Raw genomic sequence first — 109959 nt, 5'->3', positions numbered from 1 at the left:
AGACGGAGCCACTGTGACGTGGCAAGGATGAAGGTTCCTATCCCGGGCAGAGGTGGACTGAGCCAGCCCTCACGGAGGTGCAGGTATGGAGAGAGGATGGGCAGTCATTGCCGTTGCGGGGAGATCAAGGAGAAGTTTATGTTCCTCTTGTTTGACAGGAGATACGAGCACCTATTGGGTGGCTGTAGGAGACAGTCACTGAAGGCACGACAGGGAGGGGTCACGGCAGAGTCCTTGAGACCCTTGGAAGCAATGGGACTTAGAACCCCAGGGGAGAGGTGGGCCTGAAGGCAAAAGAGGATTTTCTCAGTGCCTCTGGCGAGAGAGGCTTCCCACTGAGCTGGGAGCCCGACACAGGGCTCCATCCCAGGACCCTGAGGTCGTGACCTGAGTCAGAGGCAGATGTGAACCGACTGAGCCCCCCAGGCGCCCCTGAAGAGAGGCATTTAATCAGAGGCATGAGCATGAATTTTCACGGGGACTGGGGTGTGAAACTTGGATGTGATCGAGTGGGCCACTGGGGAAGAGGATGGTGGCCAGGAAGTGGCCACTTTGGGATTTCACGACAGCATATGGACTCCGTGGCTGTGGAACGGAAGAGAGGGGATAAGGAGAGGTGACCTCCAGCAGAGAGGGGGGAATGCAGCTCTCACTTTGGTGGCCTCACTTGGGCTGCCCACGGCAGTGCTCTACGTTTTCAGCTAATGAAGGTTCACCAGAATCTTTTGCCTAAATGCCAGCAGATTGCCTCTTCCAGAGAGAAATTAGAAATCCTTGCAGCTACCCAATTCTCTCAAGTCAATTGATGAAAATCCTAAAAGTGTAGTGCTCCCAAGAAGACACCCAGATGGCCAGCAGGTCCATGAAGGTGCTGAAGATCGCTCCTTATCAGGGAAATGCAAGTTAAAACCACAAGGAGCTGCCTGTCACCTCACTCCAGGAGTGTGGCTGTTCATCAAGGTGACAAGAGGTAAGAGTCATGGAACGTGTGGGAAAGGGAAGCCTGTGCAACTATGGGCGAGAATGTCAATTAATGGTGCTACTGTGGGAAACCGTACAAAGGCTCCTAAGAAATTAAAAAATTACACTACCATAAGATCCAGCAATCCCGCTTCTGGGTATATATCCAAAGGAAATTAAAATAGGATATCAAAAGTAGAACACCTGTGCTCCCATGTCTATTATAGCATTTTTCACAATAGCCAGGACATGGAAACATTGTAACAGTTGGTCAGTGGGTGAGTGGATGAAGAAGAAGGTGTGCGTAGGGGTGTGTGTGTTTGTGTGTGTGTGTATGTGTGCGTGTGTTTATATATATATGAAGATGAGTATTAGTCAGTCATGAGAAAGGGGGTATCGATCCTGTCATTGTGACAACATGGGTGGATATTAAGGTCATCAGGCTTAGTGAGATAAGCCAGACAGAGAAAAACAAATCGCGTATGGTATTCCTTACATGCGGAGTCTAAAAAAAGCCAAACTGGTAGAAACAGTGTAGAACGTGGTTACCAGGGGCTGGGCAAATGGGGAGATGCTGTTAAAGTTGTAAACTTGCAACTATAAAATAAATGCGTCTTGGAAATCTAACAAACGGCACAGTGATTATAGTCAACAATACTGCCTCCCATACTTCAAAACTGCTAAGAGACTAGACCTAATTGTTCTCACCACAAAAACAAGTGGCTCCGTCGGTTAAGCATCTGCCTTCGGCTCAGGTCATGATCCCGGGATCCTGGGATCAGGTTCCGAGCGGGGAGCCTGCTTCTCCCTCTGCTGCTTCCCCTGTTTGTGCCCTCTGGCTCTCTCTCTCAAGTAAATAAAATCTTAAAAAGAGAGAGAGAAATGATCATTGCACAGCATGATGGAGAGATTAGCTGACACCATGGTGGTAATCATTCCCATTCATAAATTTGTCGAATCAATACTTCCAAACCTGCTCCATGTTCTATGTCAATTACATCTCAATGAACATTTTTTAAAGCTTGAATAATTTTTTAAGAAAGAAAGAAAAAAAAAAAAAGGTAGAGGACTCACCAAGGAGAGTAGTAAAGAAATTGCTAGGGAAGGTGCCGTGGCCCAATGGCCTTGGCGGGGGGGTGGGGTTGGAGCACAGAAGTCTGTGAGGCTGGTGCTGACGCAGGTTCAAGTGCTTACTCTCCGGCCAGACCTGGGCCCACCATCTGTGTGGAGATGCCTGACAGGTCCTTCCTCCTCAGACACTGTCACTCGGCATTTCTTCCAATAATAAATAAAATCACTGAATATGGAACAGGGAACTTACGTAAGGATGAAATGGAGAAACGTAGAGAAAGAACTTTTAAGCTGATGGTCATTCAGTCCAGAAGAATATTCTCCTTGTGCCAGAAGAATCACAACGTGGGTGTCAAACCTGGAGTATTTCCCCCGATTTAAATCACTGACTCAGCACAGTAGTAAAGCAGAAGTCCTGGCATAAAGCGTGAGGTGTTAGCATGACTCACAGGTACAGCTCAGGTGGGAAATAAATTAGTTCTGTGGCTTATAAAAAAAATGGGAGGTTTAAGGAAAATGCATGATTTTACTCTAAATTCGAATAAGCTAAAATTTTAAAGCAAGGATCCGTTGGCTGACAATAAAATGTGTAGCTTTTGTTTCTTGCAATCCCGCCAAGTGAACTCCGGAGGGCTCTGTTAGATTGCTTGGTTTCTGGAAGAACGGGGTCTGGGCTCTCACCAGTGGGTGGGGTTTTAGAATTCACGCCTACTGACTTTCTGCCATTTCTCATCCCTTCGAAGGGCTTGTTCTGGTTAAATACAAGATCATTTGTTCTGATTCCACGGAAACCCTCGCAAATGTTCTTACCCAAGCAGCAATTTAGAATTGAGAAAAGGAGTTTTCAATTTTCTAACAAGTAGAGCACATAGTCTGTTTGATACCTCACCTGCATATGTAAACACAGTGGTTCTAACAAACAAGCTCGAGACTTTTCACAGGATGATATCTACTCTGGAACTTATATTGTATTCTGATCTCTTTTATTCTACTCTGTTCAGTTTTTTTTTTTTTTTTAAATGCTGCTAAAAGCCACTGAATTGAATCGATATCCATTAATAGGTTATGAACCAGTTTGAAAAACACAGGTTTGGAAAATGTATTTTTGTTGACTTCAGTGATTTATAGTGGAATGATAGATAGCCAGGATTATAAACCAAAAACCATTTGCTCTTTCATATTCAGGGATATCTGATTTGAGGAACAAAGGTGACGAAGATATTTATTAAAAAAAAATAGTCACTATCACTTACTTCCTGCTCTGTAACCATTATCGCATCAGGCTCTTCACAAACACATCCTCCCATTTACCTAACAACCTGGTGATTTGAGGTACCATTAGTCTTTAAATATATATATATATATATATATATATATATATATATATATATATATTTTTTTTTTTTTTTTTTTTAAGAGAAAGAGCGAGTGCAGTGCGGGGAGGGACAGAAGCAGAGGGAGAGAATCGCAAGCCAACTCTGCACTGAGTGTTGAACCTCAACACGGGGTCGATCTCACGACCCTGAGATCATGACCTGAGCAGAAATCAAGTCAGACGCTTCACTGACTGAGCCACCCAGGAGCCCCTCGAGGTATTGTTGTCCTTGTCAAGGGAAGAGCCCCAAGCTCCCATAGGATGGCGGGAAGTAACAACGCCCTGTAAGAGGTGACCGCACTAGAGGGCTACTCAACCTGCCGGCCTCTAATGTTGCAGGAAGTAAGGAAAGCGGAAGGAAATGGGCCAGAGCCCCCGTCTCATGGCATGGGCTGGACAGCTGCTGAGCACATGCTGGGTTGGGTAGTCGCTGATGAACCCAGGCCATGGCCTCAGCACCTTTCACTGCAGGAGTCCTCCTCTGGGTGCACAACAGGGTTTAAGTTTTGACTTTTCTTAAATTCACGCAAACGCAGAAGGGTGTACATTCTAACACACTTGCCCAGTTCTGATGCAGATGCTGTTTTCCCTCTCCCACACAGCCTCTACCTGAACCCAGACCCGCTGCCTCACTCTCCAGGTACCTCTAAAGCTACTGATCCTGACTGGGGGCCAGTGATAATACAGGACATTATCCCTGCACACGGGGCCTTTTGCACACAGAGAAGTCTAGAAGTGGGAACAACTTGTAGAAGTAGAATTTCTGGACCAAAGGCTTTTGTGATTTTGATAGATACTGCTAGTTGTCTTCGTAAAGATTGTATCAGTTTGCTCAAAAAGCATTGGAAAAGAGAAACTGTTTCCTCACACCTTCAGAAACAGTGTTACTGAACTTTTTCCTCTCTGACAACTTCACAGAATCGACTCTCACTGTAGTTTTCATGTCTCTTATTCTAGAGTTCACATCTTTTTCACAGTCACTGATATTTCCGTTTCTCAAACTGCCACATTCTTTGCTCGTTTTTCTATTATTTTTCTTCTTGATAACTTCTTTTTTTTTTAAAGATTTTATTTATTTATTTGACAGAGATCACAAGCAAGCAGAGAAGCAGGTAGAGAGAGAGAGAGGGAAGCAGGCTCCCCGCTAAGCAGAGAGCCCGATGCGGGGCTCGATCCCAAGACCCTGAGATCATGACCTGAGCTGAAGGCAGAGGCTTTAACCCACTGAGCCACCCAGACGCCCCTTCTTGATAACTTCTAATAGCTTTTGGTACATATGTATGTGTATTGAAAGTAAGATCTCTTTCGAAAATTAAACTTTCTTTCAAAAGAAAGGTTATCTTCTTTTTGTAAAAAAAAAAAAAAAGTTTTATTTATTTATTTGACAGAGAGAGCACAAGCAGGGGGACTGTGGGCAGAGGGAGAGGGAGAAGCAGACTCCTCAATGAGCAGGGAACCCAATGTGAGGCTTGATCACAGGACCCTGGGATCATGACCTGAGCCAAAAGCAGACACTTAACGGACTGAGCCACCCAGGTGCCCCAAAGTTAGTTATCTATTTATGGGAACTTTTCCATGCAGAATATTTTAACTTTTTTGTTATCACACTTAGCGTTTCCTTATGACTTTGGAGTTTTGTGTCCTACTTAATTAAGGAAGGTCATCTCATCCTGAAATGATACATTCAAGAATCTGCAACATTTTATTTCCTCTTGGTGTATCTGGAAGTTACTAAGATGTGAAATGTGAGATAGGAATGCTTTTCCTTTTCTTCCCTGTTTGTTGGTTGTCTAGTTGTCCTCATGCCATCTACTGAAGAAATTACATTTTCTACAGACCTATCATATATTCAATTCTTCTACACATGTAGGTCTGTTTCTGGAATCTGTTTTATGTCACTGAGAGGAGCAGATACCAACTCCTTACCACTTTAATTCTTGTTGCTTGAAAGATGTTTTGCAAACTGGTAGAACTAATCTCACCTTATTACCCTTCTTTTTCAGTATTTTTTCTGGCTATTCTAGAATGTTAGTTTTCCATAAGGACTTCCAAATAAACGTGTTTCTTTCTTTTAAAAATCAGTTGTGATATCGCTGAGATCATCTTAAATTTACAGGATAATATAAGGAGAATTAATATCTGTACCAATGGATTGTTTTGCAGTTACTTAGGCCAGAAACTTAGAGACTTGTGTATGATGCACAACTGTCTCTCCTACATCCTTCATCGATCTATCAGCAAACCCTAGCAGCAGTTCCTTCAATATCTATCCAGAAACTGACCACTTCTCACCTGTCCCCCATTCATGGCCCCACTGTTTTCCACCCACATTTCTGTGATAGTTTCCAAACTGGACTCCCCCGCCTTTCCTCTTGCTTCAGTCTATTCTCAACCCAGAAGCTAGAACAAACCATTCAAACCTAAGTCAGATCACCCCACTCCTCTGTTCCAAACCCTCTGCACAATGGAATACTATTCAGCCACAAAAAAGGAGATCCTGCCATTTGGGTTAACATGGATTGACCCAGAGGGCATTATGCTAAGTGAGGGAAGTCGGAAAAAGAAAAGCAAGTAGTGTATGATCTCACTTGTACGCAGAATCTGAGAAAGCTGACCTCACAGAAACAGGAAGTAGATTGGTGTTTGCTGGGGCCTAAAAGTGGGGTTTGAGGGGATGCAGGGGCGTTGGCCAAAAGGTACAAACTCCCGGCTATAAGATGAGCAGGTTCTGAGGATCTGAGGTACAGCCTGGCTAACTATGGTTAACAATACCACATGTCGTACTTGAAAGTTGCTGAGTGAGTAGATCCTAAATGTTCTCACCAAACACACACACACATAATGATGTGTGTTGGTGGAGGTGTTAAGTGACCATATGAGGTAATCATTTTGCAATAGATAAGTGTCTCAGATCATCGTGTTGTGCCTTAAAACTTCCACCATGTTGTAGGCCAATTATATCTCAATAAAGCTGGGGCAGGTGGGGAGACAGGGACTTCTAGAGGCTTCCTACTTTGCTCAAAGCCGAAAAACAGACTGGGAGCACAGATCTGAAGGTGAATGAGTTGACCATGTGACGTTTGAGGGAGAGAGTCCCAGGCAGAGGCAAGAGCCAGAGGAGAGCCTCGAAGGCAAGGAACATGGCGGCCAGTCTTGGAGCTGCAGTTACAGACAGCAGGAGACCACAGATCCGGGTCCCGTGGGCCAGCGTGAGCTAAAAATTGTTGAAAGCAGTTACTTACACGGAGTGGGAATAGGGATAGCAGGGGTGTGGTAAGGGAAGATTACCTTTTACACTGAAAGCCTTGTGGAACTATCTGACTTTTCAAAGTATATGTACGACTTTGATAAAAATGAAAAATTAATCAAGAATTTTAAACCACTGACATCCAAAGGAAAAATATAGAAACTAAGGGAAAATCTTAACAGATGGCTTTTGTTCGCATGCAGTGGGAGTTATGCTTTTCTTTTAGCAGATGGATGGACATTCTTATAACCAAACTCCGTGATTTCTCAGTTATCGTGATTCTAAATAACACCCATCGATTTAAATTTCTATCTTTGAGCAGCGCCTGGAAGGTAAGGAATATTTAGTTCTGTGTATTCAGCATTCAGCCAGTGAAACAGCAAACTGATGAAATCTAGATTTTGTGATCTTCAGAGACACAGAGATGAGAAAGGAGAGGAAGGTTTCTACAGCATTTCGTTTCTTGCACTTTCATGTTTAAAAAAATCATTATTAAAAAAAATCATTATTAGGTAGAATTGGAAACAAGTGTGATTTTTTTTTTTTAAGATTTTATTTATTTTTTTTGAGAGAGAGTGATTGTGAGCGAGAGAGCAGAAGCAGAAGGAACAGCAGAGGGAGAGGGAGAAGCAGGCTCCCCGCCCAGCAGACAGCCCGATGCAGGACTTGATCCCAGGACCCTCAGATCATGACCTGAGCAGAAGGTAGATGCTTAATAACCACTGAGCCACCCGGGCGCCCCAAGAGTGATTTTTAAGAACAGAAGACATATCGTGAAACGAATGTAGGAATTGATGAAGTGTTCGCTTCCACTGAAACCTCAGTGAGATTCACACGCTGCAGGACCCCGAGTCCAAGTCTGAAGATGGGCCTTTACAAAGAAGGTGGGTCGTCAGGTGACTCAGAAGAGCACTGCCCTTGGGAGAAGGACAGAGTCTCTCCTTGCACAGAAGCAGGAGAAACGCAGTATGGGAGCCCCCAGGATGGAAATCTGCATGGTCAGACCGGTCTTCCTGCAATTTCAGGCATTAAATGCAAACCTTTCTCCTCACCATTCTGTGCTTGAGAAACTGTCATCACAGGACAATGTTCAAGGTTCATTTCCAGCCCCTCAACGGTGAAGCAAGAAACATTTTCATGTGCGTTTTTCCCCCTGTGTGAAGTTTCCTTTTCTAAATTATAATCTCCTTTGTTAAGGAAAGGGCAAAATGGGACATGGAGATGGCTTGTTGCCTGAAATACCAAAAATAGTGTCCCAACAAGCCAAAGCTTTGTGGGGGCCACGGAAGAGGAATGCTCCAGAAGGCCACAGGGAGACCCGTGAGAGGACGTCCAACTTCCCAGGTGCCCGCAGCCACGAATGGGGAGGAACAGTCAGGGGGGGCATTTCCTGTCTGTTTTCTTACCCCCATCAGCTGCTGACAACAATTTATTTTAGAAACTAGATTTATACGGGAAGCCCAGGAAGAAAATGATTCTTTCTCGAGGAATGGGAGAATAGGATATATTTTCTTATGTTTGGTTCTATCGGTCAGAAGTTAAAGCTGTTGTAGTTGTTACTGATTGAGGCGTTAGCCCTCGCAGTTCCTTGTTCTAAGGCTGTCATGTGGACGGTAAAGCCCGCACAGCGCACACGATGATCGCCACGCTGTACGCCTGAAAAGAATGTCACATTGTGTGTCACTGGATGCAAAGTTTTAAAAAATTATTTAAAATTTCCTAAAAAATTTTTAAAAGATTTTATTTATTTGAGAGAGAGAGAGAGAGAGAGTGGGAGAACACAGAGGGAGAGTTAGAGGGAGACAGTGGACTCCCCACTGAGCAGGGAGCCCCACGTGGGACTCCATCCTAAGACCCTGGGATCATGACCTGAGCCGAAGGCATATGCTCTGATCAGTACTTTTCTTTTTTTTTTTTTTAATCAGTGCTTTTCATACTTTTTTTTTGCCATGAGTATCTTTAAGAATAAATTTTATACAGTACTGCACAAACATACCCCAAACCAAAACAACAGGTCACATGCACGCAAAGACCCTTAAGACATGTGATATGCACTGGTATTTTCTGTTGAATTTTGTTCTCTTCCATTCCATCAGGAAAATTTCGGTTAAAGACCCTCAGTGAGGGGCGCCTGGGTGGCTCAGTCGTGAAGCATCTGGCTCCGGCTCAGGTCATGATCGCAGGGTCCTGGGAACGAGCCCCACACCAGGCTCCCTGCTCGGCGCCAAGCCTGCTTCTCCCTCTCCCACTCCCTCTAGCTTGTGTTCCCTCTCTCTCTCTAATAAATAAAATCTTAGGGAAAAAAAAAACTCATTAGTGAGTTTCTTCACTAATGGATCCCACACACACACAAAATCTTCAGATTATTGACCAATTCTTTATTATTTTGTCACATAATTGGAAACACTGAATTTAGAATCCCAGATTACCAGATAATCCCTACCAGATAATGCCTCTTGTTATATTTTTATTCTGCGGACTAACCAATGACAAAACAAATCTGTTATGACGTAGCATGATTTCTAAATTCATTCTTTTTAAACCGCTCTCAGATATCTCAGATTACCCTCTGGAACACCGGCCACATCTCTGTCCTAACTGGTCTCTTCTGAAACAGGGTCTGGGATGGCACACGAGCAGTTATCAAGCAGAACTTCTGGAAAGCTCAAATCACCCAGCCAACCTAAAATGGGGGGGGGGGGGCTGTGAAGAAATAATGCAGAAAGATTCCAAGGTTGGGACACCTGGGTGGCTCGGTCGGTTGAGCGCCTGCCTTCGGCTCAGGGCATGATCCCAGGGTCTTAGGTGGGGCTCCCTGCTCAGTGGGGAGTCTGCTTCTCCCTCTGCTTCCCCAAGCTTGTGCTCATGGTCTCTCTCAAATAAATCAATCCAAAAACATATTCAAAAAAAAAATTTTTTTTAAGGGCACCTGGGTGGCTCAGTGGGTTAAGCTGCTGCCTTTGGCTCAGGTCATGATCTCAGGGTCCTGGGATCGAGTCCCGCATTGACACTCTGCTCAGCAGGGAGCCTGCTTCCTCCTCTCTCTCTCTGTCTGACTCTATGCCTACTTGTGATCTGTCAAAAAAAAAAAAAAAGACTGGGTATCCTTTAGCTTCTTGTCAACTCATGAAACAATTCTTTCTCAATCCAACATTTTGAAGGAGGGTGCACCTTACACCGTAAGTCTGTGCAAATTTGTAAAATCAACAATTCTCTATCAACTTGAAATAAACACAGAGAAGCCACTGTGTATAATTCTGGTTTTATTGCTCATTATTTATGCCATTCCATACAGTTTTAGGTAGACAGACTTGGAGAAAATATACTGGGAGTGTTGAATAGACAGTGGTAAAACAGATGAGAATGTTCCAGTGCTTTAGAGAAGGTGGTCAGAGGCCCTGCTGCCACCATCACCCCCCAAATTTGTACATTTCATATAAAAAAGAGTAAAAATAGTTCATTGGCATTTAACTAGCATTATTCTTTGTCATCTTTGAACCACAGTAAGCCTGAACAACTTCAGAATCTTCAGAGCAAAACACAATTTGTTCCACGAGCAGATCTGTAGTTTCAGTTTCTTTAAAAACAAGCAAACAAATAACACAACAAAAACCACGTACACACCCCCAAAAACGAACTGGCGTATTCCGGTGGTCTTGAATTGTAATGCTTCTATTAGTTCAAGATATAAAGTGTGATTTAGCTTTTGAAAACCAGATGACACTTCTTTACCATAACTGTATTTACTGTGTAACTCCAACCATTTAACTGAGCCTAATATTAGCCCAGTAAAAGCCACGCATACTATTTAAACTGTTCTGATGCTAAGGACATGTCTTTAGAAGTTCATTATTCTTTGAAAAGTCAGACCCGAGCTGCACAGGTGTAGCTGGAGGAACCAACAGTTTACCCTTCTAGAACCAGCAGTTCTCAGGGTTCTCCAGCCAGGGAGTAAATGTAGTCACCGTAAGTCACACAACACATCAGTGACTTCCTGGTTACATGTCACTAACAGTTACCCTACTCGTGATTAAAAAAAAATAATCAAGCTTGTACTATGATTCAGCATTTGAAACACTTCTACGTTGATTACTATGAAAACATGTTCAGCCTGAGAAATCCACATGGCTACTTGAAAAGAAACAAGACCTGAAAGGTGGTTTTATGTTAAACCATTTAGAAGACCTGTTGCGAGAGAACCAAAAACACACAGTGGCAGAGAAACAGGAATTTATTAAAACCACTGTCTCCCCAAAATACAAAAATTAAATATTAAGGCATCTTTTACTCCCATCTTGGTATATGCAGCAAAGAGAAATGTTTTCAGTGGGAACCAGCACTTCTACTCAAACGCTTCTGAATGTATTTGGCAGATTTATTTTATATTCCCCTATTCCGCATACAGCCGAAAACTCTCATGGTCAAACATCATGACCCAAAAGAAGAGAAGAGTATGAACAGATACTCATTTACTAAAAATAAGAAAGAAGTGGTTCACCCTTGAAAAATAAAAAGGAACTACAAAGAATATTATGTAGTAAGTTCAAATATTAGTATTTAAATTTCTCTGGAGCAATTTACGCTTCAGTAATTAAGAGAAAGGAGAGATGAAGACTTTATTAAGATGAGAAGTCTATTAAAATGGATCACACCACAGAGCAACTGTTTACTCAGTATTCTGATCCACTGGGATGAGAGTTTCAAAAGGGCTTCCTACTCCTTTAAAAAACAGCCAATCCACTGGAATAAGATCATATAAATTCACATTAATTCACATTGATTATTTATTTTTTCCCATTTTGTCCATTTACAAAGATCAACCATCTTCATAAAGTATACTAAACGGTAACATTTCACCTTTTATTAAGGCAAGTTTGTGAAAATAATTTAATACAACCAGATCTTTTCATGAACTTTCAGCTTAAAACATTTTTTTTTTTACATAAGAAACATACAAAAAAATTGTTTTATAAAAAGCCACCTCAATACCAGAAAAGAGTAATAATGAAGGATTTTGAACCCAGTTTCCTTCTTAAAGGATGTTTTTCCCTTGTCTTCAATTCCAAGAACTATTCGTCTTCTTTAGAGCCAGTTTTGCTTAACTATAAAAAAGAGAAAAAAGACATCATCAACAAGATTAAGCTATCATGTTATTTGAATTCACTGTTTTCACTTACTATGACAAATATTTACAGTTGATAGAGCAACAGGCAACAAGTTTCCTGTAACTTAACACCATTCACTGCATTCAGTATATTTAACTACTTGTCAACTTTAGGCTCAGCTACTTTAAAAAGGATTCTTTAAAAATACAACCTGGGTGCCTGGGTGGCTCAGTGGGTTAAGCCACTGCCTTCGGCTCAGGTCATGATCTCGGGGTCCTGAGATTGAGTCCCGCATCGGGATCTCTGATCAACGGGGGGCCTGCTTCCCTTCCTCTCTCTCTGTCTGCCTCTCTGCCTACTTGTGATCTCTCTCTGTCAAATAAATAAATAAAATCTTTAAAAAAAATTAAAAAATAAAAAAAAATAAAAACACAACCTCAGGGCGCCTGGGTAGCTCAGTGGGTAAAGCCTCTGCCTTTAGCGCAGGTCATGATCTCAATCAGGGTCCTGGGATCGAGCCCCACATTGGGCTCTCTGCTCAGCAGGGAGCCGGCTTCACCCTCTCTCTCTGCCTACTTGTGAGCTCTGTCAAATAAATAAATAAAATCTTAACAACAACAACAAAAAAGCCAAAACAGAAAAACCCCACAACCTCAATAGAACAAGGAGGAGAAAAAAATCCCTCAAAGCTTTCCAAGAAATAAATTGGAACCAAGAATACACAAAAGGTGCCATTTACAAAATGAATGACATTCTTCTATTATTTTCACAAATAAAGTCTTCAAAATTTTTAAAAATTGTGGTTAAAAACCCCCACATAAATTAAATACAGTTTAAAAAATGAGATTAAAATCTTAAATTGCAAGTCTTTTCTGATAAAAATCTACAGAATTTAGCAAATGGGGCGAGGAGAGTTCCCAAAGAATACACAGACAATTCTGACCAGAATAAAGACCGAGCCACCAAGAAATCCCCACTGAACCCAAGCCCTGAGAACCCCAGAGAATGTGGGAAGCTGTGAAAAGTAGAAACTGCTAAGTTTCTAGAAGTTCTAACATTTTGGCCTCAGCTCCTCTTCCCACTTCAAGGATCTTAAAGAACTTTCTTTTAAGTGTATGTTATACCTGCAGTGCTTGAAAAACTGAAGAATTTTAATTCATGTAAAAATAAAAATAACAGTAAACCCATTTTGTAATCACCAAACAACATTTCTTAAACGAAAAGCTGTGTTTTCTAAAACAAATTAATAGGACTTAATGCGAAGAATAGTATTCTTTTACATTTTTGCAAACTTCTTTATTACTGAGCTCAACAGGAGACCGCTGGTTTTTCACAAATCTGCTTCTATAGTAAGGCAGGTATAATAGGAAACAGCAAACAAAAACACAGTACCAGTATTAAGAACAAACTGAGTTAATATAAAAATGCACATTCTTAGATTCTAAACCTACTCGTTATCTTAGAAAATTCTGGAAAACACAATATAAAAGCACACATTCTATTAATGCTCTAAAAGAAGAGTATTAGTGATGGCGTCATCACTTTTCATTGGGCCTCTGGTAAACACCACAATTCACCTGTGAGAATGAGGAAAAAAAGGCCAACAATATCTTAACATTGTGATGTAAATAGTTTTGACCTTGTTGACACCCAGAGGGCCCCAGGACCTCCGAGGGATCCCAAGATCACACTTGGAAACTACTGGTTTAGGGTAACAGACTCTGAGTCCAGACCACATCTACGTGATAACTTTCCTCTTACAAAATATCTTCGTCTATTTCTCGAGATTACTGGATTATTTAAATCTTTATTTCATTTAAATTTCTTGAAATTCTAATTTATATTAACAATTAAATTCTAATTTATATTAACAAATTATATATCAGTTTATATGAGAAACTAAATTTCTGGAGCTAGAGAAGGAGGAGCGCTAACACCTGTGGATTAATCAGAATATTTTTGAGCCCAATTTCTGCTGCAGGCGACTTCATGGAAAGGATGCACTCCCATTCTGAAGTTTGAAGCTTTCTTTTTTTTAAGATTTTATTTATTTATTTGATAGAGAAAGACACGTCAAGAGAGGGAACAGAAGCAGAGTGAGTGGGAAAGGGAGAAGCAGACCCCCCGCAGATCAGGGAGCCTGATGCGGGGCTCGATCCCAGGACTATGGGATCACGGCCTGAGCAGAAGGCAGATGCTTAAGGACTAGGCCATGCAGGCGTCCCTGAAGCCTGAAGCATTTTAAAGGAGTGAAACAACTTGGTTGGTGAGGTAGATACAAGCACACCTGGGACATGAAGTATCCATCAGGCATCCATGGAGGCGGGACCTGGGTAAATGAGCCGGCGGGAGAAGCCACACCCACACAGACATCTCCTGTGCGCGCAGCCCCTTGTCCAGGAGGCAGACCAGAAATACTGCTTCTTTATTCCGACCTTAGCTTACCCCACCCTATTCCCAGGTAATATTCTTGTACTAGACACAAAGATTATTTTAAGCAGTTTCTACAGCAAAGGTACCCTATGAACTTTCAAATAAACTTTCAAATAAACTCTGAGAATATACTGCTTATAATTACCCATATTTCTAGGTCCCCACTAAAATCCTAATCTTTAACTACCCTTGGATCACATCTTCTCACAGCAGTAGTGGCACTAGTTGGCATGCAAAACTCATGAAGTCCTACGAAGAAGATTAACTGAACATCACTTTAATATACTGGAACTTACAAATAAGAAAAATACCAAGAGAAGTCGGCAAAAAAAAAAAAACTTCAATGTGAAACAGAAACAATTCTAAATAGGAAAAACAGAAAATCCTTCTTGACGATGATGGGAGCTCCATCTAGAGTTTGCCCTTAAAAAAAAAAAAAAAAAAAAAACGGGGGCGCCTGGGTGGCTCAATGCGTTAAAGCCTCTGCCTTCGGCTCAGGTCATGATCCCAGGGTTCTGGGATCAAGCCCCACATTGGGCTCTCTGCTCGGCAGGGAGCCTGCTTCCCCCTCTCTCTCTGCCTGCTTCTCTGCCTACTTATGATCTCTGTCTGTCAAATAAATAAATAAAATCTTAAAAAAAAATACAAATTTCTACTAAGAAATCAAAGCACTTCTTTCAATGCTTTGTTTCTTGTTTCCACACTACCGCCAATCCACAGTTAGACGTGTTCATTCTTCACATGTACTTACATAGACAGTCAGACTTTATGGTACTTATAGCGTAGTTCTACAGATTTTTCCATTATTCAGAAAAAAAAATCTAGGGGCACCTACGTGGCTCAGTGGGTTAAGCGTCTGCCTTCGGCTCAAGTCCTGATCCCAGAGTCCTGGGATGGAGCCCTGCGTTGGGTTCTCTGCTCAGCAGGAAGACTGCTTCCCCCTCTCGCTCTCTCTGCCTGCCTCTCTGCCTACTTGTGATCTCTGTCAAATAAATAAATAAAATCTTCTAAAAAATAAATAAAAAGAAAAGAAAATCTAAAACTGAAGGTGTAGGAAAGAAAAGAACGGGAAAGATACTTCAAAAATACTTACATGCTGAAGCAAAAAAGGAAACAGCCATCCCAGTAAAATTCAAAGGTTGAGGGGGGAGAAAAAAAATGGAAGATATAAATTTCATTATTTGATGATAGACCGATAACAATGTTTCAAAGCCCAGAATGTAAGTATTATATACCTTCACCACATCAACCCAGTTCCATCCTCGAGGAAGTTCTCCTTTGTGATCTACAGGACAAAAAGAGTAACTTTATTTCTAAGACCAGACAGTAATTTTTAAAGCAATGAATACTCTTAACAGATAAGCTTTTATATATCACTCTACACAACAAATAGACTAAAATTTTAAATCACGTACTATTAAGCTGGAAAACTAGTTTATCATCATTGTGAACTGAAAGCACCATTCCCAGAATATCTGCAAAGTGATTTAGACGTACGCCCTTCTCACATTTATCCCATTTCCGCTCAAGACAAAACTGTGGTATTAAGATAAAAACATGGAGGTGAGTTGGAAATGCCAGGAAGAGGAGCTAATCAACTTACTAGTTTCATGCACTTGTACAATGCTACCCTTTTAATAAGGTCACGGCTGATTTAAGTGAGTTGTGTTACTTTACTGCTTCGTGAGGGTTTTTAAACTCCGAAGCTAGGCTCAAGACAAGAGTCCTTATAAACCAATGTCTGGCTTCCAGACGAAGAGGAGGCCTAGTCAACTTATTTATTAACTTTTGTAGTCTGATAAAAAATTCATTATTTAACCTAACATTGTTTAATCTGACAGGTGTTTAATCTGCTGGGAGTGCCTGAAAACAAGCTGAAACTTTACATAAAAAATTCACAGTTTACAAAGTGATTTTGTTCTTTTAATAGAATATTCAAACTTAAAGAATAGTTTAATAAATATTAAGTGTTTTAGTTTAAAAAGACGTGATTTCCTTTATGCTTGATATTGCTATATACATCTCATTTTATGAAATCATCAAAATTTGCATTCAAAACAAATAGATTAATTTTACATAAGGGAAACAGAAACTAACCTCCTGATTTCTTACAGGACAGAAGAAGTATTACTGGACCTCAATCTTAGATGCTAATGGCTCTCTTGTCCTTTATGCCAGTAAGAATCTTATCCAACTGTTTATTGGTTGTAAGGGGTGTGGGGCAGATCACCAATTTTATTAATGAAAACTTACCCACGGTAAGTTTTATTTAAAATGCAAGTTCCAAGTCACTAACTCCTGCACCACAACTATAGAAAGATAATGCCTTTCAGGTGAGCATCATCAAAAGAGATGGAGTTGGGGAAACAGTAATGAAAGGAATAATCATAGGTCATTGTGTATGAAAGCGACAGGTAATGAACTAATGGGCAGAAATGCTACAGCATTAACAAAGAAATTAACCAACATCCTAGAAAAGAGATTGCAATGACTAACAATTCAGTGCTTTGGTTATTCATGCTTTAATGTTAGGTATAATGGAGCCCCAGATTTGTTATTTCACAAACCATTATGACTTCAAAAATGTGTTCTGAGGGCCAACAAAGGTTGGTATCTTTTTGTTCTGCCACATAGGACATTAAACAAAACAAAAACAAAATACCTGCCATCATTTTATAAAAGGGCATTATTTTAAACTTCCTCACCAAAGGGTCAGTTCTTTTCAATCAAGGGCAACTTGTAACCTTATACCAAGAATACACACACACACACATACACAGATACAGACAACAGTATACATGGACACACTTATGTATAAGTATATAAATATATATATTTCCTCAATTGGAAAAAAAAATTGACAGATCGATACCAATTTGCAAAAACAAAGAGATCAAATATTATTGGTGATATGAGGTGGAATTTATAATTCTCTTCTAGAAGTCCACAAAATGACTCTGGTTTAGAACACAGAAATTCTATTCTTTTTTTTTTTTTTTAAAGATTTTATTTATTTATTTGACAGAGAGAAATCACAAGTAGTCGGAGAGGCAGGCAGAGAGAGAGAGAGAGAGAGAGAGGGAAGCAGGCTCCCTGCTGAGCAGAGAGCCCGATGCGGGACTCGATCCCAGGACCCTGAGATCATGACCTGAGCCGAAGGCAGCGGCTTAACCCACTGAGCCACCCAGGCGCCCCCAGAAATTCTATTCTTAAATCTTATGCAAATTATTTAAATAAATCAACAGACAAAAACAGTATATTATTTATTGTGCTAAGACCTAATGGTACAGCAGACTTCATTTCAAATGAAAGCTACAGTTCAAAGAATTTTTAGTAATGCACGTACCTGCCAGAGAGGTAAACAAACAGGAAAGTCCCAGACATGGGACTTTCGATACAAGGTAGGACACACTTCTGTATGCTATTCTGTTTCTCACCCTCAAGACCCATTTATAGTTATTCTGCCACTCACTTACCTTCTCCTCAAATGGTGAGCTCTTGCGGTGAAGTAGTGGTAAATATCTTCCATATACATCTGTGACATAAGACAGTGTCTGATCCAAGTGTTCCAAGAATGAAGAACAGAGAACTACTCCTCGAACTCGAAATATACTTATTAAGCACTCACATCACACTAAAAAGCAACCCATTTCTGTGTGTTATTAAAAAAATAAAATAAAATAAACACAAACCTGTTTTATCTGCCAGCTTACGTTTCTGGGCTTTTGAAAGCTGTTCTTTTTTCTCTTTTTTCTTACTTGATGGGGCTGTATTAGGAGTTTCAACGGAGATGATACTGCTTATGGGTATCTAGAAAAAAACAAATAATTCCTGTACTAATGCCTTAAAACTTACTGAATTAGATCTGTAAAGTAAAATAATGCTGCATTATAATATCCATTTATTAGATCAGGTGCCATTCGTACATTGCTTTCATTCTTCTAAACGTTTCCATAGAGAGACTTACATGATGTTAGTTCCATTGTTATAACCAAGCCTCTGAGAAATAAGACCCGATACCAGCATTATGTTGAAGCTCTGAAGTTCTAAGGTAATTTTGTAATTCAGTTAATTTGCTTTATTTGGAATTTTAAGTATGTCTTTAGAAAAATCACATATGCCTACCTAGAAAACCCGGATTCCCTGAAGAAATGAAGAAAATCTTCATGAATGAAGAAAAATATTTTGGGGGCGCCTGTGTGGCTCAGTTGGTTCAGTGTGTGACCGCTGATTTTGGCTCAGGTCACGATCTCAGGGTTGTGAGATCATGCCCTGTGTCGGGCTCCGTGCTTACAGCAGAGTCTGCTTGAGATGATCTCTCCCCTTCCCTCTGCCCCCCCCACCCAATAAATAAATACAATCTTTAAAAAAAAGAAAAAGAAAAATATTTTAATTTGGATTCACGTAATCAGAGTGTGATAGGCAAAATTTGAAATTCTTACTAGGTGCCAAGCATTGCTGTAAATATTGTACACCCTGGTCTGACCCTTACTCGACTCTTACGAGGCAGAAGCTACCATAATCCCCGCTGGACAGAAGAAGAAACTGAGCACAGTGAGGGTAAGACAGCGGCCCCTGCCCTGACCAAAACAAAGTCTCAGGGTCAGTGATGCAGCGAGGAGCGGTGAGGGTTTTCAGGGCTGCCTGGTGGGGCCCGCCGTCCCCCGGCTCTGCTACCACTTTCTCCCGCTCGAGAGCTGCCCACAGCTCAGGAATTCCTGTGGCGTCAGGAATGCGGCAGCCAGAGCTGCTCAGGTAGAAGACCCAGAGCCTTCGCTGTCAGGAAGCCGCCGGCCTGCTTTACAGAACTCAATGGACTCTGGCCTTGGAAAGTCTCTTGGCACAGGACTGGGTGCAAAGGGTTCGAAAAAGAGATGCTTGCGGCATAAAAGGTGATGATTTCCTAAAATCCTTCTAGAAATAAAAGAACTGTTTTCCTATTCATGAAGTCTCTTAAAGCTTGTACCACGTTCAGAGCGAACTGGGACAAGATTATTCCCAGCTAAAGAAGGCTCCTGAAGAAAGCAATTTCCAACATATTTGGGCGCCGCGTACGAAATCCTCCATCTGAGCTTTATGGAGACGTCAAATATGGTTAATACATTTAAACAAATATTTGGTTCAACAGCACCTCAGTTGTGGTGGGCATGGGAAGTATTCTAATCTCACAGGAAGGGTAAGATTTATAGGATATGATTTCATTTTTAAAGTTAAATAGGCACTGAGAAACCTTGAATTCACTATTACTTAACTCAGATGTAACTTGTTTTATTTATTTCTTTATTTTTAAAGATTTTATTTATTTATGTGAGAGAGTGAGAGAAAGCATGAGCGGAGCAGAGAGCCCGATGCAGGGCTCGACCCCAGGACTCTAGGATCATGACCTAAACCGAAAGTAGACACTTAACCCCGACTGAGCCACCCAGGTGCCCCTAACTCATTTTCAGTCTAACAAGAAATCTTTCAATTACAAAAAAAAAAATACTACCTAGTAAGGACGAATTAGTAGGAGAGTGAAGCCAAAACAAAGCACAAGCTCACCGTAGAATTCACAGGCTGATGATTCTCCATGAACTGGTCTTTATTGTCCTTGGCATATTCAAACAACGTGTAGGTCATGGCAGTCCCAAGATTGACCTCCACGGCTTCCTGTAACTTGGCTAATATGCTCTGCTTTACAGCTGACGATCTATAATGCACAAGAAATACATGGCTGAGAGAAAAGTAAGCGACAGTGTTACAAAAAACAATGAAAACGGAACACTACTCACATGGTGTTGTTAAAAAAAGCGTTCATAGATATAATTGGAGGTGTTTGGGGATATGTTTCTGTCCAGGAAATCTCTATTAAGAAGGCTTTGGGATCACCATTTTCACCTATCTGAAGAAAAGGGAAATCTTAGGCTTGTAGAAAGTGACACAAAGACAGAATATTTATTTAATTATGACTTTGAAAATGATGAATCACTGCCAATTCTCATAATCAGATCAGAAACATTGTATTCTGGAAAGTTCAGGGTACAGGCTGAGGCCTGCCAGGGGTTGAGAGCCATAGTCATAATCTGACTTGGTGTCCACAATCTTTCTCTCCAACCAGCCCTCTGGCTTTTTCCAGTATCAAGAATGTCTAATATAAATTTTTGTTTCCATCAAAGCTTTCTGAGGACAAAGAATACATATCAATTGTGGGGGAAAGGAAGAGAATGGACAAAAATAACAATCCACGAACTTGAAAGGCCCAATCTTCGCCCTACGTTTTCCAATTGCCAAATCAGACGAGGCCTTAAGAAGGAGGGATGGATACACTTTAGCACAATTCCAAGACCAAAAAAGGAAATGTAAAATTTAGAGGAAAAAAAAGGGAAAGGTAAAGAGATAAGGTTCAGGAGAGCCTTGGGCTAGGTGAGAACTTTCAAGATCTACTCTCTATGCAACCTTCAAATATGCAATACTATGTTACTAACTACAGTCACCATGCTATGCATTAAATCCCTCATTTTTTTATAGCTAGAAGTTTGTAACTTTTGACCCTCTTCACCTGAATAACTTAAAAATGTCTTTCCTATTTCTTTTGCTTTCCCCACAACTTTTCGAAGTTTTTAACATCCATTAATGAGCCTTGCCTGAAATGATCATCATATTGGTGGTTGCAAAATGGTGATTTTTCTAATAAAATTATGGAATGATTCATGAGTCAGCATCTCATCCTTGCAAAGGGCTATGCCAATCTCCTCTGTAATATTTTTACTTGCCCTTTATTCTCTGACCACTAATTTTTATTCCCTTCCCCTCAGCATCAGCCACAAGACACACCAAAATAAGGTGAGGCTTAGAAATTATGTCAAATAATCTTAGGGACCTGTTGATATATATTTACATAAGTTGATGACATCATTGGTTTATGCTTGTGTTTCAAATACAGAGATAATGAAAACGTGATAAAAGTTACTTGCTCTATGCAGTCTACTAAGTCCTTACGCAAGGTGTGTGTAGAAGTGGGGGGGCCCTGTGCCCCCTATAGTGCAAGGTACAGAAAATACAAAAACAGAGATAAGACCATTCCTGTCTTCAAGGGGAGCAGAGATTTAAGTAACTCATGAAACTGCTGCATGATTAAAAGTTTAAAAAAGACACAGAACAAAGTAGGAAGAAATGGGGAATGGCCAATTCTGCTTTGAAGTCAAGAGAGAGCTAGAAGAGGAGGCCCAAATATGTCACAGAGGAGCCTGAGGTAGGCATTAAAGAAGAAGTAGGTTGGATGAGGGGCGTGAGGTGAGCGGGGAGCAAAAGATGTGCCCATGGGCACAATATTAAAAAATGCAGGGAAATGGTCCACAGGCTACTGGGTCTAACGGACGGTAGTGGCAGGGAAAGTCTGGAGAGGCAGTTTGAACCAAACAGAAGGGCCCTGAGTGTCAAGCTGAGGAATTTAATCCCATTTTATAGGTAGGAGAAACCCATGCAGAAACGCTTCTCAACGAAGGAATGGGGTAACTAATGTGTTTCAGAGAGTCACCTAGTCATCTGCAGGACTACTGGTGGGGTGTGGAGGCAAGCTTCAGACCAAACTGAAAGGGGAGAATGGTCTAGGAGGTTACTGAACCAGTCTGCTAAACAGGAACTGAGGGGGCCTGACCAGGACCCAGTCAGACCTGTATCCTTGTCCTCTGGCTCTCAACACATACAAGGTTTCCAAATTTCATGTTTTATTCCCTTGAGATCCATCCTGTGGTCACAGCGGAGAATCCATCCTGTAGGACACACACACGTCCTACTACGTTCCATATACTGTGTCAACAAGGGACCACACTTGTTAATACAGATGTTTAGGGAAGTACGGGGCAGTTCTCAATCTCCCATATGCTAAGGGGAAAGTGGCAGTGCTTGGGGACCTCTGGGGAGGCAGCTGGATTCATATGGAAGGGCCTAGCACTTGACCCCAGTGTTAACCTTGGCCATTAAGTTTTTTTGTTGTTTTATCTATGGAGTGGTGTAAGGGCTGTTGAGCTTGAAGGAGCCAAGGAGACGGGAGAGTCTCTAAAGAAAGTAATGATAAAGAACTTATCTTCTCTAACAGTCTGTAATAATGACATATAAGAATCCCTTATCACATAATTTATTTGAATTGATGATGTGAATAACTGTAAGTCTTGGACCGAAAAGCTTTCTCACACCACTACTGCTTATAATCATCTGGAGAGCTGGTTTCTGTTATTTACTTACAAAACAAGATACTGGTAATGTTTCATGTTGAGAACAGTTATGGACAAACTCCCTTTTAAAGAATATGTAAAAAAATATTCACACATATTGTTAATACAGAATTAGGAAAGTATCAACTTTTCTTGACTATATCATAGGGTGGGGAAAATAATACTAGACTTGGAATAGAAACCAGGATTTTAATTCTAGTATTTATCAGCATCAGCTGGGAAAGCTTGGGAAGTTATGACTTAGAGACACGATCTTTAAGGTTAGAAGGCAAGACCATGTAACTTCTAAGGTTTCTTCCATTTCTAACCTTTGATCATTCTCTCACAATAAAAACAAGTTTCTCTTAGTTTTTAAAAAAGTTTCTGAATGGTTCCCCAAAGTTAAAAATAATTGATGTCACGGTGATGAGCTTTCATTCAAATGCTTCGGAAAATCCAAAGAGGTAATTGGTTTACACAGTTGAATTTAAAAAACCAAAATCATTAAAAAAATAAAAGCACTTTCAGCAACCCTCAATCTTTTCTAGCAAAGTAGCAAGGGCTCCTAGTCATGTCATGTCTTACCCTATATTGAAAGGAAACTGGACTTAACTCCCGGAAACTTTCGTCTCCTTCATAAATGGAACGCAGAGCTTCCAGTTCCATCTGGAAAAAAATAAATGTATCAAATGAGTTTTGTTTAGTGGTATAAATGGATTAAACATAGAGGGTGTTTAGTTTCTGATTCAAGCCCACTCAACTATGTAAAGTTTAGTTACTTTTATGGCCTTTGATGTTTATAATAAAGGTATATAATATATGTGCAAATAGTAACACAATGTGAATACTAATACTTCCTTCAAAGTTATGTGCCAGGAACTCCTGAGCATTTTAGAGCGCACTGTCTCACTCGTTCTTCCTTCAATCCTGTAAAGAATATCTTATCTTCTCCTTTCTACCCGGGAGAAAAATAAGTCAGTTTAAAGTAACTTTAGATCATGTGTCCTAGGCTAGGATAGAAAGAGCGTTACACTTGGAAATGGGAAATACAAAACACAGTATTACCCCACTATTTACATGTATTATTTATGTTTGAAATCCTTCCCACAGAATGATATGAAATTTGAAAAAAACACCTGCAGATCACAAAAAGAACTTAAAATGATGGTTAGAAAGAGGTTTGACGAGAATCTACCCAAGATGGGATAAAAAGGACTTCAAGCGAAAATGTAACTAATAATCCTTGCCTGGAAATATTTCTTAGAACACTGTGGACTGACAAATGGGAAAACTCAAAGACTGTTGGAATTACCGAGGAGCACCTGAAGAAGAGAAGCAAAGAAAGACAGTACTTTGATACATCCTTTAGTTTTCAAAAAGATGCACATTGTGAATGCTACAAATTAAAGGGAGACAAAATTTTAGAATAGATTATTAAGGAAATAATTCGTGGGGGCCAAGGAGAATAAAGAGTAGCAGTCCCTAAGCCTTGGCAAGCATGTGAAAAGCAAGATAAATGTAAACAAAAATGTTAGAGAGGATAACTTGATTGGTACATTGAGGAAAGGCACAGAACCCAGGTCTACCTGGGTTTCTCTTGCTACCTTCACGTGAAAAAAATACCGGATTTCAACTGGATTCAAGAACCAAGATGAGATTAGAAAGAGTCAACTTACTCAAAATATTGGGCTACTCCTCCTACCCTTAATCCTTTCTTGCATTTCAACTAGTGAGTAGGACAGGAACAAAAACTGAAGGCAGGCTTATGAAACTGATGAATGACAATTTGATGGAATAGTGAATCATGCTGGTGGCTGAATAAAAATTCAAAGTGTCCTAGAAAAACCATCTTAGAAGAGGAAATTTTATAGGGTAAGTGGAAGAACATGTCTTTAGATACCTAAACACAGTAGAGGAAGAAAGAAATTGTTTTGCACAGAGCACTTAATGGGCTGTAATTGACAGAAACTAGAAAACAGTGATGCCACAATTTTAAAAAGGGACATAAATAAATTTATAATCTGTCCACAAATACACAATTCCAAGACAAGGAACAAAAAGAACGGACATATGGAGAAAAAGCGAAAAGGAATCATTTAGTAGGAGCAGAGGGCATCGGAAAAAATGGGGCAGGAAACATTTCAAAGCTCTGAAAATCAATCGTGCGGAAGAATGGAATTCTGTTGTTAAAATGGACATCCCTTGGCCCCCCCGGGAACTTCAATCCAGTAAATCTGAGGTACAGTACAGGCACTTGTTTTTCTAACCACCACCCGGATGAGTCTAAGGCAGTGTTCCATGGGCCAAACTTTGAGAAACAGGACATGATACACTCCAGGCGCCTGGACTTAGAAACTCACTTGGCAACAACAGTTTAGAAGCGATTTCAGGTATCAACCAGCTTGTTGCCCTTTGGGTCCTTTCAAGGTAACTTCCATTCCAGAGATTCTATCACATCTATCTTGTAAAAGTGCTAACTTTGAACAAACATATTCTAAATGAAGAGTGAATTACTTGGGTAGGAGGCTCGCATTCTAGTTCGGATTCTACCCCACGCTCACCGGGCAGCCCCAGGGCATCCACTTTACCTTTGCAAAACTCTGGACGCATTACACCATTAGGTGGCTCCCCTAGAGATGACCTGTATCATTCCCCGATCACATGATTCAGTGTCATAGTGGCATTTCATGAGAAAATCGCGGAGCATAAACTATACGAGTCGGACGGTACGTGTTCGCTCAAAACAGCCTTCATTTCCACCGGACAACGACCAGATGGATAACTGATTCCACCAAACAAAAAGGCCAGAAATCGGTGACACTTTGTGTCATGATTTTCCTCCACTGGAAATTTAACTCAGCTCAGTCTGTCCCTACCAGCCAGGAGATTTTAAAAATTTTTAAGGTGATCAGATTGCAAGAGGCTGAACAGGAACCCTGGGGACTGAAGGCGAGGCAAGAGCACTGGGTCGCCTTCCAAGGACACTCATCCTTGTTATTAAGGTGGCGTGGGGCCACCCCCGGGCTTGCAAAACTGAAAACTCCCGGGAGGAGCGGAGGCAGAGGCGGCGCCTTCCCGTTGCCGCGTGCCTGGCCTCTCCTCGCAGGGCACCCGGAAACTTGGGGCACCCCAGCCAAGGCTCTGTCCGCTCGAGGGGCGAAGGCACGTGCGGGGCCGCTCGTGCCGGCGCCCGGTCCCAGCCCGGCCTCGGGGGCTCAGCCGCCTCCCTCGGAGCCGAGGCGCCGCGTCCGCCCGGGGAAAGGGGCATTCAGCCAGCGGGACTCACCTCCTGGTCCTCGTTGGCACTCATCGCGCCGGCCGCGGGACGCCCCCCGGGAGGGCGTCTGCGACCACGAGAAAGCGAGAGCAGTGGCCCCGCGCCCGGGGCGTCCCCCTTCCGAGCCTGGTCTGCGGGAGGCACACCCCTGGCGCCGCAGACGAGAGTCACGCGCGCCCCCGGCCTTCGGGCAGCGCGAAGCCGCCCGCGGGGGGTGTGTGGGCGGGGACCCCGAGGCCGCGGAGGGTGGGGCGCCGGGGCCGCCGGGGAGACGCTGCGGGGCGGTGCCGCCGAGGCTCCTCCTCCTCCTTCTTCCTGCTCCTCCTATTGGCTCCTTCTCTCCCCACCCCTATTTCCTACCCCCGTAGGAGACGGGCGTCTTCCTACGTTTTGTGGAGCGGCGTTAAGTTTCGGGACGGCGGTTGGTGCAGAGCGCTGTCACTCAGGTGCAGAAAGTGCTTCCTGTGCCGGCGCGGGCGGGTACCGGGAAGTCTCGCTGGCGGGCGCCGGCTCCGGGGCGGTGGCGGTGGGGACGGGCCCTGGCGTTCTGCAGGCCACCCTGCCTGCTTCCCTTCGTCTTCCCCCGGCTTGCGGCGACCGGCCACAGCTGCAGCGGGCCCGGGGGGGCGTGCGGCCTGGGTGAGTCCGGCCCCGGAGACCCGCGAGGGCAGGCGAGACGGCCGCGACAAAGCCGGTTGGGGGCGGTCCGGCGTTTTCCTTTGGCGTCTGCGGGGGCAGTCCTGGCGTTTCTCTTCCAGCCCCTAAAGAAAAGACGCGCCCGCATCTAGGCCCTTCGGGTTTAAAGGGGAGGAGACGGGGGCGAGAGCGTCTGCCTGGAGGGCTGCGGCGTTATTTCTCCCTTCCCTCATTGGATTCCCAGGGCGGAATGCTGAGACCCCGGGGACGGTGTCTTTCTAAGGTGGTGGCTTCCCGGTGTCAGCATCTCCCTGCCCCCCACCCCCACCCCCGCTCCAGCCCGGCCCCAAGTGGTCATTCCTCTCCGAGTCGTCTTGTAGTCCTTGCTGGCCTTGTGCACTACACCGTGAACCTCCGTTAATTAAAAAAATAGTGACCACATTGCTTTATTATTATTATTTTTTTTTCCTTACCTGCCCCTGGATTAGGTCGCCCGTCTTTGCTGTATGTCATCCTTTTCAAGAACCTTCCTTCCTCTTTTCCACGCCAGCTTCCAGATTCCTGGCTCCGGCGTGACACGGTCTCCCATCCAGTGGGTTCATTCACGACTTTCGCCCCTCCTTCCGTGTCAGACTTTGTTAGTTGCCTCATCGGCTTCTTCCAGGAGAGCTGGGAACGTCCACAGACTGTCCTTAAGAGCCACACAACCTCAGCACCTGTCCTTTGCCAGTGTTTTTTTCCCATTCCCATCCCTTTGCTGTGCAAGAAGCAGTACCGTCTCACGTGCCAAAAGTTTTTAAATAGTATGTGGCAAGAATTTCTGATAACAGTCTCCCCGTACAGTGATTTTTGGGGTCAGAATGACCGTAATTTAAGATGGGCTTACTGTCCATTATGATAGCCAGTAGCCCTGTGTGGCTATTGAGCATGTGAGATTGGCTAGCCTGAATTCACAGGTGCTGGGAGGGTACAGTTCACATCAGATAATGAAGACTTGGTACAGAAAAGTGAAGTATCTCATGAATAACTTACATTAATGTGGAAGTGTTAATATGTTAGGCATATTGGTTAAGTAGAATATTATGAAAATTAACGCCACCTTTTAAAAATATTTTAATATGACTAGAAAATTTAAAATTATTTAGGTGGCTCGCAGTAATACTTCTTTTGGATAGCACTGATTTAGAGCTTTGTAAGTCATTTCTAGGTCCCCTTATTTCCACTCCCATTTTCAAAGACCACAGCTAATTCTCTTGAGCCTCTGGTGGGAGAGGGAGAAGCAGGCTTTCCCCTGAGCAGGGACCTGGACACAGGACTAGATCGCAGGACCCCAGGATCTTGGCCTGAGCTGAAGGCAGATGCTTAACATCTGAGCCACCCAGGTGCCCCGAAAAGGGACTCTTGATACATGATTTTAGGAATGAGAAATGGTCTTTAAAATATAATAGCAATTTTCTTTGGAATAAACACATTTTTATATAATTGCTTTTCTACAGTTAGTGTGTGGTAGGATTTATTATGGACTGATTCTCAGCTGAAGAACACAGTGGAAACATGTCCCTCCTAGACGTTTTCATTCATTGTTAGTTTTTCTCTTCTAGATTTTCATTTAGATAATACATTTCACATTAATTATGGAGAAATGAGAAAACATAGCTATTTAGATAACTAGCACATTTTAAAAATAATTTTCTGGGAATTCAGAGATGAGATGTTAGCCATTATAGAGAAATTAGATAGTTGCATTTATTATTTTTCTTTATATCAAAAATGGGTCATGAGACCTATTTTAATTTTATCACCTCTCTGCGGACACTTGAAAAGACTTCGTCCGTTGCCTTTTTGTAATGTTTTATAAATGGTGGAGGCAGGTAGATTAGATATGGATATGGGCTTTTAAAACATTTTGAATGTATTTACATTTCTATTTCAGATTTTTTCCTGACACCTTGAACATGAGCCCCACACAGTGGGACTTCCCTGTGGAATTATGTTGCCGGCCAATGGCTTTTGTTACCCTTACGGGCCTGGATGTAGTTTATAATGCCGTCCATCGAGCTGTCTGGGATGCTTTCTGTGCCAATCGGAGGGCTGATCGGGTACCGATATCTTTCAAGGTGCTCCCAGGTGACCATGAGTATCCCAAATGTAGACCTAAGGTAATGGCATGTTTGCAGGGGGCCTTTCTTTCTCTCCCTCGCTTCCTCTGTGTGTGAGGTATATGCCTTTTTTGTTCCTAACGTCTTTGTTGAAAATCCCTGAGTTTATCAAAGCCATGGTTGTAGTGATGCATTAGGAAAACCCAGGGCTTTTTCATGTATGTAATGCACTATAGTTACGTTTAATGATAGCTATTTTTTTTACCCCAGAGGAATAATTACTCTATAATTACTAAGTTTTCTATCCTGGGTTTTCTTTCTTTTTTTTTTTTTTTTTGTATTTGCTTAAAACCCCTCCCAGTCTTTGTAAAGCCTTCTCTAAAAGGAAGGTCTCACATTCCCCATTTATCATTACCAGTATCGTTGGTAGAATTTGCAGTCTTTGCAGTTTGTTTCAGTTTCACACACTTTTGAGCACTTACTTTGTGTTGGGTTCTAGGAACTATGCAATAGGCTGGTGATAGAAATTTAAATAAGACCAGCTCTGTCTCTGGAGAGTTCTACATGAACTAAAACAGGCTATTTAGTGAGGAGTATGGAAAGGTATTACATTCAAAACCGAATTTTAGGTTGAACATCATACTAGAGACTCTAATTTACCTAGAAAGTCAGAGAATGATGTTAATCATCTAATTCCAGCTAATACATGGAAAGTGCTTACAAGGCCAGTTTACTTTTTCAAGAAAATCATGTATAATTGATTTGCTGTTTATCATAGTCTTTTTTTTTAAGATTTTATTTATTCATTTGACAGAGAGAGAGAGAGAATCACAAGTAGGCAGAGAGGCAAGCAGAGAGGAGGAAGCAGGCTCCCCGGTGAGCAGAGAGCCCGATGCGGGGCTCGATCCTAGGACCGTGGAACTATGACCTGAGCCGAAGGCAGATGCTTAGCCCACTGAGCCACCCAGGCGCCCAGGTTATTCTTTCAGCAGAAACTCTAACAGACCCACAATTGGGATTCTACCTCCAGTACTTGTTAGTGCCCATGTGATCTCTCTGTAGACCTCAATAAAAATGTTAACAATGTGTCATGTGTTCGTGGTATGAGGGGAACACACAGGAAGTGCGTGCCGCGCTCGGGGACAGGTGGCTTCTGCCGTTGTTATCCAGTAAGTGTCTTCAGCTTTTGCCAATGTCCACAGAGAACTTCCTATGAATGGTACATTCCTAAGGGGATCCTAAAGACCGGCTGGATGAACAAACACCTGAACCTGGTGCCGGCCCTGGTGGTTGTGTTCTACGAGCTGGACTGGGATGAGCCCCAGTGGAAAGAAAAGCAGTCCGAGTGCGCCACCAGAGTGGAGATCGTCAGGTGCGTCTCCCCTGCGGATCTGATGGGGCGAGGGAGGGTGTATCATTTCCCAGCATTTACTCAAGGCAGCTGAGACCCAGCACTCACTTGCCAACCTCCAGGGACACTTGGTCGGTCCCTGATAGGTAGCTTAATGTGAATGCTTCTGCAATGCGAAGGTGTGTGAAGAAATGTAGATGACACGTTAGTCTGAATTTCCAAATGCTTTTTTCTTGTGTTTTACTATCTGGGGGGGAAGTATAGTAATTTGCTTTTTAGTCTCACAAGACATTTGTTCTATCCCCATTCCGGTTTCAAAATAATTCTTTTGGGTGACCAGTCTGTAAGGTATCAGCATCAAGAAATAAGTTACGTTATAACTTTTACATGAAAGTATATAGTAAACTTGGCTTTGAAAGCAGATTTTTGTCAGGATTAGAAGCTTGGTATGAGAGTAGACTTTTTTTTTTTTTTTTTTTTTTTTTTTATTTGACAGAGATCACAAGTAGGCAGAGGCAGGCAGAGAGAGAGAGGGAGAATCAGGCTCCCCGCTGAGCAGAGAGCCCGATGCGGGGCTCGATCCCAGGACCCTGGGATCATGACCTGAGCCGAAGGCAGAGGCTTTAACCCACTGAGCCACCCAGGTGCCCCGCGAGTAGACTTTTAAAATGAAATGACTGTAGCATAGAAGTTTCTTTGTATATGGGGAAAGATTTCCTCTAATCTTGGAGGGTTTTAGTTGAAATTCATCTTTTTAAAATTGAATCATCAAACTTGTACTTTTTGTAAGTCTTTTTTTTCTTTTAAAGACTTTATTCATCTGTTAGCATGAGCGGAGGGGTAGAGGGAGAAGGAAAAGCGGACTCCCTAATGAGCAGGGAGCCTGATGTGGGGCTCGATCACGAGATCCCGATATCATGACCTGAGCTGAAGGTAGATGCATAACGGACTCAGCCAGCCAGGTGCCCCTGTGTAAAGTCTTGAATATATTTTTTAAAATCAAAACAGTTTAGTTATGTTTCATTAATTTTATTATTTTTCCATTGTAGGCAGAGTTTACAAGGGAGAAACACAAAAGTTGCAGTGGTTCTGATTCAGAAGAAAACTCCTTTGCCCCCAGGTATCAAAAGGTTAATTAATAATCAATGATATACTTCCCATTCTTATTATCAGGAGGTATAGTTTTTGATGTTAAAATCTATGCATTCAGTTATAGGAAAGATGGTGTGTTCACTTTAAAAAGTACTAATAATGCATAAATAAATGCCTAGTGTAAAAACTAAAATGCTAAAATTAAAATATTAAAAATTTTAATATTAAATATTAAAATATTCTGCTACCCCCCAGTTCCACTTAACTCATTGTGTAGGTGTACATCAGTTGACAAAAAAAAAAAAATTTTTTAAGATTTTATTTATTTATTTGACAGAGAGAGAGATCACAAGTAGGCAGAGAGGCAGGCAGAGAGAGAGAAGGCGGGGAGCAGGCTCCCTGCTAAGCAGAGAGCCCGATGCGGGGCTCGATCCCAGGACCCTGAGATCATGACCTGAGTCAAAGGCAGAGGCTTAACCCGCTGAGACACCCAGGCACCCCGACAAAACTGATTTTTTAAAAGGAATATTATTCACTTGTTTTTTTTAAAAAAAGAATGTTGTTTAGCTCTCTGAGGTCAGTTTGAAATTATATTCCTACCGTGACTTTTTTTTCTTAATGTGCAATCAGACAAAGAAAAATGGTGTAGGATTTCTGCTTTTTTATAAGAAAATGTCTTAGCTTCAGATGCTTGATTTTTCTGTATTCTAAGACTTTGAGAGGCCAAAATATTTTTTGTTTCTCTTTTGAAACTTCTGGCATCTGAGTTTTAGAAACCACTTTCATGGATTATTGCTTCCAGTTTTATTTAAAGGTTTTGAAACAGTTATGTGGCATATCTTTTGGTGTTACTTGGCCTAACTTGGCTTAGTAGGAAATTCCACAGGGTTTTCCTAACAGATATGTTCTGCGTGACTTCTGAGAACTGCCCCCTAAGAGCTCTCAGGAGGCCTTCTGGCTTGGCGAAAGGGGGTTTGGTTTTTCTTCCTAATTACCTTGTTTACATTTGGGGACCTATTTGTTTAAAAAAATACATGAATCATTTTCTTTCTCTCTTCATCTATATGGGATCTGTCAATAGGAGAAGATGTCACTGCGTCAGAAAGAGCCGCAGCTTTATGTAACGCGTGTGAACTCTCGGGAAAATCTCTGTTTGTCCTACCCCACACTGATCACTTGGTGGGTTACATTATAAGGTAAATAAAGATCTTAAACTTTTTTAGATCTTGGATTATCAGAGGCACTGAAAAAATGGGTTGCTTAGACTTTTTTTTTAGTATTCTATTTTGCCTTTCAAAACAAAGGTTACCCATTTATAAAACTTCATAGTTCAGCTGAGGTTAATATGTTCTTTCAAATAGTGTATGGGTCAAAGTTTGAACCTAATATGAATTATTTTTATGTTTTAACGTTTTAAAAACTGCAGTTTTAAAAATAGAAAATCTAGGGGTGCCTGGGTGGCTCAGTTGGTTAAGCATTTGCCTTCAGCTCAGGTCATGATCTCAGGGTCCTGGGATCGAATCCTGCATTGGGCTCCCTGCTCAGCGGGGAGCCTGCTTCTCCCTCTCCCTCTCCCCTGCTCATGCTCTCTCTTTCCCTCACTCTCTTCCTCAAATAAATAAATGGAATCTTTAGAAAAAAGATATAGAAATCTTACCTTAGGAAGTATATTGAATATTGAAAGTTTTGGCTTATCCATTTTTTTTCTTAGCATGTTTTCCTTAAGGATGTGTCTAAACTCTTTGAATACAGCTTTAAAATTCTGTTTTATTCTGAGGAGGAAAAACCTTGAAGTCCAGCTTTATCTAGCTATGAATTTAGCTTTCTTTCATATCCTGGGCAGATACTTGTAATACATACATACTTTCACAAAAGGAACTTTGAGTTGTCTATCTGTGGTCAAATTTTCTTTGTTCTTGTGTTATCTCAAACCTAGGGAGTGAAACAGGATTTGAATCCTATGAATGTTACTTTCCCCCTCACTTGCCAGTATTTTTTTCTTTTTAAGATTTTATTTATTTCCTTGACACAAAGAGAGTGAGAGAGAGAGCACAAGCAGGGGGAGTGGGAGAGGGAGAAGCAGGCTCCCGCTGAGCACAGAGCCCCACTCGGGAAATGATTCTAGGACCCGGGGATCATGACCGGAGCTGAAGGCAGACGCTTCAGCATCTGAGCCACCCAGATGCCCCTCATTTGCCAGTTTTCAGTTTTGGTGCTTTTTCCATTAGTTTTCTTATCCTCTAACCTTAAATATTAAAAGCACAAAAAATAGTCAAATTAAGTGAATACTGGAAATCTCTTTCACATTTCTTATAAAATGAAAGGGGGTGGAAGTCATCTTAGAGATTATGTGATTTCTACAAATTATAAAAAAGTTATTTTTATCAGTTGTTTCTTGGACCGTAAATAATTCTAAATGGCTTTTGGGGGGTCTAATCTTTACATTTATTATTTAGAAATTTCATGTATTTTGCTTTACGTTTTGTCTTTATCATGAAGTAAAATAGACATTGTCTCTGTTAGGATTTTACTTTCAGGTCTTATAAATATGATACTTGAGAACAGTTTGGTTTAAACTAACTTTAGTGTTTGAATGTTGATTTTTTTTTTTAACAGATTAGAAAATGCCTTTTATGAACATGCACAGACTTATTACTATACTGAGATCAGAAGAGTGAAATCTCATAAGGAATTTTTGAATAAAACAACACACCAGGTATATTATTTTTCCTAAAGAAGGAAAGAATAGAAGCATTCCAAGAGCAGATTATTATCATTGATTAGTTTTGAAGAGATTATTAAATATCTATAATGCTTTGATGTTTTTAATTGGCTTTTGTGCTTTTAAAGTTTTTTTTTTTAAGCTTTTAAAAACAAGTTTGTCTTCTCTCCTTTTTGGCCTTAAAGTTCTTAGAGATTTTTATAGCTTCCTTAACAATGCTTGTTGGAATAATTCTTGATCTGAGTATTTTCCTTTCTACTTTGCTGTCTCCTCTTCATGTTAGTGTACTTTTTACATTTTAAGAGAGTGTGTGTAATAATGATATCTTTTTTCTATTCTTTTCAGCTTTTATTTGTCAGACATCAATTTAAAATAGCTTTCTTCAGTGAATTGAAACAGGATACACAAAATGCTCTGAAGTAAGTTTTTAACAGTTGTCAAACTAAATTTTTCTTACTTTTATGTTAACAGTAACATATTATTGGCAACTTGTGAATCTCCACCAAACTTTAATTCATTTTAAGATGCTTATGTTGTTTAGATTCAGGTATGTAATATTTAATTTGTTCAGAGAGGAATGGAATATAATATTTTGAGATTTAAAAAAATATTTCATTTTATTATCAGAAGTAAATTTCATAGTATCATAAAGCTTTCTGGTCTAGTCTAATTTCATGATCGAAAGAAACATTAAAATTCTTCCTATCCTATTGACTTTTATTTGTATATTCAGTAAAGTTTTTGTGTTGACTCATCTCCACAATTAAATATATATTAGATATTATCTAATGCTGTGAATTTCTTAATATGCATGGTGCATTTATTAATTTATTAAAAGATTTTATTTATTTATTTGACAGACAGAGATCACAAGTAGGCAGAGAGGCAGGCAGAGAGAGAGGAGGAAGCAGGCTCCCCACTGAGCAGAGAGTCTGATGTGGGACTCGATCCCAGGACCCTGAGACCATGACCTGAGCCGAAGGCAGAGGCTTAACCCATTGAGCCACCCAGGCACCCCAATGGTGCATTTATTTAATTCAACTATGATTTTATTTATTTATTATTTTTTAAAGATTTTATTTTTTTATTTGACAGACAGAGATCACAAGCAGGCAGAGAGGCAGGAGACAGAGAGTAGGAGGAAGCAGGCTCCCTGCAGAGCAGAGAGTCTGACGTGGGGCTCAATCCCAGGACCTTGGGATCATGACCTGAGCTGAAGGCAGAGGCTTAACCCACTGAGCCACCCAGGCGCCCTGATTTTATTTTTAATTAAAATATTTTTTTAAGTTTATAACACCGCTCAGCCTCCTTTTTAATATGAAGGCTCTCCTTCGAAGCTTTGGAGAGTAGTCGTGTATGTGTTGGCAGTGGTCACACGTTTTAATTCCTTTGCTTTTACTTAAGAGCACAATTTAATTGAACATTTTTTTCTAGCTTTTGCTCTATTATTTGAAGATTGACAGTGGCGGTGCAACATAGAGATAAGAAACAGCTATCTATCCTAACACTGAAGAGAGGCTAAGCATACAGAGTAGAAAAGTAAGAGAAAAAAAGAAAAATAAATCTTTTGTCTGGAGGAATATTACAGAAACATCTTCCTTTCTTGTTACTGTGGAGGTGGAGAACTCCAAACTCTCTCTAAATCTCAGACACTTGGTGTGATTCGAAGTGGCGCTAACGTAGTTCGTTCCTTACCGTTGGTGTGAGTTAAAAACATTCCCTTGTTGTTCTGGTCAGAAGTAATTCTGGAAAGAAAGATTTGACCTGAGGAAGTTAGGAGCAAAGAGTGATGTTTGGAGGAGACTGAGGTGCCCCATTGCCTTCTCTTTTCCGGCTAGTGTCCTTCTGGCCGACTCTCCTTTCCCACCGCACTTCCCCTTCTCCAGCCTGTGCCTGAAATCAGCAGTGTGCTCGGAACTTTGGCGATTCTGGTGTTTAAAAGCTATTGATAGTCCCTTCTTTGCTAATAAAATTTCTCTTTGTTGGAGAAGCTCGTAATGGTGCTTTAAAAAAAAAATCTGATTATTTATTTATTTATTTATTGGACATAATTCTGGACAATTGTCCACTCTCATTTTCAACTTATTTTCTGTCCGTTATTGACAGATGTTAATAACAGAACAATGTACATGTGATGTTTCTGTTATTAGTGAAAAGTCATTGATTCCTCCCACATATTATTAATCAGTAGATCATTTTTCAGGATATCAGAGATGGATATGTATAAGTAATTCCTGAACTGTTGAGCAATAAGAAATGTTGAGTAAATATTGTCTCTTATTTCTAATAATTTGTTCTTGGGAATCCTTTCTTAAAATTAATAATTAACCGTGTTGCACCTGTTTATGTTAGGAATTACAGGACCGCCTATAACCTTGTACATGAATTGCGAGCCCATGAAACTAACATTCTGGAAATAAAGACTATGGCAGGATTTATAAATTACAAGGTAAATTGAAGGTTCTACTTCAAATAAAGGAAACTTGTCTTTAAATATAAGGTTATCTTTTTGAAATTGAAAACCAGAGTTAGTTAATTGCTCTGAAGAGTATTTGATTAATTATGTTTTTCTCTTTTATGCCCCTTACTTCATATAGCTCCCTAGTAATTAGCAGCCTAATTGCAGGCTTGGTTTTGAGTTTGTGGGGCTCAGAATTCTCTCTTAGAGCAATTTTACTTCTGTAAAATTCTTTAGGAGGGTCTTCTGATTTTAAGTGAGAGCAGGAGGAAGTGAGAAGAAAGCTACTTTTATTAGTGCATTTTATAAAATGCAACAAATCATAACTACGTAGGCCTTCCTTGGTTTAATGGCGACATGATACAAAAGGTACAGTTGATCACCTGAGAGGAAGCTTTTGCACCTGTCATGTAAGCATTTGAAGATTGTATGTGGTAGAAATAGATACCCCAGAAGGCAGGTGGGACTTTTCATTTTGCTTTTAATCTTTCCACACTCAGCTTTTAAAGATGGCTGGCCGTGAGATGGTGGCCTGAGAGGACTTAGATGCTGGAATTGACTGTATAGATGTAAATTGGTACAAGGTCTGTAGAGAATATTTTTGCAACGCCTTATACACACTTTCAATGGGTGTTCCCTTTGAGCTACCAATTCCATTTCAGGAAATTTACCTGACACATGGGCCAAGCCTTGCAAATCACATACTTAAGGATATTTATTGCGTCTTATAATAGAAGATTGGAAACAACGCAGCAATAAGTGACTGGTTCATATAAAGTATGACTGAGACAATGGAATATTTTGCAACTCATAAGAATGAGACAGCTCCACTTACTGATATGGAGTATTAGGTGAAAAAAGTAAGGTACAAAACAGCATATTTAGTGTGATGCTCTTTGTTTAAAAAGTGTAGTTGATACTTAAATACACATACACTTGTCCGTGCGTAGACTGTTATCATGGAATATTCTGGGAGCTGGTTGCCTCTGGAACAGGAAATTAGATACCTTGAGGGACAGGGATGAGAGACTTAACTTTTCATGTATTCCTTGTACCTAAAATATAAAACTAATAATAAGCATATGGAAAATAATTTAGGCGTCTTGTTTTGTGTTTTTCTTTTTACCTTACGTAGATACAGATCATTACTGTCTTGAGATAGCATTTCAGATAAAAAGTTTTCAAGAATTTCTGTAATCCTTGTTTGATACGGAGGCCACTGTGCTCTAATGGTGGTACAGAAAATCTTTACTTTCCGCCAATTCTAAAACTGAAAGTTAATCTGTCTGAGGGGTGGTAGGTGGTGTTTTATTTTTGCCCACCTGTATGTTCTTCATTGGGTAAAATTTTTTGTATTCTAGCTTACTTTAATAAGCTTTTCTAAGGTGTAGAGTAGATTCAGTACAAATAGGGAATAATTTTTTTCTTTTATCAAGGGGACATAAGCGCCAGTTTCAGCATAGCCATTCTAATAGAGAAAATTAATTCTGTTGCCAAAAACTTAGGAGAGGAAATGTCATAGTCTTTTTGAAGTTAGTCTCACATTTTACCTGTTTTTAATTGAATATGCCTCTTGACTGTATGTTCTTTATTTGGGCGTTGATTTTCCATCTTGCAGATCTGCAGGCTGTGTTTTCAGCACAACACCCCGTTGGATGCGATTGCTCAGTTCCGAAAACACATTGACTTGTGCAAGAAAAAAATCGGAAGTGCAGAGTTGTCTTTTGAGCATGCTGCGTGGATGTCTAAACAGTATGTTTTAAATTGTACTTTTAGAATTTTTTTTCTTTACGTACTTGGGCTTTGGAGGAATGGAATTAGCATGGACTTTGGTTGTCAGTTGAACTAAGCTTTTTTTGTCAGAAAGTAGGCTTTTAGAGATCTAGCTAGTGTAGGTATGTTTCCAGTAGTGGTAGATAATGATTCATGGAGTTCCTTAATGAAAATCACTTAATTCCTGGTACCATCTTTTTTATTCAGCGTATATTTAGGGAGTTTCCACGATATGCTTAGGTACTGAGAATACTAAGGAGCAAAACAAAGTCCCTGCTGGCACGGAGTTTGCTATTCGAGACTGATGTTTAAAAATTCTAAAATGAAATTGTTTCCAGAAGCGTGGATGTGTTTGAGTGGTGGTAACTGTGTTGACGTGCGCTGCGATGGTGTATTTGTAACGCTTTGTCAGTACAGAAGAGTTGGCTTCAATGTAGAAGTTATCTGTAACCTGAAATTAGTGTGTGTCAGTATTTACCAAGGAACCCCAACAGTTTATCAGAAGCATTATTTTAACATAGTCTGCTGAGGTTATGTAGTCAGGATGAATAATTATTAGAAGTAAGCTTCTTTATCTTCCCTTTATCATTTTCATCATTTTTTTATTTCTTGATTTTTTTTCTTTAAGATTCCAGGCCTTTGGAGACTTATTTGATGAAGCTATTAAGTTAGGGCTGACAGCTATTCAAACTCAGAATCCTGGCTTCTATTACCAGCAGGCAGCATACTACGCCCAGGAGAGGAAACAGCTCGCAAAAACCCTCTGTAACCATGAGGTAAGTGACCGACTCCCATGTCATCTGGCACTTAGGAAATGTATTAATCATCTCTTAAAAGTGGATAAGACTAATGGATGTTTATAATCTTTTTCCAAGCCTTTAAACAGAATCAGTTTTCTTCTGATAAGAAGGTAAAAATATCTTCTATATTTTCAGGAATTATGGTTATTTTCACTTTTAGCCTGAGTACTCCATTTCCACCTGTGGATTAACAGAAGTTTTTCTGTCAGGAACTGACTTAAGACTGGTAATAAGTTAGTGATGTAGACAGGGGCAGATTACTTTAAAATAAAAATTACGGTGTGGCCTGAGCCATGCTCTGACTCCCTTTGATCACTGCTCTAGGAGTTTGAAGGACTTTGGAAGAATATGCTTTGTTTTGACCCACCAGAGAGGTTCTCTTTGGACTTCTTTCTCTTCCTTGGGCTTTCTTCTGGAAAATTCTTAAGAATCTGTCTAAGGCATAATGTTTGTTTTTAGATTTTATTTATTTATTTAACAGAAAGAGACACAGGGAGAGAGGGAATACAAGCAGGAGGAGTGGGAGAGGGAGAAGCAGGCTTCGCATTAAGCAGGGAGCCTGATGGGGGGGCTCGATCTCAGGACCCTGGAATCATGACCAGAGCCGAAGGCAACCGCTTAACAACTGGGCCACTCAGGCGCCCCTTGAGGCATAATATTAATTGCAGTTTCTTTTCCCCTTTTTAAAAAAAACTTATTTATTTATTTATTTGAGAGAGAGAGTGAGAGAGGGGAGAAGGTCAGAGGGAGAAGCAGACTCCCCTCAGAGCTGGGAGCCCGATGTGGGACTTGATTCCAGGCCTCCGGGATCATGACCTGAGCTGAAGGCAGTTGCTTAACTAACTGAGCCACCCAGGTGCCCCTGATTGCAGTTTCTTAACTTGACATTTCATTCTGCCTGCCTTGTGGGTGGTTATAGTTAGATACCAGCGTCCCCATTAGCACCTTTAAAATAAGAACATGGTATTTATATGTATAAATATATTTACATTCACATGCTTTTGTCAGTTTATTTTCCTTGAAAATCTGCAGTTTTCTTCTCCAAAGATAGGTGGATATTATCTTAGTATATGTGCTGCCGAAGCAAGCACGATAGGTGGATATTATCAACAGTGCTACTTACAAAAACAGTTTGCGCCTTAGTACTTAAATTGTTGGATTTTTTTCCCCTTAAGTCATGATATAACTACACTGTTTGCTACCCTGTTATTTGCATATGATTTATATCTTCATGGCATATTTTATATTTAAAAATTAGGCATTAAGATTTGAGCATAGTATTTTTAAAAGGTGATTAAAACTATGTTTTATAAGGGTACAAGGAGATGGGATTAACAAATATCCTTAGTTGGAATGTAAAGTAATATTTCTGTCAAATAGTAATTTGAGAAGCCTCAAAATCATGCATCTCTTTTGACCCAGAAATCTATTTTCAGGTCGTCTAAGGGAGATAGGAGATCCTAAGAAAGAAGTACTGAGATTTACTTATCAAGTTCTTTGGGCAGACTTACTAATTATAATGTAAAAAATGAATAACAAGATGAACGACATAGGGAATTTATTAAAATATGGAACAACATGCAGCCATAACAAATAATGTTTTAGAGGGGCGCCTGGGTGGCTCAGTGGGTTGGGCCACTGCCTTTGGCTCGGGTCATGATCTCAGGGTCCTGGGATCGAGTCCCGCATCGGGCTCTCTGCTCAGCGGGGAGCCTGCTTCCTCCTCTCTCTCTGCCTGCTTGTCATCTCTCTCTGTCAAATAAATAAATAAATAAATAATGTTTTAGAATAGTTAATGATGTGAAATTTACAATGAATATATTTAAGTGAGAAAAGCAGGTTGAAGGATCATTCCAGTTGATAACAAATAAACGTTTGTATACAAAATCTGGAAGACTAAGGTAAACACTGTTAATAGTGGTAATAGGTTTATAGGTGATTTAAGTTTTTATCCTCTTCCTTTTGGATGTTTTCTGTATTTCTCAACAGTGTACTTGCATTATATTTTGGTTTCAGAGGGAAAAAGTTACAAGAAAGAAAAATAAGGCAGTGTAAATTTGTAAATTTACAAATTTTTAATGTTTAAATTTGTGAGGCACCAACCAATACCAGAACTTAATACACAAGGGATAAAAAAGGAAAATAGTGTCTTCTTTTAAAAACCACTTATGACATTTTTTTTTTAAGATTTTTCAAAATTTATTTGACAGAGATCTCAAGTAGGCAGAGAGGCAGGCAGAGAGAGGGGGAAGCAGGCTCGCTGCTGAGCAGAGAGCCCGATGTGGGGATCGATCCTAGGACTCTGGGATCATGACCTGAGCCAAAGGTAGAGGCTTTAACCCACTGAGCCACCCAGGCACCCACATTGTTTTTATTTGCACAAAAAAACACTTATACATATGGAATAAACATCAAACATAATTGGCAAAATTTTTACTGGTTTATCATAGCAAGGATGAAAATTAAGGAGTTAGTTACTATGAAATCATTTATCAGAATCAGGTTGATTTATTCATTTTAATTTTTATGAGACTGCCTAGGTATTAAATGGAATGTTTATTTTCATTTTTGTGAAGATTTAATGTGTGTTAAAATACTCACAACTTTGATATTGAGACATATGTTTGGTATTTTTATTTATGAAAATGTTTTTATTCTGTCAGAGATTGAAGATGAGTTGGTTTGTGAGAGGTTCATAAACTCTTATTTAGGGCTGTGTTTTACTTTACAGGCTTCAGTAATGTATCCCAATCCTGATCCGTTAGAAACACAAACAGGCGTTCTTGACTTTTATGGACAAAGATCATGGCGACAAGGAATACTAAGTAAATCATTTTTTTCTCTTCCCTTTTCTCTCAGCCTCAAAAGGCACAGATCACTATCGCAGTTTTTCCATTGGCTACATAGGCTGTAATAAATTATGTAGAGGTAAAAATGTGTGTTTTTTAAACATCTTTTTAAAGATTTTTCAGTTCTTTAGTTTTTAGGATGTTTTGTTTGTATCACTACATCTTAGAATAACTTCTAATCAAACATGAGTGTGATTAAAACATTTGGACATCTCTTGTCTTAAATGACCCAATAAGCCACTTAGGTCTATTTTAATTCCGGTTAACTTTGATGATTTATTACATTTGATCTTTTAAAACCGTATTAACTTGTATTACCTTAGAAATTTCTCTGCATCTTTTTTGGGTTTGATACACACTTAATTTGAGCAGTGTCTATGGCAATCAAACCTTAATTGTTAAGGAATTATCTACTTTAATCTCCAGAAAGTGTATTCTATATTGAGAATGACATTGATCTTATTCTTTAGGTGGTTGACTCCACTAGGGCAAGAGAATGCTGAGTTCAATAATGTTCTTTTCAGAACAGAGATCACAGAGTAGTTGCCAGGCTAATAAAGCAGTCTCTTGGAATCTTTGAAGATTCTAGAATGGTTAAGAATCTTAAATACATTATATATAAGTAAAGGATTCAAGGAGTGTACACATCCAATGTTCATGTGAAGGATTTATGTTAAATGAGCTCTCTAAAATGGGTTGCGTCGTATCTTACACAGGTTTTGATCTTTCTGATCCTGAAAAAGAGAAGGTGGGCATTCTTGCCATTCAGCTGAAGGAGAGAAGTGTTGTTCACTCTGTAAGTTTGTTGGGTTTTTTCCCCCCAATAGAAACTTTTTTTTTTTTTTTTGCTGTATTCAAACAATACATGACATTATTTTTATTGGAATGTTTCACATTTTCTCTCTTCTGGCAGGAAATAATAATAACTCTTCTGAGCAATGCTGTTGCACAATTTAAGAAGTATAAGTGTCCAAGAATGAAAAGTCATCTAAGTATGTATTCCTAAGATGCCACAGTTTCATGCAATGTGGAATAATTTAGAATTATGTACATAAAATCTTTTTCCCTTTACAGTGGTTCAAATGGGAGAGGAGTATTTTTATGCGAAGGATTATACCAAAGCTTTGAAGTGAGTCTTAGTCCCCATTTATTTTTATAAGTAATCTGATTACCTTACAGCAAAATGAGAATAGAAATGAGTTTTAAAGGATTTATAGTTTCCATATTTATTTCTGTATCTTTGAAACTCCATTTCTGTTATATTTTTTTAAGTGCTATCTGCTGGTACCATTATTCTCAATGTCTTGGGAAACCACGTTCATCTAAACGTGAAGTTACCAGTTAAACTATTTCAGTACGAGTTTCTGACATGTATATAGAATGAGTCAAGCATGTTATTTCCTCCAAGAAGTCTTCAAGGCCTTTCTTGTGAAGCTGTTTCAGCATGTCTGACGTCTTGCCTTCTGTCAGGTTGCTGGATTACGTGATGTGTGATTACCGGAGTGAAGGGTGGTGGACCTTGCTCACGTCCATACTGACTACAGCACTGAAGTGCTCCTACCTCATGGCCCAGTTAAAGGATTACATCACTTACTCCCTAGAACTCCTTGGAAGAGGTAACTTGGTGTTCTCTCAGTAAGATTCTGAATCTTTAAAGTTATGTAGCATCTTTAAGCTTCTTAAAATGGAAAGAACAACTCTCTCGAGTCTTTGACCATACTTTCACCCTGTGTAGATCAGTTTGCCAAAGGAAGGGACTCATAGTTTCATGGAACTTACTAGAGTCGAGGTCTCATGATAGTTGAGAAGAACAAAATTCTTCTTCCTTTTTTTTTTTAAAGTACGTCATGAAATGATTTTTCCCATCGAGTTCAAATGCGAGTATCTAGAGTGTTGGGGCTCCCATAGGAAGCTGTGTTATTGTACATTGTCTGGAATTGTGCTTAGCCATGTCAGAAGACTTATTTATCCTGTAGTATTTTAATACCTTCCGTGGGGGTGTTGGCTTTTACTTGCCTGTCTTACAGTTAGAGTTTGTTTCCTACTTCCATTTCACGTTAGCTTCAACTCTGAAAGATGACCAGAAATCTCGGATCGAAAAAAACCTCATAAATGTTCTGATGGTAAGTTGGAATGCTTTCTATAAAATAAGCTTTGGGCATACATAGACCTAGATCCGTACCTGTGTATTTTTATCGCTAGCTGACCAAAAATTGTACTCTGTTGGTGCAGAATGAGAGTCCCGATCCAGAACCCGACTGTGATGTCTTAGCTGTGAAAACAGCTCAGAAGCTGTGGTCGGACCGCATCTCCCTGGCCGGCAGCAATGTCTTCACAATAGGGGTACAGGACTTCGTGCCGTTCGGTGGGTCGCCAGCACCTGCGGTGCTATTTCAGAGAAATCCTCCTTATCGCTACAAAGTGAATAGCCGCGGAACTGGAAGTATAACCGGAAGAAAGTTCTAAATATGTTATCCTATAGATGAAATTGTGATTTTTTTTTCTTTCTCCCCATTGACATAAAGATTTTCAACATTTTAAGTACTTAGCTTATATATTAAAATTGACTTTGTTCGTTTGTGTAGGAGTGATTTGAAATGCATTTGAGAAGATAGTCCTTTAAAAAAGCTTATCCTATAATACCTTGGTGGATATTTTGAAATACGTTAAAAATAACAAAATGATTTTTTTCTCCCTTTAAACTCCTGTGTTAGTTATGTTTCAGCAGCAGGTATGTTTTTAGAATTAAAGGTGGTTTTGAAGGTATACTTTCTTTAAATGTGTTCTGTTTTTTAAAAAATGAACTACATTTATGTCTGTTGAAATGGCTCAAGAGCAGAATTCAGAAAGAATATCAAGGGTCGATGTTTCCTTCCTGAAAAGTAATTGTGGTTCTGAGAATCATGGGTGTGTGTCTCGAGGGTCCTGTGGTGTGTAACTCTATTTTATTTTATTTCTAGTACAATGCAAAGCCAAGTTTCATGCCCCGAGTTTTCATGTTGATGTTCCTGTGCGGTTTGATATCTATCTGAAAGCTGACTGTCCACATCCCATACGATTTTCCAAGCTCTGTGTCAGCTTTAACAATCAGGTAGCAATACCTCTTATTATATTTTTACCATCTGTGTATCTTATTATAGCTTGCATTAAATCAGATAAACCAACTTAGCGAAATTTTAGGTCTTAATGGCTGCCTAGTAACAAATAAACTTTGGTAAGGTGTATTTGAAAATAACTACATTTATAGTTCTTCGTATTAGCCTTTCAAGTGTTACACTTTTCCGTCTCTGAGTTTTGCTTTTATTTCATCCTTATGAAATGTAGGAAGTTAATTTTTTTAATACATAACTGGAATTTCAAGTGAGGTCTAACAAATATAATCTAATTGTCAAAATCATTTATTTTACATTTAACTCTGGTATTCGTTTTTTATTATAAAACTGTTAAATGTTTGATGTTAAAGATATTGAAGTGAAATGGATGTCTATAAAGTGAAAAGTGAGTGCGTGCCCTCCAGTCCCATTCCCTGGAAGTTGTCACTGTTAACTTCCTGAATAGTCGAGGCGTTTTCTGGGTGTGCACACAGAAGCAGCTTTTCCTTTCTGCAGAGCTGGGATTGTATGCATTTTCACATTTCTGTAGCGTATTAGAGTATTGTCAGGTACTTGAGTACATTTCACATATTTCATTTCCAAGCTCACTTCAGAGGTAATTATCTTCTGGTCACCCAGAAAGTATACTGAGCCGTGAACCAGCAAGCATTTAACCAGCAAGTATTCTCAGCATCGTGGGGAACCTCAAAGCATTTAGTATATGTCAGCCCCTTTGAAATGGAAGCATTCTGGGCACAGAGGCCAGGACTGACTCACAGATTGCCCTAGTAGGTAATAAGGACTCGGTTACGTGGTGTAGGCTAGAAATACAGTTACAACAGGCATGCCAAAGAAAAGGGAGGAGGTTTCAGAAATAAAGATGAAATGAAGATACTATAAAGTGGTGAGAAGGAGGAACATGGTTGGCAAAAGGCAACGCTGAATGGAAGCAGGAGCGCACGTTCTGGGTTTGTGGGTGGCAGGGACCCCAGCCTTGTAAGAGCAGAGGGGCCGTGAGCTGAGCCTGTGGGATGTGAGGCTATGTGGCTTGAAGGAGCTTGAAGAATTCAGCAGGGGGTAGCTAGTAAGAGAAATATTTGAAGATTTATTTGTTCATTCATTTATTAGGGTTATATTTATTGGAAAGAGCTTTACCTATCTTAATATATTGTTTTGTGTTTTTTTGACTCTTTGCAACTTTGAACTAGTCCTGGAATAGGTTCGGCTCAGTGAACCGGGGTCCCCTGCAGATCAGTGTGTTTTATTCAACTTGAACCATTGCCCAACGATTCCTTCTGATTAGTGTGAGAGTTTTTTGTTTTTTTTTTTTTAAGATTTTATTTATTTATTTGTCAGAGAGAGAGAGCACAGGCAGGCAGAGTGGCAGGCAGAGGCAGAGAGAGAAGCAGGTTCCCTGCTGGACAAGGAGCCTCATGTGGGACTTGATCCCTGGACTCTGGGATCATGATCTGAGCCGAAGGCAGCATCTTAACCAACCAAGCCACCCAGACAAGGCAGCGTCTTAACCAGCCAAGCCACCCAGACATTCCTAATATGAGAGTATTAAAGCAAGAGCATGATACTTAGAATTTAAGAAACTTTGTTTCAGTGATGAAATAGAAAGAAATGACCTTATGGAAACCAACCAGAGCCTCATTATACGAACCCAAGTCCTAAGGTGTGAAGACTTGCATGAGGCTGTTAGTGGTGGCATCGGAAAGAAAGGGCTACGAGAGGCATGTACAGCTAGAGGAGTCTCGATTGCTGAGTGTGTGTTGTCAGAGATAAAGAAGGGGGATAGGGTGGATAAAGGACAGCCCTCCCTCCCCCCACCAAGAACTATGTGTTTCTTTTAAGTGTACCTACAACATGATGATTGGAAACATCTATTGTAAATGGTGACCGCAGTAAGGTTCCTTAGTATCAGTCACCTCACATCGTTACCTTTTTCGGTGTGGGGAGAACATGTAGGTTGTACTCTCTTGGCAACTTGTGTGAATATAATACGGTTTGATTGAGTGTAGTCACTGTGCTGCACAGGAGATCCCCAGAACCTGTTCATCTCCTACTGGGAAGTTTGTGCCCTTGGCTCAGCCTCTCCCATTTCCCTCAGCCCTTTGCATCCACCATTTTACTGCTTCTCTGAGTCGCAGATTCCACATGGAAGTGAGATCAGTAGTATGATGGGGTTTTGTACGTAGTGTTACTTCTTTTTTGGAGGGTTGTCCCTCTTCTTAGAATTCTTTCTCATGTTTTATGCCCTTAAAAGCCTCACTTCCTCGGAGAAACCTGATCGATTTTCCTAGCCACAACCCTCCAATAGTACTAATCACAGCTGTGCTTTCACTTCTGTCTGTATGATTATTTGGTAAATTGTTTTCTTTATTAAAATGTAAGCTTTTCTTACTTTTTTTTTTTTTTTTTGGCTCGACTAGGATATTGTTTTTTGAACTATTCTAAATCTGGACTTATAGGATAAATAGATTCTTATTTTACTTTTCCTGTTCTATCCTACTATCCCATTTCCCCCCTTTTCTTAACAGCTTCTAGAATTAAAAACTAATTTAAAATGTTAATATAAAATGTAAAGCAATTAGTTTTTTAAGTTAGGTTATATTCTGAATATGTGTTACTTGAAATCCAAGATCCAAATCATAAGGAAAAAAGTAGTACTTGGGTTTCAGAAGCATGGAATAGAAATAAAAAGTAGAGGGAAAGTATTAAACTTAACTACTTAGAATTTTCTGTGATGGTAATTCATTCGCTAGGGTGGTAGGTGGCTCTTGGAAAGTTTTTTAAATTTCCTGAATGGATGGGAATGGTGGTTCTGTAGACCTACCACAGGAAGGCTGTCTCCCTTTATTCGTCTGTAAGGAGGGTGCCCTTCTGGGATACTAGATGTACTTCTGGTTTGGGAGACGTTGAATCTGAGTAGTAGAATTCTCTCCTCTGGGCAGTTGTGGATATGAACTTACGGCCAAGGAAATAGGACAGAGTTTGTTTCTAATGTGGGAAATACTAGCAAAGAAGTGCAGAGTATGTAGAAATGGGTGAACTTCGCATTGAAAGGAACTGAAAGGGAAAAGAACTGAAAGCCAGCCAAGGAATGAAGCCTGTGGAGCCTCTGTATTAAGGGAACTAGAAGACAAAAAGACCTATGAGGGAAAAACAGGAAGTGGTTAAGAAGGATGATATTATAGGATGATATTATAGGGTCACAGAAGCCAAGTAAAAAGAAAGCTGTCTAAGGGGATGATTGATAGGAGCATCCAATGAAACAAAGAATAGATCTTTGTTTTTCTCCAGGAAAGGAATGCGTAAATGTTTGCTGAAATCAGCTTGTGTCTGTGAACTGTCTTCACCTTGTGTCAGCACGTTGAGGACGGGCGCTTCCACTGGGCATAGACTACTTCTCACTAATCACCCTTCATGATGCTGTAGTTTTCAAGTGGTTCAGCTTACCTAGCTTCAAATCATTTGGTGTTTAGTGTCAGCAAAACATACTGACATTTGATGTTGATAAACTGTGACCCTTCCTAACCTCTCTTACAGGAATATAACCAGTTCTGTGTAATCGAAGAAGCAACCAAAGCAAGTGAAGTTTTAGAAAATTTGACTCAGGGAAAGATGTGTCTAGTTCCTGGTAAAACAAGGAAATTTTTATTTAAATTTGTTGCGAAAACTGAAGACGTGGGAAAGAAAATTGAGGTTAGTTATGAAATTTGTTTAACACATACTTGAAGTGACGAAAGTAGTATGTCAGAAAAAATTTCATAGTGTACAGATTTATTAAGTGAAAAATGAACCTATTCCCCTTGGACTTCTCAAGGGCAATCATTCATGGTTTGGTGGGTTTTCTTTTATTGAGACTATACTATATACACTATTCCCATTGTTGGCTTTTTTCACTTACCCTGTGTTTATTAGGTATTTCCTCTTAGTACACAAGACCAACCTCATTTTTAATGGCTACATAATCAATTAAAGACTTTTAAACATATATATATATATATATATATATATATATATAATTTATAAATACATATATAAAATACTGTAGCAATTATATTTTGTATTCTGTGACATAATTCAGGCTAGAGATCTATATCATTTTGATGTTTAACATTTCTGATTGTATTTTTCTCTTTATTTTAAAGGATTTGTTTAATGCACATAATTAAAATGCTTTTTAGAAATACATGATGAAAGTATTATTTTTATTGAGCATAAACTTCAGAACCAAACTATATGGGTTTAAATTCTGCCTCCCCCTCTTACTAGCGTGTGGCCCCGGGCAGCTACTTGATGTCTCTTTATCTCAGTTTACTCATCTGTGGAGTGGGAATAATAATGATACCCACCTCTTAGTGTTTCATGAGGACTAAATCAGTTAGTTAATGTAAATTGCTTGGAATAATGACTAGTACATAGTCAGCTCTCATTAAGTGCTTGTTTTCCGTGGCTTGAAAACCACAGTGATGGTTGGCTAATCTAAACTTAGGACCGTTTCTAAGATAGAAACATGAGACCATACTACCAGTGTTCCCAGAACACTTTCTGTGAACCTGTCGATTTTTTTTTTTAATTTATTTATTTGACAGAGAGAGATCACAAGTAGGCAGAGAGGCAGGCAGAGAGAGAGGGAGAAGCAGGCTTCCCACTGTGCAGAGAGCCCGACATGGGGCTCGATCTCAGGACCCTGAGATCATGACCCGAGCTGAAAGCAGAGGCTTAACCCACTGAGCCACCCAGGCGCCCCAGTGAACCGATTTTATTGTTAATCAAAATCCAGGGTTTTTTGCTAATTTCCTTAAAAAAAAAATTCTTTATGATTTTGACTAAATTCCTAATTACGTATTTTATTTTTTATAAGGTACCTAAGGAAGCCTACCAGATGGCAATCATAATTAATAACACTACTTTGAGTACATTTTGTTAACGGATTTAGTTGAAAGGAACGTTTATTCAGTTAAGGATAGTATAGCTGTTTGGGGGGGAAATATGTTTTATTAGGATTTACGAATTAGGTTCTGAGTATGCTCAGGGCCATCAAAACATTCATGTATTTCACTCAGCAAGCACTAACTGAGCATCTGTGAAGTCAGATGATTATCTCCGTGTGAAGGCGAACGTAGTCAGTGTCCCAGCTCCTACGTGACCAGGACAGCTGTCACAGCCAGTGTTCTGACCCCATCACCCTGTGGTCTCTAGAGGAACGGGACGGACAAGCAGTCACTGTGTCCTTGTCACGAGGGGATGGTGACAAGTACGAGGTGGCATTTCTGACAGCCCTCCCATCTTGCAGATTACTTCGGTAGATCTGGTTCTGGGCCACGAGACGGGAAGATGTGTGGTTTTAAGTTGGCAAGGAGGAGGAGGGGACGCCGCTTCCTCCCAAGAAGCCTTGCAGGCCTCGCGTTCTTTCAGAAGACGGCCTAAGCTCCCCGACAATGAGCTTCACTGGGACAGCATCGTCATTCAGGCCAGCACAATGTACGTCCACCTCACCAGGCAGATTGTGGAATGTCACAATCTTGTTTCTTCAGAATACTGTGTTTGAGTAACTTGTTTTCTTAAAAATCGGTTACTCAGCTCAGGTGTTTTTTTTTTTCCCCCGCAAAGGATCATCTCCAGAGTTCCCAACATTTCTGTGTGTCTGCGACATGACCCTCCCGCCCTGACTAATGAAATGTATTGTTTGGTTGTGACTGTTGAGTCCCACGAGAAGACCCAGATCAGAGACGTGAAGCTCACTGCTGGTTTAAAACCCGGTAAGCGGGCCTCCTTAAAAATTGGCCAGGTTTCCTTCAACAGAAAATAAATGTCCGTGGTGACAACTGCAGGAAGTTTATTTCAGATGTGGTTATGAAGTAGTTATGACATGATCTGTGCAGTATGAATTGGTAGGATAATGTTTGAATTCTCCGTGTTTTAAAACACCAATATTAACACTTTTAGGACAGGATGCCAACTTAACTCAGAAAACGCACGTGTCTCTTCATGGAACAGAACTATGTGATGAGTCCTACCCGGCTTTACTCACTGACATTCCTGTGGGAGACTTAAATCCGGGGGAACAGGTGAGCCTTGGTCAACTACGGTGGGAGAAGAGATCAACTAGATTGTAGTTTTAAATACGTAGGGAGTCTTAGATAGATCTAGAAGATTTTAACAGCGTATCCTGAGACTAAAAATGGGATTTAACTAATGCACATTTTACACACACTTTACATATTTAAATGTTTAAAGTGTTGTAAGCAGTTTTTATACAAGTGTTTTTAATTTTTTATTTTTTACAAGTGATTTTAGAACAAATGACCCTAAAATATGGAGGACTAGTTGCCCTGATAAAATAACTAAATAGCATTAAATGTGTAACTTAGTGAAATAACTTCTCAGGCTTTTGTTTCCAAAGTAAACACAACAATTGTTGAGAAGTTGAGAATGCGGATAAGAGAAGGTAGAATAGTAATGATCCCGCTCTCACACTGAGTCAGGAACAGTCTGTAAAAACTGTTCAAGAATTTAGTCAGCTGGTGCAGTAAATTCTTAAAAGGTGGGGGCACATTATCCTAGAATATGTGGCAGGAAGAAATCTCTGAATTAGTAAATGAAAGTACTTTTATTTTGTTACAGCTGGAAAAAATGATATACGTTCGCTGTGGAACAGTAGGTTCAAGAATGTTTCTCGTGTATGTTTCTTACCTGATCAATACAACTATTGAAGACAAAGAAATTGTCTGCAAGTGTCACAAGGTATAATTTCTCGTAACTACTTCAGGAAGTATCCCATGTGGAGCATTCCCTATTTTGTATTTTTTAGTTTACCTGTAAAAGGATAAGCAGCTTAGGTACTTATTTTCTATTACAAAATTTTAAAAAAAGTAATTACAAATTAAATTAAATGTCTCTTGGGATTTTTTCTTTGTCATTTATATTTATTATAAATGACATCCTATGGCTCAAACTTTAGAATATTGGCTTCCATGGCTTTTCGGAAGTCAAAAAAGTGGGGGATCTTTTGCAAATAAGTTTTGAGACTCTAAATCTATGTGTTTCCCTATAGAATCACACATTAGACAACATCTGTAAGTTGATTATACGCTGAAGATTTTGGAGGATGGGAGGTCTCCCATCATGAAATATTTTTTCTCTTAAAAAGACCATGGAAAAAAAAAAAAAAAAAGGAAAAAAAAAAAAAAGACCGTGGAAATTGTTTCTGCCAAGATAAGAAAGCTGCCATAGTCATAGTCAGCCACTTGGGGGCGACTGCTGTCACCTCCGTGTATTTTCCCTTGGTCTCTTTCCTATTTATTGCGATTTGGAGGAGCCATGTTTTTATTTAGATTTAACTGTATTGTCTGTAATTACTTGTATTTTCTTTTACTGATGGAAAGTCACGGTACTTACTGTCTTGTTAGTCTTACCTGTGTTGTTTTGGCCTGTTCTCAGGAACCGGGCCTTTGGCCAGCAGACGAGAAGGCCAGTCAGTTTGGGCCTTTGTAGGAAGGTTACAGCACAGAGTCTGGGCCGTTGGCTGTTTCGTGAGTCAGGGGACGCAACCCCATCCTGAGAGAGTTAGGAGTATTTCCGAAGGGGAAGGAGCAAAGGCACTGAATATATGAAAGGTGTCCCCTAGCCTGGTGCCATGGAGGGACTCCTGGATGGCAAAGTAGGAGGTGAGAGCGCCAGTCTCCGCCGGGCCTCCTGACCTGGCGCTCGGGCTGGCCGTGTGCCCCTCTGGCCTCCATGCCCTCATCTCCGAAACAAGAACAGTAAAGTTTTGTGCAGCTTTAGAGTCCTAAGCCTTGGATGTCATTTCTGCTTTGGCTAATGAAGCTTCTAGAAGACTTGGAATATATCTTTTTAAAATAATTGTCTGCCATGTAGTAACCTGGAGTCAAGCTGTAGTGGTGTACAGTGCTCTCTTCTCAAGACTCGATGTTACTGATGGACATTCGCTTGTTTTTAATCCCCTTGCCCTATTTCCCTCACCCCCCCACCCCCACAGTCCTCTACTCTGGTAACCTTCAGTATGTTCTCTATAGTTTTGAGTCTTTTGGTTTGTCTCTTTTTTTCTTCATTTGGTTTGTTTCTTAAAGGCCACACATGAGTGAAATCATATGGTATTTGTCTTTTTTTGACTGACTTTCACTTAACATCACACTTTGTAGTTCCATTCATGTTACTGCAAATGGTAAGATTTCATTCTTTTTTATGGCTGAATAGTATTCTGCCGCGTGGGTGTAGGGGGTGTGTGTGTGTATATCCCCCATTTTTCTTATCCATTCATCTACTGATGGACATTTGGTTTGCTTCCCCAATTTGGCTGTCGTAAATAATGCTGCAGTAAACATGGGATGCGTATATCCTTTTTAATTTATGTTTTCGTAATCTTTAGGTACAAAGGTTATACAATTTTAAATTTTTTGAGGAACCTCTGTACTATTTTCCACAAAAAAAAAAGGTATCTGCCCATTGTTTGATTGGATTATCTGATTTTTTTGGTGTTGGGTTGTGTAAGTACTCTATATATTTTGGATACTAACCCTTTATTGGGTAGGTCATTTGAAGACATTTTCCCCTGTTCAGTAGGTTGTCTTTTAGGTTTTCTAGAGAAGCTGTTTATTTTTCTATCAGCCGGTGTATTTCCAAGATAAGCTTCTAAGGGACACTAATTCTGAGGGACAGAAATAGATGTTACACAAAAGAGTGAATTGGTCAAATATGTTTGGTTAAAAGGTGTTAAACAGATACTTTGACTTCAGGGCTTAGCACAGCATTGAATTTGAGAATGCTCAAAAGGCTGTGGTGATTATCTTTCAGAATTATTTTACTAAGAAGCACTTCTGTCATGGAATATCTGTTTCATAGGGCCTAGTGTTATTTGTAAGACACTTTTGGAAATCTAGAGGTAAATTCCTGTCCCTTCACTGGCTTAAATCTCATTTTTACCTGCACGTGAATCTGCTTTGTAAGCCATGTGGAAATTTAAAGTAGTCCACATCGAAGCTACACACTGAGTTGATTCTTCATTTCCGCTTAGATACACGGTGGGGGAACACTGAGGCCCTGGGCTTTAGGCCATGGAACCCCTCATGCGTTTTCAACCACTAATATCCTACTTACTACACCTTCTTAAAGAGTCAGCTTGATGGTATTATGAGGAAATAGTTGAAGCAGTAATAATAATAAACGTGGTTTAGGCGTTCCACTAGTGCTGCATATGCGCTGTCTCTCTTCATTGTCAGCAGCCCTTCGGGGATTGTGAAACAGACTCAGAGACTGTGTCTCCTCTCCAGGGTCACCTCACTGTACCCAAAGTCCGCACGGTGAATAAATCTGTGTCCTCCGGGATTAAAACCTATATCTACCTGGCATTTTTACAGCCTCCATTTTTAGTCAACATGACTATTTTTAAAGGGTTCTCACCAATGGGATGGGTGGTTTGGTTCCAAAGCCATAGTAACCCCATCGTTCAGTGAATAGCTTCAGGGCAATGTAGCACATTGCTTAAGAGTACAGGCTTCAAGGCCAAATCTGGGTCTGGTTCTACCTTTGTCACTTACTAGTTACGTGTGACTACTTCATCTTAAAATGACAAGTATAGGGGCATCTGGGTGGCTCAGTCAGTTAAGCATCTACCTTTGGCTCAAGGTCATGATCTCAGGGTCCTAAGATTGAGCCCTTTGTAGAGCTCCCTGCTCTACAGGGAGTCTGCTTCTCCTTCTCCCTCTGCTGCTTCCGCTACCCCCACGCTTGTGTGTGTGTGTGTGCGCGCGGACGTGCCCTGCATGCATGTGCGCTCTCTCTTTTCCTCTCTCTCTTTCAAATAAATAAATAAGATCTTAAATCTTTTTTAAAATGGCAAGTATAAAGACATCTGCTTCCTTGAGTTATTATGAACATTTTGTGACGGTTTATAGTGATTATAACACTGTCATATTTTGTTACTGTTACTATCATTATTATTAGTCCTATTGTGCTGAGTCAAGGTAAAGAACTTCGACAAAAATAAGACTCAGATTCTAGGCTTGGCACTAGCTTTGTGGGCTGGGGCCAATCATTTAATCTTCCTTTAACCTCTGGTTCCTCTTCTATAAAATGGTGACAATGCCTGTCCTGCTCACTTTTATTAGATCCTAATAATGTGTTAGAAAGCACTTTGCAGTGTGAACTGTATAAAACTGTAAGATAATTAGAAGCAATAATTGTGCCTCAGATAAACCTCATTGGCTATGATACTGCCAGTGGTCTGGTCTCTCTACATAGGTTTTTACAAATATCATCTGAGGGAAAGATCCTAGCTCCTTAAGATATAAATTGGGATTATTTATTGATCAGTTACAGACTGTGTTTTGTACACCTTCTAATTTTAAAACTGTTTTTAACTTTAGAAAAGCCATTGAATGTGCCCTTTAAATTTTCTTGCAGGATGAAACCGTCACTATAGAAACTGTCTTTCCATTCGATGTCGCGGTTAAATTTGTCTCTACAAAGGTATGTCCCTGTGAAGCATTTTGGAAATCATTTCAGTTATAGAAATTAGCAGAAAAAGTAAAATGGATTACTGTAGTTCCAGACAGACCTTTTGTCTTCATTTGTGATAGTTTGAGCACCTGGAAAGGGTCTATGCGGACATCCCCTTTCTGTTGATGACCGACCTTTTAAGTGCCTCACCTTGGGCCCTCACCATCGTCTCCAGTGAGCTCCAGCTTGCTCCTTCCATGACCGCAGTGGATCAGCTAGAGTCCCAAGTGGACAAAGGTGAGAATGTGGATCATCACACTTAATTAGAAGACGGTTGTGTGTGTGTGTGTGTGTGTGTGTGTGTGTGTGTGTATTACCAGTGTAAGAGTTAGCTTTTTGCTAAGGGAGGATAATTGAGATGGATATAAAAGCAAATAAATTTAGAATTAAGGTGAAATTAGTACCATTTACAATTTTGCTTGAGTATACCTTCTTTTGAAAGATAAAGATTTTTGCTCTGATAAGGAAGTTAGTCTTTGAAAAATGTACTTGAAAATAAAATATCTGTTCATTATTTGGATTTTTTTATAGATTGTTTTTTCTTATTTATAATGGTTTACTGTTATGTATAACTTGAAATGGTAAAAGATATTTATGAAGGAAACTTGGGGAGAATATGAAAAAGTAGTGAGTTTTCTAAATCAATTACAACAGTAGAGAGAAGAGATTTAAACCCAATATATCACTTGTCTGGTGCCTCATACTTTGGATTTGTATGCTTCTTGAGCTGTTAGGAAAAAAACGAGTTTGAAGGTTAACCCAAGCAAAATTGTGCTCAGCTATATTGTAAGGGTAAATATTATATGCAAAAAATCTTGATATATTCTTAAAACCAAATGTAAGTGAGTCATTTATTTGCTCTCTTTGTTTATCTGTCTACTCCTGGACCTCAGTGTTACTAAGCCCTATGTTGATTTGCAAATACAGGTTAAAACTAGATGAGTAGTTTTAGAATTCCCGTGTATTTTTTGCATCTAGCCTGAAAATAAGTTTCAATATCTCTCAATAAATAATCGATGGGTATATATCAAGTTCACCGTATGGCAGCATGCTGGCTTCTGAAGACACTACAAGAGCAAGCAGTCTTCATAGTCACTCCTGTGCATTTTAGGGAAGTCGTCATAAATGAGGGTGGGTAAAATAGAAAGGAAAAGTCAAACATGTTCCTAAATCTCTCTGTTTAAAGACCTGTAAATAGGTCCTATATTCTGTGAAATAATAATAATAAAAACCCCATTTTTGTTTTCAGAATGCTTTCATAATTTTTGTTTTTCTGTCTTTGGAAACCTGGTTTTTTCCTGTGGATTTGAAAGTCATTGTCCCTGGTTCTACTTGTTTCTCTGTGCTCTTCTTCCTTTTCTGTTCCCTGTGCCTGCGTGGAATAGTGATGAGATCTAGAGTCCTGCTGAACTAGATCAGTTCAGTCCTACTGCTTGCCCTTGTGTTACACTGGACTATTGTGTTCGATCACGTCTCAGGTTAAAGCAGATGGCTCTACGTGGCGTGTGCCTGAGCTAATCTATATGGAAATCCCAGCCCAGTGCTTGTCTCCTAACAGCTCAACGCAAGCTCATTATCTGTCCGTTCTTTGCTGACTCCTTTTCTTATCTTACCCCTTCAGTGTTGGTCATTTCCAGGATCCCAGCTTTGGCTCCATTTACTTTTTCTACAAGTTTTCCCCTCCGCACAGCCTTAGGCTGCCTGCATGCCGCAGTCCCGCTAGAGGAACCAGTGTGCACTTGGTTCCAGCTCAGAACCACGGGGACAGGACAGATGCCCTATGTGCGTGCACGTCCAGCCCGGCACCACGTTCTGCCTTCTTCCCGTGTCTTGAATCCAGAGATGGTCACCATCTCTCCCCTGGCCTTCAGAAGTACCTGCTTCACTGGTTTCCTCTGTGCCATTCTCGCCCCTCGTCAGCCGTTCATACTGTTGCCAGAATTTGATTTCTCAGGGAACTGTTCTGAACTGGTTACTCTCACTTAAAAAACTTCATGACATTCTAGACCTTTCCCTGCGCAGCTTCCTTCCCGGCTTCTTCTGCAGCAGCCTCTCTACTTCCCCTCCCTCTTTCCCGGACTTCAGCCAAGCCAAACTTCTTACCGTCAGCAGCCATTGCCTCCATCTGGTTTTGCACATGTTAGTACCTTTGCCTCGAACCCTCTCCTTTTTCTTTCAATCTGTCAGACTCTGGTGTGCTCTTCGGGACTCACGTAAGCTTGGACTCTCTAGATCTCCTCAGGCAAGACTAGGTCGCCTTCCTTCTTTACGTGATGTTATCCTCTTTGTATTGCCAGCCTCATAGGAGTTGGTTAATAAATTTTTTTTTTAAGATTTTTATTTATTTATCTGAGATCACAAGTAGACAGAGAGGCAGGCAAAGAGAGAGAGGGAAGCAGTCTTCCCGCTGAGCAGAGAGCCCGATGCGGGACACAATTCCAGGACCTTGAGATCATGACCTGACCCGAAGGCAGCGGCTTAACCCACTGAGCCACCCAGGCACCCCGGTTAATAAATGTTTATTAAATTAATGAATAATGTCCACCTTGAATTTCCCATTACTAGTTTTCTATTGCTGCTGTAACAAATTACCACCAAGTTAGTGGCTTAAAACAACACAGATTTATGACCTGAAAGTTCTAGAGGCCAAAGGTCCTAAAATCAAGGTGTGGGTAGGGCTACATGCCTTCTGGGCTTTAGGAAAATCCTTTCCTTTGCCCTTTTCAGCTTTTAGAGGCCAGGGGCTGTCCTTGGCTCCTGGCTCCCTCCTCCGCCTTCAAAACCAGCAGCGTAGCATCTTACGATATGTTTTTTCTGGCCTCGGCTTCCACTGTCACATCTTTTTCTCAGACTCCCTCTTGCCTCCCTTTTTCCCTCATTACCCTTGTGATTACATTGGGCCCAACTGGATTATCCAGTATGATCTTCATATTTTCCAATCTTGATGTTAATCACATCCATAAAGTCCTTTCTGCCAGTGAGGTCACATTCTGGGGAATTAGGATGTGGATGTGCTTGGGGAAGGGGGCGGCATGGCATTACTCTTTCCACCACCTCTAGGAGCACCAGAACGCATGCATTGCAAAATTTGTGTGCGACACGTTAAAAATAACAGCCTTTCCTAGATCATAAAGTTGACCCTAATGTTAATTGTTAATAAAGATAGTATCATTTTGGTTAACTTCCAAGAGTTAGGGAGGACTTGGTGGGGCAAGGTGGGGCAGGCGGGAGAGAAATGAATGTCCCTGGTTCTAAAAAGCAGGTATCTTAAGAGGTTTGAATTAATGTGTGTTTTATTTACCAGGCTATAGTGTCATTTCCTAGACCTTAAAAATTATATTAATTAGTAGTAGTTAATTAGAATAGAGACTGGCCCAGCTTTTTTCCCTTCGACTTCCAGTTTTTACCCACAACGTATCACAACTTTCTTCGTTGGAGAACCATAAAAACGATTAGTCGAGACTGTTCTCATCGTTTGAAACTTTCAGTCTCAGATATGCTAACCTTGGCCCTCAATGGGCCCTGTTGCAGGCTTGCATTCAAGGAGTCCCACCCCCCCTCACCCCACCCCCCTAACCCAACCCCTACCACCACGCAGCCTGCGAAGGGCTGAGGGGCGGGGAGGCCTTGGTTCAGGTGAGTGTTTGTCTTGTCATCAAGAGTTTGGGCTAAACTTGGCGAGAGGACAGCATCCTTGCGTAAGAGGTAAATAACCGAATTAGGCAATAATGAGGCACCATGTAATGTGTTTCCGTTTGATGGTGTCAGTAATGTGCGTTGGTCAGAGAAAGCCAGAGTAGGTAATCACCAAATGGTATTATCCTGACTCCAGACTTTCCCTTTCCTTAGTTCCCATGGGAACTTGTCACACACCTGCAGCTGCTTTGCCTGTTTGTATGTAACGGAATATTGATATATTAGAAAAAAAACCCTGGACAGGGACTTTGTGACCTTGAAAAAGTCATTTAACATCTCTGAGCCTTAGTTTTTAAGTCTATAAACAATGTATAGCTGATAAAAGTATTCTTTTTTCGTTCTGTCATCAGAAGTAAAACTCGCCTTTCATAGAGGATCATTGCATAAGGATTATAAAGACTGTTTCTTGTAGTTGTTTTACAGACTGGAGAGAGTGCTAGTGAATGCTTTTGTCTTCGGTGCCCATCTGTTGGAAATGTTGAAGGTGGAGTAGCAACTGGGCATTATATTATCTCCTGGAAGAGGTAAATTATATCAGCCCTGTCTTTTTCCTTGTCTGTGCTAGTCTCATACTTTTATTATGTGCCATTGTCATTTAATATTCGAAAGCTTCAGTCAGCACAGACTAGAAGTCATGTGCTATCACTATTTGTCAAAAACACAAAGATTCAAATGTCCATTTGTTTTTGTCACAATTTGTGACCTACATACTGATGAAATTTTAGACAAATGAGTTTTTATAACAGGACCATTAAGAACATTAGGAGAAACTTCTCTTATTCGCAGTCAGTAGTATTGTTTACATAGAAAACCCAGGCAAATCCACAAATTATTCGGATTATAAGACATATATATCATAGTATATATGTGATATATATATCTCACATAACATGTATGATATATCCACCAAGGTTTCTAGATATAACATTCAATATACAAAATCCAGTTGGCTTTCTATATCAGTAATAAACCTCCAGCATTATACTTTTAAAATAGGTATCATTTAGAGGATGACAATAATTATAAGGTAAGAAAGAATATATCAAGTGGAAAACACGTGTTATCATTATTGGGAAAATTATAAAACTTTAAAACATTAAAGGAGTTCTTAAATGGCATATACAGAGTGGTCTTGGGTAGGATTTGGATAGGTCTAATATTGTTTGTTTTATAGAATCAGTGCAGTTTCCTTCAAAATCCCAATAGCTTATTTGAGTTTATTTTTGTAGAACCTGACACTCTTGATTATACAGTTTCTCTGGAAAAGCAAAAACTCAGAAATAAGATACTTCAGAAGGAAAACGAGGCAACGGTAGTTGCTCTTCTCAATTTGCAGACTTCCTGTAAATCTCTACAGTAGCCATTGCTGTGGTATTGCCTTGGATATGTAAATCAGCCAGTGGAATAGAAGAGCGAGTCTAGAAATAGATCCACACATATGGAAATTATATTTTAGGGAGCACTCCAGATCAGTGGGGAAAGGATGAACTGTTTTTACAATGGTGAACAATTGGGTGTCCGTTTGAGAAAAAAATTGGTCTCTACTATACACTGTATATAAAAATCAATTCCATGTATTGTTTGAAAAGCAAAACTTTATTGATTTTAGTAGAAAATAGGAGAATTGTTTTATGACTTTGAAATAGGGCAGAGTTCCTTTAAATAAGACATACCAGCATAAGCCACTAAAATGGATGAATTTGATTTGTTACAGTTAAGTTTCTTAGTTCATTTGTGAAAAGACAAAGTACAGATGGGGAAAAGCTGTTTGCAACACGTAAAACTGACGAAGTATTAGAATTCACATCAAGAACTTCTACAAATGCTAGAAAAACAAGTCTCCTAGTAGGAAGTTGAGCAAAATCTCAAGTATGCGGTGTAAGGGAAACAGAAGCAGCCAGTGGCTAGGAAACGTAAGGGAAGAAGCTTAACTTCACTAGGAATCTGAGACTCAGATGTGCTCTCACTAACTTGGAAGAATAAAAAGGTTTAACAATGCATGGTTTGTCAAAAGAGATGGGAGTATAAAATAGAACAATTACTTTGGAAGTCCATTCAGCAGTACCAGGAGAAACTGAAGATGTCTGTATAAGTCTGTCTGTCTATCTACAGTCTGTAGTCACAGAAAAAGCTTAAACCTGCACACAAAGAATTTATGTAAGAATGTTCATAGCATCTCTGATTATCATAGTCAAAAGCTGGACACTAGATAGGAAGATAGGTAAATTATGGCATAGTCTTACAGTATCAGTGAAAGAGAATTATCCAGAGGTATCCCTGGTAACTTAGTAAGTGAACAGAGCAACTGCAGATGTTCAGAATAGGAACAGATTGCGTGTGTGTAATATCAGAAAACAGGTAAAAACACTATGCTTCTTAGGGCTACATACGTAATTTGGAAAAGTGTCAAGAAACACAGAGCAGTTGATAGACACCAAATTCAGGGTAGTGACTTCTGGGGAGTGCAAGCAGGAAGGGGTAGGTGGGAAGATTCAGCTGTATTGTTCTGTTTTCTTAGCCTGGGAGGTAGAGACATCATATTTCAAAGATTTTATTTATTTACTTGACAGAGAGAGATCACAACTAGCCAGAGAGGCAGGCAGAGGGAGAGGAGGAAGCAGGCTCCCCGCTGAGCAGAGAGCCCGATACAGGGCTCAATCCCAGGACCCTGGGATCATGACCTGAGCCGAAGCAGAGGCTTTAACCCACTGAGCCACCCAGGCACCCCTTATATAAATTTTAAAACAGTGGATAAGATACATTAAAAATCAGAAAGTAAAAATAACAATTTATTTTTGAAAAACTAACAACTTTCTTTTCCCCACTTCTGAATTTACCATGTTGAAATTTAGTTCAGTTTATGTTTCTAGGAATTAAAATAGAATTTTGAAGGCACTGCTTAGTTACCCGTCATGTTCCTGTAGTCCCATAAAGATCTATTTCTCATTGATGAGGGGTTAGATGGTTTTTCCTGTTGCTTCTGCTGTATCTGCACAGAGCATCAGTTCTTCCGCCTCTAGACACAGTCTCTCCCTAAGGGCTCTCCTTGGTCAGCTAGCAGCCAGCCAGCCCTGTGGTTCCCATTCTAAGTGGAATAGGGGGAAAAAATACTTGTCCGTTTCCTGATGGTACTCACTTTTTCTCGGTAATGCTGGAATGCCATTTTGTGTATGGATCATAAAATATTTCTAGTTTCTCGGTTTCTCCTATGTACTTCTAGAGTTATCGTAACAGCGGGCTTGAGGTGGTTTATGCTCAGCTGTGAGCCAGCCGCAGGGTGAGAAGGTCTGTCACAGTGTGGGTCACCGTGCTGCCACCTACAGTGGGAACTACCGAACACCACCTGAAATGGTGTTCCTCCTGGTGTGCTTGCTTTACTCTCTGGCCCTGGCGTCAAACAGCAGCCATGGGTTACAGCATTTGTCAGTTGGAAACATCCAGAGCCCACGCAGGATTCTAAAAGCTTCTCTTAAAACTACTTCCATTAATGAAGTTCTAGAAAATGTAGAAATAATTTCTGTTTCCTTTGAAACAAGTTGGTGCATATACATGTCTCCGGTATTTGATTTAACTTTTCACGTGAGACGTGGATTTGAAAGCTGCCCCTTTCTGCCACAGGACATCAGCCATGGGAAATGTCCCTGTGATCAGTACTGTCATCACTCTGCCACACGTGATCGTAGAAAACATTCCTCTCCACGTGAACGCAGGTAACGGCGTCAAATGGTACTTGAGAAAAAGAATCCAGGAAGAGTATCTCTTTTAGCTTCTGGGGTTTAAAAAACAATTTTTTATTATGAAAAATGCCCAGCGTTTATGAAAGTAGATTGTGTTCAGTCCTGTTTCATCTGTACCTCTACATACGCCTCGGACTCCTGTCATTTTAAAGCAAATCCCAGCTATTATTTGATCTATAAATACTTGTCTGCCTCTTTAATATTAATGGCTATTTTTCTAAACATAATCACAATTCTGTTATTATCACTTTAAAAATTAGCAATAATTTCTTAATATTACCAAATTCCAGTGTCACAGATTTCCCTGGTTGACTTGGAAGCTTCTTTAGATGGTCTTAAAGCCTTGCATTGCAGCTGATGGATGTCTTGTACTTTTGAAGTCTGTGGGCGGGAAGACCCCCCTCTCCAGCCCCCTCACCTCCTCCACCACTGCCCGCCCCTCTTCCCTGCTGTTCATTTGTTAAAGAAGTGCAGCCTGTCTCCTGTAGAGCTCCCCACAGTCTGGACTTCGCTGATTGCATTGAATCATTTGTAAGAGTCCCTGAGAGCTGGTGGTGAGATCTATAGTCTCAGTCAGATTCAGGTTCAGGTTTTCAGCAAGAATACTTCATAGCTAATGGTGTTTGCTCCCATCAAGAGGCACGTGATGCCTATCATTCCTTCTTGAACCGTGATGGATATTTAGGGGATTGTTTTATAGACTTGAAAAATTATTCGCAAAATATAATTCACCACCTGATAGCCATGACCCTTTCTAGGTCATTCAGCTTTAGAAGGAGACTTGATTCTTTTGGGCCTGTTTTATCATAGTCCCATGGGCTGTTATCCAATCAAAGAATTTTCTTATTTAGGAAGAGTGCAGTGTTATCACTAATTTAAATAACCCCATGTCTACAGAATGAAACTCCTTTACAAAAAGCACTCCTAAACGGTGAACTTTTTTTTTTAACAAAAAGAAATGTATCCTCTTTCTCTGCAGATCTGCCATCATTTGGGCGTGTCAGAGAATCCTTACCTGTCAAATATCACCTACAGAATAAGACTAACTTAGTTCAAGATGTGGAGATTTCTGTGGAGCCCAGTGATGCCTTCATGTTCTCAGGTCTTAAACAGGTACAGCCCTATCTCACTGGGTTGCTTATGTAGATACGGAAGGGTGGCCAGGAAATGGACAGCTGTACATGTAGCTTTTACAAATGAACTGATCAGGCTGATTGTGGTCTCTGTTATTTAGATAGGAAATTTTTATTCCCTTTTAAAGATTAAGTACAACCCGTATAGAGGTGGATTAAGTGGGTAACCCTTTGCACATTGAGCTCATACATGTAAGTTGTTTTTATAAAACAAGAATTTACAAGTCCTTAGATAATAGCAGCATTCCTGAAAATTTTAGATTTCCCTTTTATTACTACTGTGTGTGTGTATGTGTGTGTTTGTGTCTTTTAACTGGAGGCCTAGCGGCCTTACTACCCATATTAAAAGCCTGATTCTCTTGCAGGGGTGGGGGAGTTCCTGGATGGCTCAGTGGATAGAGCGTACAACCCTAGATCTTGGGGTCATGAGTTCAAGCCCCCACATTGGGCATGGAGCCTACTTAGGGGGAAAAAAAAAGCCTGTTTCTCTTCTGAACTATCCGTGAAACTTTTTAGAGATTTTGATCTTAAACAGAATTTACTTACCTTTGGCACATTTAAACAAAATTTTATATTTACATACAAAAGTAAATCATTCAGGTGTTTTGATTCACTCATTCGAATCGGAGGTGGAAAAGCTCATCACATTTTTTTTTTATCACATTTTTTAATGGAACATATACTTTCAAGCAAAACCATATTTCAGGGAGAATACTGTCTTCTCTTAAAGTGGCTAACAGACCTCTCTCCATAGTCAGTAAATACTTTTTATCAACCAGACCATAATTAGAGGAACAAACGCGTACTGATACTCAGTAGGGTCTACCCTGACTAGTCCCGTGTGCTGTGCATATTCTGAGTGCTGTGTTTGTTGTTAAATGTAAGATAGCATTACACATGAAGTATGTCACAAGTCCATTAGCGAACTTAAGTTGATAACAGAAACACACACTAGCGTTTATATATTGGTGCACACATATATTATCTTTGACACATGTACAATACTGTGTGTACTCGTATGCAAATGAGTAAGCTTTTCTAGAGTGTTCTGATCTTCACATATTGGTTTGTAAAAATATATGATACCAACCACCTTTCTCCCCGGCATCATTTACCTCACCACAAAGTTCCCCTAAAAGAAAACACCAGAAACCACTGGTTTGTCTTATGTTGATGTAATGTATACAGAGATACTTTTCTTCCAGTTGTCTCATAACATGTCGTGACTGTAAAAAATTTTCCTGGTCTCAGACACACAAAACGTGGATCCATCTCACGAACCCCTCTTTAAGCTGGTACAAGTTGCCGTTTAGATCTTGGTGTCGAAACCGAGAAATCATGCACGATTTTTGTAATGCATCTGTTACCTGTGTAGTCCTCCTGTCCTCCTAATTCAGCCCCGTATTTCCGAATCTGTCTGGAAAATGGAATAGGCAAGAGAGGATATTTTCCCCAGGAAGATTTGCATGTCCAGTCACTCGTGACCAAGGAAGAGGTGACAGTGCGGAGATGCTGGAAGCGTGTGTATTTGTCTTTCTCTACAACTTGTTATGCTGTAGATTCGATTACGGATCCTCCCCGGCACCGAACAGGAAATGTTATATAATTTCTACCCTCTGATGGCCGGGTACCAGCAGCTGCCGTGTCTCCACGTCAACCTGCTGAGGTTTCCTCACTTCACCAATCAGCTGCTCAGGCGTTTCATACCTACCAGTATTTTTGTAAAGGTAAGACCGAGGCGTGGTCTGCTCTTGACGCCTCCGAACTTGCAGGCAGACCAGGTGTTTCTTTCTCGTAAGCTTCCCCAGATGGCATTTGGAGACTGAAAGCTGTGGTTGCCATGACGTCAGTTTGACAGTATCGCTGGTCGTTTCCGTACAGTTGCTGCTGTTTCACAGAATCGAATTCCAGAGGTTTTTTATTCCCTTGGGCGGATAACGATTTACCTTCACAGGATGTTGAGACGGGTTTTCCCTTTGGCTTAGTAAAGGATGGTTTTATCCTGTAGTTAGTTGGGAACTAGTTTTCCATCAAAGTGGATCGACTTCCTAAATGTGATCTTGAACGTTCCTCCTCTGTGCGATACCAACTGGGGCCTTCTCTGCAAAGGATCCCACGTTGGACACTGCGTGGCTTGAATGTTCTGCTCTTTCACACGGGGACCATTTCCAGGTTCCTGAGGTACAGGGATGTGTAGGATGGTGGGAGTCGGTGTGGGAGGGGGTGACCTGGGCGGTGCAGGGGGCTCGCCCAGCAGGGCGCTCACCTCCGCCAAGGCTGTTCTCACCACTGGAAAGTAGGGCTCCCCTCCCTGTAGCTGCGGGTTCCTCAGTGACTCAGGCACACGTGGGTGTAGAGACGTCCTGTGTGCTGACGACCTGTGTGCCACCTTCTCTTTTAACTTCATACTTGCTTTCGGAATGAAGTGTCCCTGGCTCACACTTGCCTGTTTTGTGTCTATCTCATTCCGGTTGGAAGGAACTGTCCCTTCTTTACATAATCTGGAATGGGGTACCTGATAAATTTAAGCACAGGGTAGTGCTTAAATCCTAAGGTTCCAGAAACATAAACATTTGTAAGTCTAAGCATAACTGGCCCTCCTTTTTCTAACTGCCGTGCTCTTTTTTTTCTAAATACAAGTACTACCTTCTAGTAACTTGACTGCTGCCAAAAAGGTTGGCTGGGATCCTCAGAGCCGGCGGCTCAATCAATGGGGAAATCTGAGAGGCAGTTGTTCTGCCTGTCATGCTAAGGAGAGTGACTGAGGCTTACTGTCTTCTCTCCTAGTGAACAGTCTTACCGACTTAAGTTGTCCATCCCTTCACACCCTCACTGAACTCTAGAGTTGCGCTATTCTAGTATGATGGGCCCTACCGAGATGTAAATTAAATTTAATTAAAATTTAATTAAATTTAAAAATTAATTAGTTGTCCTAGTCGCACTTGAAGTGTCCAGTAAATCAATGTGACAGGTGGCTCCCATGGTGGACAGCGTGGACCAGAGCTTTCCCATCATCACAGAAAGTTCTCTTGGATCGCACTGCCCTACTTCAAGGCTGGATTAATATTTTTCTTCCTTTGAAAAGTAGATTCCGGGACGCCTGGGTGGCTCAGTTGGTTAAGCAGCTGCCTTCAGCTCAGGTCATGATCCCAGCGTCCTGGGATCGAGTCCCACATCGGGCTCCTTGCTCAGCAGGGAGCCTGCTTCTCCCTCTGCCTCTGCCTGCCATTCTGTCTGCCTGTGCTCGCTCTCTCCCCCTCTCTCTCTCTGATAAATAAATAAAATCTTAAAAAAAAAAAAAAGAAAAGAAAAGTAGATTCCAAGTTTTCTAATTCATGATCGAATCTTCTGTCCCTGTTCATAAAGCTTTGTTTCATAAGGATATAACCAGATTGAGCGTTACTCCATTTTCTTTTTTTTTTTTTAAGATTTCATTTTATTTATTTGAGAGAGAGCACAAGCAGGGAGAGGGGCAGAGGGAGAGGGGAAAGCAGACTCTGCACTGAGCAGCGAGCCCATGTTGGGCTGGATCGAAGGACCCTGAGATCATGACCTGAGCAGAAAGCAGCTGCTTAACCGACTGAGCCACCTAGGTGCCCCCATTATTCCGTTTCTAAAACTGAACATCCTCTACCAAAGGTTATGTGAAATACAAAAGACCAGCCACCTCTTCTTTAATTCATTCCGTTCCTGCCTTGAATATCAGAGGCCTAACTTACACACACATGCGTACATACACACACACGCATATATGTGCACACACACATGCACGCATTAAACATGCAGCAACAAAGTGCTCCCCTCCCTGCCTCAGAGAGCCCCCTGCCCTGAACCATTCTGCGTCAGGCCTTGTCAGTGGCTTTCCGTGGTGATGTTGTGGCACGGCTGTTTCATGTCCCGAATACCGTCTCGTGCTCTTCCCACAGAAGTCTGCTCACGTACCTCCGCTGAGTAAGAGTGTTTGCAAGAGAGTCATTTTTTCATTTCCTTGATGACTCCCTGAGGTATCGCTAACCTGTCAGAAGGTTTACCCTCCGTATGGTCCCAGTACCTCTTATTCATTCTTAGCCTTTACTCTTCTGATGTGATGTTTTAAGTTTTTTTTCCGTTGACCTTAGGGAAAGAACTTTTGTTCTTATCTGCTGCTTCTGTCCTTGTAGTGTTCATCATTAGATACTCCAGTTCATTGTGAATGTGAATTGCTTTTCCTTAGAAACAGGAGGTTAGGAGACCTTGGATCCCCAAGGAACTTGTCTGTCAGCCCAGGTCTGTGGTCTTCTTCGAGCTTGGGATGCAGGAGGGCCCCAAGCAAGAGAGCAACTGAAACTGTCCCTGAAGCAGGAAGGCAGCGGGGTTCCCGCTCCCACGTTCCCAGAGCGAGATCAGTAGCTGTGAGGACACAGGGTGGACAGGATTAGTGACCGAGGCAGAAGGCGGTGGAGGTACTCGGCCGGCTGGCGATGTCAGTGTCTGGTGGCAGAGGCAAGGGGAGCAGCACCCCAGCCCCACAGCCGGCCCGCCCCAGGTTCAAGTGAAGCGAGAAGGTGGGAAGAAAGGAGAGAAACAAATGTGGTTTTGATACTCGTGCACATTTATTCCGTTTTTGTGAAACAGTTCCAAGAATTTTGAAATCTTCTCAATTACTAGAGCCTTGGTTGTTACTGCCTTGTAAACCCATCTCGTTTCCCCTCCTTAAAGCCACAGGGCCGGCTCGTGGATGATACCTCCATTGCTGCCGCATGAAGTTCAAGACTGGCCCTCGGCTGTTCTTACGGAGAAGGTGGACGGAGCTAGAGAAGTTTTACATTGTGAACTGTAGCTTTGATCATGGTAAAAGTTAATCTTTTCTATTTTTTAATGGATGTTATACCAACTCTTCAGAGGAACTCATGCTTAAAATATTAGGAAAATCTATCTTCTCTTATAGTTTCACTAATAAATATTTGAAATCTCTCAGTGTGACACAGAAGGATATCAGACCATTGTTATTGCTGGAAGTCGTTCTATGAGTAGTAGGTTCTTGAAGAAAGTGATTGGCATGTGCATTATCAGAGAAATATCAGCCCCCCAGATAGGACTGGCCGCGGAGAGCAAAGTGCACACCTAGTCTGTTCCCCCTGCCCTACCCAGGGATGTTTCGAAGCCCCCTGTGGCGCTTTCAGAGTTGGCTGAACCCAAGATCAGCCAATCCTTGTACACGGAATTGAATTCTCAGAATCCATACATCCCATCTCTTAAGTGGTTATGTGACTAATCCCGAAAACTTCCAGAAAGATTTTAATCAAAGCAATGTAAAGTGTCTTAAAAAAAACCCAAAACAAAAACAAACAAAAAACTCTGCGTCATGTCAAAATATGTGAAAGAGGTTCAGCTCGCAGCCAAAACATGGATCATTTATGAAGCAGGTTTGTGTTCATAAGTGTGTTAACAGGTTTTCGTCTCTAAGAATCCATGCTACAAGGAGGTGACTGTAAGCTTAATTCCTTAAACTAAAAGTTTTGGGAAAAGATGCAAGTTCGAAATGAGAGCTTTCAGTGATGTTGTGCTATTTCAAAAGGAACTATTTAAAACTGTTGGAAATTCATGTAAATAAAAATCATATGATAATTTTCTTCTGTTAAAATATCTTTATTTAAAGGTTACCGGATTTCCTGGAAAATTTTATTATTTAAATGTGTAGGAGTTGTAAAAGGAAATAGTGATGTAAATAAATGTGTTCTCTTTCAAGGGTGCTTGTATGTGTCTTTCATTTATCTTGAGCTTGTTTGATTTCAGCTTCACGAGGCAGCTTTTCCTAAGAATACTGTTGCATGAGGTCTAGGGAGAGCTTGGGATTCGAAATCGAGAGATCTGTGTTCTAGGACTGCCTCTGCTAACCTTCAGGGAGACTCGGACAGTGGGATGGGCTGTCTCAGGAGGACATGAGTTCCCTTCTTTCTCGACCTTTTGGGTAGAGGCTGCAGGAGCTTGTCTCCAAAGTCAGATTGTCCAGGGTCAGATCCCAGCTCTGCCACTTGCTCGCAATGTGCGGAACACTGTGTGTGTCCGTGTTCTTGCCTGTAAGATGTAGGTGATGGTAACACCCATCTCCTAGCCTTAGGCGGATGGTAACAGTACAGAGGAAGAGCTTGGCAACCCACAGGAGTACTCAACCAGTGACATCTGTATTATTATTAGTATTTTTTTTTAATGGGAAGGCTGAAAAGGGTGTGCCTACATCTACTTGAGGGTCTGTGTTATCAGAATGTGTCAGTGTTTACGTGGTTGAGTACATACATGAGCACATACATGTGGACTATGTGTGAAAATGTCTGAAACTGAAAAAATATTAGGAAGAACTCATATTCTGCATATGTGTATATTTTATATCCTCTTCTGTTTCATTACAAAACATCCTGGTGTAACTTCATGACCCACTAATGGGATATAATCTGCAGCTTGAAAATTTCACAAGTTCCTTTTAATGTGAAGATGGTCTGACACGGGGCTTATGTAATAAAGATCTCACAAGTTCCTACGGCCATCGTCAGACACGGAGTAGGTGTTAGAGCAAATGAATCACTGGCATACACCTTAAAATTGCGAGCATTGGCGTCCGGGTGGTCTGTGCAGCTCTCTGCTGCTGCAAATACACCAGATAATCAGCTCCATGCTTTCCCTCCATCATCCTCACAGTTGGCAAGAGGGGGACCCTTCCCCAGCCAGGACTTCTCCCATATCATGAATTTTGTGAATATATTCTGTTTTGATTTTTAATTGAAAATTTTATTTTGAAAATACATGAGATCATCCTCCTCCCTGGGTCCAGAAAGTCAAAACTGTCATGTGTTGTCAGAGCTGTTGATGAACTCAGGTTACCCGTTGGGAGGGGTCGTGGGGGGGACAGCTCCCGGCCTTTCCCTTGCTGCCTCTGGGCCGTCAGACGCCATCATCGTCCACGTGAAAGGCTCTTACCTTCCGTTCTTTACTGTGTGCTGTCTGGTTCTCAATATGGCTCTCTACCAGTCTTATATGCCACTGAGGGGTACATTTTTAAATACAGAATTATAAATTTTGGGAGGGATACACTGAAGTTTGACCTCCTGTATCATAAGGCAAGCACTTGACAATCAGAGATGAGCTCTTCAAATGTCAAATTGTGCAAGGAAGATGGTGATAATGTCTGGGGAGAAAAAGTTCTTAATTTGTCTAAGTCTGTATTTTATGGTCCTAAAAGTTAAATCTGCAATTTCAACTCCATTTTCTTTTTTTTCTTTTTAAAGATTTTATTTATTTATTTAACAGAGAGAGATCACAAGTAGATGGAGAGGCAGGCAGAGAGAGAGAGAGGGGGAAGCAGACTCCCTGCTGAGCAGAGAGCCCGATGCGGGACTCGATCCCAGGACCCCGAGATCATGACCTGAGCCGAAGGCAGCGGCTTAACCCACTGAGCCACCCAGGTGCCCCTCAGCTCCATTTTCTTCATTAAAGTCTTAGGTTCCTTATCCTTGAATTTTTAAAAAAGTGTTACGGAGCGTGACTCCTAGAGCGGATTTTTAAAAAAATGTTTTCCGTGTTACTTGAAGGAGGGATTCTTTACTTCGGTTTTAATTCAGTCCTTTCTTTCATGGTCCATATTGTATCTCCACCCAGAATATAAAACGTCTTCCATTCAATACTGTCCCTGATAATAGCTGTTAAGAATTCTGAGTTGATTCCCACATTGGGACTGTAATGAGTGAAGGGCTGCTTTTCAGTTGAAAAGTTAGGCTCCCCCTCCTAATGTGGAGGGCTCATGTCCCAGCAACATGTTCCAGAAAATACTTAGAGATGAGTTGTATTACTTAATGGTACAGTAAGTAAATAGCAAGGACTATAATTTTCAAGAAGCAATATTGTGCAGCACCAGTGATGATGCTGTTAAGTGAGTATGTGACACCAGATCGAGATCCGCACCATCTCCTGTCCCCTTTTCCTCACGCCATAAATCCTTTCATGAAGTGTTATGAACGGATACTAAGTTAAAAATCATTGATCCTGGGCGCCTCCATCCCAGAACCCTGAGATCATGACCTGAGCCGAAGGCAGCAGCTTAACCCACTGAGCCACCCAGGCGCCCAAGATGCCTTTTTTTTTTAAATGCATATGGATTTGTTTTGAAACATTTTTAACAAGGGATATTTATGCCATCCTTTAGAGAACTCCAAAAATATCTTCCTTTGATTTTAGCAAACAGTGCCATTCTTCAGGACACACTGGAGCCCTGTTAAACAGTGAGTATAAAATCCCATGTTTTCATGAAAAATAAATTCACAGTTTAGTTATATTCCAGGTTTCTTCAAAGATAGTATTTGTGAGAAACTTTCTCTTCTACTCAATCTCATGCCAGTGTTTGCTTTTTGAAGCGCATTTTACCAGACAGGGAAGTAGAAGCAAAGTCAAAGCATTTTTAAAAATTCTGTTTTCTCTCCAGTTATTGAAAGAACTGCTAGTAACCTCGACGTAGATTTTTCATTTATGTAATAACCACCCATATGCGAAAGGTATCCGCATGCGTGGCAAATGGGATCTTGCAAATATTATCTTTATTAGCTTGGACAAGATTTCTAAACTCTGTGTTTCCCGGATGACGACTGCCAGCATTCATTCAATGCTCTCATGTGCCAGTGATGTTCTTACCTCTTCAATACCCCCGATAGCCTGATGTGTAGGAAACATTTTAAAGATACGTAAACTGAGGCACAGAGAGCCAGTGGTCTGGTTTTTCTCTCACTGCAGAACACCAATAGTTAACAGTTTAAAACAACAATCATTATCTTTTCCTGGTTATAGTGGGTGAGGGATTCGGGAGCGGCTTGCCTGTCCCAGGCTTGGCCTGGGGTGACTCGGGCGATTGTGGTCTGACCATAACTGCAGTTAGAATAGGTGGGAATGGAACCAGGAGCTGAAGTCGGGAGTGGGCTAGCTAGAGTCTCAGGACCCTCCCAGGAGCCTGGGGGCTCTAGCATGAAGGCCCCAGGCAACAGGGTGGAAACCACACACTGCCTTTTTCGACCTCTCCTGTGCTACCACTTAACAGCACTTCCACTGTGTCCGCAAGCCCACCTGGATTCAAGAGGAGGGAACATAAACCCTGCCTCCGGGTGGGGAAATAGGAAGAATATCATGGGACAGGAGGAACTGCAGCAGGTTCTGGAACATACCGTGTCTCAACCGAAGTCTCAACCCAGCGACACTGGAAGTCAGGGCAGAGCTGGGCTTCAGGTCAAGGCACTCCGCACAGCCACTGTTCTAATACTGAAGGCGCTTGGACTTAATGAGTCTTTGGCTGAGCGTGGTTTTGATGACAGGCATTGTGCATTCTGTGAGTTCAGACCTATGTTGGGTTTTTGGGGGTTTGGGGTTTCCTTGTTTTTGTTTTTTTAAGATTTTATTTATTTGACAGCACAAGCAGGGGGAGCAGGAGAGGGAGAAGCAGGCTCCCCCCCTGAGCAGGGTTCTGTCTCAGGGTTGGATCCCAGGACCCTGGGATCATGACCTGAGCCTAGGGCTGGCGCTTAACAACTGAGCCACTCAGGCGTCCTAAGCCCTATGTTCTCATGTCTATGCCAGTAAAGCCACTGCCCTTATCACACATTGAATTCCAAGTGTTTTCTGAACCACCCACCATGGGCCAGTTTCCGTACTGGTTGCTAAAGCCATCAGGGACATCCCATCCCTGCAGACCAACAGGGGGAAATGCCACGGAAACAAACTCCACTACAAGATGATAAATGCAGAAGTGAGTGTAAGACTGGTGAGCGGATGGGGTCTGGGATTTGTTTTAAAATGTTCCTGGTTGGGGCTGGGAGGGAACCCAACTATGTCAGAGAGAGACGGATGAAATAAGATTTGAAAACTGTTGGTAATGGTGTGGGGGGCGGGGGGGCGCATTTCATCCTGTTTTTGACTATGTCTGAAAATGTCCACAATTAAAGAAATACTAAAAGTACAAAGGAGAAAGGAACCACAGTGGAGGTGAGCATACTGCGGAGGTGAGGAAGTGGCAGTGAGGCCTGGGCTCCTCTCAGAGCAACATCAGAGCTGTTTTCATTCAGTAATAAAACGATTGTGCTTCTCCTGTAGGGAAATGCATCCCCACCTTCCAGCACCGTGGGGGCCAAGTGCTTTTAGCGTAGCCCTGTCAACTGTTGAGGACGCTCGCCTTTGTTTTCCTACCTGGGAGGTTCAGTGATGAGAGAATTGGAGGGGAGAGGCAGGAAACTCACCCCCGCTCCAGGAGAGCAGGGCTTTTTCCGTTGAAATTCCCGGACTTCCGGGATGAAGCCTGTCATCTTTTCAGTGTTTAGATGCTCAACAGATCGCAGAACTGTATCGTTTGAAAAATGTTTGATCGTGGGTGATCGCCAACAACCACCGTCTCAGCAAAGGACTGAATCTCCAATGCCAAATTTAACGGGAAGAAAGAAGCAGCTCTGTCTTCAAGATGAACTATGGAATTATTTAAGTACAAGGTGGGAGGGGCTCTGTGACCGCTCAGGTCCATGGGAGGAGATCCTGACCCCCAGGGACTCGGAGCACATTTACAATATTTTCTTCACTCCTGATTGCCATCCCTTTATTTCATCTTTTTTATCATGAAAATTTCCAAACACCCATGAAAATAGAGATACAGAAAACAGATTATAACACACTTCCATGTTTGTACTGAGCTTTAGTCCCTATCAGTACTTGGCTATGTATATTCAATTTTCTCTGATAATTTCACCCAGAAATAAAAGGACTTAAAAAAAAAAACAAACCTGCAGTGCCTTATGACAGCTAAAAAATTACCAAAAATTCCCTATGATTGTCTAATACACAATACATATACAATTTCCCCTGATAAGAAGTTTTTTTTAATAGTTTAATCAGCATCCTAAGGAGGCCCTCCATTATATCACATCTCTTCACTAATCTCTAATGTTTTTCAAGAGCTTTGATTTTGTTGTGGTTTGTCCTCTCCGTTCCCCCATTCCTGTGTAAGAATCTTGTAAATGAGCCGCTGGACGACAGGAATGTCAGGTCGCTGTGACAGCTTTTCAGCTTTCTGGTAGCAGATTCCATCTTCTCTAAAGGAGACCCAGCACCCTCCAATCTGCCTTCCTCTGAACAGAGGGACATTCATGCCTGTGTTCACCTGTTTGAAGCTTCTGCTTTGAAGAATACATTTTTACAAGGAATCTTCAGCAGCACGGATGAAATCAATGAGATAACTTCAAACTGATGCTGATACGGGCCATACACTCCTGGGAGCACCTACAATCAGCGCTATAGATGTTCTAAATGATTTCACCTTGGGAAGTTAGCACATGAGCCTGAAGCGGAAGATGAAGTTGTTTAAGGAATGCATTTTATATTAATTGTTTAAAAACAGGTAATCATTACATGAGGGATCTCTCACCACACACACCCACACATGCACACACACACACACACACGAACAGAAACTGCGGAAAAGTTATTGAGAACACTTGTTAAATAAAGACAGTAAGGCAGCCCTTATTCAAGAGGGGCTCCTGCGACGGGTTTTGTAGGGGAGAGCGGTTGGACCCCAGGAGGCTGGACTCTAACAAGGACAAAGAGGGACATAGAGGGACATAGAGGGAAAATCGCCAAGAAGTAAGGGTGAGGGGGCATTCTAGCTAGACCAACTCCACAGAATTCTTGGGGGATCAGATACCAGGACCGAGGGTGCCCCTAAGCTAATTTAGTAGCGTTCTTGCTTTTTTTTTTTTTTTTAAGATTTTATTCATTTATTTGACAGACAGAAATCACAAGTAGGCAGAGAGGCAGGCAGAGAGAGAGAGGAGGAAGCAGGCTCCCCGCTGAGCAGAGAGCCCGATGAGGGGCTCGATCCCAGAACCCTGGGATCATGACCTGAGCCGAAGGCAGAGGCTTCAACCCACTGAGCCACCCAGGCGCCCCAGTAGTGTTCTTGCTTAAACAGGATTCTCCAAGGTCATTGAGAAGCCCAAGGGCAGGCCTAGCGGACTAGAGCGCTCAGAGGGCTCAGAAGAAAGTTTGGTCCAAGGGCAGTCTTGGTCGATGCACATTTGCTTACAACTTCTTACTACAAAATTGTAATTTCAGGTTAATAATCCCTCCTCCTCTCTCAAACAGTCAAGTGCTGACTGTCACAGCTGGAGCGCGCCGGCTGAGCAGAGCCCTTCTTCTCAAGCGTTGCCTCCGCCGCCTCATAGAACATTAAACCAGCGTTGCCCCTTCCCAGAGGGGTTTTGCCGGGTAAAGCTCATGCATGAATAATCCCGTGACCCGTGGGACGACCGACTCCGAGTTCCGCCGAGCAGAAAGAAACTTCCAAAGTGGTCAGACAGGCTGGGTGACTTCGGGACAATGAGCCTTTCTGCTCCAAAATCGGAACCCAGCTGCGACCAAGGCAGGTTTCCGCGCGCTGCAGGTGGGGGGCAGCCCGGGGCCGCGGGTGCAGTCGCCCCCTCCCGCCGCCCGCCGCCTGCCGCCTGCCGCGCACGCGCACCCCCCCCGGCACGCGCACGCGCCCCCCTCCGCACGCGCCCCCGCCGCGCACGCGCACGCGCTCACGGCGCAGGTGTGGCCGTCAGGGGCCTCCGCGGCCGCGAGGCGCGCATTCCCGCCGCCCGCGCCCGCCTTCATCCGAAAGACGGTGCCTCAACCCGCCGCCGGCGGCAGCAAGCTCCCCGCGCCGCTGCGCTCCCGAGCACAACGCAAAATGTCTTCGAAGGACTGTGCAAAGCCCACCTAGGAGGTGAAGCGGTATTGAGTCGACCTTTTCTTTTCAGGAGGCGACACGGTCCGCAAAGAGAAAGGAGCCCCCTGGCTTAGGCTGCTCCCCCCGCCCCCACCGGCGCGCCCACCCCTCACGCACCCCCTCCCCACCCACCGGCCTCAGAAGCCCCATGGAAGAAAAGTGGAGAAACTCCGCTTTCCAGAGCCCAGTGACTAGTACCTGCCGAGGAGGTCGGGGGCTGAGCACGGCGAGCGGGTTGCGGGGCCTCCTGGCCGACCCCGGTGGTGCTTCTGGGGTTCCCGCTCCCCGCAGGGGGAGCGCCTGCGAGGCCCGTGCCAAGCGCTGCCCCCAGGCCTCCTGCATCCTTCCTGTGCGTTGGGTTTCGCAGATCTGCAGATCTCCCGTGACCCTGGGCGCCCACCCCGGGGCGGCCGTCCTCCCTGGTGAAACCACCTGTACCCGGGATACAGAGGTCCGGCCCTAAGGAAATAGTTAACAGCGTCCGCAGATGGTCACTCGGTATCGTTGGGGAAGAAAGCAAGTTAGGAAGCAGCACGTGTGATAGGATCTCGTTGGAGAGGACAAAGCAAACACTGCGCACACATCCCTTGAGGTGTCACAATGACCAGAAGTATACACCCAGACTGTATTTTCGGATTACTGCATTATAGGTGACTTTAATTTTCTATATTTTGTTAATCTATTTTAAGTGTTTTCAGCAGTAACATTTTTTCCCCCTAACGAGAGTAAATGATAAATGTTATTTTTCAAAGGAAATTATCACAGCCACCAGTGATAAGAAGACAGTCAGTGGATGGATCCTGGACATGACCTTGCTCCTTAGTGACCCATGACAGTCACCCTGGAGGTAAGGTTTGTGAAGGCTGCGTCATGTTCTAGGGTGAGGATATGGTTAAGCGGTTTATATCCCCACCCAGAAATCTCACTTTCTCTCTGAGAAGTTACACTCACAGGATTAGTAGGTGAATCTTTGGTAAGATGATTTGGGAGAAGATAAAATGTTCTACGTGTCTTAGTGTAACCCTGAAATTCCCTATGGCTGAAAGAATTGTCAGGTGTCCGAGACAAGGAACATTCTACTCAACTCTAAGTCACGGGTATGTCTGTCTGCTTGTGGACGGTGACTGCAGACACCCACTTCATATGCGCGCTGCCCGGAGGCACAGGCCTGGCTGGAGGGGCTCTGAGGGGGCAGAACATGAAGGGAGGAAAACCAACAAGATAAGGACACAAAGATACGTTTTTGAGGGGGTCATTATTTTTCCTCTCGAAAGCCAGACCTGGAACATGCACACACACGTTCTAGTGGCCAGAGGAAGTAAGGAAATGGGTGCCTTCCTGGGTGCCTAGGAAATGCACACAGTAGACACAGCATCATCTCTACCACAGAAACCCTTCAGCTGCCTTTCTACATCCTCCATAGCCATCAGGGTCCTCCCATAGCCCTCCAGAATCCTTTAGCATTTCCTGTACATACTGTCCATCTTGTGACTCTTTAGAGGATGCATTCTGTCCCCTGACTAGATGGGAGCTCCTTACTGTTCACCTCTTTGCTCTCTAGTGCCTGGTGCAGGGCTCTAGGAGGGAGTTGGACACTGCCATAAATGGCCAGGAGGTGACCGAGATGCTCAGAGGTATGTCACCTGTGCTGTCCTTGCACATGACTAAGAAAAGTTATATGGATGGAATACCAAAATTAAAAACCGGCTCTTCGTTACTCAGTTACTGAACTGGGCAGAGGGGAGAGAGAATCCAAAACTGAGGTCAGCTGCCTTGTTCATTTAGTCAGGAGGGAGAAAGCTCTCCTAACCGGAGCACCCAGGAAGTCCACCTGGCTGCGTTCAGGAACTTACATCCTGGGAAGTGATGGGTCAACACCTAGTATTGGAATTGAATCAGGGTTTATTTACTCATCAGACAGAATTTTTTAAATATATATTTCCTGCTAAGAATGGAATTAAAAGGCAGCTGAGGCTGGCAGAAATTGCTGATTCCATGTCTGAAGACAAGAAATGCAAAGATGAGTTCAGAACATTTTCGTACCAGAAACCAGGGAATAACCAAATACTGCTAGCATCGTGCCAGAATGACCTTGGAGCCAATCCGAAGAGGCTCCCAATGGATCCATAAATTCACAGTGACACTTAAAAGAAATAAACTTCGTGGGCCATGTTGGAAGATGTTAAAGAACTGTCTTATTTTGAGAACTGACAAAGAAAAAAAAATTGAGTATTTTGCTGTCCTTAAATGAACATGGTTACTTAAGAGTAACCACATAGCTGATGAAATAATTTTCCTTTGTAGAAGTATCCCAGCTAATAATGACTCTTGGTAATGATTATCAATAGCTTCCGATATCACACAGAGAGACTCAAGCTGATACTGTATGCCTCCTGATGGAAATAACAATTCTATGAAATCAGGTTGCCCCAAACGTGAACCTGATTCTGATTGTGCTTCTAGATGGAACCACCAATTTTCAAAAAATACAGTGAAGTATTAAGTGCCACTACAAGGACCTAAGCAGCAAAATCCAGGCTATAAGTAATTTGGGGGGACAAAACTCCTCCAGCAGAAAAATTTTAAACAACAAAGCAAGTGTTAGGAGGAGAGGGAGCCTATACATTGAAAAATACTTGAGATATGTATTATTTAATTCCAGGGGATCTAGTTGGTTCTTTTTTAAAATCTCCTTGCAACCACTAGACTCTAACCTCCATAAGGACAGGGCGTTTTGTCCCTGCTTGATCCCTCTTCGCTAGAACTGGAATGATACATGTTCATGGACACATCCATGACTTTATCTCTCTCGCTGTAGCTCATGAGATAAGGAATAAATGGCTGATTTAATTAAGACTATTTGGGGGCAAATGAGAGCTAACAGGTTCTTATGTTCCTGACAATGTTTGATGATCTCAAAGTCTGCTAATTCTTCCCCTGAAAAATCTCTATTTAGGACAGGTACCAGTTGCCTTAGTTTGGGTTCCAAAGATGCAGACCCTTAGAACCCTGAGAAAAGTATTCAAGTGCAAGGAGTTTATTTTGGAAAGGATACCAAGAAACATCTATGGGTAGGTTGGGAACTGTGAAAAGAACAGAATGGCAGCCAATACAAGGTGTATTATAGAGCACATCTCTTTGTGGACACCTGGAGCTTAATGCCAGTGGGGAGTTCTGGGAGTCAGTGTAGGGTTATCCCACCCTAGGGGCAAGGGAGCTTTGGTCTTTGTACACCACCTCCATCAGTCACTGATTGAGGACCACTGGCGCTGGGGTGAGGGGTTTATTTGGTACGGAGGCATGGGGTGGGGGGGACCTTCATCAGGTAGTACCCTGATAATCTTACTGACTCTGATAATATATATCTAATAAGACAAATATTTAATACAGTGCTAGGCTCACTTAGATATTAGCCTAGAGTACTAGATAGATCAGATTCTGGTGTCAGCCCAGCTTGGGTTCAGCAATAATTTCTAACATTTACCTGCTTTGTGACCCTGAAAAAAAAATCACTCAGCGTCTCTGTGCTACAGTTCCCTCATATGTAAAAGGGTCTGAGGCACAAGATTGATTTAGAGAATGAATAAGATCGTACCTGACACACAGTGCTCGAAAAGAAATTCACATCTTTTCCCTTCTCCTGGATTTAAGCCAAGACAATAAATTATGAACTTTCAGTTGTCAGCGAATGAGGAGGAATCTGCTTGGAGAGGTCGAGGAAAAGGGAAGACACCTTTCTGGTATTCCTGAGTTACAATGTGGAGGAACCCCCGCCGCCCTGCTTCCTGGTTTGGAGCTTGTGTCCACGAGAGTGCAGTACCACTGACAGAACTGGAGAAGCTGGAGAGAGACATTGTTTCAGTGTGAGGATGACGCGTGAAGCCATTCAGTCAAATATTTGGACCCTTCATCCCTGAGAGGTCGGAGATTTGCATGCTATTCTAGACTTTGACAACCTACTAGGTTGTCAACTTAAGCATATCTTGGCAAATGTGTATCACGTCAATATAGATCACTTGACTTGAGTGAGAAGACACCATCTAGAGTTTTCAATGGGATTTGGGCCATTAGAAGCACAACTTGGTGAGAGAAGGATTGCTGTGAAGGCAAAGACCTTTGCACTGTCTGAGAAGAGGTTTCATTGTCATGTGTTGACAAAAACCACTGGTATCACAAATGCACGTGACCATATGTTCCAGTCAATCTCAAATTTATTTGGAGCTGGAAATGAAAAGGGCACATTTGGAATCATTTGGGTTCTGGTGTCTCCTCCTAAATGCTTCAAGACTTTGTTGGGAAGCTTCCAGGGGTCATACCTGATTGTGGCTTGTGGTTTAAGTTGTCTTTCAGATGGGGCAATTTTTTAAAAAAATATTTTATTTATTTATTTATTTGACAGAGAGAGATCACAAGTAGACAGAGAGGCAGGCAGAGAGAGAGAGAGAGAGGGAAGCAGGCTCCCTGCTGAGCAGAGAGCCCGATGTGGGACTCGATCCCAAGACCCTGAGATCATGACCTGAGCCGAAGGCAGCGGCTTAACCCACTGAGCCACCCAGGTGCCCCAGATGGGCCAATTTTTTAATGAATGACTAGAATGGTAGAGGAAAATGACAAATGGGCAGGAGTGGGGTGAGGGAGGAGTTCTCAAGTATACAAATAAGAATGAGACAGGAGACGGAGAGGGAGTAGGAGGTGGGGAAGGAGAAAGGACAAGAAATAAGAACGGACAAGAAAAAGAAATCTGAAGGACTGGGAGATAAACATTTTCAAAGAGTAAATCTGACGTTTACCCATCTATATGCAATAAGTGTTTGCCAGTCCCAGCATGTCAAGGATGGTCCTAGGAGCTGGAGACACATCAGTGAATCAAACATCCCTTTCTGGCGCTAACATTCTCGTGGTCCTGCTGGAGGCCCCATTTAGGAAGTTGTGGCAAGACTGAAGTCTGGTTTAGTTCAGACTTTGTAACTCTTTGGGTCCCTTGGTGTCATTCCTTAGGTCAGAGATCTAAATTGAGGTCTGTCTTTTAGAGTCTAAAACCCAAGACGAAACAGAGTATCTGCTTTAAGAATTCTCTCTGGCCAGATAGACAGGATTGGAAATTGGAAGAGAACCGACTCAGTGCAGATGTTGCCAAGCAGTAGATCAGAGTCACCAAGTCCTCGGAAACCTTATGGGTATGAGGGAAGCATCACGGTTGTAATTACAGTGGTGGATCCTCTGCCTCTTCCTTGGGCAGCCGTGGGGCAGGAGCAGATGTTTATCTTCTGCATGGCAGAATGTCTCCATACGGAATCCCCATGGGGTGCTTCCAGTTGGTATACTGGTATCCTGCTACTAGGCATTCCTTTGAAAAGCAGAGAATGCCCCAGAAGTTTTGTAACAGTCGTCTAGAAATCACCAGATGAGTAGCTAGCAGAGAGCAGAGAACTGACCTACTGCCTTCTTGCCCCAAACCATTTCCCAGGAGACAGCAAGATGTATGCTAAAATGCACTGATAGTTCCAAGACAATCAACAACCCCGAGCAAAAACCTGCATTTGTAGAGTATGGTGGGACTCCGGGAGAACCGAGGGGAGGGGTCGTGCAGTAAGCAGGAGCTCGGTCATGATGGGTGAAAGACGGGTTCTCACCTGGCTCTGCCACCAAGTCATTGTGTGATCTCAGACAGGTCACTTCAGTTCTGCCCCGAATCTGATCCCTTCTTAACACCCCACTGCTGTGGGTCTCTCCAGCCACTGGGATCATCACAATATCCGCCGCTTATCTTCGCACCTCAATGGTCTAGAATTGACACGGCAGCCAGAACAAGCCCAGAAAAGCTCTCAGACCTTGACACTCTTCTGCCTGATCTCCCCAGTGGTTCCTCTTTCATTCAGAGGAAAGGCCAAGTGCACGCAGTGACCTGGAAGTCTCTACAAGGCCAGACATCACCTCCTATTGATCTCCTCTGCTGCTACTCGAGCCCCTGTCACCATGCTCCAATGCTATCTTGACATTCCTTGAACTGTAGTGTGCTCCTGCCGCGGAATATTGGAATTAGCTCTTCTTTCCCCCCTTCCTCTCCCCTCTCCTCCCCTCCCCTCCCCTTCCCTTCTCTTCCCTTCTCTTCTTTGTGTCTGAAACACTGTCTCTCCAACTAGCCGCAATCCAACCTCCTCTTCTACCTCAACTCTGCTTCAATGTTGCTTTCTCAGGGAGCCCCCCTCTGACCTCCTATTTAAAAGGGCAGGAACTCTGAAAAAAAAATTAATTTAAAAAAGCAAAACTGTAATGTCCCCAGACCCTCAATCACAACCTGCTCTATTTCTTTTTCTAGAGCATTTACTTCTTGATTATGTTTATAGTTGATTATCTGCATTGTCTGTCTTCCTGTAAGACCCATGAGGGCAGGCGTCTTGGTATATTTTTTCGCCCACGTACCTGAACTGGCCTGAAAGAGCCCCTGACACATAGATGTGTTCAATAAATACCTGTTAAATGAGCTCATGAACAACTCATGACAGTCTCCGTTCACAGGTAGGTAGGACTCGCGGCTGAGATGGCCGGAAACATCCAACAGGTTTCTTACTTTCTTGTCTTCCCCAGGGGAGGGATGGGAAACCTGAGTAGATCCATTGCCCTATCCAGGGAAGTAAAGAGCGGCTGTTTCTTGGGTCTCACCACCCTCTTTCTCCCTGTCCCCGTGGGATTTGTGCTTGACCCAGAGATGAATGACCAGACCGCTGTCAATCACAGAGCATCTACACAGGAAGGGAGCCCCTCCCTCTTACACACAGTTACCATTCATTTCTGCTCTGCCCCTTGGATGGAATGGAATGCACTGCAGGGTTGTGCAGAAGACAGGCTCACCTACTAATTGGTGGAATGGTTTTCTTAGCGTTGGCTAAATCGAGTGCCCTTAAACATTAAACTGTGTTAAGGTCCAGGACCTCTGCCAAATTGTGTTACAAATAGAAAAAGGCAAGTCAAGTCCTGACCATTTCCTAACTTAGGTTAAATTCCTCCTAGGTAGTACACTCTACAGAGCTGTGACCAGTGTTATTCCCAGAATATTCATTCCGGGCAGAGTAGAATGCAAGATAATAAAATAATTTCTTCCAAGGAGGCACTTTTCCCCCCAGGGAAAACAGGCAGCAAAATGCAAAAATAGAAGAGAAATTAATTGTGATTATTTTACTGTTTATAGAAGTCACTAAGAGTTTAGCTGCCCTTTTCACACTAAAAATACTTTACCAAAAAATCAGAATAATATGGCACTGCCTCTGTACCCATCATCCAACTTCAGTGACTAGTTCAAAGCCAAGTATATTTCATTTACCACTCACCAAATACCAAATACACTATATTAAAATAAGGTCGTTTTTCCTGATTCTGGGTGGACAAGAATTTATCTATTCAACCCAGTAGAGACCTCAACCATCCACATCCCTTGACAACTTGCTGGAGATAATAAAATTCCTGTTTTTCTTTAATCCCTTTGGACAAAATATTTTAAAACTCCCTTTGCTTAATTTTCAACATTTTAAATCAAATGTACAGATTCCAATTGTGCTTTCTTTGGGCTGACTTCAGCCATCAAATGTGTGTCGCGACAGCTCTGTGATGAGGTTGAAGTCTGTTGTGCTCTGTGGCACTTGGGTTGGCCTTGGAGAGTTTATCTTTTTTTCTTTCCTTCTATAGTTATTACCTGCCACTTCTTGCCGATGTTAGCATTTGTGTTTGGGTAAATGAATTCTCTGTCATTTCTAATTTCTGTGAGTTAGAAAGCCCCAACTCCAAGTTTGCTGTAACTGCCCAGTTTAGCCTTAAATAGTCTTTATAACAGGCCAAGGACGTTCCCTTGAATAAAGTGTATTACATGCAGATGTCACATACAGCACACACAGAGGTAAACCAGAAAGCTAGAGGTTTCCTCACTCAGAGATGGTGGAGAAAGCTTGGCCTCAGTGAGACAAGCTGATAGCTCATTCAGACAGGAATATAAACAGTTCTGGGTGTTGGCATTGATTTCCTCTTCCTTGTAATTAGAGGTCAGCTGATAACATTTTGGCCTCACAGCCAAGGGCTGAGACCCTGTCCCAGCCCTCCAGGGCACACCGCCTCTTTGCAATGTCCCTGTGTCTGGCTCTTCTTTTCTGTGTTGAGTCTCTCCTTCCTACCTTCCCCGCAAACCAGGCTTGCATCACTCATCATGACTCAAGGTACTTGTTCAAAGCAAAGTCTCGAAGCATGCAAGTTTTATTAATTGATTTCTTTAGAAGACCTTGGTTCCCTCCAATATACGGTACAAAATGTGGGCTGCCTGCTTTGCAGGTTAATAAAAACGGTTGCACCGTGCTCTGTCTGTCTGTCCGTCCATTTGTCCCTTTCTGTCAACCCCAGACACTGTTTTCTGAGGCCTGTAATTCCCACTGAGGCATTTGCTATATACTAGGATTGCCCCCGAGTGGGGTGTGACTGTATTTACTCAGTCTGATACTGCGTAGAAGCTCAAGTGATAAAGGAATGCGCGGTTCCTGTATCACGGAGCCCTGGAGTCCCCAGTCCATTAACCTCCGGCCCCTTTTCTGCCGGGATTTAACAAAGAAGTCAAAAGCTTAACTCCAGGGTAGGAGAAAACTGTGTAAATGGAGATTTTTCTAGGCTTTACCGTGAAAGCTCAAATACTGACCCCATGGTGTCCTGCAGTCATTTCTTCAGAGGCGAGGGTCTGTGGACTCTTTTCAATGAGCATATTTTTACATGGTTTGCCATTAAATCCGGTTTTGCAAGTATAGGGCTGGCTCTGGATAAAACATGGCCAACTTTGACTTTGCTTCCTCTGCAGCTCCCGTCCGAGTCCTCCACCTGTCTGATAGTCCCATCGCTGCTACAGGTCCCCCACTGGAGCTCCCTCCCTTAGCAGCACCCTATGCTCCAGAACATTCCATTTCTAAAAGTATAGTCCTGTCCTGGGGTTTGTCTCCTCCAGGTTCACCAGATACTGACGAACGCAACACAGGATCCTGGAATTTCAAGCTAAAAGAAATCCAGGGGTGAATTAGATGGATTAACTTTAGTAAAGAGCTGGACAGAGGATACGTGTGTGTGTGTGTATGTATGTAAGGTATATGTGGACACGTGTGTTCATGGGTACACATAGAGATACAGAGGAAGTGTAGTGTTGTACTGGGGTGCTGAGGGGGAGTCTTCCCAGTTAACCCACATCAAAAGACCTGCCCAGTAAAGGAGCTACAGCTAAAATGCTCTTCTTGATTTGGGTCATTGAGCCCCGGAAGACGTAGCCTTATGGCCGATGGGAGACCCTGGTGAGCCCTTATCTTCCTGGGGAATATCTGCTCTGAGCGTTCACTCTATTTGCGAGGACACACGGCTCTTTAAAATCTTGGAATTCAGTAATTTGTTTTTAAATTGCAATTTTTATTTTGAGAGAACGGCCCACATACGGGCCGCCGCAGGAAATGCGTTGGGTGTTCTCAGCCGAGGGCGCGATGTCATCGTGCTGTGCTCCCTCGCTCACGCCGGAGGCCTGTCCAGTGCGCGGTGCCCGATGCACAGCTCGATGAGGTGACACGGACGGACGCCCCCCGAGAGGTCCCTCGAGGGAGATCTGTTCAGAAGTTGCTGGGCCTGGGGCGAGCCAGTGAAGCCCGTGGCTCATCTGGTGGCTCTGGCTTTTGTTTCTCACACGTTTCTCATTTGTCGGGTAGTTTTATGTCATTTTTACACATGCTGTGTGCACGTCGTCTTGTCATGTTTCGCTGTTGTTAATTCGCGAGCACGATGAGGTCTAACTGGGAAATGCAAGTCTTCTCTCCACTGAGCTGGTCTGGGGGTATTGGGGGTGGTGCAGGCCGAGGGCCCAGCGGCGGCGGCGGGGAGCCGGGAGCGGGATAGCTTGCCTTTCTGGAGACTTCGGGCTCCTCGGTCCACAGATCACTCTCCCACAGCCCAAAAGGCACCTCCCGTCCTTTAGACAAACTCACCCACAGTGGCTTCTATTTATCATTCTTTCATCTCCTTCTAGAATCCTGACAGGCAAGAATGATGCCTCAAGGCTACTGCGCCGCAAAGGGTGACAGCCTGCTCTTGGGGGAACTGTAAATATTTGGAATTTGAAGGGGATTGGGAACTTCAAAAAAAAAAAAATCTAAAGAAACAAAAGTTTTGGAACAAGTTAACCAAACCCTGGATTCCTTGAAATGCTTTTGATAAACCTTGCATTAAAGCTGACCTTTTTGCAAGAGTTTCTAGAGAACGATGGTTAGTGGGTGGCTTTTTTTTTCTAATTTTAATGTGATAAAAATTCACTCCGCCAGCTGAGCATGTGCTGTGGGGTGAGAGCGGGTTCCTTTCTCTGTGGGAGAGAGAAGTGTTCGAGTGAAGCCCTCTGGGGGAGTTCTGGATGCTGGCTACAGCTTTGATGAAGGCTTAAGCTGAAAGATACATCAAGTTGGAAATACATATTTTACAAGGGGAGGGCGTGGGACGGTGTCCTGGATTCCATCAGGCGTGCACAGAGCATCCTGTCACGCAAGGCAGAGGGGGGCATTGAGCTTGCTGCTCGATCCCTGAGGAGACGAGGTCCTCTCACTCACCCTCAGGAGCAGTCATGTAACTTCTCCAGACACCTGTCCAAACGAAGCAAATACAGTTCTCTCATTCTGAGGAAGACAAAGAGTAACGTTGCCCAAGGAAGGAGCAGAATAAAGTAATCATCTGGCTAAGTTGTTTGGTGAAGTTTTAATGCTTCCTCCTCCGCAGTCCTAAAAGGAAAATCTTGGAGCAGTGGTTTACCGTGCACAGCCCGGAGTTCTCGAGGCCATGAATGCAAGGGACTCTCAGGGTCAAAGGCAGGGCCAGGAGTCTTCAATCACTACCTCCTTGCAGGTGGCTATCGTAGGCGGTGGTAGGAATCAGGGCTGGGGCGGGTTGGGAGCGGGCTCTGGGACGTGCAAGGGGAGCAGCGTGGGCAGCTGTGAAGTCGGGTCCTTCAGACTTGCATGGGAGGACTGTTTTCAAATCCTGTTCCTCCGCCTGTCCCAAGACCGCTCGCTATCCTTGGCAGGGCTAGCCCGCCCTTCAACTTGGGGGTTAACCCTCTTGTGTTATTTATCCTTCCTCTCAAATCTCACAGAGGGACAATCTGCATCTCCAGGCGAGAGCTAAAAAGAAAGGACAGAAGACGTCTTCAAAGGCCCAGAGGTGTGGAAAGCAGACACCCAACTCTGACACCCCCCCCCCACTCCCCTTGTATTTGTGTGATGACCAGCTCAGGCCCTTTTGACCACCAGCTAGAGCACCAGAATCTTCTCCATCCTGCTGTACTCCGGACCCCTGGCAACTTCTTCAGTAACTGCCCCAATCCTGTTACCTTGAGCCTAGTTCTTTCTGACCCCAGGTCTCCAAATCCAGAATGGTAAATCCCGCGAGTCCAAAGGAGATGGGAGAATTGACAGAGTGGCTCCAGGATCAGTGTGGATCGGAGTCTGGTAGTAAAGAACAGCTTTTCACCTTATCCTGGGCAAAATGGTTCTAGTCCATATTGCCTTATGATTAACGTTGCCAGACTAAGCAATAAAAATACAGGTGCATTGGTGATCTGCTTCAACATGGATGGACGTTGAAATCAGGCTAAGGGAAAGAAGCTAGTCACAGAAGACCACATGTTGGGTGAGCCCATGTAGGTCAGATGTCCAGAATGGGCAAATCTATAAAGACAGAAAGTAAATCCATGGTTGCCCAGGGCTGCAGAATAAGGGGGCCCTGGGGTTGGGGAGGGACTGATAATGGTTACAGGGTTTCTTTTTAGGGTGATACCATGTTTAAAATCAGATTGTGATAATGGCTGCACAACCCTGTGAATATAGTAAAACCCATTGCCTTATATACTTAAAGTGGTGGAATTTTATGATACACAAGTATCTTAATAAAGCTTAATAAAGTTCTTCGTAATATAGGACAGCAAGTTAAATTTGAATTGCAGATAAACTATGAAAATAAATTTAGGGTAAGTATATGCTCTGCAGCATTTGGGACATATTTCTACTGAAAACATTTTCATTATTAATTTGAAATTCACATTTAACTGGATGTCCTGTATCTTATTTGGCAACCCTACTTGGGATTCGATTAAATGTCTCAGAAAGCACTACTTACCAGCAAGAGTAAGAAGAAATAGTTCATGAGATGTCATTTAAATGAGATTTATGGGGGCCCCTACATCTTTTGGGCACCACAGTTCTCAACAATAAACCAAGACAAAGAACTTCTTAATTTAATGATAATCATTTTTAAAAAATAGAATTGTAGCTGTCTTGTTTGCTCTCTCTCTCAAATAAATAAATAAAAACTTAAAAAAGAAGAATGTACTAGGGTGCCTGGGTGGTTCAGTGGGTTAAAGCCTCTGCCTTCGGCTCAGGTCATGATTCCAGGGTTCTGGGATCGAGTCCCTCATCGGGCTCTCTGCTTAGCCGGAAGCCTGCTTCCTCCTCTCACTCTCTGCCTGCCTTTCTGCCTACTTGTGATCTGTCTGTCAAATAAATAAATAAAATCATTAAAAAAAAAAAGAACGTACTAATATTTACATTTCATGAATCTTACCATTGAATTAGACACACTTTAGGGGAACTTCAGGAGTGTGGATCTAAAAATTTTGACTTGTTCGTTTAGATGAAAAATTATTTTACCATATTTACTATATATAGTGGGATTTGCTATAAATATTGTCATGCTTATGGAGGACATGAAGGCAGTACCTGTGAGAAAAGGTGATACGTGTGTATATATCAAACACACACACACACACTCACCCTTGCTCACATATATACGTTCTTTGGATGTTTTGGATTTGTTTTAAGGGGATGTCTCAGGTTGCAAATCCTCGTAAGCAGAATTGTTTAAGTTTGCACTTGCATAATGGTCATCTTTAAAAAATGTCTCTATGCCTGCTTTGATACTGGAAAATCTAGCATAAAATTACTACAGTGGTATAAATCAAAATAGCAATTATTAGCTAATTGTGCCTGCAAAACTCTGTTTAGGTTTTTAGGCAGTGGTAACAGCAGACAATATTATATTTCTTATCTTACAATTGAGAAAACATAAAATTGCAATATGTTTCTCTGAATTTAATAATTTTATAAATCAAAATTCAAATATGTTGGTTTACATGGTGCAGCATTTAACCAAACCTTCAATTTTTTTTTTTTTTTTTTTTTTTAGTATTTTATTTATTTATTTGACACAGAGAGAGAGACAGTGAAAGAGGGAACACAAGCCGGGAGAGTGGGAGAAGGAGAAGCAGGCTTCCCGCTGAGCAGGGAGCCCAATACGGGGCTTCATCCCAGGACCCTCAGATCATGACCTGAGCCGAAGGCAGATGCCTAACAACTGAGCCTCTCAGGTGCCCCCAAACCTTAGATTTTTTGTTACATGTTTTAAATAAGTAATTGGTGTTGAGTTAACCCCTTACACTGCGATAGCTCAACTTTCCTGCTGGTATTGGTGAGATAAAGGACAAAATTTTCTAAGCAAAAATTTAAATTATAGATTAAAAGATATTAAAATTCAATCAAATTGACAAGTTCCACGTCAGTTCAGAGAAGGAGACCAGTCTTGCCCCTTGAATGATTTCCTAGAAGCATAAGTGATATCAGCATCCGTGGATGTTACACGTGATCTCAGCGGTGGGCAATGATTTTCAGAATACTTCCTCTTCCTACTTACACCCAGAGTTTTAAGAAATCATTCATTTAGGTCACGTATTGGGATCTAGATTGCTGAGAGGCCATTGCACAATTGTTTTCTTTTTAAAAATTTCCTTTTAAGGGCTAAGGTCTTTATATAAGAAAGAATTTTCAAAAGAAAAGAAAATGAGTGTGTATTTTTTTTTTCCCAAATAAGAAGCAGAATTTAAGAGCACAAAGAGTATTTGGGGATTGGATCTGCTTAAAAGAAGAAAAATGCAGGCAGCTAACTTTATGCTGAAATTCGTGAGTGTTCTTTCTGCCGAAACTCTCCAGCACTGGAGGGTTTCTGGGGACAGGATCAGGGTGCGTGCTGAGCCCCCCAGGGCTGGCATGGAATGCTGGCACCTCCTCTTTCCCTCCCTGTTTAGTGTTGGCTCGTGGTGTCTGTTGGACTCTGGCCCCAGCCGTGTTAATTCAAGCCACAATAGAAATGAAAGGGTTTAAACTTCCTTCACGCACAAAGATAGGACATTGGATTCCTGACTGTGGTCACAGAATTGATGTATCTGTAGTCCTTGGAACTGGAGAGAAGGTTCAGTAGACCCAACCAAAGGGACTACTACCATGGGGAGGGAACAATTAGAGAAAGAAGAAAGCTTCTGTGCTTGCATGGCTGAATGACTTAATTGGAATCCCTCCTTGAAAGTAACCATCCCTCCCAGACTTTGTGGGCAACAATATTTGCCTGTCGTAATGGTACCCAAGGCTGGGAACAAATGATCCATGATATTCTCATTTGGAATTAGTGTAAAAAGCAGAGATGAACTTCACAGGGGCTGGATCTCTTAGAAACATGAGTAGGAAGATAATCCACTCCTTTCCTTCATTCCTAAAGACCAGATAGATTTGAAATAGGTCCTACCATTTCCCATTTTCCATTCATTCTGTACCAGAACCTTTCTCTTTGCTAGTTCCTTAACGTTTCAGTGTCACTATCTTTGGGTCCAGATAACCAAGTTATTAGGTTTTAGCCAAGCAAATAAGGAGACTGTTAAAGCCCCACCATTGAACTAACACATTGGATCAGGATGTAACACACATTATTATATGATTACATGTTTACATGTTTTTATTACATGTTTACATTTATTACATGTTTTTATTACATGTTACATGTAATGTAACACATTATTATATGTTTATATAAGCAATCCAGCCCAATTCAGCATCATATTCCTTCCACTATGACCCAACATGTTTGTTGGATTCCCAAGCATGCTCCCCAAGTTTCTGTTGCTGTAAATTGGTAAAATCTTGTAATTCTGGTGTGTATGGCAACCTCATAGGTCATATGTTGTACCTGCTGGAATTTGAATCTGGTCTAGAATCAATAGGTTCACCCCGAGGAAGGTCACCAGTCTCTCGTGTAAAGCCTTGGAAGAGACCCATTTCAGGATCTTCAGGCACAAGGATAAAAACTTCCGCAGACATGGGAGAAAGAATTTCTTCTACTGGCAAAGAAGACTTGGCAGAATTTGGGGACTCAAGGTTCCCAGGTGTTGACTCTGCCTATATGTCCCCTTCCCAATTTTTAGGGTCCCACTCCTTTCTGATCATTTCCTTAATTTTAGTAAAAAAAGATCCTGTAAGGTTGGCCATTCAACTGGATTGGACTTTGGGCCTGGTTTTCAGAAATCTTGGCCCTGTGGCTGCTGGGAAAATGTTCAGTTTTAGAGCAAGCACAAATTTCTCATCCTTTCGTTAGAGTAGGGAATTTAAAACCCTAAGTGCATCATTTTCTCCCCCAAGTTCTCCAGAATGCAACCAAACAACTCTATTATATATGAAGTTTTTTGTGGAAGAAGCAACTTTGTCACCCAAAGTTTTATTTGCTATAGACATTTGATGGCAGGTAATCATTAAAGTAATTTCTGCTGTGCCTCTCACAGACCCCATTATCAGTTATTATTAATGATTCTGAATTATTAATGCCTTTACATTGACTCAGATCAGAGAACCAATTTCAGAGAGCCTAGAACTGGGTCAGAGAACACATCTTTTGGAACCATGTCTGACAGCATTTCCCTGTAAGTCCAGGACCAGAGAAGCCAAGTCACTCTCAGTGATGCAGAATAATGGATTTATTTTAGGAACTAGACCTTGCACTATTGTAGAAGCTGCCGGGGGCCTCTGTGCAAGGCTGTTGCCTCCCCATCGGCTGATGATCCTCCAGTCTTTATCGTTTAAGACCAACTAGTGAGGAAGGAAGACTAGAAATGGGATCCCCAAGGCAGACTGTGACTCACGAGAAGAAACCAGAGCCTCTCTGTCTGTCACTGCCTCTAACCCTGATGGCACAGGGACCCTGCGGGAGAGGCTGGTGGTCTGCACCATGGAGCTGCGCACATGCCTGGCACAGGACTCAGAGAAACCAAAGGAAGAGATCTGGTGGGAAGTGGAGAAGTGGCAGGCATGCGGCGGGGTGTGGCTGCAGATCCGTGACCCAGGAAGATGCAGGGAAGAGAATGCTGGAAACTCAGGTGCAATTTAGCTAAGTCGACACAAGAGAGTCTCCCTAGCAGCAAAGAATCAGTATTTCCTGTTGTCATGCAGGGTGCACTTTGATGTGAAAATGGATTAAAAAATAAATACCTGTATATATATATATATATATATACATATATATATATATATATATATGTGCATATACGCACATGGGTGTGTTGGTGTGTGTGTATTCCTTATTACAGCCTTCTGAGGTCAGTGCTTATATTACATCCGTTTTACAGACGAAGACACTAAGGCAGAAATGGGTTAGGTATTTTGCCCTAGGCCCCACAGCTAATAAGCACCAGATCCAAGTTCTGGACCAGGACAGTTGGCCATCAAAGCCCATGGCGATAACTGCTACTCTCTTTTGTTTGTTCCGTGTAAAGCATTACCCCCGACACTCAACTCAGACTGCACACGTCTTTTGGGTCATATCACAGATTTTAGCAGTTTATTGCATCTGGACTGTTCTGTGACTCATTGATGATGATTTCCATGTGGACATCACACTGCTAGGTAGCCTGAATCTTATTTTTGCATGCTGCCTCAGCTGCCCATAGCATGCATTCAGCCGGCACCTGTAACTTCTTTTTGCGTGGATGTAATGCCTTTGATGGTGAGAGCAAGGTGTGTGTACCTGTGGCCTGAGCCACACCAATTTGGAAAGAAAGCTTTTCTCAATTGGCTTTTGTCAAGTCTTTGAAAGGTGCGGAAGAAAAGAGAAAACGGTTGCGGCTCCTTCAAGGACTCCCTGCCCCACCCCACCCCGAGTGCTGGTCTTCTGATAATCCCATAATCCGGACGAGTTGGGGCAGGACAGCAGTCGGGGAAGAAAGTGGGGGGGTCACTGCTGAAGCTGGTCAGGGGCAGCTCTGGGCTTCCATCACCTCTGCACAGGATCATTCCCCAGAATTAGTAAATTCCTGTAGCTCACTCAGCCGACAGTAGGTCTCCGAGACTTGAAACTTCAGGACTAGGCCCTGCATTTTTGTATGTCCCAGAATGAAAAGGACCTTTGTTGACTCTCGTTTAGATTTATTTAACATTCGGCCCACAGAGAACGGAAGGCCGCCCGTGACATGGAGGGGAAAGAGGGCCCCCCCACCTCCCATCATTTGGACCATGGGCTCTCATTGGCTCCCGTGAAAACATTGGAAGGGAATTTGCTTTGTGGTTCGGTTTCCTTTTTAACATCATCACAGTTATATCTGCAGTATTTCCTCAAATATGTGAGGGGAAGGGAGCGGTGACTTCCTAAAGGAAAGTATTTATATTTTTAGCCTGAAACATGCTTTTACGAAGCTTTCCCCCCCAAAAAAAGTCAAGAAAGAGAGCTCTGAGCAACAACAAAATGCCTCAACTGCAGCCAGGGCGCTGTGGATTATAAAATACAGTCGAATGTAATGAGAAAGAGATGAGCCGCTTTGTTTCATTTTAAAGGATGACCAAAAAGAAAATACTTCTGGATTTTTGAATATCTGCCTCCACTCCGCCTTCTTCTGAGCTCTCTTGCCCGAGGCTCACAGGTCACCAGAGTCAGGAGAGCCATTCCCTTTGGGCTGATAAGGTCCAGCTCACGTTGTGAATCATGGACGGAGAGGAGGGGGTGTGGGAAGGGGAGGAAAAGAGGCGTGGGAGAGACGCTCCATTGTGAGCACGCAGCCCACCCTGTGTGCACCGTAGCTCAAGAGAGTTGTGCAGGGAACACAACGGTGCTTCGCATGTTGTTGACCCCATAGTGGGGCCACAGCATCCACATGCTTAAGGAGCAGCGCAGGGAGCTAGTTCCGTCCCCAGCTGGTGTAATCATCTTATTTTCCAAATGAGCCGTCGGTGGTCTCGAGGGCTAAGGGGACAGCAGGACCCACTGGAGACATGTGGCTTCAAGGGGGATACCGTGCTGTGCAGGTGTGGGTGTAGACAGGCAGACATAGCCCTGACAGTGTGCTTTATGGGGGTTGGGGAAGACAGCCTCCCCGGCCCTCCCTTCCTCACACTCGCTCATCCTGAACTCCTTTAAAGAAGACACAAAACCTTTATGTCACAGTTAGAGATAACATGTGAATGCTCTTTTTAAAAAGTAAGAACTTAGCATAAATATGCCCGAAATGAAGAAGAGGTGATAACAGGTAACTATCCATTTTTGAGCAGATTTTGATATCGGAAGAAGGGGTGGCAAATTGCCAGAGAAATTGCCTGGGACCAGGAAGGGTGCCCAGAACTGAGGGAATGTCACAGGTCACAGAACATGGCTGGAGGGTAGGAATTTTGTTTCCTAAATTTTTGTTATGAAAGTTTCAAACCTTCAGAAAAATTTAAGGAATAGTATAGTGGTCATCCAGAAACCTACAATTTGGATTAAAAAATGTAAACATATTCCCACATCTGTATCACCTGTCCACGCATATACGTGTGTGTGTGTGCGTGCACGCACGCTCGTGTGCTTGGGGGTGAGCACGTGTCTAAGAATATGGAATGTAAGCTGCAGGAAAATGCCTACATACACTGCAGAGAACTTCAGAATTTACTCCGGGGCACAGAGTCAGAGGAAGGAACTAGACCCAGAGTTGCTGGGATCTCAGCCTCTGCTCTTTCCTCTGCACCAAACATCCGATTATGAATCATGATGATTCATGGATCGGATTTTAGAACCTTCAAGTTGCTTTCCCATAATGCATATTCTGCTCAGGGCCGCTGTGCCTAGTGCTAAGGAAAGGAAAATGGCAGGGGAAGGGGGTGACACAGGCCGTGGGAGGTCCTGAAAGCTAGGTCTCTCCAAGGAGTTACAGCTCAAAAGATGGGGCGCTGCTCTTCTTGCATTGGTTCTTTTGAAGTTTTGAACACAAAAAGTTGAAAAACCTAGCTGGGGGCTGTCAACCTGTAAGAAAGAGCCAGAGCATTTTGTAGGAAACAGATGAGGGGGCGACTGTGGGATCTTGGGGACACACACCTGCTTACCCCGGGGGGATCGGCCCCTGTCTCTGCTGTAAGCTTCTCCCCTGAGGGCTCCTCCTTCTGGGGTGCCCTTCTTCCATCTCTTCAACTGGGCCGGGCGCCCCTCACCCCCAGCCCCAGCTGCCCTCCTATGCCCTGCTTTCTCCCACAGTTGCATTCTCTGTCTGGGCTGTCGCTTCCTGTTTATTTATTTGTTCCCCGCGCTGAGCCACAGATGTCACAATGGCTGGACTCGGGTCTTCTTTGCCTTTGTCAGACTCCATCCCTGCCCCTCAGCGGACATGCGGACACACGGTAGCATTTGTGGAACAGAGGACCAGAGGCCATCAGCTTACAAGGATCTGAACTTGAACTCGGTGGAGTGAGGTTTAACTGCACATGGGATAAGGCGGAGTTGGGTTTGTTTTTACTTCATTTTATGATTTGTTTTTTCAAGAGTGAGAGTGTTTGGCAAGCACCAGAGGAAGAGAGGAAACAGACTTCAATGCAGTTAGGACAGAGGCTTAAGCAGCCTGGAACATAGGCCAAGTGGATATTTGAGGACCCAATGACCCATTCTTGGGGACAGAAAATATGGATTTTTTCCAGACAGCATATATTGAGCCCTGTGCTGGAGTCAGAGGGATGGAGGGAAACACAGGGACCGAGAGGACCCTGGGTGTGGCGGGCAGCCCAGGCCCCAGGAGCAGCCACAGTGTGGCTGGTTTTAACAAAGGGCAAAGGCGATCAATTCAGCATGTATATGTACATGTATATGATTTCATTTATTTATTTGAAAGTGAGAGAGCACGTGAGCGGGGTGCAGGGGACAGAGGGAGAAGGGGAAGCAGACTCCCCAATGAGCAAGGAACCTGACACAGGGCTTGATCCCAGGACCCTGAGATCACGACCTACACTGATCATAGGTCCTGGCTGAGCCACCCAGGAGCCCCTAAATCTACTCATTTTTAAGTTGGGTTTTGTTGTTATTGTTTAATTGTAGAAGTTCTTTATATTCTGGACGTTAAGTTTCCAGAAGTTTCAACCAGTGTCCTCTTAGTATTGGCCAAGGGTTGATCTTCATCAGACTTACTCATTTCTCCTTTTTACCTAAAAATAAGTCTAGGCTCATCAATGAGGGGGAGATCAGGCCCTCCCTGTGCACTCCAGCTCCACCAGCTCCCCACAGCTTCCCAAATATGGATTCTCATTTCTCTGACTCTGGAGGGCAGTTCTCTACCCGGACCGCCCTTCCCCAACACATCTCCCCTGCAATGTCCAACTCACTTTTCAAGATCCATTTCAAATGCAAGTCTTCTTTTAGTTTCTGGAGTAGCTGGCCTTCAAACTTTGGTCAAACACCCCCTCTCCCTGAGAGATTTTGGAAGACCAGGGAACCCTTGTAAATGATCAGGTTGATGATACTCCCAATTTTTTAAACCATAAGTTGAAATAGATTTAAATGAGATTTAATTTCCAAAGTCTTATAAAAGTGATAATTTAAAGTACAATTAGTATATTTCTCTCTCTCTCTCTCTTTTAGTACATTTCTTTTTCAAATGGATCCAGTGGTGGCACAGTCTATCCTGCAGAAGGTCTTGCTGTGCTGAGTAGGTCCTGGCGCATCTTGTCTGTGCAAATCTCCTGCTCCTCTCAGCATTCAATTTGACCTCTAGTAAAAACAAACAAACAAACAAACTTTTTTTTACTTTTTCCAGGAAAAAAAAAATGCAAGAGGGGTACCTGGGTGGCTCAGTCATTTGGGTGGCTGCCTTCAGCTCAGGTCATGATCTCCAGGTCTTGGGATCAGGCTCCAGGTTGGGCTCCTGGCTTAACAGGGATCCTGCTTCTCCCTCTGCCTCTCTCCCTGCTTGTGCTCTCTCTCTCAAATGAATAAATAAAATCTTAAAAAAAATTAAAAGAACAAGTTTTGCTTAGTAAGAGCAGAATGAAAGTGATAGAAGGCAGTAACTGTGAAGATATTGGTGGGTTCCAGGAGGACGAGCCCAGCATCTGTTTCTCTGATCATGGTTTGGGGCAGCCACAAAACTGCAGACAGGCTTGAGTGTCTGAGGGTGGAGAGAGTACATGTTCCCTGCCCTCCTTGGGTCCCAGGAGGCCACCGGATTCTGGAGAAGAGGTAGCTATGGGATGGTAGCAGGATGATTCTTCGGTATCGGCAAGGACCCCAGGATTCAGGGAGAGGACCCTAAAACTTGAAGGAGTGAGCAGAATGGAAGGCAACTATCTCCGTGAGCATGTGTGTAGACCGAATACCAAGGACCAGGCAGGCAATGCATGTCTAATGCAGTGTGGACTGAGGACAGCGAGGGCCCGACTGACTCTTCTCCCCCTCTGGACACCTTGGCCTGACGTGAGACCCCTGCTACCACCACCCAAAGCCGAGATACAACCTCAGGTAAAGGGTTGAATGAGAGTTAGCTTCTCCCACTCTGATGAAATGGTAATGGTGTAGAGATGGCTTGAAAGATAGAATGGTGTGAGTTGAAGAGTAGAGCTACATTTCTTACACATCTGGGGGTGCAAGAAAAAAATGTACTGAGACAGACGAGCCACAGATGTATAGAACATGTTATTCCTGGGCATCTAATTGGACATACGATCTGTGAATGGGGATTATATCTCCTTTACATTTAGTGTTTGTGTACTGGTGTTTCTGGAACGTGTGTGTGTGTGTGTGTGTGTGTGTGTGTGTGGTTATGGCGACTGTGGTCTGTGAGAAGGAACCATCTTGATTCCAAACAACTCAATCAATATTTCTACCATTTGATTTGATTGATTGATGCCTTTTTTTGGGTCTCGTTTTGGAACTACAAAGTTTCTCATGACCTCTGGGAACTACGCTTCTTCACCGAGGAAAAAAGTGAACTTAGGAAGCAAAAGCAAATTAAAAATGGAAATCAGAGAAGGTATAGGTAGAAAAGTCCTAATGAGAATGAAGGAAATCGTGAGAAGAATTTCCCCTTGTTGGGGAACCAGAAGGAAGCCACGGGTCAGCTCAAGTTCATTGGCCATGAGATAGCAACCCAGAGGGGCCTCCATCTAAGCACAGGCTAGCAGTCTGAGGTTCTCGGATTTAAATCCATTTCATCGATGGGCCTTCAAATCCAGTTAAATGGGGCTGGAGTTATAATAGCTTCAGGTTAAGCTGTTAGCTAAAATCTGAGGCTGGGAAGTTGACTTATCCCTGCACTTTTGATCAAAGCACAAATAGTTGGTTAGACAAAGCAAAAGCAAAAATAAAACAGTTTTATGTCTTTAGGATCAGTGAGCAGTTGAGCTCGCTTGCTGTCTACCACACTCCAACCTGTACCTTTTGTTCTCTCCGGCTAGGAGTTTTGAAATGATTCAGTGTAAAATTGCCCACGTCCCAGACTTGAAATAAGGTCTCAGATTCATAAGGTGCCTGGTGTTGGAAAGGTGCGTGGGCCTTCTAAGCACCTTGGGAGCACACATCGCGGGCTGGATGCTAACATGTCACGGGCAGAGATGCGGGCTCGCGCTTCCTTCACCACGGCTGGTGAAGTACTGAAAAGCTCTGCAAATGTTTGAATGGGAGGCATGTTACAAAAATGAGGTACCCTTCTGCACACGCCTGCACACGTGTGTATTTACACTATCAAAGAAACACCTACTCACTTTTAAATATATTAAAAAACTACAGAGCAGGATAAAATAAAATGTTAAACTGTTGATCAATTCCTCCTAATTCTCCTCCCCAATGGTAACTCCTATCAGCGGCTTGGATGGTGGCGGGAAATAGACAGCACTCTCAAAAGCCGTGACTGAATAAAGTTTTACGTAGGGAATGTCAACGAAGGAGTGGGTAGGGTTATGGGAATCTAATAAGCGGTAGGGACACACCCAGGGGCTAGCCGCAGCAGGGACTCTGCCACTCCCCTAGGCCTGAGCAACACGCTAAGGAAGTGGTTGCTAGTCCAGTAAGACACACCATTATAGAACAGGGCCCTGGAGAGGAACGGTTAATCTTGGGTAAGGGACCATCTGTGGACAACCCAGGTGTCTGATCAGGGACAGCTGGGAAATAAATACCCCATTGTCTCTCTCCACCTGGTCTCCCATGCCTTGTCAATTTCTGCTCATCAGCCAGATCTACCTGGAAGTAAGAGGGCAAGGGAGTCCCATTGGTGCAGTCCGTCCAGCCCACGTCTCCTGGGGGAGAGCAGGAGAGAGGCAGATGGAGAAGGGGAAACGGAGTCTCAAGGGGAAATGGAGACAATCCAGCAGGTAGCTTGCCCACAGCCCAGTCCCCCAAAGTCTCTCCATACACCGTGCCTGCAGATTTCTGTGGGTTTCTGCTTGGAGCTGAACCAACCTCTGTGGAGGCCGATCTCTGCAGAGGAGGGCTGTTGGGCTGGGTAAGAGCCTGGGGACCTGAGCCTCCCAAACGGTTAGCGTCTCTAGCCACAAAAGGGCAGATCTGAGCAACAGACATTGCCTGGGGGGATGTTTTAATATTTAGAGTCTGACTCATCAAATCCAGGTGGTAATCACTCAGATCCTTGGGCCACGGAGCAAAGATAGAGCAAAGATATACGCAAGAGCACTGAGCTCTTAATTAATGCATGACAAAGTGTAGAAGCATTTTCCCTTTCTGGGAATGCAGTGCTTGGGCTGGTCTGATCACAGCATCATTGCTTTTGTTCAGCGGCAATACGTTCCCTGGCTTGTACTCTGGGGTGATATTAGGTGGTAGGCGATTCTGCATAGATGCTGAATTATATCGAAATTATGACTCTGTAAGTTTATTTTTATTTTCAGTATATTGTTCTTTAATTTATCCGTGGAATCTATCAGGGGAGGCTTAAAGGGGACAAGGATAAGTAAAAGGGACCATAAATTGAATTGTAGGAGTTAGGAGCTGTGGCTAGAGAACTTTCGTCCATGAACTTCACTAAATAAAATGCATTGAAGTTGGGGCTAGGAGAGGATCAGCGAGGGGAGCCTTCTGGTGGAAACATGGAAATAAACTGAAATTTGTTTTCAGCGACTAGCAGAAGCGCAGAGTGAAGAGAACCAAAAGCACTTTGAAAGGGGTAAGGCTTAAGGCAGCTTCCGTCAGCACGACGAGAACTTTCTAAATCCCCACGGATTTTCCCCACTCTCTTCGGTGTGTTCCTCAAGCTAGTCACCCAGGTCTCAGGGCTTGGTTCCTAGTATGAACGCAACACTGAGTGCCTCGTCTCACTAGTGACAATGACAGGCTGTCCCTAACACAAACTGAGACCCACTTCCCACAGGTTTAAATATTCCACAGTTTCAAGTCAAACTTATAGACTATTAAAATATGTTCTGAGAGCTCACTGTATTTGTTTAGTTGATTATTTTTGTTTTTTTTTTCATTTTAATTGCTTTATTAAGATACAGTTTACATAGCATAACATTCACTTGTGTTAGGTATGCAGTTCAAAGAATTTCAGTATATTTAAAGAGATGTACCCTTACTACCACAATCTGATTTTATTTTATCTTATTTTATATTTTTTAATTTTTTAAAGATTTTATTTATTTATTTGACAGACGGAGATCACACGTAGGCAGAGAGGCAGGCAGAGAGAGAGGAGGAAGCAGGCTCCCTGCTGAGCAGAGAGCCCGATGTGGGGCTTGAACCCAGGACCCTTGGATCATGACCTGAGCCGAAGGCAGAGGCTTCAACCCACTGAGCCACCCAGGTGCCCCTTATTTTATTTTTTAAAAAGATTTTATTTATTTATTTGACAGAGAGAGAGAGAAATCACAAGTAGGCAGAGAGGCAGGCGGGGGTGGGAGGAGGTGGAGGCAGGCTCCCTGCTGAGCAGAGAGCTCAATGAGGGGCTTGATCCCAGGACCCTGAGATCATGACCTGAGCCAAAGGCAGAGGCTTAGTCCACTGAACCACCCAGGTGCCCCTACACAATCTGATTTTAGAACATTTCCATCACCCCCAAAAAGAAACTTCCTGCCCATTACCAGTCATTCCCCACATCTGTTCCAGCCCTAGGGAACTATTTTTCTACTTTTTTGGACATTTCATGCAAATAAGAACATGCAGTTAGTGGTATTTTGTGTCTAGCTTGCTTCACCATGGCTTTGAGGTTCTCCCACTTTTTCACATGACTTAATACATCATTCCTTTTTATTGTTAAGTAGTATTCCATTGCATGGATACACAACAGTTTGCTCTCCATTTCTCCGTTCTTGGACACTTGCACTGTTGTCATTCTGGCTGTTAAGAATCATGCTGCTACGACCACTGTGTACAAGTCTTTGTGTGGGTGTATGTTTTCCTTTCTTTGGGGTAGAGAGCTAGACGTGGACTTGCTCATCTCATGTAAGTTTTTATTTCATTTTTTGAAATACCTCTAGGCTGTTTCCTGAAGTGGCAACCCCATGGCTCAGATTTGTCCTCACCCACAACATCACGTCCTGCTATCTGCCTTTCCCACCAGAACCACTGAGAAGGTAAGAAATGGTATCTCACTGTGGTTTTGTCCTTTTGACAGTGTGTTTTTCCCTAATGACTAATGGTGTTAAACATCTTCTCATGTGCCTATTGGCCATTTGTACATCTTCTTGGCAAAAGTATCTACTAAAATCACTTGCCTTGGGGCATCTGGGTGGCTCAGTTGGTTAAGCATCGGCCTTTGGCTCAGGCCATGATCCCAGGGTCCTGGAATCAAATCCCATATCAGGCTGTCTGCACAGTGGGGAGCCACCTTCTCCCTCTGCCCCTCCCCCAGCTTGTGCATGCTCTCTTGCTCTCCCCTTCTCAAATAAATACATAAAATATTTAAAAAAATAAAATCATTTGCCTTTTTAAAGAAGTGAGGTATAACAATATATTAGTTTCAGGTGTACTATATGCCTTTGTCTTTTTTTAGCTGAAATTTTTATTGAGATGATTGTAGATTCACAGGTTTGTGTAAGAAAAGACCTGTACACTTGCCCAGTTTCTCCCAATGGGAACCTATCTTAGCATATCACGACCAGGTTGTGGACATTGATACAATCTATCAATCTTACTCAGATTTCTTATTTTATTTGTGTGTGTGTGTATGTGTGTGTGTGTGTACTTAGTTCTATGCATTTTTATCACCTGTGCAGCTTTGGGGACCAAAGACCACAATCAAAATCTGAACAGTTTTCGTTCCTGCAAGGATGTCTAGTGTGGTTCTTTATAACCATATCCAGCTACCTCCCGCCACCGTTCCTAACCTCTGCCAACCACTAATCTGAGCTCCATTCCCATAATTTTGTTATTTCAAGAATGTCACATAATGGAATCACAGAGTATGTGACCTTTGGAGATTGGCCTTTTTTTTCACTTCGCATAATTCTTTAGAAAATCATCCAAGCTGCCGCATGGATCAGTGGTTCATGTGTTTTTAATCCCTGAGCAGTAGTCCATGGTACAGATGTCGTACAGTTTGTTCAGTCATTCCCATGGTGAAGGGCACTGAGTGAGCTGCTTTGTCTTTGACTATTGTGAAGAAAGCCTCTATGAACATTTATGTACAGATTTTTATGTGACTTGAGTTTTCATTGCTCCGACATAAAGAGTGCAGTTTGCTGGGCCATATGGTAACCACATATTTACTTCTATAAGAAACTTGCCAAACCGTTTCCCAGGGTGACCGTACCATTTTACATTTCCACCAGCAGTGTGTGAGTGATACGATTTCTCTGCATCTTCACCAGCATTTGGTGTTGCCACTATTTTTAATTTTAGCCATTCTGAGAGTTTTATAATGATAGCGCATTGTGGTTTTAATTTGCATTTTCCTGATAGTTAATGATGTTGAACCTCTTTTCATGTGCTTTCCTGATACCTGTATATCCTCATCGGTGAAATATCACTTCATGTCTTTTGCTGATTTTCTAATTGGGCTACTTATCTTTTTGCCATTAAGTTTTGAAGGTTATCTATATACTCTGAATACAAGTTCCTTACATGATTTGCAAATATTTTCTTCCAGCATATAGGTTATCTTTTCAGTTTCTCAATAGTATCTTTTGATGTACAAAAGGTTTTAATTTCGATTAAATCCAATTTATCAGTTTTTTAAATTGCAGGTACTTCTAGTGTCATATGTAAGAAATCATTGCTTAACACAAGGTCAGGAAGATTTATTCCCATTTCTTCTAGGATTTTTATAGTGTTAACTCTTACATATTGGTCTATGATAATTTTGAGTAAACGTTTTTTGTATAGTGTGAGGTATTTTTTATTTGTGAGTATCCAGTTGTTTCTGGTTGGAAAGGGTATTTCTTTCTTATTGCATTTGGTTGGCACACTTATTGAAAACCAGAAATGTAAGCATTTATTTCTGGGCTCTCAATCCTTTTTTATTGATTCACATGTCTGTCCATATGCTAGTACTGTACCATCTTGATGACTATAGTATATATTTTTTATTTTAATGACTACACAGTTACAATCTCCTATAAATTCAGGTTCTAATTTAGAACTTCTTGATTCCAGGACATTCTACCTGAGGACATTCAGAGGCAGGTCCTTGCTCTCAGTCTGTTCCTTCCCCCTTCTCTTCTCAATCCCAGCTCTGTCTCAGTCTCTCGTACACATGTTCAGATGCCCCGAACTTCAGATGTAGTACTGAGGTTCAGTTTCTATGCTGTCTATAAGCAGGGGAAAACACCCTGAGCTCCTAGCGGGCTCTCTCTTGTTCTTCCACATGGGTGGGCTTGCACATCTTAGAGCTCGCCATGATGCACTGAAATCTCTCTGACCTTTCTTTCTGCAGTATTTTCCTTCTGCCTTTCTCTTTGCCTTCAGAAAGCTCTGCTTGGAAGGGTTCATGCAATCACACATGGTTCACCCAGATAATCTAGGATAATCCTCCTATTTTGAGGTCAACTGACTAGTACCTTAATTACATCCTCAAAGCCCCTTTTTCTGTGTAATGTAACATATTCCTAGCTTCTGGTGATTAGGACCTGGACATTGTTGGAAGGCCATTATTCAGTCTACCACATGAGGGTTAGAATTGTTAAGTTAGTGCTGTGGTTTTTGATTGTCTGAAAATATTTTTAGGTCACCTTCACTTTGGAAGAGCATTGTTATTGGCTGTAGAACTCTAAGTTAGCAGTTATTTTCGTTCTGTATTTAAAGAGGTATCATTCCATTGTCTTCTAGCTTCCATCACTTCTACTGAGAAGTCAGCTGTTAATCTCATTATTACACCTTTGAAGACCATGTGCTTTCTTTTCCATTGGCTTCTTTTCCAGTAATCTTTTTGTCTTTGGTTTCCAGCAGTTTTATTTTGATATGCCTGTGGGTGGTTTTCTTTGTGTTTACTCTGCTTTGGCTTCTGAAATCTGTGAGATGATGGTACATATGAATTCTGGAAAATTCTCTTTTGTCATCTCTTCAAATATTTCTTCCTTCCCATTCTCACTTTCCTCTTATGGGATTTGAATTACACACATATTAAAAATTTCCCATATATCATACATATTTCTGTGCCCCTCCCCATTCTTGTTTTCCTTTGTACTTTCAAATCTGCATATTTCCTGTTGACCTATTTTTTAGTTCACCAATTCTTTCTTGTATTGTTGTATTGTATTGTATTTTGTGTATATATACATATACATGTATATATTGTATATGTTATTCATAAAGCCATATTTTGAGTTTTAATTTTGGAGATTGTACTTTACATTTTAGGGTTTCATTTGATGTGTGTGTGTTTAAGGATTTCTGTTCTGTGGTAAAATCCTCTATTGGTTTCTTTTTCTCCATCTTGTCTTCCATTTTCTCAAACATATTATAGTTATTTTAAAATTCTTTTCTCGTATGGGTCTGTTTCTAGTACATGTATTTCTTCCTTAAGGACTCAATAGAGTTCTTTTCCTTGGCATTGTAATTTTTAAATGAATGAAGTGTGTGTGTGTTTAAAATATTTTCTTTTCCCAGGGAGAGTTTACCCTTTTCCTTGCTAAGGAGATAGAGTGGGGTCAGGTCACGTCAGTTCACTAAAGGGCTGAAGCAGATTATGGTCTGGATTGAAGTTTTGGCAAAGCTCAGTTTACAGTTGGTTCACCCCCCTCACATGCTGATGTCCTCTGAAACTTTTAGCTGAGAGCTTGATGTGTGTGCTGGGGCTCTGCCCCCTGGACATATCATGAACTCCAATCTTTGTCTCATTGTTATACTGAGATTGCCAAAGGCTTTCCTTTTCTGAGGGTTTCAGCCCAGCTTTTCTTCCTCTCATCCTTTGCAGCTCTCTTAAAGAGAAACTTTCCTCATTTGAGACCTTCCAGTTATGTCATTTCAGCTGCATAAAACTGCCAAAACTCTGTGGGTTTCTGCATCAACCAGGAACAGTTCCCTCATCAGGCAAAGACTGGATTTTCAGCTTCTGCTCATATCCAGGAATTGGACAGAGCATTTCCTCTGGGGAAAGTGGCTACAGAAGGTCAGCTTACTTCTTCATGGGTCTTCCCTCTGAAATTTTCTTTCTTTCTTTCCTTCATCCTTCAGCAACTATGTGATGCCTTTAAGCAGACAATGTTTATATTTTATATAGCTTTTCTAGGTTCCTGGCAAAATCACTGGTCTGACATTAACAACTCCATCCCACTTAGAAGCATAATGTCAGTGCTGGAGGTGGTACTTTTGATATACATAATTTTAAATGCTTGCACAGAGAAATTTTTAGACTATGTAGTGTGCTCTGTTGCCAGAAATGGGAAACCTACATGCACTTTTTTCTTGATAATCGACATGTTTTCAAAGAAAACATGTTGTCTTTGTTGTATGTATATATTTAATTCTCATATGAAATACAATATTTAGACGTGGAGCACTTATCTAATTAGTTTTCCAATTTACATTTAGGCATTTAAAAATATTTAAGTACAATAAATAGAATAAATTGAAAGTGATGAGCTGGAAAGACACCAGGATTTGTAATAACTGCCACAGACGGTAAAAAATTCTTGTCAATGTGCCACTTATTTTGTACTTCTAAATTATCAAAAAAATCCCCATTAAGAGTATAAAGGAAATGTGAACAAACTGCCAACAAAACCACATTTTTTTTTTGTGAGAGGAGTTATCTATATTTTTCATCGACAATAAATGGAATAAATGTTTTGAAGTTAATAACTTTATCTTGAATCATTAAGAGTAGCCAGCTACATTTAATATTTTTCTAAATGCTTTATTTAGTCACATTTCTAATGTAATTAAGTATAAAACAGCAAAAGAATCTAATTCCACTTATAATCGAATGCCCAAGATAGGTGGTTTTGGAATTCCACTTTTGGACAAATACAACATGAATTAGATCATTTAGCTTCCTCTCGTGAATGACTGTTTCTGCCTTTTAAAGTGTTTTGATATCTGCATGTTTCAGATAGCAGTTATCTGATTAATCATAGCATTTTCCTAAAACTGTCTATTTTTAGCTGCCCCTTCTCTTGCCTTTGGAGATCTGCCATGTGCAGTGATCTCAGAGGGGGAGGGCCCGTTTACTGGAGAATGTGTACTTTGGGCAAGATGGCAGGGTCCTGACAGGTTGTAATTTCCACGGTTGGAGATCTCAGACACTGAGCATTCACTTCCCTATCTGGAGGACACATAATCAAGGGTAGAACTTGGCAATTATATTTTAAAAAACCCAACAGATAAGGAACTGAGTCCATTCCAGTGAGTAGGAGAAAATATACAAACATTGTGTTTGCTTTATCGTGTTACTTTGTTATTAATGTGAGCCATTTTTATTTCAGTGGAATAGCAATGAGGTGTTATATATGTTCTTCTATGCACTTATAAAATTAATGATGATATAGTATGTATTAGAGCAGCACTTTGCCATTCTTTTCCCCTCCAACACCAGAACTTTAATGAGGAATACCTTTTACATGAGGGATACAACCCCTTGGGAATGTTAGTGAAATGCATGAATCCCTCCACCCCTTCCTTTCCTGATCTAAAAAGCCTTGTAGTTTGCAGAGGAATGAGAGTAAACTTATTGGAGGAACTTTGAATCTAGCCTAATTTAAAAATAAATAGAAAGGAATCAATCCTGAACAGACACTCTATTGTTAATAACCAGTTTCTGTGACACACTTCTCAGTGATAGATACTCGTTCCTGGAACATATGCTTTAGTTTGGAAAGAGCTGTATGGAATTCATGAATATCATACAATAAATACCTACCTTTCAAGCATTCGCTCAATATCCTACTGTATAAACTCTTAGCTTGTTCTCAATGTCACCCATTTAGTGAACTACTGCTTCGTTTTATCCCTCCCACTTTTCTCCTCCTGTGGGATACCCAGAAGTACATGCTTCTACCATTGCACCAAAAGACAAAATTTCATTTCAGGGAGATTATTAGTCTTTTGTCTCTTATAAAATGTGAGCTCCCCCCAAATAAAGACTATGTCATATTTTTCTGTGTCTCGGACTCAGCACAGCACCTGGAATACAGTGACTATCTGTCATATGATTGTTAATGAATGGGAACAAGATTTAGTGATTCTCAGTCGCTCAGAGTTGAAGCCCGAGGCATGTGTGCTAATGGTATGGACAACCAGCATTACAAAACATTACATGAAAAAAACACATGAATTTGCTGTGGCTGATGGAAGTTTTGTTCAAATAAAAATGATTTTTGCATGAAATTTAGGGTTATTGAATTGGGTTTACAATAACAGGCAGAAAAATTGTAAAATATTTTCATAGGGGATAAAGTATTATTCTAGACTGGTTTCTCCCCTTAATTGCTGCTGTGCATAACTCTAGGAACTGAGCACACACGAACCACTAACAGAAACACAAGACGAAGAAACATAGATTTTGTACACTGGTCTTTGAAAATTGGTTTTGACTGGATGGGCTTCTGCCACTGCCAATGAGATGCCAAGGCCAGTGCCATATGACAGCCAGAGTACGTGGGGGGTGGGGGGTGGCCATGGCCTTGTCATTGTCAATGAAGGCATTATTCAAAAACATCTCAAGAAACATCTAGATGAACCATCTTAGTTTTTAGGCTCTGTGAGTCTCTCAGTTACGGTGGCAGTCTTGAATTTTGCCCTGGAAAAGATGAACCATTTGGGGGAAAACTGAGTGAGGAATCAGAGTAGCAGCTGGGAGCACTTTGAGTTATTTTGAAAAGTGTCTCGGGCAATGAAAACGACTTCCATGTAAGGAAGATCAATTTGGTCTTGACTGCGGTAAGAATGTGTGGTAGGTTGTTGGAAGAAGTGAAGCATGTGATATACTTTTGCAGTCTTTTCAATATCAAATTAATTCTAAACCACAAAATATAGTCAATATCGTCAAGCAAGTGATTCACACATGTCTGCTATGATAATAAGATGATCATTAACTCTTTGAAGAAGAGTGAAAAGGCCTTATAGTAGAGTTGTCAAGAGCACAGGCTGTGTGTGGATTTGAATCCTTACTTGGTGACCTAACATCTGAGTCCCTGAGCATGTTATGCTTAACATCTCTGTGGATCAGTTTCCCATCTGTAAATATAGAATGACAACAGTATCTACAGCATAGGGTTGTCATGTGGAGGAAATGAATGAATAATATATGTAACGTACTTAGTGTGGGATGCATTCCGTAGGAAGCACAATATAAATGTTAGTTATTTTTATTATTAATCTAGGAAAGGATGTTACAGACACATAATTCAGGTCATCAATAATCAATTCATTCCAGATAGTAGGTAAGCATGTACTCATAAGGGTCAAAGAAAATCATTACTACTGCATGAGTGGTGTGACACTGTGAAGGGTGTAAGTGAATTACCCTTGAAATAACTATTTAAGAAGCTTTTTTCCCTTTAGTTTTATTTATTTATTTTTTTAGTAATCTCTTCATGCAATGTGGAGCTTGGACTTGTGACCCCAAGATCAAGAGTCACATGCTCTACCAACTGAGCCAACCTGGTGCCTTTAAAGTTATTTATTTACTTATTTACTTTTGTATTATGAGGCTTTTAATTAGATAGCGTGGTGACCCCATGGTTATGGAAGTTCGTGGAAATTCTAGACTCCTGTTGCAGCAAGATTTTATTAAGTGGTTTGTGCAGACGCCATTGTTCCTGACACATTAATTGATGCCTTCAATGTATTAGTCTAAATCCCACTACAACCCTGGTGATATAAAAATAACACGGCAGCACTTCCTTTTTCTTTCCACGAGTTGACTTTCCATAGGTACCACACTCAGGATGTTATTGAAATATGGTTTCCTGCCTGGATTCTTTACACATTTGAGTTCCATAAGAAGCATGCAAATACAGCCACAGCCAATAGTGGTCCCCTTATCTATGACTTTATAACCAATCACCTCAAAACTATGATGAAAAACGGCTGCACT

At 41.9% G+C, this 109959-nt stretch overlaps 2 protein-coding genes and 1 long non-coding RNA gene across 13 annotated transcripts; 2 read left to right on the top strand and 1 right to left on the bottom strand.

The window, feature by feature from the left end:
- Positions 1-9899: 9899 nt before the first annotated feature.
- RWDD4 (RWD domain containing 4) lies at positions 9900-25907 on the bottom strand. 6 transcript variants are annotated; one of them, XM_082715803.1, is made up of 9 exons: positions 25670-25907; positions 22969-23049; positions 19963-20072; positions 19733-19880; positions 17884-18001; positions 15427-15476; positions 14046-14087; positions 13039-13102; positions 9900-11755 (listed from the first exon to the last, which is right to left on the bottom strand). In XM_082715803.1, exons 1-8 carry the CDS (start codon positions 25691-25693, stop codon positions 13067-13069), a joined length of 609 nt encoding a protein of 202 aa, XP_082571929.1. In that variant the 5' UTR covers positions 25694-25907; the 3' UTR covers positions 9900-11755; positions 13039-13066. The 6 variants fall into 6 exon arrangements, with proteins under 6 accessions (XP_082571929.1, XP_082571930.1, XP_082571928.1 ...); XM_082715804.1 differs by lacking the exon at positions 13039-13102; XM_082715802.1 differs by lacking the exons at positions 13039-13102; positions 14046-14087 and having other exon boundaries at positions 15285-15476.
- Positions 25908-26024: 117 nt separating this feature from the next.
- On the top strand, positions 26025-69355 carry TRAPPC11 (trafficking protein particle complex subunit 11). Of its 5 annotated transcripts, none has more exons than XM_082715799.1 (31): positions 26025-26106; positions 26785-27099; positions 28230-28455; positions 29598-29767; positions 30796-30866; positions 31920-32034; positions 33455-33554; positions 33906-33979; positions 35913-36009; positions 37637-37770; positions 38420-38567; positions 41323-41416; positions 42157-42236; positions 42354-42432; positions 42515-42569; positions 42911-43056; positions 43502-43563; positions 43673-43805; positions 44401-44531; positions 48085-48240; positions 49838-50025; positions 50155-50303; positions 50491-50612; positions 51169-51288; positions 54967-55032; positions 55143-55299; positions 59171-59282; positions 62377-62468; positions 63475-63608; positions 65188-65355; positions 68327-69355. In XM_082715799.1, exons 3-31 carry the CDS (start codon positions 28252-28254, stop codon positions 68369-68371), a joined length of 3402 nt encoding a protein of 1133 aa, XP_082571925.1. In that variant the 5' UTR covers positions 26025-26106; positions 26785-27099; positions 28230-28251; the 3' UTR covers positions 68372-69355. The 5 variants fall into 5 exon arrangements, with proteins under 5 accessions (XP_082571925.1, XP_082571927.1, XP_082571923.1 ...); XM_082715801.1 differs by having other exon boundaries at positions 26073-26106; positions 28177-28455; XM_082715798.1 differs by lacking the exon at positions 26025-26106 and adding an exon at positions 26133-26299.
- A 6854-nt stretch (positions 69356-76209) lies between these two features.
- Positions 76210-84737, top strand: LOC309855450. Of its 2 annotated transcripts, none has more exons than XR_014306804.1 (4): positions 76210-77047; positions 77150-77244; positions 80076-80738; positions 80954-84737. It is a non-coding gene; the product is annotated as an uncharacterized lncRNA (long non-coding RNA). The 2 variants fall into 2 exon arrangements; XR_014306805.1 differs by having other exon boundaries at positions 78315-80738.
- Positions 84738-109959: the final 25222 nt, after the last annotated feature.

Source organism: Mustela nivalis, assembly GCF_964662115.1.
Source record: "Mustela nivalis genome assembly, chromosome: 20".
Taxonomy (NCBI): Eukaryota; Metazoa; Chordata; class Mammalia; order Carnivora; family Mustelidae; genus Mustela; species Mustela nivalis.
This window is presented reverse-complemented; position numbering and strand designations above follow the sequence as displayed.

Excerpts from the sequence above, each read along its gene's own strand:
- RWDD4 (XM_082715802.1), bottom strand. The coding sequence starts at position 25,693 with ATGAGTGCCAACGAGGACCAGGAG. Across the intron at positions 20,073-22,968 it reads CAGTTTCCTTTCAATATAGG|ATAGGTGAAAATGGTGATCC; the intron begins GTAAGACATGAC and ends CCTTTTCTTCAG. Across the intron at positions 11,756-15,284 it reads TTCCTTTTTTGCTTCAGCAT|TTAAGCAAAACTGGCTCTAA; the intron begins GTAAGTATTTTT and ends TCTTTTTTATAG.
- TRAPPC11 (XM_082715801.1), top strand. The coding sequence starts at position 28,207 with ATGTATTTACATTTCTATTTCAGATTTTTTCCTGACACCTTGAACATG. Across the intron at positions 29,768-30,795 it reads ACCAGAGTGGAGATCGTCAG|GCAGAGTTTACAAGGGAGAA; the intron begins GTGCGTCTCCCC and ends TTTCCATTGTAG. Across the intron at positions 30,867-31,919 it reads GAAAACTCCTTTGCCCCCAG|GAGAAGATGTCACTGCGTCA; the intron begins GTATCAAAAGGT and ends ATCTGTCAATAG.